The sequence below is a fragment of the Mercenaria mercenaria genome, chromosome 12 (genome assembly GCF_021730395.1).
Source record: "Mercenaria mercenaria strain notata chromosome 12, MADL_Memer_1, whole genome shotgun sequence".
NCBI lineage: Eukaryota > Metazoa > Mollusca > Bivalvia > Venerida > Veneridae > Mercenaria > Mercenaria mercenaria.
This window is the reverse complement of record NC_069372.1, coordinates 40,356,467-40,492,918: the sequence shown is the minus strand read 5'-3', so window position 1 is coordinate 40,492,918 and position 136,452 is coordinate 40,356,467. Positions and strand designations below refer to the sequence as shown.

Here is a 136,452-nt window from a genome sequence, read left to right as displayed (position 1 = left end):
CTACTTAGAAGGATTAAGATTAACTAACACTGTCAGAATTCGACAAAATAAAATATGTTCCATAAATTTAAGTCTGTTTAACTTAAGCAGAATTTTTCGCTTTTATTTTGATAGTTTGATCCCTGAGTACATTTTGTCTTATTTGTTTCTCATCAGTACTAATTAATGCCCGGTTATTAATAAAACCCGGGCTGACCCGGCCCGGCCCAAACCACGGAAATAGCCGATTCCGATTGTACGGAAACCACCGTAAACTTACGGACGGAAGGCTAATATAATTACGAATGGTGATACCGTCATCTTTATCAAGGCAATTATGTGTATTTTATTCATTATTACAAAGTAAAAGCAAAGTATTTAATATTGAAGATACGTATGTTTGATGAAGTATTGCACTTGACATAAGCAAAGACCTAAAATAAAAGATATTTGAATCACACTCAGTCAAAGAAGTAATTTCGTTCGGCAGTCAATGTGTCATTTTGTGTACCGGACAGACACGAGATAGCAGTTTGCAGGATACTTTCAACAGAACTGGACAGGCTAGTTAAATGTACGTCCTTATTTCACACCTAACGATGTGACACTAGGTTGTGTAGTAAGGCGAAGGGGTCTATACCGTGCACTGGAAGTATTTATAAAATTTGGTTGCCCCACCAAGATAGCGTTTTAGCATATTAAGTATTAATTTTAATGAAATATCTTGTCTTAGGGAACATATGAATATAAACACTCTTATATTAAGGTTGCCAAAGATTTGCATTGATAAGTACACATTTTGCGAAAATTAACTAGAAATGTAAGTTTATGAAATCATTATTATACTCCTTCTGCCCATCTCGGTTGCCCAACCAAGATAGATCGAAAATAGATGAACTACGAAGCTATGCGCTGTTTTCATACTTGCCATTTGTTTCAGGTTGTTGAAGTATTCAAATTTGAATATAAAACTAAATAAACTAATAAATTATATCAAAATCTAAAAACATAGTCCACTTTTTACATTTTTGTCATATTAAAGGGAGGCAATTACAAAATTTCATTAAAATATCAAAGTAAACATTTCCAGAATAGGTATAACTCTATGTAATAGGTCTTTGTTCCTGAAATACAAGAAAACTGGGGAAAAAAATATCATAAAATGTTGCTCAAATGATAAATCATATGATTTAGCTTTAAACAAACCCGGGTGATTTTGTATGGAGATGATACCCGGAACAGTAAGTTGTAGAAATGAATGAACTGGAGTATAAAATATGAAAGATCGCTCGCAAAGTTTCGAACCCGGACACCCCCCCCCCCCCCCCCCCCACCAACACACACACACCCCAAAACATGTCCGCTTAGTTTGTTTAAAACAAAACGATAAAAAACCGGTAAATATCTAATACGGATAAATGGGAGGGTAGTGATAGCAATGAACTTTCATGTTTTAACAATTTACTGCTAACGTTATTTTTGTTTTTAGATTATTTAATTTTTGATTTTTCTTTCTTTTATATTTGAAATAATACTAGCATATCTTTTTAACACAGAATTAAAAGAAAACCGGTCCGGTCGGACTACGAACTATGCTTTTACTATATGCTTATACAACTATTCACACAATGTTAACTTTTTTGTTTTTAAAAGGAACATTTTAAAGCATGGATTACAAATGTGTGCAATTCAGATGTTAAATTATTATACCCCACACAATGTCCAATGCACTTTTCCCATTAGTTTAACTTAAATAATATATCATAAGCGTTTTTATATCTCGTGCGCAAAATCGTTATTTTCATTTTCTGCGCATGTGATATGAGCCGCGCCATGAGAAAACCAACATCCGCCCAGTCTGGTCAGGATCCATGCTGTTTGCTAACGGTTTCTCTAATCGCAATAGGGAGCGGTGGTCTAGTGGATAAGGTGTTGGCCGCTCAATCCAGAGGTCGTGGGTTCCAGCCCCACTGGGGTCACGACCATGACTTCTCATATGACACCAGTACTGGTTTTTCCAGGAAGCGGACTCGAGAGTGGTTACAATAAGCTTGAAGCTTTCATCACAACTGAGCTAAAACAAATTTGTATAAACTAAAAACTAATCGCAATAGACCATGTTTGTTTTCTCATGTCTTTGGCACTTATAAGATAAAAGCAATATCACCTCGGCGACATTATCGAACTTGATATCGCATTAACAAGGTCGAATAAATCCACGATATCGACAATTGTTTTATATCAAATCCCATCCTACTGATAAAGTATAAACATTCGAATACAAATGTCTGCAGCCTTGGGTCCATCTTTCGTGTAAATTGTATACGACGTCGCATTGTTTTAACGTAATAACGCGTGGACTTCACAGCTTTAGGTCATATGTGTGTTTGCATCCGCCTTCGAGAAAATACGATTTTTTATCGTTGAACAACGTGACTACATCTAGGAACAAAGGAAATGACTATAAATAGAGATTTAATGAAAAAAACAAAAATTAATATCACATGCGCAACAACAGCTATTGTTTTTCTGCCATGTGAAATTACATTTTCATGTCTCCCTATGAGAGATCGAACTTTCCGTACTGATTAAAAGCGATGCTCTTATTATACATAGGATTAAATGACTTTATCTTGTGTTCATACATGTGTGAACCCGGCTATTTTCTTTTCTGCTTTTGGAATGATTTGTCTACATGCAACATTTTGAAAACAATTTTTCATCAAATATCATACTGAAACTATCACCAAACAGATTGGAAATTAACTAACTACTAAGAAAAATGAGTGCGCTCATTATCTTATCCGTGAGTTTGTCGCTGCTTTTCGAAGATTACTGCTAGCTGATTTTGTTGAATAGCTCGATAAATACAGCGTTTATGTAACCTCAAGACTATAGATACACTAACAAAAGTAATGATTTTTATACAGCACAGTCGCGACAGATTTCTATAGCTTACTAGTAAAGCCCTTCCTTAATTCTGTCTTCATTATTTGGTAAGTAACAACTTTTTTAATGTTAAAAAAATCATTTTCACATTATTTTTTTCGGTATAATAAATATAAATAATGTATTTTCTGAGAGAGGATCCCTCAAAATAACTCTATCCCGTGACTAATAGTTTTTCACATCGGACATTGTAAGTTACTTAAGAGAAAGAATTTAGTATTTACAATGTAAATTGTACAATAAAATGTTGACGAAAATGATCTTAAAATCCTAAAAGGCCACAACAGGAAATAATTCTTCCCGTCTAATCTGACTTTAAGTTGGTCGGTAACTTTGGATATGCACAATCAAAATGTTCCTAGCACCACAGATAAAAATGAACCTATAGTCCCATATTATAATTTATTTCATTCAAAAACATTTTCAGGTACATTTTCAGAAAATAAAAGTACATACTAAGTGGGAGAATCACCCGCGACAACGATCAGTACAATGTATAATAAGAAGTACAAATTATGTTATTACATACGCCGCTTTGTGTGTAAACATGTTTTTCAGATACCCCGTAACATAAAAGATCAGAATGAAAACGAACATGGCTAACAAAATAAGAATATAATTTAATGGATTTTATGCTGTTAGGTAAACTTTTTTTCTGATGATAAACTTATCATTCCCTTAGATACAAGCATTTGTATGTAAAAATTGATGTGCCAATAGCTGCGCGTGAAATAGGGTAGGAAAAAAATATAAGACAATACTCGCGAAAAACGAAGGTCTTAGATTCCCTGTTTTTTTTCGCTCATATTAGCAATTCAGATTTATTTTTTAAATCATAATTGAATTTGTGAGAAAAGAAACACACTACTTAGTCCCATACCATTTGAAAACATATCGGACTCAATGGCCTGATATACCAAATGGAAACATAACTAACTTTTAGATATAATGTAAACCCAAAAGATAAATCAATCACTAAAACAGAAAACTTCACAACTATTGACCGAGAGCTCACGGACTTTTATTGCAACAATTTAGGCCAAAAGAAGTTTATACAATTTTGGAAACAACTATACATAATCATCCATGAAAACCCATTTCGTAAGTGTTCAAAGAGAGCCGAGCCTATCTATATTTTGTTCACTGAGTTTGTGATATGGTAGGTTAAACACACTATTAAAAATTTAGGTGGTTATGGTAAAGTTACTCAACCAGTTTTATCACTGTTTAATTACAGTAGCAAGTTGATTGTCAGTAATGTATATATGTCAACCAATATCAAAAAAAAGAATTTTTCTCAAAAGGAATAAAAGGGCAAACTGATAATTAAGGTAAAAGGTAAAATTTTAATGTAAAAAACCAAAAATGGAAATTTTTGAAAATTATTTTTATTCTTAAAATTAGTTGAATCAAAAGTCATCATTTTACATATTTAAGTGTTTATATCAGCCAAAGCAGAAATGCAAATTTTGTTGCAAAACCCCAATCCCCCTGTACTTAAGGTCAAAGAAAATTTTCATGCAAAAATGTGAAAATGTTAATTTTTTTTAATCTTTTTAAATATGTACACATTATTTCGCCGAAGTTGATTTGCTTTATGTCTGATGTCAGGCAAATCACAGTGCAGATGTAACCCCAAAACACAAGGGTGAAGCTTATATAGGGTCAAAAAGGTCAAAATTTGAGGAAAAATGCAGAATAGCTTCTTGTTTGAAATATAAATGCGAATCTATCATTATTAGAATTGTCTTTTAAAATTTTAATTTATATTGTCCCACAAGTCAAAATAAAGATCAAGAAAAGTTCAATGTGATAAAGGGTCAAAGGCTTTTCATGTAAAAGGGAAAGAAAAAATGGCTCTTTAACTTTTCTTTTTTTTTAAAAATTTTTTGTCGTTTAGTCAACGATATCATTTCTTTTAATTTAAAAGTTAGGCGAGTTATATGCAAAAATTTCAAAACATTCAGGTAAACCCAAATTTCAAAGGCAAAGGAAAAAAGAAGGAGAAAAATGTTGCAAAAAACCACGATTTTAATCATTTTTTTATTTAAAAGTATTTTTTTCATTTTGAAAATGGTCGTTGTTCTTTTTTACTGAAAAATTTCAGACGTTCATAAAAGAAAAAAATCAAGTAAAAACCCTAATGGGGGCCGGGTCACTTTTGTAAAAAAGAACAACCTTACCATATTATCATTACATTTGCAAAAATAGCTTGTTGTTAAAATTTCTTTTTAGAAATTTAATTTTAAGTATACATGTCAAGCAAGGTTAAGCAATTGGGTTTTTTTTTCCCTTATAAGAAAAAGGGAAAACCATAAAAAAGGGTTCAAAGGTCAAATTTGTGAAAAATCCAAAAAACAAAAAATTTTGCAATGATTTTTGGTTGCGGGTTTTCCCGCTACCAAATTTAAAATGTATTTCTGACTACTAGCTCTTTATTTTATTCCGAATCACCCCAAAAAGTTTTCAGACTACCAAAATAGCCCCATTCTGCACAGTGCAATAAATTTACAATGAAAAAGCAATTTTATTAAACCTGTATCCCTACACAAACCCATTAGATTATATAAGCTATCAATGATAAGGTACCCACCCAGGTAAAAATTTACAAGCGGGGTCGGCGAGCATCTTAGAATGGGGCACTTAAAAATTTGTTTTGTTTTATTCATGTAAATTCAAACTGGCTTTTTAAACAGAAAAATAAACTACAAAAACCCCCGAAAACCACAGACTTAAAAGGGTTTTTGTTCTTTTTGTGAGGTTATTTTGCACTACTGTAAAACTGTTCAGTATTCTTTTTAAAATGTAACAACTGCAATATAGTTGAAAAAAAAAGAAAGTAAGTAAAGGGCAACCTGACATTAAAGGTAAAGGTAAATTCATTAAAAATTCAAAATACAGAAATTTTTAATTTCTTTCTTTACAAATTTAATTTTTTTTGTTCATGAAATAAAAGCCCCTTATTTTATTTGTAAATCAATGTACAAGCAGATCAAATTTTCCAAAAACAGATGTTAAAGTTTATCAAATAAAAGGGAAATTTGCGCAAAAGTCGCAAAATGTCAATTTTTTGCTACTTTTTATTGTTTAAAAGTTTCGCATTTTTAAAAACTTTGGTATTCCTTAAAAGTCTCAAAAATGTAAAAAACTATAAGGGGCAAGTCTCAACGGAAAAATTTTTAAAACTGAGTCTAGATCACCCCTATGAAAAAGTTTAAAAACCACTTTGGGGAATAAAACAAAAGAAGCACGTTTTTTATTTCTTTGTTCAAACATTCTTGTATAGCTTAAATGAAAATCATTTTAAAGACCCTTTTATTTCCTTATTCCTTATGCCCCCATTTTCTTTGGCCGTTTTAAAATTTTTAGATAGAGCCAATGAATGACCGTATTCGCGGCCCTGATACTCCCCCCGGGCTTGGGTCTAAAATGGGTTTTTTTGGCCCCAAACTTTGGCTGCTTTTTCCCCCCAGATAGGGAACAGCCTGCAAAATTAAAAACGGGGTTTTTGTTCCTCTGTCCGCCGACATTTATTTTTCCTGAAAACTAAAGGGTTTTTCATATGTTTTTCGGGGGGCCAAAAATCTTCTCGCAAGGAAAGACAGAAATTTGGGCTGGCTGTTTGGGGCTTGTGTAACGATTTGGGGTCCCCCCATTTATGTTTTCCAGTCTGACGCAGAGCTTTTTAAGGTCTGACTTCTCTGTAAAAGCTGGATTTTGGGGGCGTATTTCCCTGGTTGCTGCCCTTTGAAGTTTGTGCTATTTTTAATTCCAGCTATCCAAATGTCGAAATCTCTCGAAATTCTAATTATTGTTAGAGGAGGTGAGTATTTTAACACTGTCGATTAGGGTTTTCTGATAACCGGAGAAAGCCTAAAAAGCGACTTGGGGTTTTTTATTAAATTTTCCCCTTTTTTTCTCGCTTATGTTCGAGTGTGAGGGCTTTTCATTGGGTCTGTGTTGGGCATCTCTTTCCCACGAAAGAGAAGATGAAGGGGGGCTGTCTGAAAATTTGATTAGTCACCCCCAAAGGTTTTTAACTGCCTTTTCCACTGTCCATTTTAATTCTTGGGGCAAGATGTGTGGATAGCGGGTTTTTGATAATTTTGCGTAAAGTTTTTGGAAAAACCGTGTTGCTTTCTTTTTCTTCTACTTTTTGGACCCCAACCTTTTTTGGGGGCACATTGTTGGGGAACCATTCAGGGGTGGCGCCTTTTTCGGGCTGCTTTTTATTTTTTCAGTTTTTTTCGATGTGGATAAGACTTGTCTTTTCAGTTTTTTTCTTGGTTTTTCCTCGTTTTGATTGGAGTGGTGGGTATATATCTTTTTGCCTCTCTGCATGGCAAAAGCTTTTTTTATTTGCTTGCTTATGGGCAGGTTTGGGTGTCTTTTCGATTTATTTTTTTGGTTTTTTCATTGCCCCGGGTTTTTCCTCAGACCGTTTAATCTTTTCCAGTTTTAACTTTCTGGTTTTTGGAACAGGGACCTGGGTTGAACGACCTTCTATTCCCTCGTTGCAGAGGATCTTTGCATTATCCCCAACTTGTTCCAGTATTTTTTTTTTATGGGATTTTTTTTTTGAAGGCCCCCTTCTTTGACCTTTAAGTCAATTTGACCTTACTATTTTTTTATTATTTCAAAAAGATATCATCTGTTATAAAACATTAAAATGAAAAATAAGTTTAAAAGTTTTTTAAAACCCAAAAAAAAATGAAAAAACGTTTCAAAAATTGGGATTTTTTTTAATTAACACGCAAAAATTTTCCTTTGACCTTGATAATAGGTTTTGCTTTGCCTTATTTGGGCAAACCTCATTCCACCTTGTTGATATGTATACATTAAAATCAATTGCCAACAGAAAAACTAACAAGAGCTATTTTTTTGAACAAAGTAATGATAAATCACAAAATTTTCTTTTAAAATAAAAATGACCTGACCTTTTAAAACCAGGTTCGACCTTTACTTATTTTCTCTTTCCCTGACACGTCTGACAAAAAAACAGTAATAAAAAAAGATCAGTTAATAAAATCAAAACAAATATTTTAAAAAAATAAAAAATTACAAAAGGTATATTTTTGCAACATTTTATTCACTTTTTCTGACCTTGACCCTTTTAAAAAAAAGGTTGACCTTTAAAGTTTTTTAAAATATTGCATACCAACATCACCTACTTTTTATACATTAAAAAAATGATATTGTTGATAATATCGACAAAAAACCATTAAAAAAAGAAGAAAAGGGGAAAAAGAGCTAAATTTTTATTCCCCTTTACTTTTAAAATAACTTAACCTTTTTAAAAATCACAAATAACTTGTTTTAAAATTTTAAAGACGATATCTTTTATTAAGAATTTGTGGGACCCCTTAAACTTTAAAAATAAATTATGTGCAATTTCCAATAAAATGTGAAATAGCTTAAAAATTTTTTAAAAGAAAGCAAAACTGCAAATTTTCACAAAAATTTGCCCTTTGAACCTTTGAATAAGTTTTTCCATTGGCATTTGTGGTTACCCTTTTTCACTGCTGACTTTGTTGACTACAAACATTAAAAAAAAATTTACTTCGTGGTTAACAAAGTGAATATTACAAAAAAGTTAGAAAAAATAAAGGGAAATTTTTTAAATTTTTTTCCTGAAATTTTAAATTTGACCTTCAAATTTTTACGGTTGACCCTTGAGTTTTGCAATAAGATTTGCATTTTGCTTTTATGATATATGACATTACATTAAAAGGATACTTGTGATAAAAAACTAATTTTTAAGTAAAAAAAATTTTCAAATATCCAATTTTTTTTGATTGAAAATAAATTTTACCTTTGACCTTTAAAAATCAAGTTTTCCCTTCATTCCTTTTTTTGAAATTTCTTTTTTGAATTTTGACAAAATACATTTACGACAACTAATCTATGTAATTTAAACATAAAAAATGGTAACTAAACTTTAAACCCCTTTCCCTAAATTTTTTTAAATGATTTTTTAACCCCCCATATCACAAAAATTCAGTGAACAAATATAGATAGGAGGGTTTTCACTTAAGAAATGGTTTTTCATGGAGGGAAGAATATTGTTTCCAAAAATGATAAATTTTTTGGCCTCAATTGTTGCAATAAAAATCCCGGGGCTCCGGACCATTATAATTTAGGGGGGACCAAAAAATGATTTTTCGAGCGATTTGGTAAGGAGTACGAGTTTTTCCTTTCAATACAATGTAATATCGGATGAAGATCAACTTTTACTATTATTTAAACAAATTATGAAGGATGCAACTTGTTTTTGGAAAATCCCGCTCATTACACTTTCTTTACCGTAAAGTTTAAAAAAAAAAACTTGTAAGGTTAAAACTTTCCTGAGATGCTTTATGGATTTGGCCACACATGGGCAGTTTAACAAACCAATTATAGCTGAAGAATTACACTCAGATCTTTCGTAAAAAACTGCAAACTATCGTACTCGGTATATACAAAAGAAGAGCAACAGTTTTATTTGCATAATTACAATAGGTTTGGTTCAACCAATGAAAAACTCACAAAACGTAAGGTCTCAGAATGCGACAGCATTAAAGCTGCTCAATATAGATCCAAGTACAGTTCACTTCCGGTGTGGTCACGTAACCATAGTAAAGTAAGCAGTGTTAGAGTAAATCGTCTACAGTACATTGTGATATTAATATATTTACAAAAAAAATCTTAATGAAGAAATTTGTGAGATTTGAAGAAACAACATCCGTTCAAAGTTTTATTTTGCTTTTTCGAGACTTATTTGTAAATTATGATTAGCGGTCTCAAACGATTCTTCAGTTGTTCTGTATCAAAAATGCCGAGCACTAGCAAACTGACTGAAATGGCATTCTGTATACAATAATATATCAAATCAACCTAAATAAATTGCAAAGTTTTGTAAGATATGTCTAACCATTGAAGTTTAATTTTGAAGTATCTAAATGCATAATCTGAAAGTGTAGAGCATTGGTAAATATCCAAACGAACCTTAACAAGTTTTTACTTGGTCTTTCTTCATGAAACAGTGTGAATCGTTCTGTATATTGAGTGCAGTTAAATGGTAATTTTGTTCCCATTCAAAAGATTTCTTTTTCGCGTCGAGTTTTGGTTCACCAACTAATGTGAATAACACTCGATGACTGCTTCCTGGAAAGTAACCAGTACTCGAACCGAAAGAAGGGACTGTTGGAGTCACGGTCAAAATCCGCTGACAGGATTCGACCCCGCGACCTCCGGTTTACGAGACATCTGTACAAAAATGAAAAAAGGTAAAATTTGTATCTCGATTCTACTCTATATAGTTTTGAACTAATTTGAATATAACTTAAGTAAGTCAGTTAATTCAGAGATTACTTGCAAATTAAAAAAAAAAGTAAATAAATAAAAAATGTTAAAACATTATAGCAACCTGCCGAATATGAAATCGATTATCGAAAGTGCAAAGGCTATGCCACAAACTGCAATGTACCACAATATATTCAATTTGTGACTTTCATCGTACGTCAATTCAGTCGACTAAGTTCAAGAGATACTCAGAATACTGCGTGAACAAACCTATCTCAGTATTTCTTTCTATATATTTATACAGGAATATTTTAAAAATATGGGATACCGTGTGTAAAACTTTTCAATATTCAACGCTGCATTCTTCGTGCGTAATCGGTATCCCGACCTATCCTATTTTTTTTTACACGACCCTAAATGTTTTATGATCTTTGAGATTTTTTAAAAACTTTTTAATAAAAAGTTTAAAAAAACTGCTCATTCTGTTCTTTAAAAATTGTCAGTGATATTAGAAATTATTCGTATTCATTTTTTTTTTTGACATAAAAATAATTTCTGTAAAGTCTCATTGAACAAAAAAGTATAAAAAAAATCCTGCCTTTTTACTACCTATTTTTTTAGGCATGTTACCGGACACAAAGAATTATTTAGGCTTTGGGAATGCACAGGTGAAACAAAAACTCTTTGAGGCCCGGGAGGAATTCCTTTCTTCGAAATATCACATTTTTTTGGACAAAACGTGATTATAAAATAGTATATAATAATAACGATACAAAATATCGGGAACTAATTAGAAGGCTCGTCAAAACAACGCTATGTATAACGACTTCCTGTGTACAAGTTTACAAATTATATTAAGATGTTTTTGCAACCAGAAAGAACACGCAGTTTTAACCCATTCACCAAAGAAGTTCCTCGCGGGCATCATAAAGTTCAGTGTTTTTTTTTTTTTTTTTTTTACTAAATTCTAAATATGTAAGTTGATATCGACACGATATCATTCGTAATTATATTAGCCTTCCGTCCGTAAGTTTCCGGTAGTACCGTACAATCAGAATCGGCTATTTCCGTGGTTTGGGCCGGGCCGGGTTTTATTAATAACCCTGCCTGTTGCCACTTTGTTTGGCATTCAGAAGTGAAGACTGCATTAAATTTTATATGTACTTATTTAATCATCTCTATCTCATTTTTATTTTAAAATTAATTCCTAGGAATCACTTACTTTGATGACAATGAAAACGTTGATATTATTGATAAATTTCAATTGAAATATCTTAAATATATCTTGAAGCTGAAGCAAAGCACACCTAACTGTATGTTAGGATTATGGTCAAAACGAATTTGGTATTACACCACTTTCTAATCGTATCAAAAGTAGAGTTTTAAATTATTGGTGTAAGCTTGTGAATTCCAAAGAAGATAAAATTTGCAATATCATATATAGAACATCACTTTTTTTGCATGAAAGATTAAATATTAAATTTAGTTGGATCTCCTTTGTCCGAGATAATTTGAATAGTCTGGGTATGTCTAATTATTGGTTCGAACAAAAAACTCCATTGTTTAACTCATTTAAAAGGATTGTTAACTCCAGGCTTAACGACGAATTGGTGCAAAACTGGAATAGTATTGTTAATAATTCAAGTAAATGTTTGAATTACAGAATGTATAAACAAGAATTTGTATTTGAAAAATATTTCAAACTTCTGCCAAATGATCTTGCTGTTACACTATGTAAATTTAGGTGCATGAATCATAAATTACCTATAGAAAAAGAAAGATTTTACAATATTGCTAGAGAACAAAGAATCTGTCAATTATGTGATAATAACCTGTTAGGCGATGAATTTCATTATCTCTTTAATTGTACATTCTTTAATAATGTTAGAAAAAAATATATTGATGACTACTACTTTAAACGTCCTAATGCTTTTAAATTCTCCAAACTTCTGAATTACGAAGATAGAACGACTTTACTTAAATTGGCAGTGTTTTGTAAAAACATAATGTCTTGTTTTAGATAATTTGCTAGTTTTGAGGTGATCGGCCCGTAATCAAACTTAGTAATAACCGGGTGTTTGCTTGTTCTTCTTTGGGTGCAGAATATTTAGTGAGTTTATAGTTTGCCAATTGTGTTTCCGGGCATACTACCTTAACAACATTTCTCATCCTCAACTTTACTTAAATCGGCAGTTTTTTCTGTAAAATATGATGTCTAGTCTTAGATAATTTGCTAGTGTTGGGGTTATGGATCCGAGATCAAACTGGGTAACAGCCGAGTGTTTGCTTATTTTTCTCGGGTTTGTAGATTATTTAGAGGGTTTATAGTTTACCAATTGTGATTCCGGGTCCACTACCTTAATAAAATTTCTCATCCTCCTTGTACACAGTTCACAATAGTTACATCTTGTTTCATATCCCATGTTGTATGTTACATTGTTTGTAATGTTTATGTCAGATGCCCATAAGGGCATTGACTTTTGAATAAACTTGAAACTTGAACTTGAACTTGAATATTCAATATCTGCTATATAAGCAACCTAATCAGTATTGACGACTTCAACTGAGCCTGCGGACGGGATGTCTGGAGGGAGTCACGGGTTGCATCTTGGTAGAAAGGTCGTTGTCGGTAGGGTGTAATAGCATATTGTTCTTTCAAAGTAAGCGGATGTACTACTAATTTACTTTCGTGTTGGCTGATTTAAGGTATACTGGGTGGATTCACTTCCGACTTGATTGCAATTATGTAAGGCATGGTCCATCTTGCCTGCTGGCACTATTCTTTTAATGAATGTCACACCAAGCTTGAAATCAAACCAGTCACGCCTGAGTGATCGCTATATTTGTTCTATTCGCACTCGTATAGATTCTCTGCTCCTACATGCAAGTAGTGTAGCAAGACCCCATTGTCAAAATGTCTGCATAATCAATTATTATGTAATATTTATGACATTACCTAAATGCTTTCGGCGACCTGAATTCATGCGAAGTGAATAGCCTAGTATGACCTTATATCTCTTATAGTGCATCGCTATCAAATTTTGTTCGTTCCCTTATCTTGGAGTTTTCAGATGTTAGTCTCATGACATACAGTTTATTGTACTGACTTAATAAGATGAATGACATATGTACATGATTTCATTCATCTCGAAGCTGCAAAATGTTCGTGTTTTAGTATATATACAAAGTCCGTACTACAACTAATTTTACTATGCGAATATTTTCTTAACTTTTCAATTTCGTGCGATTTTCGAGTTTGTTTGTTTGTTTTGATTTCTTTGGGAGGTTTTATGTGTGTTATTATTTTCGTTGAAAGCGGACGCATTGGTTCAGTGGTAAAACTGTTTGACTACGAAACCAGGGGTCGTGCAGTGTTCGAGCCCCCATTCCTCCAGCTAAAAATAACTAACATTGGGATAAGAGGGTGCTTTGTATCTGGCACGTTAAAGAACCAGGGAAGCTTCTGGAATTGAGCGTCTTCTGTATCTTGCACTGTCCTCCTTCTAACATTACCCACAGCCTTCTGAAGGAGTCACCCATATGGGTTACAGGTGGCGGCTATAAATAATATAAGCTTACATACAAACAAGCAGTTGAAAACTCTAGTGTTTGGGCTTGACATTCAAGAACCAGTGTTAAAGCAAACAAGCAGAATATCATGCTGTTATAAAAGTGAACACAAATGTTTTTGTATGCATATTGTTTATTAGATACACTGACACGTCGAGTCTAGACAATGAAACTTATCCCGTTGACCGCTGCTTCCAATACATCTAGCACCCATGTTACAGTCTTGTATAGATATACATGCTGAAAAATATATATATTAAATCTTATATAACCTCAAAATAATCTAAAACGTATCTAAAGTACTCTTGCCGTCTGAGAAAAAAATAGGGCTGGCGAGTGTAACGCTCAATATATATGGTAAGGGTTCGAAATCCCTTGCCACAAAGACTTTGCATTCAATAAGTTAATACTGATATTCGGATTTATTTCAATTACCATAAAAAAGGTATATAAAATCTTAACAGTTATAGGTCAGCTTAAAATGGCATCAAGAAGAATCATCTATCTTTTTATATGTTTTTTTTTTTTTTCTAAAAAAAATATTGTACAGGTATATTTTTGTTTTCATACTACTTTGGTATGCTTGCATTAAGCAGCATTTTAGACAAAACTGGGCAGAGTAATGTTTTCAAAGTCAGCGCTGAAAGGAATCCTGTTTTCTGTCAGAAATCCCTCTTCAGACACAGAGGACGAATATGTTTAATTCGCGCTTATTAATGACGACAACATTTTTTTTTTAAAATATGATCAAATGCGTGACATAACGGGGAATACTATATGAAAAATATGTTTTTGTTGGCCCATTTATGGGTTCGCAGCTTTTGTTCATAACGAATATAAGTTCCTGTTGCTTATGGTTAATTAACCCCAGCATAAGCCTTCTGCAATCTCCAAACACCTGTTCATACCCGATACCTGTACCTTTGTTTGTGTTCAACCTTAAATCAAGCTACCTTAAATCAAGCTTAAGTTTAGTTCAACTTCCCTGCTCATGTTACAGGTATCACTCAATACTATTATATATCAAATTAATTGATGATAAAAAAAGGCGATTGTTCCAAACAGAGTTATGGTTATATTGTTGTTCTGTCCATTATATGAATAAAGTACAGCATGTGAGATATATCAGTGATAATAAACTTTATAAAGTAGTTCTCGCACTCTGTACTTCGTCGTATGTATCATCATCATCATTAGCGTCGTCGTCGTCGTCGTCGTCGTCATCATTATCATCATCATCATCGCTACAACCATCATCATCATCATCATCATCATCATTATCATTATTATTATTATTATTACAGCACCACATAATTATAGCACTCCATGTGTATACACGTTCAAAATTATAACAGTGTTTCATTAATACCCTTGTAGTATTATGTGCCCAGAACATGGCAGCTGGTATTATCACTAGGGCGTCCCGTTACAATCATAAATTACTCTCGTCCTGAAAGAGCTTCATTTGTCATTTGTCACCAGTAAAAATCAGAATACAGTCGCACCTAGAAGGCTCAACAGGATAAGTCCCGAGCCTGTATTAGGGTTATGATAGTGTACAGACCGGTGACAAACCTAACATCGCAAGACATTTCGTGACAGATTGTCCTAAACTAAAAAAAAAAAAAAAAAAAAAAAAAAAAAAAAAACGGTGATGTGAGCTTTATGGAACGCTCTTCCCAGCAATATAAGGAAAGCTGACAAGCTGGCTGCTTTTAAAAATCTGCTTAAACCTGTTTCTGTGTACCACATCTCACAAATTGATAAATGCATCTCTATTTTTTTTTTCATAAAAGTCACTTAAGTTTTCATATGTTTATATGTTACTAGAAAGTCTTTTTGTTTTGTTTTGCTCCTTTGAATTTGTAATCATTTGTACTTTTAAAATGTACTCTGTAAAATACTTTTGAACGCGATGTTCCATGAACGGAGCGCTGTGTAAATGTGGTATAATAATAATACTTTTGGCAGTATCAGATATTTTGAAAATAAGAATTGAAAATCATACGTTTAGCGTCTTCTTTGCACGTGCAATGCCCTTTGTCACAAGCAATATGGGAATGAACTGTTGTTTGAATACACTGCGTAAGAATACAGTCGTTGATATTTACACAATTTTCAGCCAATACACTGTAGCAGAACACTGTAAATTGAGAAACAAATAAAAAGTAAAATATACAGCGTTTGTTTATTATAGTATCACCCCTACCGAAAGGGCCAGCCAAGATGGCTAATGAGACACCTATATATACATATACTTTGAACAGCATTACTTCCTATCCGACAAGTATGCGACACTGTTATTATAGAAAGTAGAAGTAGACTAGCAATGTAAATAAGAATAACTAAAATATAGTGAATTATTTAAAAACACAAACCAGTAGAAAACAGAAGAAAAATGTAGATTTTCATCATGTCTGTTACCGGCCAAAGTAGAACAAAATCCTTATCTATAAAAATGTCAGTATTTATACTTAAATTTATTTTGTCACTCGTGATATTACAATAATATGTATAATCCTGTCTTGATAAAGATGAAAATCGGTCAACGTCATGAAAGATTTGCAAAAACAACTATCATCTCGTAGATTGTTTGCAAACTTACGGTTTATAATGGTGGCTGATTTGTGCCATTTGCCGCAGCGACACAACGACAAGCGTCGTTATAGCGACCCGCCAAACGTCGCCCTGTTAAACATCGCCCACGGTCGAACATCGCCCCGACAAATGTCACCTGACCGAATGTCGACCCGACAAATGTCGCCCCGCCGAATGTCTCCCCGATTAACGTCGCCCCGCCGAACGTTTCTCCCTCTTGACTTTAGTGCCCGGACTTTTCATGGCACTAGCTGTATTATTAAGGAAATAAAAAAAGAAGATTACTCTACGAGTGTCAAAAATCTGCGTAGTTGAGACCCTTGCCCAACCTCCTAAGTCAAGTGTACCATTGACCTTTCAGATAGGGATCTGATGTTTGTTCACAAGAATCCATCTCACTGAGGCAGTTTTATAGAATTTTCACAATGTAAGACAAAGTCATAATCTGGACAAAGATGTTCAGCGGTGCGACGTTTGGCGGGGCGACATTTGTCGGTGCGACATACGGCGGGGGCGATGTTCGGTTGGACGCCATAACGACGTTCGGCGGTGCGACGTTTGGCAGGGCGCTTGTCGTTATGTCGCTTAGACAGAACGAAATAAATGGCACAAATCAGCCACCATAAGAAAGACTCAATGAAATTAATGAAGATTCCAATGACCGAGAATTATGGATGGTTCCTAACACGAAAGTTAACATTAATAGTACACATTATTTTCGGTAATTTCGTGAATTTACAAATACAACATATGCGACTATCTCTGTTTAGTACATGTGCAAATGTTGAGTATTGCTCAACCCAGATCTAGAGGGCGTAGGCGGTAGCATCCATGTCCACTAGTACTGTCAATGAACAGCGTCAATCAAACGGAGTCTGCAACATTTTCATATTTGCCGTGACGTGCGGCCTGTGGTTTTCCACTTTATTGATTTAATCTTTATACCTTATCAAGTTTTTGAAGTGTAGATAGTTTCATGTGAAAACTATAACATATCTATATCAATGTACTAAACATTTTAAATCTGATCTATAAGTCCCTCGGTTTTGTCTGAAATATTAGTATTTGAGCCGCGCCATGAGAAAACCAACATAGTGGCTTTGCGACCAGCATGGATCCAGACCAGCCTGCGCATCCGCGCAGTCTTGTCAGGATCCATGCTGTTCGCTAGCGGTTTCTCTAATTGCAGTAGGCTTTGAAAGCGAACAGCATGGATCCTGACCAGACTGCGCGGATGCGCAGGCTGGTCTGGATCCATGCTGGTCGCAAAGCCACTATGTTGGTTTTCTCATGGCACGGCTCATTTATTTTTTTTAAGGTAAAAAAGTTACTTAACATGTTGTGTTTTTTTACATCATAGGGTTGGTCTGTTGTCCTCATAGCATCAATTGTTAGCCGTGATAATATCCGCATTGTAAAATAACATTAAACTTCCATGAGGTCACATCGGATGTTGCCAGGCCAAGATCTAGAAGCTTGGACAGGTGTTACATAAGGTGAACGTACGTGTGCTCCTAGAGAAATTTGAAATTCTTCGAGACAAAATATTCCATTTTATGCCATATTTCAAACCAAAAAAAAAAAACTGGTATAAAAGGTGTACATGCACTACTAGGTTTGATAATTAGTATGTAGGTAGGATTAGAAACTGGGGAAACCTTCCTGAGAAATTTCGAAAGAAATTTTGCACGGTAGAATGATGTGTTTTAAGTCCATTTAAGACAAAAACTCTAAACACACATCACTTGTTTTGATAACTGGAATAGTTGAGTGTGAGGATTCGAGAGATGCTCCACGAGAAATTTTGTCAGATCAAACGTACGCTTTTAAGCCATTTTAGACAAATAATCAGACCAAACCGTGTTCAGACTTCAGTTCACTACAGTTCAGGTAGGGGTGACGTCAGATGTCTTCCCCGAGAAATTTTAAAAGTCAACAAAACAATATTCTTTATTTTGAAATATTTCAGACAAAAAAATGAGTAAAGCAGGAAGAAGTGTACGCAGCAATACCGTTGATATTTAGAATACAAGTTGGGTTGGGGGTACATTGGGTCCGCCCCAAATCGTTTGGAAGTCAACAAAATTTTAAAATCATTCAGACAAATATTCTGAGCAAATAAAGTTGAAATGTACACACTACTGGCCTGCATACTTGGCGTAAAGATAGGATTTTGGTCCTAGATCTTCCCAGAGAAATTTGGAAATGCTACAAGACAACACCACGCAAGTTACAGACATTTCAAGCAAAATGGCCGAGAAAATCAGGTCGATGATAAAATGGTGCATTTAAAGCCACACCAGACAAAGAATCTGAGCACACAGAAAGTACACATGCTATCATTAATAATCAGAGTACAGGTAGGAGTTGAGAGCTGAGATCCTTAACGATATATTTTTGAAATTCAATTAGGCAACATGGTACATTCTTAATAAAGTTCAAGCAAATAATTCTGAGCAAATCAGACGGACAAGTGCAGTAGCTAAGATAACAAGAATACAAGTAGGCTTCGAGGGCCCTTCAAGGGGAATTCTGGGATTCAATAAGATAAAATGTTCTATAAAAGCCATTTCAAACAAAATATTGAGTTTAATCATATTTTATTGCTATTATAACACAAGACATGATAGTAAATTTGCATCAAGACATGAATATACAGTATAGAAATATACAACAACATCAGTACATCAAGTCGTATAATACTATTGTATTATATTTATTTATAATTTGCATTGTTATTGAAATTTATGAGAAACGCAATTTTGTAACATTGTTGTTACCTCCCTTTGTGTATGTTGGCGGTGCAATAATCTTGGTTGAAAAGAAATGAATTCCATAGGTGTATACACGCAGTTTCAATGCTTTCGTTTTGGTTCAGTTTGTCGAACTATCCCGTTACAAGACCTTTTTTACCTGAAGCGGCGTTAGTTTTTACGTGGACAACTCATTTGCGATGGTTTTCGCAAGACAAGGGGACAGGACGTGAAGTAGTTGCACACTTGGTTCAAGCGAGCAAAATGGTTGCAAACTTACAAAATAGCGGATATTTTTTTAAATCATCGCGTGTTCGCTTCTTTTCTTTTATCAGGTAAGTGGGTTTCTATGGTATTTTGAACTCTATGGATATGTGCATGTATCAGTTCTATGTCTACGTCACACTCGGTTTTGCGTTTCAGCAAATTCGAATTCTCGACGTTATTGAAGCTATAAAATGGTCATGTTCATGTTTTGAAATTTGAATTGCGTCGTTTCCTGCCGTTTTTAACGTTCTTATGATCAAACTAGCCTGTTTTGGGGCCCTTAAACGAGACAAAACAATTAATTGTGAAGAATTCGATAAACGTTTGGCTCTGCATGTTTTCGGGATAGTGCTATACCCAAATAAATCTTGTTCAAGCTAGTTTTTGTTGCAAACTTGTACTTCAAGCAATTTCTGTTGCAAACTTTTTTCTGAAAAAAAATAGTGTCCAACTATCAGAGAATGTTTATTGTGCAACTCGTGTACATTTCTTTTCTGTTTAGGGTCGTACATTTTTATAGCGTCAAATGGCCCTTTGATATTTTAATATAACGGTTGATAAAAAAGCCATATCATGTTTTCATGAAGCCTGGTAGGATTAGGGTTAGTGTTCCTACATAATTTTAACATCTTCCCTGTTTATAGATTCAGTTGTCTAGATTGCAAGCAGAAATAAAATTAAATTTTCGGAGACATTGTCTGTAGGTACATTTTGTCTTTTGGATCTTGTCCATCTATACACACTATACATACAACGACTTTAACATGCAGATGTTTTCTTTCAGATATTTTCAGGTCTAGATGCTATGAACATCAGATGTTATTATGACCAGAAAGCATGAACATGAATCTTCATGATTCGAACAAACTACGCTAACACGTATATCAGTAATAATCGTTAGGGAAGTGTTATTGATATCAAAGACAATTTATAAAATTTTGTAAGTCTTTTTTTTCTATTCCTATTCTGAACCAACAATTTTAGCAACCAAAAGTCAGATACATTTTTGGGTAATATTATAGTACACACAAGCAATGTTAGTTACCAATCAGTAATGTAATAATGCAATGTAATGCAAAAATAGTAACACATTTGTGCTGAAAATTCTCCCATTATCGCATTGTGTCATGCATTATCACATTATCATAACAAGCCCCGGGGCCATTATCGATAATGGCCCTGGCGTTAGCGCGGGAAATTAACGTCCGTAAACAGAAATGACGTCATGGCGTTTCATGGAGGTAAAACAGCGAATATTTCCGTTTCATTTTATCATCTTGAGCGTAACATCGTGTATTCTTCGTGAAATAACGTATTTTTATCCCTAAATTATGCAATAAGCAAGAAAGTACAACTATCCAGGTATTTGATTTTATACAGTAAATAGACTCTTATACAAATAATATAGAAACTGAAAAGCTGAAATTTATTGTGCCAGAAGATGCAAGTGCCCATAAAAATGACACAAAAAACATGTCTTACTATATTATAGGTAAACATGTAATAAACAGGTAAATACATGGGAGAGCGGTGCCTTTGAGTGATAATGGCCCTGGAAGAAGATAATAGCCCTCGGGCCATTATCACTCAAAGGCACCGCTCTCCCATATATTAACCTATACATATATTACACAAATTACCAGTGTTACTTTTATTGCGGAGACCACGAGTTTAACCGAAGAAAATGGAAGCGTACCAAAGTATGGAACATTGAATGATATACCAAGAGGTGTTCGACCAGTTAAGTCACATTACAGAGTTGACGAATCCACTAAGACTATATTTTGAGCGAACTCACAAATTAAAATACAGCGCAACAGTACAGCATACAGTGAATTGAAATTGATAAACTATAACAAGAAAATGTTCGGCTGCAACCACAATTCAAATGCCAACTCTACTGTTTTCAATTTTGTCTTAATAAACTTGCTCGTGTCCAAGATAACATCTTTTTGGATACCGTGCAACTTGGGTTTTGCCTTTTCCGAAGTTGTTTGTGGTACTTCTTCTTTCTCTTTAAAACCATTCAATTTTCCAATCAGAAACTTTAAACGACAAAATTAAGCATGTGATAAAATGATGGGAACTACATTCATGTTTCAGCAGAGTTTACACTGTAACATAGACAAGTTAAACATTTTATCTCAGTTTTACTCTCATTGTACACCGTCCATGTGTTTTAGTGTTAGTATCGAATTATTTGTTGTTTTGATACACAGTAGTATGACATATAAGATTTTCAAAGACGACGATTTATGTTTAAGAAACAAAATATGAACTATGCCGCATGTCCGTAAAGGGGTATTTTACATGTATCATAGCACCAACACACAACAGCCTTGTTTCGCATTATGATCTGACATGTTATATCGACACAAGATTGCGCAGGTGGGTAAACAACTGCTATAACTTCTGAGTTCAAAATATTTTGCATCATAATCATATCTTAAGACAAGGATATATTTTTGTACATTTAATCTAGAAATGAAACATAACGTATGCATTTATGTCATTTTGTTATTACATCACTGTTGTATATAAATGTGTTGTTGTTGTTTTTTTATTTAAACTACATGTACTAATATTTTACGAAAAACAGTTTTTGTGAACAAATCATGTATCCTGGTAGTTTGTTGTTTCATGTGACGACGAATGCGCTGAAGCACAAACTGTGAACGGGATTTTTTTCGCAAATACCACATTCCAGAGGAGGTCACATGCTGAGGTGGATTAAGTCATACCTCCACAACAGGACAGCAAGAGTCAGTTTAGAACATGCCAGCAGTAGGAAGTTCCTGTTGCGTCATGGTGTCCCACAAGGCGGAGTCTTATCCCCTACACTCTTCTTGCTTTTCATCAATGATCTGGTGTCTGAACTACCGGAAGGAGTTAAGGCTGCTCTCTACGCTGACGATCTGGTGTTATGGTGTAAGGAAGAACATGCCACTACAGCCACATACAGCATGCAAGAAGCCATTAACAAGCTTTCAGCTTGGGCTGAAGATTGGTGTGTATCGATCAATACAGAGAAATCGTCCACCACACTATTCTCCCTGTCGTCAAAGCAGAGGGCGGGTAAAATCAAGACGGGAAATGCTTCGCTGATCGAAGCAGATGAGGCAAAATACCTTGGAGTGACCTTTGACAAATGGCTAACCTGGAAGCCCCACATTAGTCAAGCAGAAGGGAAGGCCCGTAGAAAGCTTGCCATGATGCGCAAACTTGCTGGGACAACGTGGGGAGCAAATGAGCAAATACTCAAGACAGTACCGTATAGCGGGTTATTTCTGCGGTCAAAATATTCTGCGTTTTGGTCCCAAAAAATGTGAAACAAATTTCTGCGTGTTTAATTTCCGCGTTTTCATTTAAACGGAAGAGAAATTTCTACTTTTCTGCCAAGGAGGAGGTAATTCCTCGCATGGTCGGACGTTGTGAGAATGATAGCGTATGAAATCAATAAACTAAATTACTGGTAACTTTGCATTTAATGAATACATTGTAGGATATAATAATTGCGAAATGAGAAAATGTAAATCCATCAACAATAAATTATTGCATAACAACTGCAAACTACGGTATAAATATAACGGTTACACTTATATAAAGGTTACTAAAGTATACCTAGTTCGGAAGATTGCCACAAGGGATTAATATAAACAACACAAGTGAAATTCACTCAGTTTGTTTCATTCACAAAAGAAAAACGTTTTCTGAGGGATTAACAGTTAGGACTTTGTTTGACCATCACACCTAATTATGATGATTATACCATTATCGGTAATTGTTAGATGGCAACGGTAATTTTCAATAATTAGTCCAGGCCATTGTGAACTTTGGATTACCTTGGGTAACATAGCGTGAAACAACGTTGGTGAAAAAAATGCAGATTTTTTGCGTTTTAAATTTTTGCTGGATGAATATTCTGCTGGAAATATTTTTGCGATTCTACCGAGAGACCGAAGAAACGCAGAAATATTACCCCCGCAGAAATAACCCGCTGTACGGTATATCAGGGAACAGTGAGACCCCATTTAGAGCATAGCTCAACTGCCTGGTCCGCTACTGCCAAAACTAACCAACAGGCTTTAGACAAGGTTCAGAACCAAGCATTGCGGATCATGACAGGTGCTACAAAGTCTACACCAATCTCCTTCATGGAGAAGCTAACAGGCACACAGCCGTTACAAGACAGAAGACATGCAAAGGTTCTGCTTCAAACAGAGAAGTTCAGGTCTTTTCAAGACCATCCCATGAAAGCCAAGCTAGATGGCTATACAAAGAATCAAAGCAGTTAACTGCTGCTACTGCTGTACTGCCAACTTCACGCCGATATAAAGCTCCGCAACTAGCCAGAAGAATGCAGAGCCTGAGTATAACCTGCAAAGTAGCACTTCAGTGGATTCCATCCCATTGTGGACTTGCAGGCAATGAAGAGGCAGACAAACTGGCTAAGCTAGGAGCTCAGTCAGAACAACCAACAGAACCAGTGAGTTACAAGGAGAAAGTCACCATCATCAAGGCACTAACGAGACCAAGGATGGAGGAAGATGCTTTTCATCTCCTTGATCGGTCTGAACAAGTGATGATGGTCAGGCTCAGCTCAGGGCACAACAAGCTCAATGCTCACATGTACAAGAAATACAGACTGACATCATCACCAACTTGTCCATGTGGTGAAGAAGATCAGACTGCGGAGCATATACTTCAGAGATGTAAAAGGCACGACCAGGAGCGAGCTGCGACTTGGCCGATAGATACCTCAATCCACCAGAACCTGTATGGAGGCATTGAGGATCTTAGGCAAACCACAAATTTCATCGAGGCTACTGGTCTGAAAGTGTAGATGCGAACGACAAGAAGAAGAAGAAGAAGAGGGGAATTCCCATCGCTGTCTCAGTCTTGCGTTTTTGCCTGAAAAATAAATTGAACAAGGAAATACAATACTGTAGATTTCAGATCGATTGAAATTAAAACACAAGTTTGCTATATATTAGTTCTATTATAATATTTCTTTTATGTAAAATATCTTTAACAAATTTTCTGTCAATTATAAATATAGAATTGGGACTAAGAATTGAGACGAGAACTTGTCAGATTACCCGGTTTGCATTAAGTAATTTCTTGGGCAAGATACACAAAAGGCAAGTGCGCACCATAGCAAAACATCGACCATATTATTTCACTGATCTTTCAAAATCACATAAAGCTAAAAAGTTAAAAAGAAGTCTTTGTTTTGTGCCCAAACGTCGTTATAAGTGATTAGAAATAGAATTATGAAATTTCGCGCTATCTGCTGCAACTTTGAGGAAATTTATGATTTGCCTCTTCAACCTGTTGCACAATAAAGGTTCTCTGAGACTTGGACACTGTTTTTTTTTTCAGAAAAAGTTTGCAACAGAAACTAGCTTGAACAAGATTTATTTGAGTATAGCACTATCCCGAAAACATGCAAAGTCAAATGTTTACAGAATTCTTCACAATTAGTTGTTTTGTCTCGTTTAAGGACCCCAAAACAGGCTAGTTTGATCATTAGAATGTTAAAAACGGCAGGAAACGACGCAATTCAAATTTCAAAACATGGACATGACCATTTTATAACTTCATTAACTTCGAGAATTCGAAATCTACAACGCTGAAACGCAAAACCGAGTGTGAAGTAGATATAGAACTGATGCATGCACATATCCATAGAGTTCAAAATACCATAGAAACCCACTTACCTGATAAAAAAAACAAGCGAACACGTGATGTTTTCAGAAAATATCCGCCATTTTGTAAGTTTGCAACCATTTTGCTCGCTTGAACCAAGTGTGCAACTACTTCACGTCCTGCCCATTGTTGCATTCTGCGTTTCCCCACCGTTAATATTTGCTAACCAGAGGCACACATTACAACATTTCCTTAACTCGTTTAAGAAAAGTTCGTATGAAATAACTACTCATCACAGATCACAAGTTATGCATTTATAATTTATAGATTTATGTTGAGGTCAAAATGTTGCTTTATTTACGCCGCCTTCAGTCAATATTACTTTCAGGCACGTCAACAAAACTACTAACTGACCTCAACATCAGTTTATAGATATTTTATAGCTAATGCAGATATAATACCAGTTTTTGTATATGATAATAATTTGAGCCGCACCATGAGAGCACCGACATAATGCATTTGCGACCAGCATGGATCTAGACCAGTGCGCATCCGCGCAGTCTGGTCAGGATCCATACTGTCCGCTAACGGTTTCTCTAATTGCAATAGGGTTTAAGAGCGAACAAGATGGATCCTGACCAGACTGTGCGGATGCGAGGATGGTCTGGATCCATGCTGCAAGTGCACTATGTTGGTTTTCTCATGGTGTGGCTCAAAATGTTATATAATATATAAGTGTAGAAAAATACCCGAAATCAAATACATCATATGCAAATAAAGATTACTTTTTAACGTACTTTAGTAGCTCTGAAAGTACGTAAAGGGCCTGTTCTAGAGCTTAATCATCGAGTTATAAAACACACAACGAGGTGATTGCATATATCTTCACGAATAAAGCTTTTGATTATATCTTTTGTTGGATTAAAGTCACACCTACACAATGTAAGTCATATGGCGACTTTCCCAGCTTTCATACTGACGGGTAAGGATCCAGGGTGTCCCTCTGAGCATTGTTTCGGGCAAGGATGCCGGGGCACCAGGTTAAAACCACTGATCATCCGTAGTCTGCTGGATGGCTTCCTGGCATGAAGGATTCTACATTCCAAGCGAGAAAAAATTCCACCCTACATCGATGATCCGAAATCAGCAATGTATTTTTTTTTCTTTTTGTCGGACCCGCTTGCTTCGGTGTACGTCAGTGCGTGCGTTAATGTGTCCGGACAACAACATTGACATGCATGGAGCAATCTTTTTAATGTTTGGCGTAAGTGTTACATTCGATTAGACCGAAGCCCGCCCGCTTAGCTCAGTAGGTACAGCGTTGGTCTACGGATCGCGGGGTCGCGAGTTCGATCCTCGGGCGGGGCGTATGTTCTCCGTGACTATTTTATAAACGACATTGTGTCTGAAATCATTAGTCCTCGCCCTCTGATTCATGTGGGGAAGTTGGCAGTTACTTGCGGAGAACAGGTTTGTACTGGTACAGAATCCAGGAACACTGGTTAGGTTAACTGCTCGCCATTACATGACTGAAATACTGTTGAAAAAAACGGCGTTAAACCAAAATCAAACAAACAAACAAACAAATCGATTAGACTGAGCGGCGTTGTTAAACCTTGGGTCAGAGTTCTATCAGATCTTGTCATAACTCCGATATGCATGGAGCAATCTTACTTCTGTTTGTCATAATTGTTTAAAACAAAGCATGTCAACACACAACGGCCTCGGCCTTGTTGTCCTTTTGGCATCAAAATTCTAGTTTAAAGTGGAATAATGCGCATTTTAAAACTCCAGCTGAAATATGCGTGTGTGGTGGGGGGATGCGTGTGCGCGTGTGCGTGTGCACGAAGGAAATTATGGCTTTTAACCCAATATACCAAACTCTTTCTATTACCAATACAAAATTATAAGTTTCTAAATATGACTTTTCTTATTTAGACCCGGGGCAGTCTTTTTAAGAAAAATCAAATTGCATGCAGGAGTTGCTTCCCTTCAACTTCAGAAATTTATTGTCAACGTAAAATTAAATACAACAGAAATAATATCATAAATACAATTTTATTAAATTATCTCATGTTGATTTTAACCTTAAGACTGCTGGTGGCAAGTTTTTCTGCCTTTCCGACCAGCGCAGACCTATATCAGCCTGCACATCCATGCAGGCTTATCATGTTCTGCACTGTTCACTTTTCAGTCAATAAATTTTCAGTGAACAACCCTTTGGATATTCAGTGGTAGTGCCCAAACTGAATGATGGATCAGTCCATCTTAGAAATTTAGAAGGTTAAAGGTTAGTCCTTAAATGCTCATTTTCCTTCTTTACTTGCAAAACTGAGCTTTTTTTCCATTTGAACAACAAAAGGTAATCATAAAATAACGTTTAAAAGTGAAAATGAAGGTAATAATGGAGTTCAAATCCGTGGCAGTATTAAGATTTTGGAAGACGGTCATTCCAGATACGGAAGATCCTGAAATTAATGAAATTTTCCCTGGTTGTGTATATCTTCCACACGATACTTTTATTTAAAGGAAGCAACCGAAAGGATAACCTGGCCTTTGGCAGGGCTCGAACCTATTTACTTCTACTTATGAAGCCAGAGAATTATCCACTGAGCTGTAGAGGACTCTCTCGACCACAAAGCTTCATAGGGTCATGAAAAATATGTTCATGTCATGAATGATATGCGTCTAAACAGGCTTAAATATGTAATATTGATGGCAACTGAAAGTTAGAACAGCTGTGACCTATAACTTGATAGATGGTCGGCATTGAATACTTGAGGAAGACAAAAGCTACCAGAATGTAATTCTTTGTCAGTCACAAAGGCTAATTTCTGCTTAATGAACTCATTTAAGGGTGTGATATTGTGACTATATTTGGTAAATACGTAGCTAAATTTCTTATTTAGGTTACTGGAATAAAGGACAACTAGAGCTACTATGCCCCAACGATAACTTGATATTTACAAATATGACTATAAATAGATTAAAATGGAACATAGGGAATTCAACATTTTCCTAACATGTTACAATCTAAATATTTCTAGATTTTATACCAGTTACGAATTAGCTCAGTGGTAAAGCATACAGTCCATGTTCAACAGATCCTTTGCCGTGTGGGTTTGAAACTCAGCATCGACATTTACTTATTTTTTAAATTTTTATTTCACTTTTGCATAAAAATTAAGATTCCTTCATGAGCTCTGTGACAACACGACAGAGAGGTATCTAAAGGCGACATGGCAGATCAGAATAGTTTATTGTATAACAAAGATGATATTGATTAATGCAAATAATGAACATACTATTGTGTTATATAAAGACATATATACAAATACAAGTATTCCCACGGGCAGAATGTCGAGCCCACCAGCACCTTTGATCTCTAGGTGTGACCTTGACCTTGGACCTGCTTCTTACGCATGACACTCCGTCTTATAATGGTGAACATTCATGCCAAGTTACATCAAAATCCTATGTATGAAGGAGAAATGCTCCGGACAGACTTCAATTTGACCTTTGAGATAGGAACATGGGTTTGCACATGACACGCCTTCTCACTGAGTTAAACATTAATGCGAAATATAAACAAGATTGGTCTATGCATGTCAAAGTTATGATCCGGACAAAATCGGACGAACGCACGCACGCACATATACCGAAAGTGGCGACCGTATCAGCTCACCGCAAGCGTGCTCGACAACAAACCATCAAAGAAAGAAACAAAAATACGGAAGCAAAAATGAAAACGAATACGAAAACGAATAGGAAAAACAACAAAAAATTCTGGAAAAAAAACCCTCAGGATTCGAACCCACAAAACGATCTGCTTACACCCAATTATTGTCTGCATTTTACCCAACTGAGCTATGTTGCCATACACTTAGTGGATATTTAAAATGAAAGAAATACTAATGTTTGCTTGTCAAGTAATGTGCAAGCATTATGAATGGTTATTTCATCAGTTATCATGACTTAGACTCGTCCTCGCGTTTCGGCGGGAATCACATTATCATTGGGGATAATGTGGATTAGATTAGTATCACTACAACTGATTTATCGGGAAAAATAAACATTCGTGATTTCTTGTAATATTATAAATGAATGTGGTATACATTACACACATAAATTATATCCATACTGGTTCCAAAGGTATTCAAGATTAACGAACACAGAGCAACATAGGACTGGACTTATTTAAGTTTGTTTGTTTTGGGTTTAACGCCGTTTTTCAACAGTATTTCAGTCATGTAACGGCGGGCAGTTAACCTAACCAGTGTTCCTGGATTCTGTACCAATACAAACCTGTTCTCCGCAAGTAACTGCCAACTTCCCCACATGAATTATCAGAGATGGAGGGCGAATGATTTCAGACACAATGTCTTTTATCAAATCGTCACGGAGGACATATGCCCCGCCCGAGGATCGAACTCGCGACCCCGCGATCCGTAGAAGACCAACGCTCTCCCTACTGAGCTAAGCGGGCCGGCAGCAAAAACGTGAGATCATGTTGTTAAAAAGAAAAACAGAGTTATGGGACTTTGCATTAAGTACTTTATCATTTAGTCCATTTTAGTCTCAAAACAATATTTGTATCAGTTTAAAGATATGAGCCGTGCCATGAGAAAACCAACATAGTGGGTTTGCGACCAGCATGGATCCAGACCAGCCTGCGCATCCGCGCAGTCTGGTCAGGCTCCATGCTGTTCGCTTTTAAAGCCTATTGGAATTGGAGAAACTGTTAGCGAACAGCATGGAGCCTGACCAGACTGCGCGGATGTGCAGGCTGGTCTGGATCCATGCTGGTCGCAAACCCACTATGTTGGTTTTCTCATGGCGCGGCTCATATTCAGTTAAGCAGACAAATTGAGATTTCCTACACAATACTAGTACATGTACTGTTAGTATACGCCGGGAACTAGAACACACATATAAGTACAAGCCGAGAACAAGACTAATTAAACAGTTGCAATTCTATTTCATTAGTTAAAACCGGTTAACTATTGAGAACTTACATATTTATATATGGTGGCATATTTCTGCCACGAGATAGCTAGGTACTAATAAACTTTGATAATGTGGCAGTTGAGTCCAATAAGTCCAGGGGTGTTCAAAGATAATCCGTCATAAAATCATGTTGGGGCTATATTGCAAAGCAACTATTAGTTACCTGTATTGGAAAATAGACAGTGTCTTTTGTATAGATGTCAACTGCCACATTATCTAAGCTTATTAATAGCTATCAAGATAATTAATTCTGTAAACTTTACAAGAAATGTGTGCTTTTTGTTTTCTGAAAACATTTCAGCAATAAATAATATATTTTACATATTTTTTAATAATTTCCTGAAAATGTTTTATCGCAAAATTTCGCGTTAATGCTTGGAACTTCCATCGCACCATCCACTATTGAGATAATCTTTTCAGAAAACTTTGCTTTTTCAAGATTTTTTTTTTAGTATCGCCACCATAAGGACTAGACTTTTTCTCCTTTTTCTTTTTTTCTTTCTTTTTTTTTTCTTAAAAAAGTAGATCTCATTTTGTTTTGCCTCCTCTTATTTGCAACGTTCTTTTTTTTTATTTTAAATCTTTTGGTCTGAATGTATCGGATTTCTGTAATTCCAATTTTAATCCAGTCAGATTTAATCATTCTGTATTTTCTTAGGTTAGATCATGTCAAAAATTACTATTAACTGTTCATTAACTAATCATTTCAGAAACATATAAAACGTTTTCAGTGACTTTTTGTTAAAAAAATGACAAAATTTATGATCCCTTCATCAGAAAATAAAAAAGTCAAGTCGACAGACTGTAAAACGTAATTATAATCAAGTCGACGACGAAAGGTTCGGAAATCTCAAAGATGAAATTCCTTCCAGAAGCTCAACACTACACTGGTTCTTAGCTTGTCAATGTAAATGCGACTGTTCCCGCACAGAAATAAAGGATAAAAAATGGAATTCGACGGCTTCGGCCTTTTTCGTTGTTTTTAAACAAAAATCTTATCGTAATACCGTTCCATCGAGACAGGCCAGAATACAAACTCCAACGCAGTGATCTCCCTTGCCGCTTCGCAAACTCCAACGCAGTGATCTCCCTTGCAAACTCCAACGCAATGATATCCCTGCATTCTCGCATACCAGAGGTCTACCGTGGTCCCCCGGTTCGTCTCGGGATTTTGACGAACATCTGATGGATGAGAATGTATCCCTGAAGCGGCAAGGGAGATCACTGAGTTGGTGTTTGGCCGGAATAAAGAAGGTTCGTCCTGGGATTATGCCGAACCTGTGATTTGTGAGCTTTTTTATCAATGTTGTCGTTATAACACAATCGTATGACAAAGGTAAACACCATCAAGTTGACGATAGTGGGTGCAAAATGGGAAATGATCATCCAAACAAAATTTGAATATGAAATATTTGAATCCGCGACCGTAATGAATGGTCTGCATCAGTGAATTGTCTATATTAACCTGATACTGTATAAAAATAGGCACAATATAAAGAAGAAAGGCACGTTTTATGCAAGTCTTTACTCCATATCAAAAATAATATGCTTAATGCAAGTCGACATTACGTTCTCAGGCAAATGCATTTTCCGTCTAAACAGTGAAAATTAGTCGTATGTGCATCCTTGTCAATGCATCTAACTTTCAGACAGTCGTTGGCAGTAATACATGCTGAAATACAGGAAAGAACAGTTAATAATACATAAAAAGATATAATTCTAATTCTGATGTGAAAAAAAAAAAATTTACCACACTGTCCCTTGGAATGGTAAATGTATTAAAACCCATCGATGCAGAATTAACGGCGAAGTTTCTACTTAAATGCACATTTATTCTATATCTATTTTATCTATCCAATCGTGAATGTCCATTGGCAACACGTGACCGTACAATATATTACCTTATTGGACGCATGTGCGTACAAAAAAAAAAAACAACAACAAAAAAAAAACCTGTATTTTTTCCGTATTTGGACGGTTCAAAAAGTCCCATGTTTAACATACGATAAAGCCTGAAATGCGTGGAAACGTTCTGAATGTTAATCGGGTGAAGTAGGCCTCTATGTACAGAGTTTGATTATTCGTCTTGAAATGAGGAAGGCAGAAACACAATATTCAAAGAATCAGTTAAACTAAAATAAATAAATATAGAATAAAAAGGTTATTTAACATTGAATTGTACAATACGAGATATATTTGGACTCGTATCCAGCTGGGAAAACCAAATTGGCGGCTACTCGTCCAAACTTATAACTCCGTATTTACAGAACAATGTTAAATAACATATTCTAACACGATCCGATTCATTTTCCTATTAAACAAAGAAGGCAGAAAACAGTGAATTATTATACAACAAATCACTGTTCTGACGTCACAAATATTACGTCATGGCGTCAAAAGGCATAGCGGCGCGCTGGAAAAGAAACCTATTGAAAACGGGCAAATATTTAATGCATGGCTACTTAAAAATCCTTTGTAACGTGTTAGAATCGAAATAATATATCTCATTTAGTGATTTGCTCTTGAATAAATCATTGTTTGTCGTTCAGATGCGTATTATTATATCACTCGGGCTGCGCCCTCGTGATATAATTCCTTCGCATCTGAACTCCAAACAATGATTTTGGATGAGATATATTTAACAAATAATCAAGGCCTTCGAGTGGTTTATCGTCTAATTTACCACGGTTCAGAGTTCAGATGCGTAGGAATTGAACCACGAGGGCGTTAGCCCAAGTGGTTAAATACTGAAGCATCTGAACGATGAACCATGGTAAATAAGACGATAAATCACAAGAAGGCCTTGACTGTTTTCATTCTTACATGCTTGTTGAAATATTTAAATAAATATTATGCTGGACTTCATTTACCCGAGGAGTAATGTATCGGACGTCATGCGGAAATTTGACGTCTTAATTGATGTCCTAATGCTCTCTTACCGGTCCGCGCGTCAACCGTTGTTTATCGCAGAATATACAGAGCTTGATTTCCTTCTTTGTTTAACCGGAAATCAAACCGAGTCATGTTAGAATATTTCTTAAATATTAACACATCATTGGTAAGACCGTAGTTCGGTCTCGATTGGATTAAAACCAGGTGCATAGGATTAATATCAGTGGCTAGAGAACCAGAATCGGTTCCCTAGACAGCGAACTTATTCGTCCAGTACCGTGCATAGGCTAGGGAACCGGAATTTTATTTCTATGTATAAAGTTGCCGGAATTCAATTTAGTATCATGCATATTAGATCTATTATTTTAATTAATTTTTCCATTACACTTCTGGAGACACGGTAAACATAAATAAATGCAAAAGCATGGCTGGCTGTAATTGTAAAATTGATTAAAATAATAACATGCATGATACTTACATAAAAAATGTGAATTTCGGAAGCTTTATGCGTCCTATACTTCTTATTGAACCAGATATTCTAGCAGGCATTTATGGAGATTAGGTAGAAAATCTAGAATGTTACAGTGTTTTTCTATGATTTATGTCGTGATCTTTTTTGACCGTAGATCTTGACACAAACATAAAAACAAAGTTTAATGAATATTATATAGAGAATGTGACTTAGTCTTTTTACCTCAGGTAAACCAACTGTGACTTCAACATAGGCCTCATTGAGACAAATATTCTCACAAATACTAATGATAAACAAATAGTATATGGTTTCAAGAGCCTTAACAAGGTTTCTTTTCTATAATTTGACATAATGACATTGTTTTTACCTCAGTCTACCCATTTACAAATAATGAAATAGTTTTATACTTAAGTCTACCCATTTTTAGATAGTCACATAGTTTTTTTACTCCAGGCTGCCATTTTCAAATAGTGACATAGTTTTTTTTTTACCTCAGTCTACCTATTTTCAAATAGTGACATAGTTTTTTTACCTCAGGCTATCCATTTTCTAGCGCTACATTTATAAAGACAAACAAAGTGACAAACATTTGTGAAGGTCAGATAAAAATTGTGGCTTCTAGAATGTTAAACTGAAACTGTTAAAAAGATTTTTCTAGGATTCGACTTAATGACCTAGTTTTTGACCTCATGCAATTCATTTTCTAAATAGGCTTGATTTTATAGAAATTAAAAATATAATTTGATAAGAGTTAATGGAAATCGGATAGAAAATCTGGCTTCTAGAATGTTAACAAGAGTTTCTATGATTTGACCTAGTGACCTATATTTTTTACCTTAGGCTTCACAGAGACAAACATTTTAGCATTTTCTTTTTCTTTCTTTCTTTCTTTCTTTCTTTCTTTATTTATTTATTTATTTATTTATTTTCTTTTTTTTTCTTTTTGAAAATCAAATAAAAAATGTACTAACATTTTGTGCGTTGTATGAAAAATGTTACTGTTAAAGGCTCATATTATAATACATTTTTCTAACATGTGTTTCTCATTTTAGATAAACAAAATGACATTTGAAACGCTGATGAATATTTCATCATTGAGTACTAGGTATCTACTGAGAGTCATGGAAAAGATCCATTCTGCCGTGTTACCACCAAAATATTAACCCGACAGACGGATATTCGCATCCGAACTTTCCACCTTTGAAGAAATATTTTTCTTGCATGCTATGTTTAAAACATAATAGTAAAATTAAAATAAACGAACTGCTTTGATTTATGACACTTTGTTCTTTTAGTAGTATAACAAATCAACGTTCTGACGTTGCAATGGCGAACAACGTTGAGTTCCTATTAAGTTTGATAATGTGCAGTGTAACGCAATCTGACTAAAGTACATATCCTATTACGCTACGCATAGGATCTGAGAACGACCTATTCATTGCCTCGTTCTGACGACCCTTTCGCTAGCCAATCAGAGCCTAACTTACAACATCTTGCAAATCTACCTGTAGATTTGACTTCTGATATTTACAATTCTTATGTCATAATGTATCAGATAGCCGGTTAGCTCAGTCGGTAGGCCACTTGCTTTGTACGCGAGGGGTCCAGGGTTCGAGCCCTGAAATGACTGCACATTTTTCTTACTCTTTGACATTCGAAGAAGTCGTCTGATTGGATAAAATAAAAATAGCAATACTGGAAATCCAAAATATACAGAAGACGAATGTGAATGGGTCGTTCTCAGAGGATCAAGTACTTTAGTCAGATTGCAGTGTAACGTTATGTTACTTTTTTTCTGAATCCATGAGGAACTATCAGCGTGTATTGATAACACCGCGCACTCCTGTGCGGTATGCAAGAATAAAAGGTCAACTTACGTTGCGGGTCATTTGAGCACGTGCAGTGGTGCTCTGTACATTCAATATGAACGTGACCTGCTGTTGTCACGCATTGTGTACCCACACATTCTGTGACGTTATTGCATCTCTCAGCTACTGCATAGCATACTAATACTGAAGAAAAAAAACCGTAATGATATCTGATCTCCCTTTCGCTCTGTATTTGATACTACAGGTCACAGGCAATAAATATTATCTTAATCCTTAGTTATTAAATGTCTATAATGAATTGGTCCATCATTCAATCTGGGCAATACCATTTATCATTCAATGGGGTGTTCACTGAAAATTTACTGACCGAAAAGCGAACAGTGCAGACCATGATCCATGCAGGCTGATCTTGGTCTGCACAGGTCGCAAAGGCAGAAATCACTTGCTACCAGCAGGCAAAAGGTTAATAAAAGTATGTCAATTTTCATATATCATATAGGCGGGAACGTATGTTTTCTATCGCAGGTCTCTTCTTTGTATCACACAACCGAAACCACTAAAGTTTTAAATTTGAATACTTTAACCAAATATTTCTTCTCAAACTGAGAAAGAATGTATATCTGATAAACTTAAGTGAGATTTGTACATGTGTGAGAAAATTGCCTATGTTTGGTTTTTCACAATTTCACAAAAGTTCAGCATAAATGAAATAAATTCAGAAGTTGATATATGAAGTTGAACAACTAATAAAAATGTCTAACCTGCTAGTGCCAAGACCACGGCAATTTTCATCATGACAAAATAGTTTGGCTCCTGTTTTCCGTAACGTATATCTTAAACTGTTCGTTTGGTATTCAGACAGGCCTTATCTATTCGTGATTTTTGTTATCTTCTATCAGACGAACGTGTTCACGTTTTCCTTTCCGAGTTGTTCGTGTCATTTCGCTGTGCCGTTTATAGATACAAAATTTGAAATGTTTCTTTCTTTATAAGCTGCCACAAAACGCTGTATTTAAAGTTCATCCACTCAATAGCGTTCAGAAGTAGTGCAATAATTCTAATTTTAAAAACAGTTAAAAAGTTTTACCTTATTTAACAATTCTGGTCTCTCAAAGTCAGTCAGAATTTTGCACACGACTTATTCAGCTCAAACGGTCCAAACTGAGCTAATTATACAAAAGCACAAAAGGATGTAGTAAACATAGATTTTCTGTACTCCGTTACAGGTTTTTGATACAAGTCCCTTTTAAAGTCCCAAATGTGCCATCAGGAACATGGTTTACACAATTTTATTAGGGAACCACTATCGCCGGAAAAGTGCCTCCGTGGCCGGGTGTTGAGGTCGTTGCCATCGAATTACTTGCCTCTTACCACTTTTGGTTCAAAAACCTCATTTTGGGTTGGAATTCTTTCATATGAAGAAGCCATCCAGCCGACATGCGGAAGGTCGGTGGTTCTACCCAAGTACCTGAAATAATTCTCGGAGGGGCACATCATGAAAAGTTGCTTTTAGATATTATATTTATTATTTACAGCTATAGTTTAACTGTTTTTGTGTATATTATACACAAAAACAGTTAAACTATAGCTATAATACAAACTGGCCGCATAACACAGACTGCCTCTATAAACGTGCCTGATTGGGGTGATATACATTGTATTTGTTATGTTAAAACAGATTGTTATGATGGTGATAGATGGCAATTTTGTAACAATAATAGTTAAATGTAGTTAGATAGAAGCTCGTTGTAACATATCAATTCAGAAAATGTTATGTCTGTTTATTCAGCCACTTGCAATTATACAGACATTTATGATCCTGAAACCGGATTTCCTTCACATCAAAGCCAGATTAAAACAAAAAAAGGATCAAACGAAAAAAAAACCCTGAATTTGGACAAGCAGTTTCAGTTGAAAGTCTTTCCATGTAAAGTTTGTGTATGAAAAGAATTGGGAACCACTGTCTTATCCCTGCTTGATCGAAGAGGCGACTAGGAGGGTCTGTACCCTTTGTGCGATTCCAGCGGGGATAAAAGTGTTGATTCCAATAATACCTCTTACTAGTATGTCCAGTTCAGCGCCATATAACTTGAATCGTTTTGATGCGCCATAAAACATTATTCAGAATTGGCAACTTTATAACAGTACCAAAAACACTGAAAAGTTTAATTAAAAGTACACCAATACAAGTAGTTAAGAGGTATATATAGACTGAAATCTGTGTGACATTGTACATGTCAGACGGGTTACAGCAACTGATGTGTTTGATAGTGAAAATTACATGATTATTGAAAGATAATAGAAAAATACCACCAAACACGAAAAACTATTAAAATTTTAATATAGATATCTGCCGACGTTCCGACGTTTTTTTTAGAATTTCTTGCGTTATAGTTTCTAAATAGAAGTCTAAGTAAAATTAATGTCTCTTCGGCTAGGGGGAATAAAGGTAGACTGTCTTTTATTAAAGAAAGGCATTTTTTTATGAAAATCATCGTTAACCTATCATTTTTTTAATAATTATTGAAACACATACGTCACTTAACTGCCACGCGTAAAGAGCGCATGTGCATTTTTTAAAAAAATCAAAACATCCGGTTAAACAAGGCAACTAACGGCATTGTTATTTCGTCTGTTTAAATATGTAATGAACTAAATTTGAAAATTGAATAATTTGATATAAAACCAAACATCTGATGTTTAAAATTTCTATATAAACAGGTTTACCTAGCTCTCATTAATTTGTTAAATGTATCGGAAACTACTCACCCACGGTTGGGGGCACATTTATTTCCATCATATTTGGCATAGAATGCATACAAGATAAGTTGGTGAAAATATGTGATAGATACCTTGAAAAATATATGTCTGGTCACTTTCAAAGGACTGGTTACACCAAACAGGAAGTGACTACTCGGTGTAACACTTGAAGTAGTTCAAAATGTAGTTTCATGCTGTTGGTGAAATATGGTATAACAAGTCATATGAGGATGTGACAGTTATATTTTTGGTTTAGTTTTATTACTTATTGTATTGAAAAAAAAAAAGATCTATACCATTTTCTTTGTGAATTTCTAGGTTTTAGTTTTAGTCATTGAGAAAATGTCTACATACGCGTTATTGCTGAGCGGCAATTATCATGGGAGCATTTTCAGAGGTGATTTTTCAGAACATATTATTTTTCTTATATTAACATCTCCATATTTTTTTTTTTTTTTTTTTTTTTTTTGGAAAGAGGACTTGTAATATTAAATGACTATATATGGTTTTCAAATGCTGTACAGCACTGAAAATGAGGCCTAAGTATTTCATTGTATATAAAATAAAGAAGGAACTGGATTGGTTAAGTGGCAAGCTAACTTGATGAAACCACAGGTGGCAGTAACGTTCCTAGGATACAGTATGGGTCCATGGGCCATATGCACTTAAATTTATTACAATTATAATGTTTTCTTAGGAAAAAAATGACAAAAAGCCATTTCGAAAAAAATTTTGCTCCTGTGACAATGAGCCATCTACAAGGTAAGTATGAACAGTTTCACACGTGCATTGCTACCAGGTCCGTATTTTTTTTTCAAAACAATATTTCCTTATCAATGATTGGCCGCCTTTTCGGCAAGAGATTAATCTTTCAGAAAAACCTTACTTCAAAACCCAGTTCCAAACCGTTTACGCATCACGAGCGAGCAACGGCGTACAAAACGATAGTGATTTCTCCACCCGAAAAAATCCCACACATTTTTCGCACCGAAGTCTCCCCCCTAAAACACATCAAGTACTCCGTCCCAGTTAAAAATAACGTTACAACCGGTCAAAATTGGCCAAATGCAAACTAGCAAGACCGAACATCAGGTTTAACTCTTCGTAATTACTTACAAATTTGCAATTTAACTTTTTCGCTTTCGAAAATTACTTTCGCCTGCCATGATTACCGTTGACAAAACGGTGGTTGTAAAGAACGTTTTCATTGGCGGAGACAGTTTACGTATTTCAAACGTAGCGATAAAATCCAAAGAGTACCCGAATATAAACAAGCAGCGATGGCTCACGAAGATTATTTACCAAATTCAAATAAATAACAACTGGTAAGTAATAAAGTAGAATTGAACCTTACTTTTAGTCTTGTTAGTTTACATTTAGCATATTCTGACTGCTTGTAGCGCAACTTTTAACTGACAAGGTGTACTTGATTTGTTTTAGGGGGGAGACTTCGGTGCGAAAAATGTGTGGGATTTTTTCGGGTGGAGAAATCACTATCGTTTTGTACGCCGTTGCTCGCTCGTGATGCGTAAACGGTTTGGAACTGGGTTTTGAAGTAAGGTTTTTCTGAAAGATTAATCTCTTGCCGAAAAGGCGGCCAATCATTGATAAGGAAATATTGTTTTGAAAAAAAAATACGGACCTGGTAGCAATGCACGTGTGAAACTGTTCATACTTACCTTGTAGATGGCTCATTGTCACAGGAGCAAATTTTTTTTCGAAATGGCTTTTTGTCATTTTTTTCCTAAGAAAACATTATAATTGTAATAAATGTAAGTGCATATGGCCCATGGACCTATACTGTATCCTAGGTACGTTACTGCCACCTGTGGATGAAACAAGGTGAAGAAACTTTCTTTTACATAAATTTTAGGTCGGTTGTAGTAACCTCCCGTGTAGTGTGCAAATAGCGTCAAGGAAACAAAAGTATGTAACTTTTCCCGTCAACATTAAATCGCCTCTATTGGATGTACGCACATATTGAGTGTATTATATACTGACTAAAGGTTAGAGTTAGGTTTTACATAGGTTTAATACGGGAAAACCGTAGATTTTTCCGTCTATAGATAACGTGTACGTGTATATATGTCAAAGAAAACCTATATACCGTTCAACTTGGGAATATGTTCTATACCTCGGTTTTTGTTGTTGTTGTTTTCTACCCATAATTCCCGGAACTGCTGCGCCGCCGTGTTCGGAGTGAATAATTTTCAGGATGACATTCGATAAAATAAAGTTTCTTATAAACAATCATCAGCAGACCGGGCGGCGTCGCATTAACGTTATTGATATGTGAAAAAGAAAACAAATTATTCTTATTCTGTCGTATTCTAACGAGCTGAAAATTCGCGGTATTCGATGGAATCGGTGTTATTCGGGTGTCTTTGTGTAACGGTTTTTTATGATTCAAGCGCCCCGCTTATAGTTTCTAGTATTGAATAATTATGTACATTACTATGGTGGCATATTTCTGCCACGAGATAGCTAGGTAGCTATCGTAATACTTCAAAAAACTATCTTGATAAAATAAAGTTTTCTGAAAAGATTATCTCAATAGTGGAAGGTTTCCTGGAAATATTATTGTGATAATTTACATTATTTTCTCGATACTTTTTGTGTAAGTGCCCACAACTGACATTTATTAATTAGATTACCTTTCTCGATACTTTCAGAAATTTTCTCGGTATTTCAAACTTTTCTGAAAAATTTATCGCAATAGCCTAAAGTTTCCTGGAAATAAAAAGCATATCGAGAAAAAATGATTTATTGCGATAATGTTTTCAGAACAAGAGCTGCCAGTGGACAGCGCGCTCGACTATTCTCAGTGCTTGATAGTATAATATAAGCAATGAGTAAAACTTTAACATTACAATAAGCATATTCTAAGTCGAAAAGGGGCCATAATTCAGTCAAAATGCTTGATAGAGTTGCCTCCTCTATTTTACAGACTGGGGTCATGATGGTTAACAAGTATGCAAAATATGAAAGCAATATCTCAATGGACTTTGAAAATATTTGGGGTGGTACGCAAACTTTAACATTTATTCTAAGTAGAAAAGGGGCCATAATTCAGTCAAAATGCTTGATAGAGTTGCCTCCTCCTTTTCACAGACTGGGGTCATGATGGTAAACAAGTATGCAAAATATGAAAGCAATATCTCAATGAACTTTGAAAATATTTGGGGTGGTACGCAAACTTTAACATTTGTGTGACGCTCACGCTCACGCCGACGCCGGGGCGAGTAGGATAGCTCCCCTATTCTTCGAATAGTCGAGCTAAAAATGCACAACTTTGCTTGAAAGTTTAAAATATTGTCGTGATAGTTACCAAGCATCTCGTGGCTATGCGTGGCAGTTCCAGACATTAACGCGAAAATTTGCACTAAAATATTTTCAAGAAATGAATAAAAAATATCTAGAAAATATTATTTATTGCTTAAAAGTTTTCGGGAAAAAATGCACACATTTCCTGGAAAGTTTACAAATTATCATGATAGCTACCTAACTATCTCGTGGCAGAAATATGCCATCATAATACGTTACAGTAGTGTTTGAAAAACAAAATCATCGCCAGTTTAATTTTTACTGTAGAAAAGCCAGTAATTACAAAAAATGCTAATGTAAAACGAATCCAGACACACTGGCGTAACAAAATTTATTTATATACAAAATTTTATGTCCAAAGATATCGAAGTCCCGTGTTCCAGTGGTTAGCGCATACTTTACAAGCGCGAGGTCCGGAGTTCGAATCCTATCATACACTTTTTTCTTTTTTTTTTTTTTACTTTAGGCCAGGTTTATTTATCACAAATTTTGGAGCAGAAATCATAATGTGTATAGTTTACCAATGTAGTGGCCTCTGGTGCATTTTGAACTAGATTCTGTGCACCCAGGCAACTATTTTTCCGTCGTCAGTCTAGTCTTGACACATATTTGAAGAAATGATTTGACCTAGTTCATTTAAACCAAACATTTTAAAACATTTGCCTTAGTTCATAATTTTCATAATAAAAGGCTGGAGAGCAAAACTGTCAGGCATACTGTCAACAGAAAATATCAAAAAGAAAAATGAATGCAGAAAGAAGATTCTGCGCCTAATTTCATATTAGTGTACATTCAATACGCGCGTACACTCAATGCTGAAATTGTTTTATAATATTTCCTGTTTAAATTTAGTTCTGTTTGAGTAACCTTCCCGTGCAGTTTGCAAATGGCGTCAAGAAAATAAGGGAAAGAAACTTTCTTTTTCATAAGTTTAGGTCAGCTAGAGTAACCTCCCCTGCGTTTAGCAAATGGTGTCACGGAAACAAGGGGAAGGAACTGTCTTTTACTAAAGTTTAGGTCTGTTAGAGTAACCTCCTATGTTGATTGTAAATGGCATCACGGAAACAAGGGGAAGGAACTTTCACTTACACAAGTTTAGGTCAGTTAAAGTAACCTCCCATGTGGATTGCAAATGACGTAAAAGAAACAAGGGGAAGGAACTTTCTTTTAAATAAGTTTAGGTCTGTTAGAGTAACTTCCCCTGTAGTCAGCAAGTGCCGTCAAGAGACAAGGGGAACTAACTTTCCTCAATTTAGTTTAGGTATATAAGAGTAACCTCCCACGCGTTTAGCAAATGGCGTCAAGGAAACAAAGGGAAATAACTTTCTTTGAACTTGTTTATGTCTGTTAGAGTAACCTCCCCTGCAGTTTGCAAATGGCGTCAAGAAGACAAGGGGAAGTAACTTTCTTTGACTTAATTTAGGTCTGAAAGTGTAACCTCCCCTGCAGTTTGCAAATGGCGTAAAGGAAACAAGGGGAAGTAACTTTGTTTTGACGTAATTTAGGTCTGTTAGAGTAACCTCCCCTGCAGTTTGCAAATGGCGTCAAAAAATGAGGGGAAGTTACATTTTCTGACTTAATTTAGGTCTATTAGATTAACCTCCCCTGCAGTTTGCAAATGGAGTCAATGAAACAAAGGGAAGTAACTTTGTTTGACTTAATTTAGGTCTGTTAGAGTAACCTCCCCTGCAGTTTGCAAATGGCGTCAAGGAAACAACGGGAAGTGACTTTCTTTGACTTAATTTAGGTCTGTTAGATTAACCTCCCCTGCAGTTTGCAAATGGCGTCAAGGAAACAAAGGGAAGTGACTTTCTTTGACTTAATTTAGGTCTGTTAGATTAACCTCCCCTGCAGTTTGCAAATGGCGTCAAGGAAACAAAGGGAAGTGACTTTCTTTGACTTAATTTAGGTCTGTTAGATTAACCTCCCCTGCAGATTGCAAATGGCGTCAAGGAAAAAAGGGGAAGTAACACTGTTAGACTTAATTTAGGTCTGTTAGATTAACCTCCCCTGCAGTTTGCAAATGGCGTCAAGGAAACAAGGGGAAGTAACTTTCTTTGACTTAATTTAGATCTGTTAGAGTAACCTCCCCTGCAGTTTCAAATGGCGTAAAGGAAACAAGGGGAAGTAACTTTGTTTGACTAGATTTAGGTCTGTTAAAGTAACCTCCCCTGCAGTTTGCAAATTGCGTCAAGGAAAAAAGGGGAAGTAACTTTGTTTGACTAGATTCAGGTCTGTTATAGTAACCTCCCCTGCAGTTTGCAAATGGCGTCAAGGAAAAAAGGGGAAGTAACTTTGTTTGACTTAATTTAGGTCTGTTAGAGTAACCTCCCCTGCAGTTTGCAAATGGCGTCAAGGAAAAAAGGGGAAGTAACTTTGTTTGACTTAATTTAGGTCTGTAAGAGTAACTTCCCCTGAAGTTTGCAAATGGCGTCAAGGAAACAACGGGAAGTAACATTGTTTGACTTAATTTAGGTCTGTTAGAGTAACCTCCCCTGCAGTTTGCAAATTGCGTCAATGAAACAAAGGGAAGTAACTTTTCTGACTTAATTCAGGTCTCTTAGAGTAACCTCCCCTGCAGTTTGCAAAGGGCGTCAAGAAAACAAAGGGAAGTAACTTTTTTTAACTAAATTTACGTCTGTTAGATTAACCTCCCCTGCAGTTTGCAAATGGCGTCAATGAAACAAAGGGAAGTAACTTTTTCTGACTTAATTTAGGTCTCTTAGAGTAACCTCCCCTGCAGTTTGCAAATGGCGTCAATGAAACAGAGGGAAGTAACTTTTTCTGACTTAATTTAGGTCTGTTAGAGTAACCTCCCCTGCAGTTTGCAAATGGCGTGAATGAAACAAGGGGAAGTAACTTTTTCCGACTTAATTTAGGTCTGTTAGAGTAACCTCCCCTGCAGTTTGCAAATGGCGTCAAGGAAACAACGGGAAGTTACTTTCTTTGACTTAATTTAGGTCTGTTAGATTAACCTCCCCTGCAGATTGCAAATGGCGTCAAGGAAAAAAGGGGAAGTAACACTGTTAGACTTAATTTAGGTCTGTTAGAGTAACCTCCCCTGCAGATTGCAAATGGCGTCAAGGAAACAAGGGGAAGTAACATTGTTTGACTTAATTTAGGTCTGTTAGAGTAACCTCCCCTGCAGTTTGCAAATGGCGTCAAGGAAACAAGGGGAAGTAACTTTGCTTGACTTAATTTAGGTCTGTTAGAGTAACCTCCCCTGCAGTTTGCAAATGGCGTCAAGAAAACAAGGGGAAGTAACTTTTCTGACTTAATTTAGGTCTGTTAGAGTAACCTCCCCTGCAGTTTGCAAATGGCGTCAAGGAAACAAAGGGAAGTAACTTTCTTTGACTTAATTTAGGTCTGTTAGAGTAACCTCCCCTGCAGTTTGCAAATGGCGTCAATGAAACAAAGGGAAGTGACTTTCTTGACTTAATTTAGGTCTGTTAGAGTAACCTCCCCTGCAGTTTGCAAATGGCGTCAAGGAAACAAAGGGAAGTAACTTTGTTTGACTTAATTTAGATCTGTTAGAGTAACCTCCCATGCAGTTTGCAAATGGCGTCAAGGAAACAAAGGGAAGTAAGTTCTCCTGACTTAATTTAGGTCTGTTAGAGTAATCTCCCGAGCAGTTGGCAAATGGCGTCAAGGAAGCTAGGGAACATAAATTTTTCCAATTTAGGTCTATAAGAGTAACCTCCCCTGCAGTTTGCAAATGGCGTCAAGAAAACAAAGGGAAGTAATTTTCTTTGACTTAATTTAGGTACGTTAGAGTAACCTCCCCTGCAGTTTGCAAAGGGCGTCAAGAAAACAAAGGGAAGTAACTTTCTTTGACTTAATTTAGGTCTGTTAGAGTAACCTCCCCTGCAGTTTGCAAATGGCGTCGAAACAAAGGGAAGTAACTTTCTTTAACTTAAGTTAGGTACGTTAGAGTAACCTCCCCTGCAGTTTGCAAATGGCGTCAAGAAAACGAGGGGAAGTAACTTTCTTTGACTTAATTTAGGTCTGAAAGTGTAGCCTCCCTGCAGTTTGCAAATGGCGTCAAGGAAACCAAGGGAAGTAACTTCTCCTGACTTAATTTAGGTGTGTAAGAGTAACCTCCCCTGCAGTTTGCAAATGGCGTCAATGAAACAAAGGGAAATAACTTTCTTTGACTTAATTTGTCTGTCAGAGTAACCTCCCCTTGCAAATGGCGCCTAGGAAACCAGGTGAAGTAACTTTCTTTGACTTAATTTAAATCTGTTAGAGTAACCTCCCTTGCCGTTTGCAAATGGCGTCAAGGAACCTAGAGGAAGTGACTTTCTTTGACTTAATTTATGTCTGTTAAAGTAATCTCCCCTGCAGTTTGCAAATGGCCGGTTTGAGTAACATCCTCTTGTTTGCAAATGGCGTCAAGGAAGCTAGGGAAAGGAACTTTCATTTAAATAAGTTTAGATCGTTAGAGTAACCTCCCCACGGTTTGCAAATGGCGTCACAGAAATAAGGGGATGAAACCTTTTGTACAGAAGTTAAGGCCGGATAGAATAACTTCCCCATGAAGTTTGCCAACGGCATGAAGAAAGGTAGGGGAAGTAACTTTTCCTGACTAAGTTGTCTGTTAAACTAACCTCGACTGCAGTTTGCAAATGACGTCATGGAAACAAGGGTTAGTAACTCTTTTTGACTTAGATCTGTTAGAGAACCTCCCCTGCCGTTGGTGTCTAAGAAACAAAGAGGAAGGAATAACCTTAATACATTTTGCAACGTAAAATAAAATTCAATAACAAAGTGGGCAGGAGTAAACTCTCCTGTATTTTGCAAATGGCGTCAATGAAAGGAGATTAACAGTTGATGGCTAATCGGATACTCTTCTATGTATTTTGCAAATGACAAAGAAGTTTGACGAACTGAACATACCTTCATTTTGTATGACCGGTGTTTTTAAAGAAATAATCAACACAACTCTATGGCGTTTTATTCATTTTTCTAGCAGCAATAAATAGCACAAATAGTCAAACATGAATTGTAAATTGCAATTATAGTATTTAAGTTTTGAAAAAAAATAACATTTTAAAATTTAATACATCTACAAAAATCATTCAACTGAACCAAGCTCTCGCTTCAAAAAGTAAACTCCTTAAGAAAAAATGGTAAGCTTACGACTAAATTTAAAGTTCTAACGGTCATTAAGAAACAAGCAGCGATTTGGAAAAATACATTACTAAAATACAAAGTATAAAATGTATTTAATAATACTCATTACTATGATTATAATAGACATATATGCTTGTTAGATAAGAGAGGGAAGAAATTTTTAAATGTGAACCTGCACTCTTCCAATGCACTCTTCCTATGATAATAAACCAAACAATATTTAACAACAGTTATACAGGTAATGTAATTTTGAATGTCATTTCAGAACAGTGAAAAGGGCATATTATAAATCAAACAAAAATATCTCACAACTGTTACACTGATCTGATAATGAAGTTTTGACTGTTGTTTCAAACTAGAACTGTCACAGGAGTGACTCATACCCCCACCATACGGTCTTGTCACAGAAGAATGGAAACTATAAGGAATCTTAAAAATACTTTGGAGTACTTCATCCTGGGCTTCCACATGTAAGTAATACTAGTATAATACTAGTATAGTAATACAAGTAAATATATTAAATCTCTAATATTAGAGATACACTAAAAGTGAATACAAAAAAGGGTCTTACCGACCCATGTTACCACAGAAAAATGTTTTTACTTTCTACATAGGACTTATAATAAAAAAGTTATAAAAATACCTAAAATACTGAAAATCTAAAAATAGGATTTCTAAAAATAGACTAATTCCTGGAATTTAAGGGGAAGAAACTCAGTACAAAAGTTAAAAAAAAGGTTACTTCCCTTTGGCTCTAAGCCAATCAGAATGAGATATAGTGAAAATACATCAAAATTAACCTTAAATTCTAGGTAAAAGGGGAAACAATTCAAGAAAAATTAGTGTCAGAGTTATGCACCTTGTGTCACATGATGTGGGTGATGAGGTGGAACATCTATTTTAAGTCTGGATCGAATCCATTCAGTAGTAACTGAGATATAGTGAAAATACATCAAAATTTACCTTAAATTCTAAGTAAAAAGGGGCATAATTCATGAAAAATTGGTGTCAGAGTTATGCACCTTGTGTCACATGATGTGGGTGATGAGGTGGAACATCTATTTTAACTTTGAATCAAATCCATTTTGTAATAATTGAGATATAGTGAAAATACATCAAAATCAACCTTAAATTTAAAGTAAAAGGGGACATAATTCATAAAAAATTTAAGTCAGAGTTAAGCACCTTATGTCACATCATCTGGGTGATGAGGTGGAACAACTATTTTAAGTTTGAATCAAATCCATTTAGTAATAACTGAGATATAGTGAAAATACAACAAAATTAACCTTAAATTCTAAGTAAAAGGGGACATAATTCATGAAAACTTGGTGTCAGAGTTATGCACCTTGTGTCACATGATGTGGGCACATGATGTGGGTGATGAGGTGGAATATCTATTTTAAGTTTGAATCAAATCCATTTAGTAATAACTGAGATATAGTGAAAATACAACAAAATTAACCTTAAATTCTAAGTAAAAGGGGACATAATTCATGAAAACTTGGTGTCAAGAGTTATGCACCTTGTGTCACATGATGTGGGTGATAAGGTGGAACATGTATTTTAAGTTTGAATCAAATCCATTTGGTAATAACTGAGATAATAGATTTCGGGACGCGACGGGACGGGACGGGACGGGACGCGACAAAACTGCCTCCTATATACCCCCCTCAAACATGTTTGGTGGGGGTATAAACAGCAAAGTTTCAAATGTGAAAATGTATTCATATCGGGATTAAAACAACAGCGATACTGATAACGAAAAAATTCACTGTCATTTCAAAACAGTAAATGTTCACAAGTGAAAAGGCATTCTTCTTCGGATTATGGAACAAGAAAAATATCTAACAACACTTATACTGATATTGAAATTTTGACAATCATTTCAAAATAATAAGGGATTCTTTTAGTCAATTCTGTCTTATTTCTTTAGCCGTTTTTCCTCAAAGTATTGATGCTTATTACCTTCTACTGCTGTAAAAAGATATAGAAAGGGAGCATTTGTTTGTTTCAGTATAAGATCGAAACATCTTTCACTTAAATCTTGTGTTCCCGGATGAAAAATTATTCTCCATTACACGTTCTTTTTAACTCTTACATTAGTGGATGGAAAAGCTCATTCAGAGCTTATGTCGTATTGTTTTATGTCTTGTCAAGTTGAAATAAACTTGTCATTAATCTTATCTTATCTTATCTTATCTTATTAAACAGCGCAGGGACATCCGCTATGCGTAACGTGACGCTATATTTCATGACGTCACAATAATAATGTTAGAAAAAGTTATATAGTTCTACGAGATATGTTTCTTTTACATTCTAATGATTTGGCGTGCTCTTAAGTGTTTTTGTAAGCATTACTATACACCTTTGTCTTTTTGGAGCACATTTCCATTCCTCACAATTCATATTTTATCAAGTGTAGTTCCGTACAAGTGAGAACCTTATTTGGACTTCTCTCCAATTGAAACAATGAATTTATCATGTTATTGTCTAACGTTACATTCCAGTAATCATACAAAACCGCATACTAAAAAACTAAATGTTTGCCCACAATTCTACTAAACTTTTTATCAGCGCATATTTTCACCCATCATTTCTAAGGACATACCAGTCTAAAGTTTAAACATTGTACCTATAAAAGAGAAAGTTGCTTTAAAAGTCATTTCAGCCCCAGGGATTAAGGTTAGTGCTCGGAGTGAGTCATCGGTTAAGAGTTAAACCAAACAGTATAAAATTCAGTGAACAAAAATTGAGGCCAAAACGACTTTATAAAGCTACACTTAAGAGAGACGGTAGATTGTGTTTGAATAAAACAGCTATGATTTTTCTGTACATTTTGTTTAACTAGAGTATGGAATTTCATGTAAAGCTCTCAGGGTATTACTGAAACATAACGATATATTACACCCTGATAAACCCAGTGTATCAGAAGTGGGAAATCCAAATTCAATTTTCACTTGCACGCAACATCAATTTAACGCGAGAGAATATCGGATAGATTTTAATGAAAAACAAACAAAAAAGACAAACAAACATTAGAAAATAAATGTATTAAACTGTAAAAGAAATCAATCTCGTAGAATTATATTACTCTATCCAACATATTAATTATATTGCCATAGTAAGCGCAACGTTGCGCATTGCGCGTTACCTTACAATTGATATGATTTATACAACTTAGTACACAAACATTTAAATGCATAAAATAAAATTTGTTTGGTTTATATCCAAGATCTTATTTTTCTCGCGTGAACACAAGAGTTCATATTTTTGCCATATGCACCTAGAATGGTTCGATATTTCGATCTTACACTGGAACAAACTCCAGTCACAAAATTTATTATTTGCGAAAATGGCTTTTTGTACCTAAACTGATCCACGCATATCTATCTTTAAAAACTACCCCTGTCCAGTTTAAAAGTAATTATAATAAAGGAGTAAATTTTGAGACGCCACAAAATCAGAATTCTATGTGGCTTCTTACAAATATTAGCTGTCCTTGTTTGTTTAATATAGAGCTATATGTATATCCGAGTCAAATGTGCATTTTGCGTTCATAAAAATATATATTTTTTTTAAAATAAACCAGAAAAACAATAAAGATGCATGTAATTCCATGACGAATAACAAATCAAGCTGAAATAAGTCGATGCGTCTTAAAAGGGTGCGACTGTATCAGTGTTCCGAAAAAGTAATTTTCTCAATTTAAATACAGATATTTATCCTAAACTTTAGCGAAAACATGTCATATCAAACAAGCAACTGTTACACATTTAGGCATCAACTAGGGCTGTCACTGAAGGCATTTAATACTCCCTAGCGCCGCTTTAATAAAAGGAAAGTAAAATGTTGTCATCGTGACTTTTGACAGAGTAACCTTGACCTTGGACCTAGTGATCGTAGTTGTGCCTGCTCGACAATTCGAAAATGTATACCAAAATACATGGGGGGAGGGGTGTTGGTGCGGGGAGATAGGGAAACAATATAAGGTAAGAAAAAAATTCCGGAAGTGGCTTGGGATAGCAGTATGTGTGGGGTGGGGGAAGGTATATAAGGCCTATGCAAAGATTCCACATGAGATGCAAGTTTTGAAAGATGTAAAAATAAGACGATATATATATATATATATATATATATATAAAGCGGGGAGGGTGTGGGAAGGGGTGATGCTGTAGAAGTGGAGATGGAGGTGAGACTCAGTTTGAGAGAAATAAACAAAAGCTGTCTGTTGACAGTGCGCTCGACTTTTCGAAGAACTGAAAAAAATAGATAAGACAAACAATGTACCTGTATTTGCGGAACTGAACGTCTTGCATTATATGACAATGTGTGACCATGATTGTACACAAGTGTTCAAAGTTTCAAAGCCACATATCAAATAGTTTAGAAAAAATACGGAATGATATGCAAAACTAATTTCGATGTCAAAAACGGCCATAACTGAGACAAAGTCCTAGTTATGTAGTTTTGCCTACATAGTATGATAGACTTTGACGGTAAACAAGTGGTCAAAGTTTCAAAGCCATATGACAAACAGGGTAGACATAATATGAATTAGTACAATAAATTTAACAAGTCCAAAAAGGGCCACAATTCAGTCAAAATAGTTGACAGAGTTATGTACTCTTGCCTACAGATGGAGATCATGATGATAAACAAGTGTTCAAAGTTTCATACACTTTAGACAAAACGTGGACTTGTATGAAAACTGGACTGAATTCCAAGTCCTTAAAAGGCCATAATGCAGCTTAAATACTCGACAGAGTTATGTACTCTTGCCTACAGATGGAGATCATGATGATAAACAAGTGTCAAAGTTTCAAAGCAACATGTCAAATAGTTTTGACAAAACATGGACTTGTACAAAAACTGAATCAATTTCCAAGTCCAAAAAGGGCCATAATTCAGCCAAAATAGTTGACAGACAGATAGAGACTATAATGACAAGTAATGAAAGTTTCAAAGCCCCGTGTCAAACAGTTTCCATAAAATATAAACTGGTATGAAAAACTCCACCAAGATTTGTAAGTTAAAAGGGGCCATAATTCAGACAAAATCCTTCATAGAGTTATGTACTCTTAACTAAAACTGGGTATGATGATGACACATAAGTGCTTAAAGCTTTATCTCAAAATGTGGGCTGCTAGGAAAACCTTAACCAAGGTGTGACGACGACGCCGACACCGACGCCGAGGTGAGTAGGATAGCTCTACTTATTCTTCGAATAGCCGAGCTGAAAATCTACTAAAGGATGGAATTGTGTGGGGTTGGGGTAGAAGAGCGGGAATAAGGGATACTTAAACATCATATAAATATGAGATACAAGATATACAAATAACAATACAAATCGTAATTATGTGTAAAGAAAATGTAAAATAAATCTTTGTTGTTGGGTGGACGTGCTTGTGCAAGGTCTATTGTGGATTCATCATGCTCGGTTCTTACTCCTGCAAATATATCTCACTTGTATGCTTGAAATCAATCTGAAATTGATGACAAATAACTAAGACACAAAATATATCAAGATGCAAGGTCGAATCAGGTTAAACTAAAGTTTTCTTCTGTAAAGATATATATTTCCCCTTCTTTCGCACGTGAAGAAAATGGAAATATTTTATAAAAGTCAACATAAAAAACAACAAAATAACAATTTGACAAACAGTCAACAAGAGTAAAAGCGTGTTTCAATAGCCCTTTAAGCAAGTTCCAATAGCCCTGACTGTACACATTTTTCAATAGCTATGTACGTGTACGTTTCAATAGCTATGTACGTACGTTTCAATAGCCATGTACGTTTGTAATTAATACGCGACTTTCGCGGAAATGCAAAGTAGAGTTATGGAACCTGTGCACTGCATGTCACATCATCACAGTGGTGAAGTTTCAATCCATTTATCTTAATGGGTACTGAGATTCCAGCTTACATTAAAAACTTCACCAAATCAGGACGCCGGCGCCGATGAATAGGCGATGCAATAGCTCTACCTATTCTTCGAATATATAGTCGAGCTAAACAGAAGGCCATAATAATTTCATCAAAATTATAATAAGAGTTATGGAAACTGTGTCATTCAGTTGGTATTACCATGGCAAAGAAGTGTGTGAAGTTTAATTTAGATGCAATGTGTAGTTACATAGAAAACAAACTCGCTAAGTAAAAAAGATATATAATTTCATCAAAGTGGCAGTAAGACTTAAGAAACCTAGATCACTGACTTGATAGTAAGAACAGATATCAGCATGTTGAGAATAATTTGTCTAGGCTATAGGAATAGCTTGACAGATTCACCTTATGGCGGACTTAAAAGGGGAAATAAATCATGATAGATCGGTGTCAGAGTTATGGAAGTTATTGACCAAACTGTTGATAATTCAAATCCAGTGAGTACATTTCCCTTGAAAATGCTTGATAGAATAAAATTAGAAAGTTCAAAAACAGTACATAACCATACATTGAAATTCCGACTATATGCACATAATTTAAGTATGGAAGCTGTGCCATTGAGTTGGTATTACTATGACAAAGGAGAGTGTGAAGTTTCATTTAGATGCAATGTGTAGTTATTCAGTGTAACCACTTCATGTTAATAATGTATACCAAGTTGTATCTGAATTAATGTACAAGGCACAGATGTACAATGTAGTTGTAATACATAAATTGTGAAATCCAAAAGCTTTACCTAAAACATAATAATCGGACATAAAAATCCAGACTATAAATTATGCGTACGCACACTTCAGGTTGATGAATTAAAGTTGCATTTAAGTTGGGTGGAATATGTAGGAAGTTTTAAATACAGATGTAATTGTAATACTGTAAAGTTAAAAAAAGTGGCATGCCTAAAAAAATAAGAGCTGTCCGTAAGACAGCGCGCTCGACTTTTCTCAGTGCTTGACTAAATTAGAGCTTTGCCAATAAACAAAATTCCAAGTTAAAAGGGATGTAACTCTGTTTCAAAATTTCTCAAAATTCAAATCAGAGTAATGGGGATTATTTCTCCTGGTGTAGACTTTGATAGTAAGTAACTATTTTAAGTTTCAAGTCAAAAGCTTAAATAGTAACAGAGACATTTGACTTTAACAAAAAATTTAACAAAAAATTCTAAGTTAAAAAGGGGCATAATTCTGTCAAAATTCAGACCAGAGTTATGGGGTTTGTTTCTCCTGGTGTAGACTATGATGGTAAATAAGTAATCTAAGTTTCAAGTCAATAGCCTTGATAATAACAGTGATATTTGACTTTATGAAAACTTCTAACAAAAAATCTAAGTTAAAAAGGGACATAATTCTGTCAAAATTCAAATCAGAGTTATGGAGATTGTTTCTCCTGGTGTAGACTTTGATAGTAAATAACTGTTTTAAGTTTCAAGTCAATAGCTCTGATAGTAATAGAGATATTTGACTTTATCAAAAACTTTAACCAAATATTCTAAGTTAAAAAGCGGCATAATTCTGTAAAAATTCAAAACAGAGTTATGGGGATTATTTCTCCTGGTGTAGACTTTGATAGTAGATAAGTATTTTAAGTTTCAAGTCAATAGCTTTGATAGTAACAGAGATATTTGACTTTATCAAAAACTTTAACCGACGCCGACGCCGGGGCGAGTGCAATAGCTCTACTTTTTTTTCGAAAAGTCGAGCTTATAAGCATATATTAAAATCCGTGCAATAAACGCACATGTACACATCATGTTAATGACGTATACCAAGTTTCATTTGAACTGGATAGAATGTGTAGGAGGAGTTGAATGCACACGGTATGTATGTAGCTGTATTATTGTTAAATCCAAAAACAAGGAGCATAACTCAAAATACAATAACAGAACATGGAAGTCCTGACAATGTGCGCGTGTCTACTTCATGTATATCCCGGGCTTCGTATTAATTGGTATACAAGGTACAAACGTCATAATGTCAATTCCAAAAAGTTTCATTTGGATCGGAGGAAACTGTATGGGTTGAGAACACAAAGACGTGTGACGGATAGATTGAACGACAGACAGACAGTTCAAACTCTATAAGCCTCCTCGATTTTTGACACATGGGGCATAAAATATTAAGGAACATGTGAACAGTAGTCATGACACATTGGTGGAAGGACATGATGTGGATGATGATGAGGATCAAGTATTTGTTTGAGAAACAACAGAGATATAGCGAAAGCGCATATTAAAAACTTTAGCCAAGAATCTAGAATTGCCGCAGATGCGGCCGCCGATGCAATGGTGAGTAGGATAGCTATCTATACATTCGTATAGTCGTGCTTAAACAAACTACTGCAGAATAAACTAGAGCTATCACCAAATGTGATTCATACCCCCAACAAAGGCACTGTAAAAAAGTTTACATTTGAAATTAATGACTCCAATGGTGGATGAATACTGCACAATAGAATGAGTCTGTGTTAAAAACTTTGAATATCAAATAATCAGAAAGGTACAGATAAAGTGTATCAAAACACTATTTAAGTATAATTCTAAGCAAAAAGGGACATAATTCATGAAATATTGGTACAATAATTATGCACCTTGTGTCATATGATGTAGGTGATGATGTGGAACAACTACTTCAAGTTTGAATCAAATGCATTTCATAATAACTGAGATATAGTGAAAATGCATCAAAATTAACCTTAAATTCTAAATAAAAGGGGCATAATTCATGAAAAATTGGTATCAGAGTTATGCACCTTGTGTCACATGATGCTGGTGGTAAGATGGAACACCTATTTTAAGAAAATGCATCAAAAATAACATTAAATTCTAAGTAAAAGGAGGCATAATTCATGAAAAATTGGTGCCAAAGTTATGCACCTTGTGTCACATGATGTGGGTGGTAAGGTGGAACACCCTATTATAAGTTTGAATCAAATACATTTAGTAATAACTGAGATAGAGTGAAGTGTATCAAAACTTTAACCGGAAATTCTAAGTAAAAAGGGTGCATAATTTATGAAATATTGGTGCAACAAGAGTTATGGTCCTTGTGTCATATGATATGGGTGATGATGTTGAACAATTATTTTAAGTTTGAATCAAATCCATTTAGTAATAAAACCCTTCCAGGCACATAGAAGTTATGGAGCAAAAACCAAATATCTAACCTTTGACCTTGAATTGTGACCTTAACCTTTGACCATGACATGGGTGATGATGTTGAACAATTATTTTAAGTTTGAATCAAATCCATTCAGTAATAAAACCCTTCCAGACACATAGAAGTTATGGAGCAAAAACCAAATATCTAACCTTTGACCTTGAATTTTGACCTTGACCTTTGTCCATCAACCATAGGTGATGCGTTGAACACGTCATCTGGTCTTGAAGAATAATAATGTGAAGTTAAATTAAAATCCTTCCAGGCATATAGATTTCGGGACGCGAAGGGACGGGACATGCCAAACTGACATCTATATAGCACCCCTCCCCCACCCCCGAAACATGTTTAGTGGGGGTATAATGACACAAAATTTATATCAAATGTATTACCTGGCAGGCATCTGACTTTCAACTGCCGGAAAACTACAAATACTGGACGGTACGATTATATTTGATTTCTGCAACCGATTCTTTTTCTCTGTCTTTCAATAATGTCAAACACTGTCTTCTTGCCTTTTTAAACCTGAAATAAATCATACTTTATGCTACAACAACCAGCGAAATCCATGAATTTTAATGAAAATGTGCTAAATATAGCTTAATGATTGGCAATGTCTTTTGACAGTAATTCTCCAGACAATTCTTGACTATGATATATGTTGTTAGGAACGTTGACTTCGAACAATTTGCACATACATGTTGTGGGTTCGAGCCTTGGTCGAGATCGTTGAATTCTTTCACTTCAGGGTTTTGCTGAAGGTTGGTGGCCAATATTTAAACTTAACAGCAATAATCAGGGAATTTAATGGTTATAACATTGTTTATATAAGTTGAAAAGCTTACTTTGGAATGGTTTACTTGTATTCTCAGAGAGCTGTATTTTCAAATTCTGTCTTTTTCCAAGGCGTTTTTACAATGAATATGCAGTAATTTAGATATCTAATTCAGTTTTATCCTCACATTTCTTAGATGCAAAAACTAAAACACTTTAAAGTTTTATTTGAAAACTCTGCTTGAATATTTTTTTCAGTAAAGTGTACGGCTTTAAACAGGGAGTCTGCGATAAAGTCCGACAAGTGTCGCGATAACCCGACTGAAATTAGTACCATTTGGCGACGTTCTGGTCATATTAAAAGTATGATTTACTAGTTTTGGCGCCAAATCATGCGCTGCACAAAAAAGTTTGGTTTATCTCTGTACATGTATGGAGAAAATGTGTAAAACTACAAATGCGGAATTTCTCAAAACATCTGAACCAATGACTTTAAAAACCAAGTAAACAAATCAAACAATGGAGAACTGTGTAAATATGTCAAGATAAAATTACAGTCGTCAGCGATTGTCGAAAAATCGAACAGGAATGGTGGCAATATTGCCCGGGTATGACACATGATCCCTGGAAATGTTCGACTGAATAATACTAAAAGTTATACTAAAAGTTAAAAAAAAGTGGCGAAACTCTATTAACTTCGGACACCGATCTCCAGAAAAACTGCACATGTCTATTTAAAGCTGATAATGTTAACCAAATATCATTTGAATTTAATGCTCTGATGAAATTGTAATATTTCGACGTCCAAGAAAGGGTGATAGTTCTAATAACAAGAGCTGTCGGAGGACAGCAACGCTCGACTATTCAACAGCCTTGTCAATTGAATGAATACAAAAGTCGAAAAAGGGGCATAATTTAGTGAAAATGGGAGAATAGGTTATGGAACCTTCATAGTGCTTATCAGCTCATAAAGTGAACAAGTGCGTGAAGTTTCAATCCTTTCCAGTAAGTGGATACTGAAATACCAGCTTACATACAAAAACTTAAGCAAAAACTCTAAGTCGAACAGGGGGCCTAATTTTGAACAATAATGCAAAGTAGAGTTATGGGACCTAAACAGTGCATGTCAGATGATGACTGTGAACAAGTGAGTGAAGTTTCAATCCATTCCCATTAGTGGGTACTGAGATACCAGCTTACATACAAAACCTTAACCAAGAATTTCTAAGTCGAAAAAGGGGCATAATTTTGTAAAACAAGAGCTGTCGGAGGACAGCAACGCTCGACTATTTAACAGCCTTGTCGCTTGAATGAATAAGAAAGTCGAAAAAGGGGCATAATTTAGTACAAAAGTAAAATAGGGTTATGGAACCTGCATAGTGCTTATCAGCTCATGACAGTGAACTAGTGTGTGAAGTTTCAATCCTTTCCCATTAGTGGATACTGAGATACCAGCTTACATACAAAAACTTAACCAAAAATTTCTATGTTGAAAAAGGGGCATAATTTTGTAAAAAAGCAAAATAAAGTTATGGGACCTGCTTTGGGCATGTCAGATCATGACAGTGAACAAGTGTGTGAAGTTTCAATCCATTCCCATTAGTGAGTACTGAGATACCAGCTTACATACAAAACCTTAACCAAAAAATTCTAAGTCGAAAAAGGGGCATAATTTTGTAAAAAAGCAAAATAGAGTTATGGAACCTGTGCAGTGTAAGTCAGTTTATCACAGTAAATAAGTGTGTGGAGTTTCAATCCATTCCCACAAGTGGTTACTGAGATACCAGCTTAAATACAAAACCTTAACCAAAAATTTCTAAGTCAAAAAAGGGGCATAATTTTGTAAAAAAGCAAAACAGAGTTATGGAACCTGTGTAGTGTAAGTCAGTTTATCACAGTGAATAAGTGTGTGGAGTTTCAATCCATTCCCACAAGTGGTTGCTGAGATACCAGCTTACATACAAAAATTTAACCAAATCGGGACGCGGGCGCGGACGCCGACGCATGGGCGAGTCCAATAGCTCTACTATTCTATGAATAGTCGAGCTAAAAAGCAAAACAGATTTATGGAATCTGTGCAGTGTAAGTCAGTTTATCACAGTGAACAAGTGTGTGAAGTTTCAATCCATTCCGACAAGAGGTTACTGAGATATCAGCTTACATATAAAACCTTAACCAAGAATTTCTAGGTCGAAAAGGGGGCATAATTTTGCAAAAAGCAAAACAGAGTTATGGAACCTGTGCAAGGTAGGTCAGTTTATCACAGTGAACAAGTGTGTGAAGTTTCAATCCATTCCCACAAGTGGTTACTGAGATACCAGCTTACATACAAAACCTTAACCAAGGATTTCTAAGTAGAAAAGGGGGCATAATTTTGTCAAAAAGCAAAACAGAGTTATGAAACCTGTGCAATGTAGGTCAGTTTATCACAGTGAATAAGTGTGTGAAGTTTCAATCCATTCCCACAAGTGGTTACTGAGATACCAGCTTAAATACAAAACCTTAACCAAGAATTTCTAAGTCGAAAAAGGGGCATAATTTTGTCAAAAAGCAAACTAGAGTTATGGAACCTGTGCAAGGTAGGTCAGTTTATCACAGTGAATAAGTGTGTGAAGTTTCAGTCCATTCCCACAAGTGGTTACTGAGATACCAGCTTACATACAAAACCTTAACCAAATCGGGACGCCGACGCATGGGTGAGTTCAATAGCTCTACTATTCTTTGAATAGTCGAGCTAAAAAGTCAGACATGGAACTTCCAACAACATTTGAGCCGCACCATGAGAAAACCAACATAGTGCGTTTGCGACCAGCATGGATCCAGGCTGATCTGGATCCATGCTGGTCGCAAACGCACTATGTTGGTTTTCTCATGGCGCGGCTCATATACATTTATCACGTTTTATTCCAAAAGAATACGACATGAAAATCGCGACAATATGCGCATTTCAATTTAATGTCAATAATGCATATCAAATTTCCTTTTAGTTAGATATAAACTGTAAGAGCACTTGAGTATACAAGAAATGTAACTGACGGGCAGAGGGACGGACGAACAGACGGACTGTTCAAACACTATATACCTCTTTGACACTGTATGCATAAAATATATTTCACAATTTACGTCGTATCATAATTCACGTATAATGCCGGTAAACAAGATTATTTTCTATGTCCATCTGAAAGTTCTTAGAGATAAACAATTTGCAAATTACAATGTGTGTATTTTTCAAACATCTTTTGGTGACATAGATACAAATACGGTTTCAGTTTCAGAGTGACCTGTTCGCTAAGTAAATCTAGTTAAAACAAAATTCGTTTACATAGATTCATAGAAAGAAGTTACTGAAATCATGCTTATTTTCGTAATGTTGCGAGCTGGTTTCTAACCAGTACCCCTACCTCATCAGATACCGCGGCCAAAGTCGTCTCTCATTGTGATTCGAATCAGCACTCTAAACACGGAGGCTAATGGTCTACCATTATAACCACTTTTGCCAGTCTGGGTGACCGTATCGTGCCACGAATTTATGTGGAAATATAATTTATATGATACATACTTGCCAGAAGAACTGTTTGCCACAACACCATGTTTATGGAACTTTATATTTTAACATCTGTGTATAAATTTGAAACTAACTTTCTCTTTACCTGAATGAAGCATTCGTCTGTCCGGCCATCGAGGATTTTCTGTTTTGTGCACACGGTAATATGAGCTATCTACCATTAGCATGACAGGGCAAATACAGACGATATGTCCATCAAGGCTTGAATTCCACTAAAACCACAGTGACTCTATTTTGCCTATCGATTAGTGCTGAAAATAGTATCAAATGCTCGATTAGAAACTCCGTTAATTAAGTCAAATTCTATTCTAAAATGAAAATCCCATGTTTTAACATATCCAAACAATGCTAATTAAAATGTCTTTTAATGATGATATTTTAAATATTACTCATGTAAGATAACAATTTATATCGTCTATACAATAACTTAGATACTTAGTCCGTTAGATTTTATTGCACTTTTAGAAATGACATCATTTGACAATAGATTAATGTTTGAGTCAATTAATCTTGTGAAGCAGTTGATTTGTGAGTTGCTAAGTGATGCACTCTCAGACAGAGCACATTTTTCAGTAAAAGGTTGATATCTTTTATTTCCGAAACTTTATAAATTTGCATCGCTTTTGGGATATGTATGTTATACAAACCAGTATCAGTGTATTTAATGAAAAGACAATTAACTCCTGCCATTCCTTCCGCCACTGGTGTCATCTGGTAGAAGAAAACTAGTGTCGTCTGCTAGATATAACTGGTAACCAACTGTCAAGTTATAAACCTTCATATATCATATGAATATTGATCTTAAGTTTAGTAACCGAAATTATTATTTTGTTAAATCTAAATAACTACTAGTCAATGTTATGTAACTTCACATATCCCAATTTGTTCAGGAACAAGAGCTGTCACAGGAGACAGCGCGCTCGACTATTTCGATGCTGGATAGTGAAACTGGGCACATCTGAGGAAACTAGAGCCGTCACTGGAGTGTTTAATGACTCCAATTGTGGATGAAGATATTGCACAATAGCCTGAGTCTATGTCAAAAATATCAACTTAAAGTAAAATGTATCAAAACACTATATAAGTATATCCTAAGCAAAAAGGGGCATAATTCATTAAATATTGGTGCCAGAGTTGTGCAGCTTGTGTCATATAGTGTGGGTGATGATGCTGAACAACTATTTTAAGTTTGAATCAAATCCATTCAGTAATAACAGAGACAGAGTGAATGTGCATCAAAACTTTAACCTAAAATTCTAAGTAAAAAGGGGGAATAATTAATAAAAAATTGGTGCCAGAGTTATGCACCTTGCGTCATATGGTGTGGGTGATAATGTTGAAGAACTATTTTAAGTCTGAATCAGATCCATTCAGTAATAACAGAGATAGAGTGAAAGTGCATAAAACTTTAACCTGAAATTCTAAGTAAAAAGGGGAATAATTCATGCAAAATTGTGCCAGAGTTATGCATCTTGTGTCATATGATGTGGGTGATAATGCTGAACAACTATTTTAAGTTTGAATCAAATCCATTCAGTAATAACAGAGGTAGAGTGAAAGTGCACCAAAACTTTAACCTGAAATTCTAAGTAAAAAGGGGGAATAATTCATGAAAGAATAGTGCCAGAGTTATGCATCTTGTGTCATATGATGTGGGTGATGATGCTGAACAACTATTTTAAGTTTGAATCAAATCCATTCAGTAATAACAGAGGTAGAGTGGAAGTGCACCAAAACTTTAACCTGAAATTCTAAGTAAAAAGGGGGAATAATTCATGAAAAAATGGTGCCAGAGTTATGCACCTTGTGTCATATGATGTGGGTGATGATGTTGAACAACTATTTTAAGTTTGAATCAAATCCGTTCAGTCATAACAGAGATAGAGTGAAAGTGCATCAAAACTTTAACCTGAAAATCTAAGTGAAAAGGGGGGATAATTCATGAAATATTGGTGCCAGAGTTATGGCCCTTATGTCAGATGATGTGGATAATGATGAGGAATAAGTATTTCAAGTTTGAATCAAATCCATCAAGTAATTACAGAGATATGTTGAAAAAAGAGAAAGTGCACCAAAACTTTAACCAAGGTGGGGACGCGGAAAGACGCCGACGCCGACGCCGGGGCGAGTAGGATAGCTCTCCTTATACTTCGTATAGTCGAGCTAAAAATAAAGAAACTTATGCCATAGAATCGTCAGCATTAGCTTTCGGTATACCTGACACATTTTACATCGTATAAGATAAGTTATTAGCCCAAGATAACCGAATTCCAACAAGCACATGGCTAAGTCGGAGGCCACAGAATCTAATTCCGACTCGAATTCGCGCCACGTAAATGACAATTCTTAAGTAGTCTAGTAGCCTACCTTGTTGAAAACAGTTCATTACTATGTCGACATAAGGGATCCAGCACACCTCTAATGTCTGGTATCGATAGGGTACCAGTGCGTGTCTATGGTACCAGTGCAACTCTGGTTATCTGCATTTTTCTGGTACCAGCAAAGCAGTCCTATGGCAACTGTAGTTCCATCAACTAAAATTTTCGTCCTGTTGATACAAGGTTAAAGGTCAGTAATTCAAATCCTTCTTTGTTTCATATAAAAAACGACAACTTCATGTCGTCTTTACGTATCTTTAGAGAACATCACTTTTTCCTGCACCAATTTTTCATGAAAGTTCTATCAAAAATTAACGAAAAAATGAAAAGAAAATAGGGGGTTGAATAGTTCCTAGTGAAATGCCAGTCAGTTGTGGTCTGCTACCCTAAAAATGGCGCATATTTGCTCTCCTCCGCGCATGGAACACCTACTTCCGGTTTCGATCTGCAAAACTTGCCATGTGGGTTGTATGAACATGAAAACCGTCTCATTTCATGCAGAATGTATTCTAGTAGCGAAAAGTTGTGATTAAAGCACTCGTTCTACACGAATTTGCGCAGAAAATGGGAAAATTAGGATCTATTTATTATGGACTTCTTTCGACTACACCACGGAAGCACATTTTCGACCGAATTACTGACCTTATTCCTACAATAGAATAGATAACCACATTTTTCCTGGGATTCTCACCAATACTTACTTACATCAAAGTCCCGTATGGAAAGCTTCAACATTTTAAAAATATGAAAAGACACTTTTTATCCCTGTTTACTTTTTACTGACAAAAATAAAATTTCTTGTTTGAAAAAAAAGGTCTCAAATACACTCACAGATGATCGCGGATTCGAACCACGTCTCGAGCTGATATGGTAGCAAACCATTGTCTTACTTAAACTACAGCGCTGCCGATTGAGCCCAATAAAAAAATATTGGCGTAAAATTACACCACTTATGAAAACCTTTGAAACTTAATACTGTATTATAGTGTAACTAAACTGAATAACCGACCTATATTCAAAGTGCGTTATGAATTACATGTATAAGCAAGTCCATACGTTTATGGTCCATGAAACTAACTGCTTCTGGTCGGATAGTTCGGGTTCAGTGTCTCATCGAACAGTTTCGAGTTTCTCGTCGACACTTCGATTTCTTCTTTCATCAATACCAGAAACTGTATGCCTTTTCCTACGCTCTTGCATTACTTCCCCTGCTTTCTAAAGGTCTAAAGTTAGGCACTTCTGACTGAATACCAGTCAGTGATATTTAACAATTAACAGTAATGTGTTTAGGATAAAACAAAGGAATTAAAACAATGCACCCCTACATGATAACCAGAAAATACCAAATTTTTAGGAAATTTATCTAAATGAAAATAAATGTGGATAATCATATTGGTTGAAAACTGCATGCCTAACATAAAGCCAGCAAAGAAGTTAACTAACTGTACAGTACAGACAAAATAAATACCTCACTGCGCCCGAGAAAAATAACAAAGCTGCACCGTCCACTAAACCATTGTGAAATCTACAACATGACATCCTTGCGCGTGCTTGTAGTCAGTATCAAGCACCATAGCTGTATCATCCACTATACCATTGAGATTTCTACAACATGATATTTTCACACGTGCTTGTCATCAACACCAGCCACCATTTGGGAATGGAAAACCTGCAGAGAAATGCATACAAAATGGGATAATTTATGGAACAATATACATACCTGTTCATGAAATCGAGAAATGCACATTGTGTTTGGTCTGCATCTTCATGTCCGTCTGCGTCTCCATATCCGTCTTTATTCTCCACGTACCCCCAACAGCCTAGTAGAAAAAAAGAGCAATACAAAACAAAAAGAATAAAAAGCAGAAATAAAATAGAACAATTGCGGGCTTTTACCCAGATGTCGTCTGCATCTTATGTCTGTCGTCTGCATAGTTCATGGTATGTCTTTGCAGCTATCTAAAATTAATGGGACAAGTAAAATTATTAAAACACATCGCAATATTCAACTTATTCTAATAATTGTGTACATGAATAAATCCAGTAAATGGCAGAAAGAAAAACACCGTGTAACGAACCGAAATACGAAGGACCCGATGCGACAAACAATTCACACCATTAAAACCCTTTTTGACAAATCAACACAAACCATACCGGACCACACATGAAACACCAGAAAAAACACCAAAAACACTAAAAACACCACAATAAACACCAAAAAACACCGCCAAAAACATCAACACAAATACCATCAAGAAGCCAGTCAAAACAGCAAACACCGAACACCAACCACACAGTATTATGAAACAAAAACATACACGGTAGTCCGGGTACTCAATAAGCGCACATATTGTCCAGATTTTTTTAAATTCACGTTTTGTCTGAATTCATTTAGGTCTTACATTTACCACGCGATCGGTTGCAGGATTTTTTTCTCACTGCTGTTTGTAGAAGACTCGGACGTTGGTCATCCATTTACCCCATTGCCTGAATGTAGATGTATGTCTCCATGGTAACCCTGTTGAGTGTATAGATATAGATAATCATGAGTAAAAAAGGAAACAAATATATCAATGAGCTGCCGCAAAAAAAAAGTAAACATACACACCCTATATGCTCCTATATATGCTGTATAACTTTGCACATCTGAACGACGGTCATCTATAATACTATTGTCTAGATGTAGATGCAAGCTTCCATGGTAACCCTGTTGTGTGTGTAGATACAGAAAGGCATATGTAAAAAACAGAAACAAATGTACAATAGTGCTACAACAAGGACTAAAAAAGTAAACATACACAACCTGTATGCTCCTAAATATGCTGTATAACTTTGTACATCAGGACGTCGGTCATCCATTTATACCATGGCTTAAATGTAGATGTATGTTTCCATGGCAACCCTGTTGTGCGTATAGATACAGAAAAGCATATGTAAATACAGAAACAAATATATCAACGTGTGGCTAAAAGAAAGAATAAAGTAGATATACACACCTTATATGCTCCAAAACATTTGAACGTCGGTCATCAATTTTTATTAGATCGGCTAGTTCAATGTAAACAAAAACAAATATTCATTCTAGTGGTACCTTAAAAATTCGAGACAAAGAAAATAAAAACATACACACCATTTACGCACCAGATCTAACAACAATTCCGTCCATGATCTGTATGTATGTTCTTGAACACAACCGTAAAATGCATGAAAAAAGAAAACATGAACGTAAATGTCCTCTTGTCAATAACTATTTTATAAAACATGTTTTCAAGGCAGTAATCGCTTACATGAGACAGATATCTCAAAATTATTAAAAGGCGATCCATGAACAATATTAATGAAGCATTGTGTGAAGTTTCAGTCCAACACAAATATATGTTACTGAGATACAGCTTGCGTTACTTGCAAGCAAACTTTAACCCTGTTTTCTAGGTCACAAACGTCCAAACTTTGTATTTTAATTCAAGCATGAGATATCCAACTTAGTTATTGCAATAGATTGACTGGGAAGCATTGTGTGACGATTCAATGCAATACATAAAGCTGTTACTGAGATACAACATGACAGTTAATTGCTCGCAAAACGTAAACCGAAATTTCCAAGTAGAAAATGGTCATAATTTGTATAAAATTCAACCAAGAGTTATCCAAATTTCAGTAAGCTTTGAAGACTTGAAATCGTTATGTAAAGTTTCAGTCCAAACGGGTGAGTAGAATAGCTCTCGCTTTTCTTCGAAAAGTCGAGCTAAAATGCATACAGACATGTGTAATAGGACAAACAAATCTTAATATTAGTGCTGCCTTAATAATTATATTAATGACAAAAAAAAGGGAAAGAAAACATACACACCAGATAATCGCTCAAAATCTGAAAAGGTGCCCATCTACGATCTGTATGTATCATTGCAGGTTTTGGTCGTTGCCTCTAAGACACAAACACCTAAAATGCAAGAAATAAAAGAGCATAATTTGGGTAAAGGTAAATACCGCACGTCATTAATTAAGTTTCCACGGCAACAACTCGAAATCAATGGAGGCAATCCATGAACAATATTGCAGAGGAGTTACTTAATGCGGACCATCCATTTCTATTATTATGTGAATGTAGATTCAAATTTTTATGATCATACTGTAAAGAAATAGATGTATAAAAACAGAAACAAACATATTATTGCTGTGTTGCCTGTAGACATTTACGGCAGGAAGGAAAAAGGAAACGTACCCGTCCTGTATGCTCCAAGTCTGAAAACACCTCTGTCAATTTCCTGTATGTGTGGGTCTTCCAGCGATTTGTCACCATGGCCACGCGGAAAACTGCAAAAATAAAACATGATTTTGTTAAATACAAATGTCTAACTTGCAACTAAAGCTACCATGGTAATTTTAAAACATTTGTTGTCGTAGCAACATCACTTTTATGATACTTTGACAATCAATAGAAATAATCTGTGTGAAACTTCCAACAAAGACTCGACTATTTGTGGTTTGACAACATGTTGTATGAGGGGTTTCGATAAACAGTAAAGTATCAAATTTGATTTTAAGTCAATATTTTCAAATTAATTTTGTATTTTGATGGTAGAGCCATACCAGACGTCCCCCTTAGCACACTTTTTCATGGATGCAAGGTTGTTGGTACGGTCAAATAAATGACACTTAAAAAAGTTCCTATTAAAATAACCCTTGCACAATACATAATTTGATTGTTTCCATAGCAACTGTTCATTTAGGCGAAAGCAAAATGTACAGAAGATAATTCCATCATATTAATCCAGTTTTGGCACAATCATGGCATCAGTCCATATACAGAATGAATGTGTTCATCAAAAAATCTCCAGAACAGACTAGTTTTTTTACTTTCTGAATAGTCTTTGATATTATTTTGTATAAGCCCAAAGAAAACAGCGGCATAAGCTATTTCACTGGAAATAGTTTCTTGCGTTTACAGCAATTCGAATGAAAATGGAAGGTAAATATGGGTGGAAAACGCAAAATGCATTATTTATAAGTTTAAATGAAGAAATGAGAAAAGAAACAACGACAGAAGAACAAAGAAAATAGAAAATAACACAGGTAGAAAAAATACATACCATTTTCGGCGTGTCCTCTGAAAACCCATGCTAGCGCTAACAATAATGAAATGTAGTCACGAAAGTCACGTGCAAAGCGAAATAAGCATAAACAGTGCCCCGGGAATAACGTGTTGATTATTTCACAATGGATGAGTGAATTGTGTCAAACATGTTTCTACAAGATCATAAGTTCAATATATAGACTCGTCTGCCGTTAAGGGAAATCAGCATTACCTTGGTATAAGAATCACAAAATCGTACTGAATAACACTACCTACTTAAAAAAAGAGTAGATAATGGAACATTTCATTATCAAAAGTACAAAAACATCGCTGACTTCGATTCGAACTGTACTGGGTCATTGTACCCACAGCTGTTCTGTGTATCAATTTGTACCTTACCTTCCTAAAATGGTAAAGTTTTTTTCATGTGACATCATTTGCGGAGGAAGTTCATACAAATGCTTATTAAACTCTCTGCTGACCAGTAGTTGCGCATCGAACTCAATTGCTGTATCTTATATGGAAATATCCTGGAACTGGTCCGGTGGTGACTTGTACAACACATGTACAACAACTTGATGGTACAGCAACTGGTCAACTTTTCTATTCTTAAGCCTTTTCTGTCACACCCCGTTAGTTTGAAAATGGACCGGTGGACCTTATTGGCTTATAAGACCAACCCGCCTCCTCTCGTCCTGCCTTACCCCTTTCGGCGAATTATTTCCAAACAAGATTTTCTCCAGAACGACACCCCACCCACCCGGGGCAACTTAAGGTCTGAACGGAGCTTCACTTACTTCACTTTAAGCATGTTCACTCCGACACGGAGCATAGGCCGCTAACAATCTCTCTCCATCTGTCTGTTTTGGGCATCTGTCACAAAGGTTTGCCAGCTATGTTTTCCCTGAACGGAGCTTGGGGCTCCCGAAATTAAAAACAGTGAAAAATTACAAAAGCCGCTTCTGAACAAGCGAGTCTCACGAATACACAAGATTTTTTTCCGGGATAGCTACCTCGCTGGCCTTTGAGATTGATATCCCTTCCAACAGCCATCCCGGTTCGACCTAAAACTGGGTTCCAAAGGGCCATCCGATCTACTACCGAAGGCTATAGAAGTCATAAATAAACACAAATTAGCCCCTTGTTTATTTTTTACTTGAATAAATGACAAATGTTCGCAATAAATCACGCGTACTGGCACTTTTCTTCCAAGTCAATAACAGTATGTATAAGCAAGTGCTTCTTATATTGGCCAATCATGATGTTTTAGGGTTATATACTAAAACGAACTACCACACACTGACACATACACGTTCACGCGCTGGGAGGGGTAGGGGAGCAAAGGATGAATATTCAACAGGGGAAGCCAATATAAATATCTGCATCTTTTATAGCTGTAGTTCGTTAAATGTCATACTGTAAAAAGTTTTTACTAAAAACACATATTTTCGCTAGGTAAAAATTTCGAGATGTAGAGCCTCGCGAATATAGCGAAAATTAAACCATCGCGAAAATTTCTGCCTTTACAGTATAAAGCACAAGAGTCATCTTCCAGCAGTAGCTTTGATATGTTTTGAGCAGTCTTATTTCGTTTGGCACATATCTTTTCCTAAAAAGGAAACATTGGCAACGTCGCGCGCAAACCACATGTCCAATCTAAAAAGTAAAGGTTACACTTAGAGGTCAAATGTCATTCTAGAGCATATCCAGGCTACAGTTATGGCATGTATGGATAAGTCTTATTTAAATTTGGCATATTTGCCTCAGTGAAGAAATGGAGTGTTTGCAAATTCCAGACTCCTACCTCAAAGGTATTGGCCACTCATAGAATACAAAGGTCATATAAGATATGATCTTGTGTAAGTCATAAATGCATTGACATGCATTGCGCAATTCTTTTTTATTTAGCAGAAATAATTTCCTAAATGAAACAGAGTATTGCAACAGGACATAATGTCACTAACTTCACAAGACAAAGGTCCTTAACTCAAATGTCAAGGTCACATTAAGTGGTCAAAGGTCATGTCAGATCTTGTTGGTGCTGCAATAGATGTATACATAGAGTTCCGAATTCGGCTACCCCTACTGGTTCTCAATGAAACGGTAGCATGTCAACATACTTGCGATGAGCTGTTTATAGGAAATAGAAGCTTGGACTAGTGCTGCAACTGTGACTTGTACGAAGCTTTGATCTTTAATTGACTTATCTGTTTGAGTTACTGAGGCACAGTGTCAATAAGTAACATGCTCGACATAGTTGCCCTTTGAGCAAAATAAGTGTTTCTTATAGCAAATTCCAATTTTGACAGGTCAGTTTTCACTTTAATTCTCACCAACAGCAGACACATACTGTACGTTAAAATACGATACATCACTTGATTGTTATGATCCAATAGAGAATTTTTTCTGTACTTCACTGCACTACGCAGATGTACGTTTCAGAGTACACTCATCAGTGAACTTGTGGACTTCTGAAAGTATCTCATACAAATAAAACAAACATACTGCTAATCGATCGGGAGATGAATGAAATGTGATCAATGTCCGATAACCTGCAACAGTGTGATGGTAAAGATAAAAGCAGAAAACGCTGTAAAAGTGATTTTTTTTATTTTCATGTATAGCAACCATACATACAAGTCAATGCTGCATTGTCACATATATTCGTCAAACAAATATCTAAACTTTGTTAAGAGACAAAATCATGCAATGCTAACATTGTGTAAAAAATGCAGAAACTGTTTCATTCCAAAAACTTAAAAGGTGTATATTTTTTGACACCCGGGCTATAGTTGTGCAATAACAAAAACGGAAGCAGCGTGACTGAGTTAAAGACGCTTGACCCGGACGTGGTAATTTTATATAGGTAATAGAAAACAGACAAGCGCATGTGAATTGCTCGAGTCCGCCAGGGTACTTCAGCGAGCTTACAATCATCAACAACACCCAACATGTACACCACACAGTCACCAACACCCACAGTGAACACCACACTGCTCATAATCACAGACTACTACAATTAACACCATAATGCTCACAACCACCCACATCCACAGTGTACACCATACTGCTAATAATCACAAACACCCATAGTGTATACCACTCTGCTCACAATCACAAACACCAATAGTGTATGCCACACTGCTCACAATTACAAACACCCATAGTGTACACCACTCTGCTCACAACCACAAACACCAATATTGTACACCACTCTGCTCACAAAAACCAAAAACCCATAGTGTACACTACTCTGCTCACAATCACAAACACCCACAGTGTACACTACACTGCTCACAATCACAAACACCCACAGTGTACACCACACTGCTCACAATCACAAACACCTTCAATGAACACCACTCTACTCACAATCATTCATAGTGTAAACCACTCTGCTCACAATCACATACCCTAATAGTATACACCACTCTGTTCACAATTACAAGCAACCACAGTATACACCACACTGCTCACAATCACCAACACCCAAATTGAACACCAAACTATTCACAATCAAAAACACCTTCAATGAAATCCATTCTGCTCACAAACACCCATAGTGTACATCACTCTGCTCACAACCACAAAAACCCATAGTGTACACAACTCTGCTCACAATCACAGTACACAGTGTACACAACTCTGCTCACAATGACAAACACACACTGTACGTGTACCACTCTGCTCACAATCACAAACACCCACACTGTACATCAGGCTGCTTACAATCACAAACACACAATGTACACCACTCTGCTCACAATCACAAACACCCACAGTGTATACCACTCTGCTTACAATTACAAACACCCACACTGTACATCATGCTGCTTACAATCACAAACACACAAGTGTACACCACTCTGCTCACAATCACAAACACAAATTTTAAAGGAATGCAGCATATACAACAACACATACCAGTACTCCTTCAGAATTTCTTTGATACTTGAATTTGACAAGAGGCCCAAATGGGCTTAAGTCACTCACCTGAAGAGGACCTTAACCATCTGAACCTTTAAGCGGCCAAACACCCCAAACTGAACACATTTATGAGAGGACCTTATATTGATGCCACAGACCAGGTTTGATGAAGATCCACTGAGTGGTTCATGATTAGAAAGTCATTAAAAGGTAGTTTTACTTTTAGCCCTAGCAACCCCTGAAAGTGGTCAACTGCCTCCATTTGAACAAATTTGAGAGAGGACCATATAATGATCCTACATACCAAGTCTGATGAAAATCCATCTAGCCATTCATTAAAAGAAGTTGTTAACAGGCATTTCTAGTTTTAGCTGTAGCAGGCCCTAAAAGAGGCCATGTGTCCCTAAATGAAAACATTTGGTAAAGGGCTTTATGTTTAATGCTATAAATCAGGTTTTCAAGATGAAGATTCATCAAGCTGTTCATGAGACAAAGTCTTTTGAAGACATTTCTATATTTGTTCTAGTGGCCTATAAAAGGGGGACAGACTGCCCCCTTTTGCATAAATTTGGGAGAGGACCTTATAATGATGCTACAGACCAAGTTTGATGAAGATCCATCATGCAGTTCATGAGTAGAAGTCTTTTAAAGGCTTTTATTTTTTTTTGGTTCTAGTGTCCCCTAAAAGGGGCCAAGTGCCCCCATTTGAATAAAATTGGGAGAGACCTTATAATAATGCCACAAGCCAACTTTGATGAAGATCCTTCTAGCGGTTCATGAGAAGTCATTTAAAAGTATTTCTAATTTTGGCTCAAGCGCCCCCTAAAAGAGGCCAAGTGCCCCCATTTGAATAAAATTGGGAGAGGACCCATCAATGATGCTATAGATCAAATCTGATGAAGATCCATCAAGTGGTTCATGAGAAGAAGTCTTTTAGAGCATTTATATTTTTAGTTCTAGTGGTCCCTAAAAGGGTCCAACTGCCCCAATTTGAACAAAATTGGGAGAAGATCTTATAATGATGCTACAGACAAAGTTTGATGAACATCCTTCAAGTGGTTCATGAAAAGAAGTTGTTTAAAGGTATTTCTAATTTTGGCTCTAGTGGCCTCTAAAAGGGGCCAAGTGCCCCTATTTAAACACACTTGTGACAGGACCTTATAATGATGCTACAGACCAAGTTTGATGGAGATCCATCCAGCGGTTCATGAGAAGAAGTTTTTTTTAAAGTTTTTCTATTTTAGTTCTAGCAGCACAGGTCCATTCCAGGATGTTACTGACCAAGTTTGGTGTAATTCTGACCAGAAGTTTCAGAGAAGATGTTTAAGTAAAAATGTTGATGCAGAACGATGGATGACAGACAGTGTAGTATCCACCTATACTAATAGCTCACCCTGAACATAGTTCAGGTGAATTAAAAATGTTTTTTTCTCTCTAACAAAGTCATAAAACTGACATAGATCACTACAAAAAGCAAGTGAAACAATGTTTTCCAAGCAAGCATATACATATCTTCTACATATCAGGCAACTGCCATACAATACAACTCCTAACATTACACAAATGATATAAACATTCTTCAAAAAGAGCTTAAGATGACAAGCATCAAGACACTTGACACAGGCATAATAATTGCCTAAGTTAAATTGTATATTAATACTGACAACAATAAATACAACAAGAACTGTTTGTAAAAGATATATGCCCCACCCAACAATTGCATGTTGAAGGCAACTGTGTACAAATTTTTGTATGCTGTGACCTTTGACACAACAACTTCAACTATAACGGGTCATTTACTGACTTACAATCAGTTTATGAAGTTATATGGCCACAGCCCAAAGAATTCTCCAGAAATTGGTCAGAAACCATTTTCTGTCATGAGGACACTGTGGCCTTGACCAACTGGCCCTAAAAACAATAGGGAGCATCTACTAACCTATGAAGTTTGTCAATGGTAGGCTAAAGTGTTCTGTAGTTATTGAGCAGAAACTGTTTTCATTTTCAAGGTCATTGTGACCTTGACCTTTTGACCCCAAAAACTTTAGGGGTCATCTTCTGATCACAGGAAAGCAACCTATGAAGTCTGTATGCTGACAATATTACTGTCTAACAGAACATTATGTGACAGTTGTTTTGTTATACAGACTGTCCAACAAAAAAAAACATGTGATACTGGTTTCATTATACTAAGACATAGATCTTATCTTAGGTCTTGATGTTGGAAAATCACATCACTTGTCTCATCAATGAGACGGAGCAGGACTCCACTACCTGCCTACTTGTAATTCCACACTTACCCATAGGGCAAATATACCATTCTTATATTACTTTTTTGGTCAACAATTTGGTCCTTTACCTTCTTGCCATGTTGTACAAAAAAAAAAGAGAGGAAAACATTTCAAGTTAAAGGTTTACAGAATAATCTTGAAAACATTAAATAAATTTGATGGCAGATGCTCAAGTAGCATTTTACAGAAACAGATGTGACTTTGATCTCAAGACATACTGACAACACACATTCATACTATGAATTTTGAAGGCTGTAGGCCAAGCTTTCACAGTTACCCATCAAAAAACATTTTGAGTATCAAGATCACTGTGACCTTGACCTTTTACAGAATGATTCCAAATATGAAAGACTTAATCTACTGATAAAAGGAAAAGTTCCAAGGTTTAGACAGGAAACCTTTTTATTCTTAAGGTCACCTTAAACATGCCCTTTGAGATAATGACCCCTAAAAAAATTGGGCACATGTACTGACCTGTTTGAAGTTCGGAGGAAATTATCGATCATAAATTGTTTTCATTTTCAAGGTCATTGTGATCTTAAACTTTAGACATACTTGTCAAAAATGACACTGAGGATTCTAAAAAGCGAGAAAAAAAACATCATCAACAGCACTTTGTGCTTTGGTGATCTAAAAATAATTAAAAGATAATAAAACAAGAATACATTAATTTCTGAATCATTCAGCCTTACTTATAATCTACATTGTAGATTGTGCTTATTTCATTCAGAAAATCGTAACAATAATCTTGATAACACAGTTTAAAATGCTAAATACTGTGAAATCATTAATATTTGTAGGGGACTAATTTTCGTGGTTGAGCCAATCAACGAAATTTAATGCCAACGAGCAAGTAAAATTCCCATTCATTTTATGTTCAAAAGTAGAAATCCACGAATTTATGTCCCAATGAAATCGCCGTTTTGGCCAAAACCACGAAATTTCATGCCCACGAAATTAAATGATTTTACAGTATAATACGAAAAAGTAGAAAATGGTCGTAATAAAGTAACATCAACCAACTAGACAATTCAAACAAGACATCCATTTACTAGCCCTTCATGTTTTACCTATGTGATAACTTTCATCTTTCATAATGCAAGTGAAATCAAAGATATTGACCATGATATCGAGGTAGCATTAGAAATTTCATTAAGTGTATATAATGTAAAATGTGACAACAATGCCTTGAGAGATTGTCATAGCTTATTATAACCAGGTTCTACTTATTCAAAGTGAAAATTACATTTATACAAAGTCAATATCCACAAGCTAAAACGCTTGTCAACTACCAAGAAAACACATTTCATCTCAAATTCAAATATTAATTCACAATACCCACATGAGTTCACAACCAATGAGAAACTAGAAAATGCTTTTGTAAAAAAGCGCATGTCTCCCCCAATGCAAAGTCTTATAGGCAAGAAGTCAATAGGGGTCAGAAGCGAAAGTCAAAGAGACACTGATGGTTGGCTGCAACAGGGATCATCTACTTGGCATGTCCAATCATCCCGCTAAATTTCATCACTCTTGGCCTAGTGGTTCTCAAGTCACTGTTCAGGCTTCTGTGACCTTGACCTTTGATCAAGTGACCTCAAAATAAATAGGGGTCATCTACTCTGCATGTCCAATCATCCTATTAGGTTTCAACATTGTAGGTCAAGTGGTTCTCAAGTTATTTCCCAAAAAATGATTTTACATAAACAGGCCAATGTGACCTTGACCTTTAATAGACTGACCCCAAAATCAATAGGGGTCATCTACTCTGCATGTTCAATCGTCCTATGAAGTTTCAACATTCTGGGTCAAGTGGTTCTCAAGTTATTGATCGGAACTGGTTATCAATGTTCAGGCCCCTGTGACCTTGACCTTTAACGGAGTGATCCCAAAAACAATAGGGGTCATTTACTCTGCATGAACAATCATCCTATGAAGTTTCAACATTCTGGGTCGAGAGGTTCTCAAGTTATTGATTGGAAATGGTTTTCCATGTTCAGGCCCCTGTGGCCTTGACCTTTAACAGAGTGACCCTAAAATCATTAGGGGTCATCTACTCCGCATGACCAATAATCCTATGAAGTTTCATCATTCTGGGTCAAGTGGTTCTCAAGTTACTGACCGGAAATGGTTTTCCATGTTCAGGCCCCTGTGACCTTGACCTTTCACAGAGTGACCCCAAAATCGTTAGGGGTCATCTTCTCTGCATGACCAATCATCCTATTAAGTTTCAACATTCTGGGTCAAGTGGTTCTCAAGTTACTGACAGGAAATGGTTTTCAATGTTCAGGCTCCTGTGACATTGACCTTTGACAGAGTGACCCCAAAATCAATAGAGGTCATCTAATCTTCATGACCAATCATCCTATGAAGTTTCAACGTTATGGGTAAAGTGGTTCTCAAGTTACAGACCGGAAATGGTTTTCAATGTTCGGGCCCCTGTGACCTTGACCTTTAATAAAGTGACCCCAAAATCGATAGGGGTCATCTACTTTGCATGTACAATCATCCTACGAAGTTTCAACATTCTGGGTCAAGTGGTTCTCTAGTTATTGATCGGAAATGGTTTTCAATGTTCAGGCCCCTGTGACCTTGACCTTTGATGGAGTGACCCCAAAATCAATAGGGGTCATCTACTCTTTATGTCCAATCATCCTATGAAGTTTCAACATTCTGGGTCAAGTGGTTCTCTAGTTATTGATCGGAAATAGTTTTCAATGTTCGGGCCCCTGTGACCTTGACCTTTGATGGAGTGACCCCAAAAACAATAGGGGTCGTCTACTCCAGCAGCCCTATAACCCTTTGAAGTTTGAAGGTTCTAGGTCAAATGGTTCTCCAGTTATTGCTCGGAAATGAAGTGTGACGTACGCACGGACGGACGGACAGGGCAAAAACAATATGTCTCCTGGGGGAGACATAATTATTTATTCTTCAAGTACACACCCACAATAAGTAAGTTTTGAGAACACCTAAAAAGTGGCCAATCAATTTACAACAGCATTGGAAACTTTCACCTCATAAAAGTCAAGACAATTTTAACAGTCAAAGATAATACATGTACACCATCCCCCAACATCTGCCCACTGCATACTTATACTAACCTAGTTAGGACAAATAATTTGGAAAACAAAGATGCTACCTTAAAACGAGCAACTTTGTTTCCTTGGCCACATAATTACATTTTACTTCTGAAATTTTCAGAAGAAGGAAATAAAAGGGAGAGAAATATGTTTAAATGACACTTCATGATTTTCACATTTGAACTTTACAAGTGAGAATATTTACAAAGAAACTTCAATATGGAGTTAAATACTTCAATAAAATGCAGCTCTGCATTACTTTAAATAAAACCACTACCAACAAGCATTTCAAAAGTTAAAACACTTTTTTCATTTTCAATACTGTCTGACTGATAAAATGTGCTATAATTATAAAAAAATTCTTTGTAATCACTGTAGCTTTCTATGACTAATTAAGAATGTCATGGCAGAGCATACCCATGATATAACAAAAAGACAGTTACTTCAATATTCCTTACCCTGCTAAATGGCAAACAGTGTAGATCATGATCAGACTGCATGGATGTGCAGGCTGATCATGATCTACACTGGTCACAAAGACAGAACAAATCGTGTCCAGCATGGTAAGTGTTATTCCATACTCATGAAAAATTGTCCAAAAGATGTTAAAATATGGCAAAGTTTGTCAAACATCTTAACTGTCTTGCAGATTCTCTTCAAAATAACTGAAGGAGGGTATTCAATAAAATGGTAAATTCATTTAAAATATAAAATATCCTTTGGCTATTCAAGGACCATTTCCGCTACATGCTATTTATAGAACAGGTTGCTTTTATGCTAAGATATCCTAAAAGCTTTATAACAATAAATCAACCAAAAAGCTATTTGACAGGTGTCAAAAATGCTTGAAATTTTCACTGCAAAATAGTGTAACGAAAGTGTTTCTATTCAAGATATTTCAAAATATAAAAAAATCCATTAAATTTTCTTAATATAATCAACAAATGTAGTTCCTTAGAATTATTATAATATGAATGATAATGTCTATAAGAGCACTGCTGTGCGAAAACCAACATTAAGGATTTGAAATCAATATGGATCCATATCAACCTGCATACATGTGAAGTCTGATCTTGATCCATACTGTTGCTTATTAGTTGCATGTGAGTGCTGAAACTGATAAACAAACAGTATGGACGTGGGGATGAATAAACAGTATACATGTAAACTGATCATTGGCTAAGCGAGAACGTTGGTTTTTCGCACAGCGGCAGTCAAATTATAACGAGAAATTGGGGAAAAACCCTGTTTCTGAACAGGTGAATCAGACAGTATAAATTAACATGACTAATAACGAGGGCTCCGGAAATTTTGAAACTCAATCGGTCCGAAACGAATATCCTGACATCGGCGCTACCCCACCTACCGCATTACCAATATACCATATTTGTAAAACGTGATAATAAGCATGTCATGCATTAAAACTGAGTTACCGGTCAACGCGAGTTACCTTACAATGATTACAGTTATTCAGTGTTATGTGTGATCGTTACTTTGTTTAAATTTCGATGTTTTTCCTAGAAAATACTTGCAAGGATAAAATTACCGAGGCATACACCATGTACCTAACTAGTCTAAAAGCCAACGCATGTGACTTCGGTACCGTATACACGATGTTTCCTCATTCTTTGACGGAATTTTTTAAATTACAATGCGTCAAATTGAATTACATGACACATATTCTCTGCTATACATCCTCAGTATTTCAAGAATACTCTGCCGCGGACCGAATGTGTACGTTATGTGAACGCTGAGATCGAATTTCCCGCATGTGTAGTACCATTTTGTCACGCGGTTATGCCACGGATATTTCATTTCACTGGCGTTGTACTTCAATAAGCAACTACATTTTATTAAGTTATATGTTCTCTTCAGATGTAAACAAAATTTCGTTTTGAAACGTTTTTTAAAAGACCGATTTAATAAACAGCGCCACTCCGGTTTTCTTTATCATTCGTGTTTGTCAGTCCATTTTTTTCTTTATTTTTTTTTGTACAGTCGGGTTGCAAAGACGATTTTCTGCACTTGTTTCAACTGGCGCCCCAACAAATGTATCATGTAATTTTTACAAATCAAGTTATTATAATAATTATTTATATCGGTTTCCTGTGTGATGTCTCATTAAATGCAGTGACCATTTGTTTTTTATCCGTGATCAAACATAGCCTTTTGAAATAAACCATCTGTTGGATTCTAAATAAAAGAAGTGGATCCCCGTCGAACGGATTTGGATCCAGTCAGAAACATTTGGAAACCAGTCAAAAATGTTTAATACATTGCAGTCAGCTGTCTGCAAACATTAAAAGATGTGTCGCGCGAGCACTGATTGCGTCACGTGCTAATTACGGACCGATTATCAAGGTGACAGTCAGACCATTTGACAAATTTTTGATTATCTGAGGGTGCGACCAACAATTTCCTGCTTGGCAGGTGATCGTGTATTGAGATTTCAGACCAAAATTTATACTTTTCTCCATTTTTACGGGACCGATTTTTTTCTTTTTTTCACTTCACGAATCGGTCTGAAAAGTCAAAAATCGGTCCAAAACCGACAAACTTCCGAAGCCCTGCTAATAACTATATTGCATTGGACAACAAATGAATTTACTGTGGTAAAAACAAATAATCTTACATGTATATGTCTAAATATGAGAGACTATCGTGCTATATACAAAAAAAAAATTGTACTAACACTAAACAAAATACAGCTACAAATTCAAAACCATCTCAAAAACAGATGCTTTATCCTTTGATCAGCTTTCATGGTTCATACAGACCTTCCCAAAAAAAATTCAGGTAGTTTTCAAGGAGTTTTCAAGTAGTTTTCCTCCATTTTCAAGGACTAAAATGGGCACAATGTCACTGTTGCTGAGACATGAAATAACCAATTTAAATCCAATTTAGGACAAAATTAAACAATGTAACACAAGGTTTACCTTCAACGCATCGCGAATAAATTACACAGTGTGAAAATTACTTGAAAGAGCATAAAACCCGTAAAGTATAGTACCGTACCGTACCGTACTATCGCCGACTCCATGGCAGGTCCTAATGGCGGTAACGGTTGGGTTTTTTTTGTCGTTTTTTAGTTTATTTTGGTCCGTTTATAATGTTTGTCTGTTTTCACTTCGCACCCGACGAATTTAAGGACTATTTGCCATCTTTTGTACGTTTTTTCCTAAATTCAAGTAGTTTTCAAGTAGTTTCTGACTGTTACAAAATTCAAGTAGTTTTCAAGGAGTAGGCATCAAATTCAAGGACTTTTCATGGCCTGTGCGAACCATGGCTTTGATACGATATTGTTTTATAATGCTACAGAATTTGAAAGCAAACTACATGCATAGACTTTGGACACTTCAAAGACAAGCAATGGGGCTTCTAGAATACAGAGAATACATATTTACACAGGACTTATAAACTTATATACCTGCAACATGTGCATGAGGAGTATTTAGTAAAACTACTCACAGAGCTGCCTATTTCTGACATTTCTGGTAAGGCCAAGCATGAAATAAAAATGCTACTTGATATTAAGAAATGATCAGTCTTTAGAAGGATTTTAATGAAACTTCTCATGATTATAATCTGAGCCGCGCCATGAGAAAACCAACATAGTGGCTTTGCAACCAGCATGGATCCAGACCAGCCTGCCCATCCGCGCAGTCTGGTCAGGATCCATGCTGTTCGCTACAGTATCTCTAATTCCAATAGGCTTTGAAAGTAAACAGCATAGATCCTGACCAGACTGCGTGGATGCGCAGGCTGGTCTGGATCCATGCTGGTCGCAAAGCCACTATGTTGGTTTTCTCATGGCGCGGCTCATCTAATGTATGGACGATAGTGCGGTGAAATAAAATGTGTAGGTCCATGAGCTTGTTTTTAAGATATCTGACCATGATTAAAGAGATTCCCTCATTTCAAGCTGATTTTGAGACATTATTAGGAATTATTTAGATTCTAACATGTCAAACATTTTAACATCATATTTTATCTCTAGAAAGGTACTAACATTGCCATTTTTATAACTTTACACACAGGCTGCCATTTATTCATAAAATGACTTTTGTTTCCGTATGTTGAGTCCAGGCTTTGTTCTATGTTATCCGGATATTATAAATGATGTTACACAATTACTTCCGTGTAAGCAAAAGCGAGAAATAATCAGAGGCCCTTACCATATTTCTGAAATATAAATACATAATGTATATCAATATAAAATAATCAATTGAATAGCTACTAACAAACTGTGATAAAACTTATATTGAAAGGGTCAGTACAAATATATACATGCATCATAAAAGAACTTTAAACTGCATATTGAAAAGGAGAAATGGACACCTCACAGAGATATGGTATTTACAAAAACATGAAAAAATTATGAGAAAATAAAATTTACAAAATCGCACCAATATTTAAGCAATACAAACAATATAATCTAGTTCAATACATCATAGTAAAATAAGCAGAACAATAGGATAATTGTCAAAAGCTATAAGTTACCCACAATATGGTAATACATGATATATGAGCCGTGCCATGGGAAAACCAACATAGTGGGTATGCGACCAGCATGGATCCAGACCAGTCTGCGCATTTGCGCAGTCTGGTCAGGATCCATGCTGTTCGCTAATAGTTTCTCCAATTCCAATAGGCTTTAAAAGCGAACAGCATGGAGCCTGACCAGACTGCGCGGATGCACAGGCTGGTCTGGATCCATGCTGGTCACATACCCACTATGTTGGTTTTCTCATGGCACGGCTCATATCATCTTTTTTCTCCTTTAACCATTTCTGTTTACTAGATTCAATGTTAGTCAGATAAATTATAATATTTTTAAAACATGTGAGACCTTGTGTCTGTCTGTGCATTTTTCATAGAAAAAAGCTTAACAGTAATTTTCTTGAACATTACAGCAACACAGTCAAGTCAATTTCAACCTACAGTATTTTGAATTCATTTAATTTCATGGGCATGTGATTTTGTGTTTTGTTTTTTTTTTGTTTTTTTTTTTTGGTCAAATTGTCTATTTCCTGGGAATATGAATTCGTGGAATACATATTTTGAACATAAAATGAATTGAAATTTTATCTTTAATTGGTATTAAATTTCGTACATTGTCTCAACCATGAAACCTACATGCATCAAAAAATTAGTCCCCACTCCCCCTGAATATTCTTGAATTTACAGTATATATCTTACATCTATCATGCAGAGAATTTTCACAACTACTGTCATTTGTTTCAGTGTAAGACAGAAATATATGTCATGACTGAACACCAAATGCAGTATTTTCATAAGTGGCATAGCCAGGAGTGAAAATGTAAGATTTGGTGTTCATGAGTGAAAGATATTTTGATCTCAAATGTAAAACAATTAAGTTTTCTTTTTACTTCATGTTTTGACTAAATTTACCCATTTTATAGTTTCTTACCAGTAAAAAATATATTTGATATTTTTTACTGTGAAAATACCATACATATTTAACTCTTATATCTCAATAATTTACTGAAAGACATGCAATAAATTTACTTTGTACACAAATATTTTCTTAAAATATTCAACATAAAAAATTATAAAACATATATATGTTCTAAGTACCTCTATTACATGCATCAAAAATGCCCTTAATAACCATATATACAATAACGATAAAAGAAACAGCTAATAGTTGTCAACTTTTCCATGTCTCCAAATGTATCCACAGTTAGCAGTCTGACTTAATTTCATCTGTTTATGAAATTTTCCAGTGTTTACACAGTATAATACTGTTTCTCTTGTACACCTGTTAATAAAGTGTAAAGTGCTATTTCATTAAAGTGTCAACCCTTTTATGAAAAGGGCTAGCCATTTTGAATTAGAAGACACCTTTGACCTCCCTAATCCTTTTCTTTACTATCAAGCATCAAGAAGAAAGGCAATCAATAAACATTCTATCACTAGGTGGCAGCTCACATACCGATAACATGAGAACAGCTCCAATTGGGGTTCTAACCTTTGACAAATTCTTCCAAAGGCACATGCCTAAATCACTAGGCCAAAGTGTACAGATTGTCATGTTAAATCTATCCTCAAAATTAATCCACTTGCACACCAGCCTGAAAACAAAAATATTTTTTTATCTCTTGCATTCTTCACATATGTATTTGTCTTTTTATAACTACGTTATCTTTAAAACTGGTACAGTATTAGCTGTTCCAATATAATACATATTACAAAATAGATTTGTAGTACAGAAAGTAAATAGAAATAGACAAGATTATTTTTTTCCGCAGTAAAAGTACTGTACCAAAGGCCCCATCCATCAAATTTGTTGACACAGGAACCACATTTTTTTTAATGAAACTTAATTCAAGAACCTGCATATTCTCCAAACAACTAACCAACTGTAAGTCAGGTTTCATAAAGAAATTTCTTGTACTTCAAACTATAATTCAGGGCATATATTGTGTGGCTGATGGATGGACAAATAAACAAACAAATGGATGGATAAAAGGACAAAATAAAACAATCCGAATTCAACATATTGCTTTCTGTTTATATCCTAGATTTCTTGAAAAAATCTCCTGTACTTTTAAACTTATGACAGAATTCTTCATTTGTGTTTGACAGAAGGGCAGACAGTTATATGAATGGATTGACAAAGAGGGAAAATAAAAGTACATGTATGTGCATGTTCTCCATAGTCTTTTTATAAAATTTCATGATAAAAATCTTTCTTAGTTTTTTTGCAGAACCCACTTTTTTGCCATATTTATAGATTATCTGTTGCGATAGCAACGAAACAAAATGAAGTGCACATTCTTCTTATTTCCATCTACCCAAGTATGCAATTTTGTGTTTTTAGGTGTCACAGGGTCCCACTTTGCCATTTTCAGTCCTATTTTGGACTATTTGTTGCTATAGCAACCACGAAGACATGCATATTCTCCATATGAACACCTGTATAATGTACCAAGCTAATGAAAAATATCTTGTATTTCTATAGTTATAACAGCATCTCATTTTGTGTCACTGACAGACAGACAGACAGATGGCAAATCGTAAGTCTAATATTTCCAGAATGATATTATTCTTCTCTTTACCAGTACCTGAAATAATAATTCTATTCATGGCATAAATCAATTTTGTAGAAATTTAAAAAATGGCAAAATATATCATTTCTAATTGGTCTTACATTCTACACCACATTGCTGCCTTACCTCTAATCAATCAGTTCTTGTAAGTGTCTGTTCTTTAGGTATTCAGAGCACACAGATGTCTCCAAAACTTGAGCCTGCTGAAGTTCTTGCTCTTTCTGTCAACCAAATAATAAACCAATTACTCATTCTACCATATATAAATCATTTTATCAAAGTGGAGATGTCAATAAATGGTTGTTTACATATCAACAATGGCACTGATTCCACCTATAAGATTTGTTGGAAATCTGTCTACGTTAGAAGTGGTAAAAACATCTAAAATCTGACCAATCAAGGGCTGTAACTGCTGAAAAATTGTATGTACAACTAGGTTTCAAAATGATCACTTTTGTGAGGTGTGGTGACTTCCTGATGGTGCTATCGGAGCAGTTGCCTTGACCAGGTAAAATACAACAAACCAAGGGCTGTAACTCCACTGAAAATCAATTAACTGGAACATGCCAACAATTTGCACAATGAGGCTTGGTACTGATTACTCCTTTAATGTTTGGTGGAAATCCACCCAATAATAAAAGAGAAGTTGCCAAAACAAAACTTGATGAATCAAGGTCAGAACACTGCTGAAAATCATCAAACCGAAAAATGCAGACAATTGAGGCTTGGCACTGATCATTTCTGCAAGGTTTAGTGAAAATCTGCCCATTAATACAACAGAAATTGCCAAAACACCATGAAATATCATCAAACTAGAAAACATTGCCAATGTGCACAACTAGGCTTGGCAATGATCATTCTTGTGAAGTTTGCTGTAAATATGTCCAGTTGTGTCCGAGGAGTTGCATACACCTTCAATAACTGCTATAATGAGAGGTCAAAGCTGCCACTAAGTACCTTTTTACTACACAATTCTGATATCAAATGGCATTCAGTCAGTATCTTTTTGGTAAGCTCCCCATTTAACATTTAATGGTACTGTCTAAATTGGAAGATGGACAAGTTCATTACAGAAATTTAGCAGGGTTAACAGAAATAATCTTACCAGCGCTATCTGCATCTGAACTGCCTGTAACTTCACACTAAGCATCTCGTCCTCTGTGCTCGCTTTCTTTGCCTTCTGCTCTAACAGATTCAACTCAGTGGTCCTAGGAAGATATAGCTCATATTATTTTCAAAATGCTTTTTTTCAGGAAAAAGAAGGTGGTGGGGATTATAATTATTATCTGCCAACTTCCCCACTTGAATCAGTGGTGGTGGTTAATCTGTCAAGATCTATCAAGCAAATGAAGAAGAAAAAAAAAAAGAAAATGGTATTTTTCACACACTAACGAAACTTCAAGGCTCATAGTACTAAACTAGAAATGTGTCCATGGGACACAGATGCCCCCACTACATGACATTAAAATGACAATGTTTTCCCAGGTCAGGGGCCATAACTCCTACAATACTGAATGAATCCGAACGCGAAACCCCAGGTGCACAACTGCACATGCTGACCAACATTCCTGTAAACTTTGGTGACTCTAGGTCAAATACTTTTGGAGCTACGCGCAACACAACATTAAAATGACCAATTTTTAACTAACTCAGGGGCCATAACTCCTACATGACTGAATGAATCAGGACGCGAAACCCCAGGTGCACAACTGCACATGCTGACCAACATTCCTGTAAACTTTGGTGACTCTAGGTCAAATACTTTAGGAGCTACGCACGACACAACATTAAAATGACCAATTTTTAACTAAGTCAGGGGCTATAACTCCTACAAGACTGAATGAATCCAGACGTGAAACCCCAGGTGCACAACTGCACATGCTGACCAACATTCCTGTAAACTTTGGTGACTCTAGGTCAAATACTTTTGGAGCTATGCGCGACACAACACTAAAATGACCAATTTTTACAAAGTCAGGGGCCATAACTTCTACACGACTGAATGAATCTGGATGCGAAACCCCAGGTGCACAACTACACATGCTGACCAACATTCCTGTAAAGTTTTGTGACTCTACGTCAAATACTTTTGGAGCTAGGCGCGACACAACATTCTCGGAAGGACGGACATGAGCAAATCTATATGCCCCCCCCCCCCCCCCCCCCAAAAAAAGTGGGGGCATAAAAATGAAAGAATGGAATTTTTCCCGTTGAATAAACCTCACGATAAAGAGTAATTTTTACCATAATGTAATATTTTGATGTTAAATTCACCTTACCATAATGTGTTATTTTGCTGTTAAATTCACCAAACCATACTGTGTTATTCTGTTGTTAAATTCACCTAACCATACTGCGTTATTCTGTTGTTAAATTCACCTAACCATACTGTGTTATTCTGTTGTTAAATTCACCTAACCATACTGTGTTATTCTGTTGTTAAATTCACCTAACCATACTGTGTTATTCTGTTGCTAAATTCACCTAACCATACTGTGTTATTCTGTTGTTAAATTCACCTAACCATACTGTGTTATTCTGCTGTTAAATTAATCTTACCATAATGAATAGGACTTCTCGTAAGCAGTTACAGGTGAAGAGTTACTGTTGTTCAGTTTGCACAGACCATCTTCTGACTGTGTAAATCTACTAGGAACTTTCTGGGTACTAGGCAATGGAGGTCCTAATAATGGGGTCACTGCAGTCACTGGGGCTGTCTTGGTGGCCTGCAATATCAAATTATTTTCATTTTTTTCAATTTACTGAAATTAGTGTGGCAAATAGATTCGTCTTTATATGTCTTAACATCACCTTTTGATTTGATAAAAAAAATAAATAACAGGATTAAATGTTTTGTGTGTGTGTTATTTTATATATATTTATATATATATGAAAATGATAAACAAGAGGGCCAAGATGGCCCTAAGTCGCTCACCTGAGTAACATACAATAACAGTGTAAACATGCTTTATCTGAGGTTTCATGCAGACAAATATTCTGACAAATTTTCATTAAGATTGGACCAAAAAACATGGCCTCTTGAGTGTAAACAAGCTTATTCTTTGATTTGACCTGGTGACCTAGTTTTTGACCCTACATGATCCAGATATAAATTCATCTGATATTTCATGCACACAAACATTCTGACCAAGTTTCATGCACATCAAATGAACAAGAGTGTTAACAAGCTTTTCCTTTGATTTGAACAGGTGACCAAGTTTTTGACCCCATATGACCCAGTTTCGCACTTAGCCCAAGAATCATCAAGATAAACATTCTGACCAAGTTTCATGAAAACAGGGACATAAATGTGGCCTCAAGAGTGTTAACAAGCTTTTCCTTTGATTTGACTGGGTGACCTACTTTTTGACCCCATATGACCCAGTTTCAAATTTGGCCTAAAAATCATCAAGATAAACATTCTGATCAAGTTTCATGAAGATAGGGTTATAAATGTGGCCTCTAGGTTGTTTACAAGCTTTTCCTTTGATTTGACCTAATGACCTAGTTTTTGACCCGACATGACCCAGTTTCAATCCAGGCCTAGCAATCATCAAGATAATCATTCTGTGCAAGTTTGTATCAAATCAAAGCATAAATGAAACTTCTATATGGCTGAAAGGGCCAAACTAGAAAATTTTGCCCCTTTCAGGGGCAGTAACTTCAGAACACATGATGGAATTTAGCCGGTTTTCGAAAGGAACTGAGATCTTATTGTGACTTAAGTTGTGTGTAAGTGTGGTTAAAAACCAAATATAAAATGTTACTTCTATCGTGTTCACAAGATAAAAATTAACAAATTTTGGCTCTTTCAGGGGTCAATCTGAGGCTGTAACTCTGGAACCTATGATTGGATCTGACAGATTCATCATGGAATCAAAGATTTACTGTTGTTGAAGATATTTTGCAAGTTTGTATAAAATCAAACCATAAATGAGGTCTCTATATGGCTGCAAAAGCCAAAATAGCAAATTTTGGCCCTTTAAGAAGCCTTAACTCTAGTACCCATGGTGGGATCTGGCCAGTTTTCAAAAGGAAGTGAGATATTATGCCAATACAAGTTGTGTGCACGTTTGATTAAAGTTGATTGCAAAATGTGGTCTCTGTTGTGTTCACAAGCCAAAAATGGCAAATTTTGGCCCTTTAAGGGGCCATAACTCTGGAACACATGATGGGATATGGCCGGTTTCTGAAAGGAACCGAGATATTATGCCAATACAAGTTGTGTGCAAGTTTAATTGAAGTTAATTGCTAAATGTGGTCTCTGTTGTGTTCACAAGCCAAAAATAGCAAATTTTGGCCCTTTAAGGGGCCATAACTCTGGAAGCCATGATGGGATATGGCCAGTTTTCAAAAGGAACCGAGATATTATGCCAATATAAGTTGTGTGCAAGTTTGATTAAAGTTGATTGCCAAATGTGGTCTCTATCGTGTTGACAAGCCAAACATAGTAAATTTTGGCCCTTTAAGGGCCATAACTCTGGAACTCATGATGGGATCTGGCCAATTTTCGAAAGAAACCGAGATATTATGCCAATACAAGTTGTGTGCAAGTTTGATTAAAATTGACTGCAAAATGTGGTCTCTATCGTGTTCACAAGAAATTGTGAAGGGACAACAAACGACGGACGAACGACTGACAAAATGCGATCACAAAAGCTCACCCTGTCACTGTGTGACAGGTGAGCTAAAAAAACAGCCAACATGAAAAACATGGGCTTTTAGCTAAACTACTGTATCTTGTTCTTTATTTACATACAAATACAAAAGACTTGCCCTGAGTCCTTGAAACAAACTATTTGTTTTTGTGAATATATTTTTGGTTTTAAGAGTGTTCATAATGAGTAACAAGTTTACGTCTTTATCAGCCATTGCCTCCAAAGACTGTGTTGTCTGCTGAATGTTCTTGTTCACGTTACGTGAAATTGGACCGTACTTGGAGATAATTGGCGAACCTTCTATGAATGGAATATCTTCTTCCTCACAAGAACTCAACATACCTAGAAAGACAAGTCAGAGTACATAAACACTTCTATTTCTAGAACTGACATGGAATTTCATAATACCCAATCCTGTAAATAATCCAGAAACACTTGTTAGTTTAACCTACTTCCGTTGCACAGCTGAAAGATTCAGAAAAATGTTTTTAAATTCTTATCAAATACAGAAAGTTAAATGTATGTTTAACCACTACTGAATCAACAAACACCGTTAAAACCAGTAAATCAAGTGTATACCATGCACCTTTTTTTTCTAAACAACCTCTAGAAAACTTGCCCTCTTCTCCACTAACTGAGCAAAAACAGTACCTTGGCCACTGACCTACCGGCCCCTAAAACAACAGGGATCTTCTACTGCTCACAGGCAATCATCTTATAAACTCAGACGACTGTAGGCAAAAGCATTCATTATGTACTGGCAAGAAACTGTTCTCAGTTTCAGGGTGACTGTGACCTTGACATTTTACTACAGACCCCTGAATAAATACAACAGGCTGTTGTCCTAAACAAGTTCGACAACTGTAGGCTGAAGCATTCTTTACTTACTGGGTGTAATCCATTTCAAGATTCAAGGTCAAACTGTGTCAAACTGTGACCTTGACATTTTATCTACTTATCTCTTTAAGAAAAGGGCACACACAGGCAATTATACTGTCATAAGGCTATAGCTGTTGTAACTTATTAACCCTTAGCCTGCTGGCGGCAAGTGATTCTGCCTTTGCGACCAGGGCAGACCAAGATCAGCCTGCACATCCGTGCATTCTGATCATGGTCTGCACTATTCGCTATTCAGTCAGTAAATTTTCAGTGAACATCCCATTGAATATTAAATGGTATTGCCCAAGTTGAATGATGGACCAGTCCATTTCAGAAATTTAGCAGGGTAAGGGTTAAGCAGAAACCATTTTCAGTCCCAGCATCACTGTGACAATAATGACCTCAGGCAATCATTCTATAAAGTTTGATGGCTGAATTCCAAAGTGGTCTTTACTTACTAAAAAGAAATGTTTTTCACACTGAAGGTTAATGTTACCTTGACCTTAGACTTACTTTTGAAAGTCAATGTTATATTGACCTATGACTGACTGGAAGGTCAATGTGACCTTGACCTTTGACCTACTGAACAATGAAATAAAAAGAGGTCATCTTCTGAGCAAAGGCAATCACCCTATTAAGTTTGACAACTGTGAGACAAAGTTTTCACCACATATCGATTGGAAACTAGATGGTCAATCCTCAACGTCTGATCAACTGGCAGACAATGAGCAAAACACATTAACCCTCTCCCTGAAGAGGGAATCGATATTGTGATCAGACGATCCAAAGCAAAATCCAGTTGATGAAGCTGACCTGGTTATATCAACAGAACATACCATTAATGGCATTTTCCTAAGCTTAACAGTATCTTATGAATGACATCTGCGTGTAAAAAAAAATACTTACTACAGAATGACGCAGAGGAATATATCTCTGAAGAAGTGTTGAATGTGCTGCTTGTAGTTCCATACATCTGTGTAGTGTTACGATATGAAGCAGACGGAGAAATATTCATTGAAGATGCTAGAGAAGCAGCTGACGATGGCCAGTAACTTGCAGTGGTACCTGTGTCTTTCTTAAGTTGCTCATAGTTTGATGTATAACCAACAGACTGAGGTACTGACATTCCAGTAGAGGTCTTCATCTGTGAGGATACCGTTCCAATCCTCTGGGTGGCTCCTGTACCAGTAAGCTGTGAAGTTCTTACAGAACTTGATGGTGTCCCAACACTAACTGCGTAGTTTCTTCCATAGTTTTCTGAGTTATTGTATGTCTGGCTGCTTGGTGTACTCGTATTTGTTGAGCTGCTAATATATACAGAGGACCTTGAACCATAACTGCTGACATGTGAGGATGTCTTCGTTCGACTGGAAACAGGCTGACCAAATGTTGATGTATTAGTACCAAGCACTGCTTCGGCTCTGTGGCTGTATGGAAGGCCTCTAGACTGCTGAATGATTTGAGCAGAACTGCTAGGCGAAATGTCCGACATCACTCTCAAACCAGAGTGAGAACTGCTCTGAGGGGTCGGACACGGTGTACAAGGCGGGGTAGTCATGGGGGAATCTAGAGTCTGAGTGACGTCTTTCCAATATGGAAAATCTTGATCTACATTGCTCCATTTAGAAGAATTATCTTCCTGTAACAGAATAGAACAAAAAGTTAAATACATGTATCACTACAACAACCATATAATCAGGTGAAAACAATGTGCATTATAAATGATGGAAAGAATCTTATATTTTTGTTAAACTATCTAGTACTGCCTTTAAGGTAGTGGACACGTAATGGAAATCGGCAATTTCCGTGCGAGTATGTATTCTCCATATGAGCCGCACCACGAGAAAACCAACATAGTGCATTTGCACCCAGCATGGATCCAGACCAGCCTGCACATCCGCGCAGTCTGGTCAGGATCCATGCTGTTTGCTTTCAAAGCCTATTGCAATTAGAGAAACTGTTAGCGAACAGCATGGATCCTGACCAGACTGCGCGGATGCGCAGGCTGGTCTAGATCCATACCAGTCGCAAACGCACAATGTTGGTTTTCTCATGGTGCGGCTCATATGGAGAATACATACTCACACGGAAATTGATGATTTTCATTACGTGTCAACTACCTTAAAGGCAGTACTAGATGGTTTAACAAAAATATAAGATTCATTACCTTCATAGGTTGCCGCACAAAATTATGGGTCCACTACCTTAATGTACCTTAAATTATTAATATCAGTGCTTGGATAAACATACTGTTACATTCAGATGAAGTGTTACTGTGAACACGTATTATTACATGGGTACCAAATTTCATGACAAAAAGACTATTTTGTGGACATACAAATTCACGTATTTCAACTTTTGAACATAAAATAAAAACAAGTTCAACTTGTTTTCTGGGTATAAATTTAGCTCATTGACTAAGCAACAAAATCCATGGAAAACAGTCCACAACAAGTATTAATATTATTACTATTATTATTATTATCACAGATTAATACAGCGCCAGTTTCATGATAAATAGATTCAATGGCGCTTTACATACAATATTCTGTTAATTTCACTGTATTTTCTTATACCTTTAAATATTAATTTGTATTTACACTTTTTCTACATTCTAAAACTATATATGTACTAAAGGTAATCTTACAACCTAATGATGCTTCTGTACTTGTGGCTGTCCTATCACCTAATTTTGCCTCTATACTAGAGGCTGTCCAATCGGTTAAACATTACCTCTGTACCCGTCACAGTCCCATCAGTCTGTGTTGGAGGTAGTTTCATCACCTAATATTACCTCCACACCAGTGGAAGTCCTATCATCTAATTTTTACTCTGTACTAGAGGCTGTCCTATTCCCTAATATTATCCTCTGTACCAGAGGCTGTCCTATTCCCTAATATTACGTCTGAAATACAGGCTGTCCTATCACTTAATATTACTTCTGAAATACAGGCTGTCCTATCACTTAATATTACTTCTGAAATACAGGCTGTCCTATCACTTAATATTACTTCTGAAATACAGGCTGTCCTATCACTTAATATTACGTCTGAAATACAGGCTGTCCTATTCCCTAATATTACTTCTGAAATACAGGCTGTCCTATCACTTAATATTACTTCTGAAATACAGGCTGTCCTATCACTTAATATTACTTCTGAAATACAGGCTGTCCTATTCCCTAATATTACGTCTGAAATACAGGCTGTCCTATTCCCTAATATTACTTCTGAAATACAGGCTGTCCTATCACTTAATATTACTTCTGAAATACAGGCTGTCCTATCACTTAATATTACTTCTGAAATACAGGCTGTCCTATCACTTAATATTACGTCTGAAATACAGGCTGTCCTATCACTTAATATTACTTCTGAAATACAGGCTGTCCTATCACTTAATATTACTTCTGAAATACAGGCTGTCCTATCACTTAATATTACTTCTGAAATACAGGCTGTCCTATCACTTAATATTACATCTGAAATACAGGCTGTCCTAACACCTAAAATTACCTCTGTACCAGAGGATGTCCTATCACCTAAAATTACCTCTGTACCAGAGGCTGTCCTATTCCCTAATATTATCCTCGGTACCAGAGGCTGTCCTATCACCTAATATTACTTCTGAAATACAGGCTGTCCTATCACCTAATATCACTTCTGAAATACAGGCTGTCCTATCACCTAAAATTACCTCTGTACCAGAGGATGTCATATCACCTAATATTACTTCTGAAATACAGGCTGTCCTATCACTTAATATTACTTCTGAAATACAGGCTGTCCTATCACCTAATATTACTTCTGAAATACAGGCTGTCCTATCACCTAATATTACTTCTGAAATACAGGCTGTCCTTACACCTAAAATTACCTCTGTACCAGAGGATGTCCTATCACCTAATATTACTTCTGAAATACAGGCAGTCTTATTACCTAAAATTACCTCTGAACTAGAAGCCATCTTATCACCCAAGACTGCCTCTGTACTTAAGGCTGTCATATCACCTAAAATTATCTCTGTACTAGAGCCTGTCTTATCTATACTAGTGGCTGTCCTATCACCTTATATTACCTCTGTATTTCAGGCTGTCCTATCCCCTAATATAAGCCCTGTAATTCAGGTTGTCCTATCATCTCATATCATCTCAAGAATAGTGGTAGTTCTATCACCTAATATTACCTCTGTATTTCAGGCTGTCCTATCCCCTAATATAAGCTCTGTAATTCAAGTTGTCCTATCACCTCATGTCATCTCAAGAATAGTGGTAGTTCTATCACCTAATATTACCTCTGTATTTCAGGCTGTCCTATCCCCTAATATAAGCTCTGTAATTCAGGTTGTCTTATCACCTCATGTCATCTTAAGAATAGTGGTAGTTCTATCACCTAATATTACCTCTGTATTTCAGGCTAACCTATCCCCAAATTACTTCTAGAAGCTTACCCATCACAGAATATTACCTCTGTACTAGAGACTTTCATATCACTTTATGTTACTTCTGTACTTCAAGCAGTCCTATCTTCTTATATTACCTCTGTACTAAAGGCAGTCCTACCAGTTTATATTATCTCTGTTCAAGAGGAAGTCCTAGAAGCGAATGTTAGCTTTGTACTAGAAGTATAGTATAATATTTCCAACATCTGAAATTACCTTACTGCTGCCTGTCAGAAATGTTTTACTCATAGAATCAGACGTAGGAGCCTGACTATTGAAAGCCTCCAGCTGACCAGATTCCAAATGATTGTCTTCACACTCTGTAACATTTAATACAATTGTATGACATAACATTCATGAGGCCAAACAAAGAAATGTCTGTTTACCAGACAGATCCTAAGCTTGAACCATGAACCTAATATATGTTTTTTTATCTAAATACTAGATGCCCACGGGCAACATGTCGAGCCCGCCAGCTGTCAAAAGGACTAGGAGTTGCACATGACACCCTGTCTCACTGAGGCAAACATTTATGCAAAAATGAAAGATGATTGTAAAAAGTTACAATATAAGTTATTTATAGTAACAACAAAGGGAAGTAAATCTTTAAAAAAATCTAAGTCCACACAAAAATACTTACCAGAAGAGATAGGTCAAAATACACCTAAAATTGGATGTAACATGCATACTGTACTACAGAAAAGTGGTCTTAATTTTTCCCTATGACCAGTAATAAAAAAGTTACAATATATGCTATTTATAGTAACAACAAAGGAAAGTAATTCTAGGTTCTTGCACATGACACTCTGTATCATCATAGTGAACAATTGTGCCAATTTACATCAAAATCCCTCCATGCATGAAAAAGAAATGCTCTGGACAAAGTCATTCTTGTATCTGATCTTTGACCTCTAAGTGTGACCTTGACCTTAGACCTAGGTCCTTGATCTTGCGCATGACACTCCGTCACATGGTTGTGAACATTTGTGCCAAGTTACATCAAAATCCCTACATGCATGAAGAAGAAATGCTCCGGACAAAGTCATTATTTAATTTAACCTTTGAACTCCAAGTGTGACCTTAACCTTTGAGATAGGAACTTGCTCTTTGCGCATGACACTCCATCTCACTGAGGTTAACATTCATGCCAAATATAAATGAGATTGCTCCATGCATGTCAAAGTTATGGTCCAGACAAACAAATCCAGACGGACGCATGCACATACACCGAACAGCCATTTGGACAAATATGTCTTCGCTTCCGCAAGCGGGCTCGACAACAAAAATTTAAAAAAAAAAAGATTTTTGTTTGAAATCAATTTTAAAAAACCATTATCATTGCAAAATGAAAATCAAAAGCAAAGTGGACCATGTCTGATGCAAGAAAAATATTTCCAGTCAAATAAACACTAAAATCCGCTCAAAAATGTAGAAGTGGTGTATCACTAAAGTTTCCATGACATATCCTATTGTGAAAATATGGAATGCTGCAACTATCTTCTGTTGTAAACTTTAAAGTCATCTTGTCAAAGTGCAGTTTTACGCTGTCAAAACAGTGTATTATTATGTTAGAAAGCTACGCTGTCCTGTCAAAATGTGGTGTTAATTTGTCAAAACATCTTTATACCATGTTTTTATGTGATGTTGTTAAAGAGTTATGTTACCTTTACACCATGCAATTATGTTATCTTGTTAAAGAGTTGTGTTATCTTTATACCACACTTTTATGTAAACTTGTTAAAGTGTTGTGTTATCTCTATACTGTGCCATTATGTTATCTTCAAGACTTGTTTTAGTGTTGTGTTATCTTTAAACGGTGCTATTATGTTATCTTGTTAAAGTGTTGTTTTATCTTTATACGGTGCTATTATGTTATCTTGTTAAAGTGTTGTTTTATCTTTAAACGGTGGTATTATGTTATCTTGTTAAATTGTTGTTTTATCTTTATACGGTGCTATTATGTTATCTTGTTAAAGTGTTGTTTTATCTTTATAGGGTGCTATTATCTTGTTAAAGTGTTGTTTTATCTTTATACGGTGCTATTATGTTATCTTGTTAAAGTGTTGTTATATCTTTATACGGTGCTATTATGTTATCTTGTTAAAGTGTTGTTTTATCTTTATGCGGTGCTATTATGTTATCTTGTTAAGGAGTTGTTTTATCTTTATACGGTGCTATTATGTTATCTTGTTAAAGAGTTGTGTTATCTTTATAAGGTGCTATTACAAAAAATGTATGTTATCTTGTTAAAGAGTTGTGCTATCTTTATACTTTGCTATTATGTTATCTTGTTAAAGAGTCATGTTATCTTTATACTGCACTATTATGTTATCTTGTTGAAAGAGTCATGTTATCTTTATACTGTGCTATTATGTTATCTTGTTAAAGAGTTGTGTTATCTTTATACCGTGCTATTCTGTTATCTTTATACTGTGCTATTATGTTATCTTGTTGAAAGAGTCATGTTATCTTTATACTGTGCTATTATGTTATCTTGTTAAAGAGTCGTGTTATCTTTATACCGTGCTATTCTGTTATCTTTATACTGTGCTATTATTTTATCTTGTTAAAAGAGTTGTGTTATTTTTTGTACCATGCTCTTACATGTATGTTTAAAAGCTATCTTGTTAAAGAGCTATGAAATCTTGTCTACTGAATTTGCATAGACAAAAATTTGCTAAATGTGTTAAAAAGCTGTTACATGTATTTTGTTAGTGTCAAGTGATCTTGTCTACCAAGGATGCTACTTGGTTAAAAAGCTGTGTAAACACGTCAAAGTCTGGTATTAACTTTTCAAAACAGTATCTTATTATGTTCAAAAAGCTGTTACCAAGTGAAAGTCAATGTGATCTTGTTTTGACACTATTTTGACAAGTTTACACCACAATAGAATGAAATGTCACAACATTAGACAGCTAGGGCATCCCATATGAAATTATTTCATGACTTTTCATGCTGAAAATGCTATCAAAATATCTGCAATAGACCTCCCACAAGATTTCAGCAAGATAATGCTATAAAATAACCACTTACCCGAGTATTTCAGTGTTGCAGCTGTCCATGAGGCTATTATACTGTCATTTACAGATCTTGGAGGGACACCCGATATAGCCCCTAATCTTTCAAAGATCTCTCCATTAGATGGGGCAGTTTTCTTCAAGCTGAAAGGTCCAGTATCTAGGGGTTTAGGATGCTTCAACGTGCTGGCGTATACTGTGGCTTCATTCAGTGTGTCATTATCAATTTTTTGGAAATCTACTGGGTCAAAACTGAAAATATTTAATTTTTAGTATGCAAGTCACACAAATGATGGTTACATCTAAGACAAAGTGATGGATCATGCAAGAAATGTAAGGATACAGACAAATAAATATTTTGGAATAACAGGGTTGCCACTTAGTTGAAAAAACGAAATTCCCTGACTTTTTCCTGATTTTTCCCTGACTAAACCATACTTTCCACTGACCAATACCACCATATTTATTCTGCCTCCTCCTCCCCTACAGCCCTCTAATCCACCCTTCCTTTCCAATCCAGGCAAGGGTTGCAAAGCCTTTAAGTTTTCAAAATTCTAAAATTAACATGAAAACGAAATTGATTCAAACACATTTAAATTACGTTTATACACAATTACACCAAAATGTGTTTGAAAATCCTTATAAATACTGCTTGAAGACTGCCAGAGCCACTGAACATTTAAAACATCGACCCAGAATTTCATTTTTCCCTGACTTTTCTAAAATTTCATTTTTCACTGACCATTATCAAGATTTCCCTAACAATTCACTGACCTTGAAAAAAAAATCATTTTCCCCTGCCTTTTCAAGGTAAGTGGCAACCCTGAATAAAGTGCACTAAAAGGAGGCACCATTTTCTTTTACTACATCTTTCCAAAAATCATGGGTAAAAATATTAAGTCAAAATTTGCTTTGCCGAGAGATGGTCTTTTGAATGATGTGGCCAAGGATCCAACCTACGACCTCTCATACTTAAAGCAGATGCTCTACCACTTGGCTACCAAGACTGACTGAGGTGCACACATGTAGAACCAACTACCTCACATAATCCAGCTGAATGGCTTCCTCACATAAAGAACTCTACACCCCACAGGGAGCTTTCAAAACCACACAGGTAAGCCAGAGCTCTTAGCTATTTGGCCATGGAGGTCCCTGGCAGATATCTTGTAGAAACATGTAGTTTTACCTGAAAAGATTCGGCAGACTCTCTGAGAGTTCTTCCAGCTTGTGTTCCTGTGCTGTTGCCTCTTTGTTGATCTCTTGTAACTGTTGTATCAGTGAATTACGCTTCTCTCTTAGGTTGTTTAAAGATTGTCTCTGTGAAACAAACATTTCTAACACTAATACATGCAACAAGTAGTAAAATACTATTTCAACATCATAAAACAAAACAATAGCTTCCCTTTCAATGATTATCATTAAAAGTTGTTTTTTTGTACTGTAAACCTAGAAATGGTTTCGTACTATTTAAGTTAGCGGCTTTCGCGGTTGATGTGTATCTGCGAAGTTTTGTAGCCGCGAACCAGCCAGCTACCATGAAAACGCGAAAGTTTGTAGTTTTCCTTGTACATGACAACAATGCTGTGATTTGTCGTTTATCTTCTAAGCCAATTATAGAAACCTGCTTGGCACCTGAAAAGTTTTAATGTTTTAATAATGTAGAAATTTGTTATTATAGTTTATTTATATTATATACTTATTTGATGGATCAAGTAATTTAAACGAACATGTAATACAAACAGATACATCTTCTATGGGACAATATGCAAACATCTTATTTTAGCGAAAGTAGGTAATTAGAAAATGCTTTTGTAAAAAAGCGCATGTCTCACCCAATGCAAAGTCCTATAGGCACGAAGTCAGTAGGGGTCAGGAGCGAAAGTCAAAGAGACACTGATGGTTGGCTGCAATAGGGATCATCTACTTGGCATGTCCAGTCATCCCACTAAATTTCAACACTAGTGGCCTAGTGATTCTCAAGTCACTGTTCAGGCCCCTGTGACCTTGACCTTTGATCAAGTGACCTCAAAATAAATAGGGGTCATCTACTCTGCATGTCCAATCATCCTATTAAGTTTCAACATTGTAGGTCAAGTGGTTCTCAAGTTATTTCCAAAAAATGATTTTACATGAACAGGCCACTGTGACCTTGACCTTTATTAGACTGACCCCAAAATCAATAGGGGTCATCTACTCTGCATGTTCAATCATCCTATGAAGTTTCAACATTCTGGGTCAAGTGGTTCTCGAGTTATTGATCGGAACTGGTTATCAATGTTCAGGCCCCTGTGACCTTGACCTTTAACTGAGTGATCCCAAAAACAATAAGGGTCATTTACTCTGCATGAACAATCATCCTATGAAGTTTCAACATTCTGGGTCGAGAGGTTCTCAAGTTATTGATTGGAAATGGTTTTCCATGTTCAGGCCCCTGTGGCCTTGACCTTTAACAGAGTGACCCTAAAATCGTTAGGGTTCATCTACTCTGCATGACCAATCATCCTATGAAGTTTCATCATTCTGGGTCAAGTGGTTCTCAAGTTACTGACCAGAAATGGTTTTCAATGTTCGTGCCCCTGTGACCTTGACCTTTCACAGAGTGACCCCAAAATCGTTAGGGGTCATCTACTCTTCATGACCAATTATCCTATTAAGTTTCAACATTCTGGGTCAAGTGGTTCTCAAGTTACTGACCGGAAATGGTTTTCCATGTTCAGGCCCCTGTGACCTTGACCTTTAATGGAGTGACCCCAAAATCGATAGGGGTCATCTACTTTGCATGTACAATCATCCTATTAAGTTTAAACATTCTGGGTCAAGTGGTTCTCTAGTTATTGATCAGAAATGGTTTTCAATGTTCAGGCTCCTGTGACCTTGACCTTTGACGGAGTTACCCCAAAAACAATAGGGGTCGTCTACTCTTTATGACCAATCATCCTATCAAGTTTCAACATTCTGGGTCAGGTGGTTCTCTAGATATTGATTGGAAATGGTTTTCAATGTTCAGGCCCCTGTGACCTTGACCTTTGACGGAGTGACCCCAAAATCAATAGGGGTCATCTACTCTTCATGACCAATCATCCTATAAAGTTTCAACATTCTGGGTCAAGTGGCTCTCTAGTTATTGAACGGAAATGGTTTTCAATGTTCAGGCCCCTGTGACCTTGACCTTTGACGGAGTGACCCCAAAATCAATAGGGGTCATCTACTCTTCATGACCAATCATCCTATGAAGTTTCAACATTCTGGGTCAAGTGGTTCTCTAGTTATTGATTGGAAATGGTTTTCAATGTTCAGGCCCCTGTGACCTTGACCTTTGATGGAGTGACCCTAAAAACAATAGGGGTCGTCTACTCAAGCAGCCCTACAACCCTATGAAGTTTGAAGGTTCTAGGTCAAATGGTTCTCCAGTTATTGCTCGGAAATGAAGTGTGACGTACGGACGGACGGACGGACGGAAGGACGGACGGACAGGGCAACAAGAGCACCGCCTTGCGGGTGCTGACGCTCATCTGATTTTTTTTGTGTAATAGAAATATTGTCCTACCCATGATTTTCTAAGTCTAAAAAGGGCCATCATTCTTGCAAAAAGCAGGATAGAGTTATGTTTCTTGATGTACAGTGTCCACTTATGATGGTGAAAAACTGTTGCAAGTTTTAAAGCAATAGCTTTAATAGTTTATGAGAAAAGTTGACTTAAACATAATACTCAACCAAGAAAATGATTTTCTAAGTCCAAAAGGGGCAATAATTATTGCAAAAAGCAGGATGGAGTTATGTTGCTTGCTGTACAGGGTCAGCTTATGATGGTGAACAAGTGTTGCAAGTTTCAAAGCAATAGCTTTGATAGTTTAAGAGAAAAAGTTGACCTAAACATAAAACTTAACCAAGAAATCTGATATTTTCTAAGTCAAAAAGGGGCCATAAATCTTGCAAAAGCAGGACGGAGTTATGTTTCTTGCTATACAGGGTCAACTTATGATGGTAAACAAGTGTTGCAAGTTTTAAAGCAATAGCTTTGATAGTTTAGGATAAAAGCTGACCTAAACATAAAACTTAACCAAGAAAACTGATTTTCTAAGTCCAAAAGGGGCAATAAATCTTGCAAAAAGCAAGATGGAGTTATGATTCTTGACGTACAGGGTCTGCTTATGATGGTGAACAAGTATTCCAAGTTTCAAAGCAATAGCTTTGATAGTTTAGGAGAAAAGTTGACCTAAACATAAAACTTAACCAAGAAATCTGATATTTTCTAAGTACAAAAGGGGCCATAAATCTTGCAAAAAGCAAGATGGAGTTATGTTTCTTGCTATACAGGGTCAGCTTATGATGGTGAACAAGTATTCCAAGTTTCAAAGCAATAGCTTTGATAGTTTAGGAGAAAAGCTGACCTAAACATAAAACTTAACCAGGCAACGCCGACGCAGACGCCGACGCCGACGCCGACACCGACGCCGACGCCGACAACCGCTCAAGTGATGACAATAACTCATCATTTTTTTTCAAAAAATCAGATGAGCTAAAAACAATATGTCTCCTGGGGGAGACATAATTATGTCAAATACTGACAATCGTAAAATATTTGTTTGAGCCTGTTATTTTAATCACCTTGGCTATGTTACCAAATTTTACTGTTAAAACACTGTTACCTTGCTCAGCAATGGTCCAGTTATCACAGGGAACAATGCTTAATAAAATATGTTTGTTTGAAAAAATTTGATCACAAAAAATTCCGTATAGACATATTGGTCTGCTTTCTTGTACTACTATACAGTGATTTGTGATTCACTCACGATCACAAAGTAAGGTAGATTGAAAATGTGTCAAGGATAAGTGACCAATTACTAGTATTTGTACAATTTATGTGCAGCTTTACCTGAAATTTTACCTGCGATCGTTTATGTGCTTAAGCTATTAAGTATTAGAGTATTTCGCGACCGGCGTATTCCGCGAATCTTTATAGCCGCTAAATGGTCTGCCGTCATAAAAACACGAAATATAGTGTTCGCGAACGTTTCTAGGTTTACAGTACTATGGGATCATAGTGTCTACTATTCAATTTTATAGAATTCCTCTTAAGCCAGTGCTACTGGGCGTGAGAGGTGTTGCACATTTCATAACCACTCATGATCAGACAGTGATTCTCAAATAAAGTATGCTATCATTTTAAATTGGATGGTTTCATTTTAAGCTTCCAAAAGGCTTTCTAAAAGACTTCAGTCATTATTTAATAACACCAATGCTAACAAAAGGTTGTTCTGTAGCGGTGTCGTTAACAAAGATTAGAATATACATACATAAAGTTTAGCATTGGGTTCCAGCATAACAGGAATTGGTGGAGTTTTTGATGTACTCAGAGCTGCAGAGGTAGGTACAGACTTGACTGACTCCTGAAATAAACATAAAACCAAATCGTACTTTCATCAACACAAGAGTTTTCTACATTTATAAACACCTTTCAGGGTCAGTTTATAGTTTTTTTTAGTTTATAGACTTTTTCTAGAGACTGGGTTCAACATGGTTTTATTTTTACTGAAACAATGTGACTCCCACAAATAAATATATGTAGGTTGTCTCCATGCCCTGGAAGACTTTTTTTGGACTCTGAGCATTTACATTGTGAACTTTTTGACAATATAACACTGTCTTCTTCAGCACTGACCAGTTAAAATTCTCATCAAATGGAGTTAAAAGAAGCCATCAAGATTTGACAGGAGAAGCCACGCCTGATTAGAGATGAGGGATCAGAGTTACGTTCCATATACAGGCTTCTCCTCCATGAAGTCACATGACCAAAAGCCACACTTCAGTGCTGAAGAAGTCAGTGTGATACTGTCAAAAACTTCAGGAGGTAAATACTCACCAAGCCTCACTCTGTGTCAAAGAAACAAATACACAATGAGACTCATTGCTTTAAAATTGGCATGAATAAAACCAGTTGCTTGTTCAAACAGATAATCAATTATCAGCAGTAAAACCTCAACAATGCGAATATTACTGATTATTACTATAAAATCAAAAGATAAGATTGATGCTATTCTTCTGTAAACTGTACCAGGGCTTTTGCTTTTCTATAGCAGAGACTGTTTAGAGATGTCTTCCCCTCTGAAAATTCCTTTCCAATCATGTTTTGTTTATTTGTGTTGGGTTTAGCACCATTCAAATGAGCCGTGCCATGAGAAAATCAACATAGTGGGTTTGCGACCAGCATGGATCCAGACCAGCCTGCGCATCCGCGCAGTCTGGTCAGGATCCATGCTGTTCGCTTTTAAAGCCTATTGGAATTAGAGAAACCGTAAGCGAACAGCATGGATCCTGACCAGACTGCGTGGATGCGCAGGCTGGTCTGGATCCATGCTGGTCGCAAACCCACCATGTTGATTTTCTCATGGCGCGGCTCAAATATGAAATGGCAGGCAGTTAACCTAACCGGTGTTCCTGGATTCTGTACCAGTACTAAACTGTTCTCCGAAAGTACATGTAACTGCCAACCTCTCTAAATGATACAGAGGTGGAGGACAAATGATTTCAGACACAATGACTTTTATTAATTTGTCAAGGCAAACATACGCCTCGTCCCGGAATTGAACTCTCGACCCCAAATCCATAGACCTGTACTCTCCAAATTGTTCTAAGTGGGCAGGCTTTCAAATCATTTAGTTCTCCCCTACATCATGTCTTTTACCTTATTCCTCTTTGCCCGAACAAATGAATCTGAACTGCACAATGAATGAAATGTTATATTTTCTACATTTTAACAACTACTTATTGTCGTTTTTGATCTTGGCTTACCTTTTGAGTATCATTACTACTATACTCCTCTTGTGAAGCCTGCCAGTGCTCATGCTGTGATGTCTGCTGGTCTCGTCGACTGCTATGTGACTGTTTGGACTGTTGGTAATCACTTCTGTCAATTTGTTCCTCATCTGTCCGCGATTTGCTTCTTCCTTGTGCCTTGTAGTTGTATGCGTCAGAACAACTGTTCTCACTGTATTCTTCATCATAATCATCGTTAATGCTCCATTCAGCTGGCCGGTCTTTGTCATTTCCGCTTTTAGTCTCATTTCCATATGAATAATCCTGGCTTTCAGTACATTTCCCTGATTTTGCTGAATGACTTGCAAACTTTTTGTTACCTGAATTACTTTGGCTAAATCCATTCTGTACCTGCTGTCCATTTTCTTTATTCAATTTGCCATTGTCAGGAAATTTTGAAACATTATTTTTTGAATTTGGTTTATTAGTAATGTCTTGTTTTGTTTGATATTTTTGATCCATGTCCTGTTCGTGTTTGTGTTTATCACAGAGATGTCGTCTTCGCTGTTCTTCCTCGTCCCTCTCACTGCAAACTGAGCATTTCTCCAAGCCCGTATTTCCAGCAAACTGCGCTCTTGGGTCATGACTATGTCCGTGACACATACCTGGTTTCCAAGGCTCAGCGAATGGATTCAGAGATGTGTTATAGTTGTCATACGGCATCTGGGAGTTGTCTGAAGGCACAAAGCCATGCTGGTAGTACGACATATACGGATGTACTGCAGGGTATGGGTACTGACCATACATCATCGGATGCATCGAAAATCTAGGTCCCATCATTCCTGGTGCTTAAAAGTTATAAAGTGAACTATTTTAAAGAATGAAAAAGACTTCTAGGAATAATTATGAATTGAACATTAGGTTGTGTTTTCAACTTTTCAAACCTATACAATAAACCATCAAAAATGTAATGTTTAAGGTAGTTCTGCACGTTCTGATCGAGATTTTTTCTACAATGTAGAATTTTATAAAATTCAGATTTTTTAAAACTTCAGAATATACTTAGAAAATTCAGCAAATAAAAAAGATAGGGCCACGTGCTCGATTTTTTCCTGGACTAATTTGAAAAATTTGGACCTCACGCAATTTTTCATAATGGGGGTCTATGGGAAAATCATAACTTTCATAACATTAATTGTTCAACAATAAAAATTTAAATGAAACTTCTCACAGTTGTAAATAAACATATTGCCTTTAATGTGGTCAAATAAAATGTATAGGTCCATGCCCTTATTTTTGAGATATCTGACCATCATTAAAGTGAACCGCAACATTTCACGCTAATCTTAAGACATTATTTTGAATAATTTAACGTGTCAGATTTTTAAAAATCATATCATAACTTTTGAAAGATAGTAACAGTGCCACTCTCAGGTTGCCATTTATTCATAAAATGATTTTCCGTACGCCAAATCCAGGCTTTATTCTACGTTTTCCAGATAAATGATGTAATGCCATCACTTCCGATTTATCAAATGTGCAAAACTAACTTAATTGCTGTGTGATGGCCATACGAAGTCATTTCCCACATGGTCTTAGTGTTGATGTCATTTCTGGGGCTTTAGAATCGATGTTCTTCTTCAATACTGGGTAGAATAGGCTAAAAGTTTTTTTTAGAACACAGTTCTGCTTAAGCTGGAGCTAGTGGCATGAGAAGTGTTGCATATCTCGTTATCTGTCATAAATAAACTCAATATAAAAAAGTCTACTACTATTTAAGTTGGTTGCAATCTATTCTTAAATTAAAGATCTTACAGATTTTGGTATCATGAAGGATACCCCTCTCAGTTGTACTAGGAGAAGTAGTACTAACCTGGCGGACCGTAAGGTGGCATGAACGGATACATCATTCCGTTCATCTGTGACATGTTAGGTGGCATTCCTGGAGGCCCTCCTGGCATCATAGCTCTCTGCTGCATTTCCATACTCATACCTGGCTGCATCAAACCCTGTGGATTGGCAGGAACTGGTATCTGGGGTGGGACCATTGCACAGGGCATCCCTTGTTGTCCTGGAGGAAGTATGCTTCCTGCTTGCAGTATTGCAGTGTCACCATTCGGTGGCATAACAGCTGTTGGGGAGTCTCCAACTTGTTGTTGAATTATAGGATCAACAGGTGTTACATATCCTGGAGTAGGTGTGATAAAATTAGCTGTAGGCGAGACTGTAGGTGGTACAATGTCTCCAGTGGGTTGCACTAGTCCACCAGGCATTACTAGTACCTCGACAGGAGACTGAACCACATTACCTGCTGCATCCACAGCAACTTGTTCAATAATTTGAGTGGCAGGGGATTCAATGGATGGAGACTGGTCAGCTTGCAGAGGCGGTGCTACCTGTGTGGGTGGTGCTATCTCTGGAGGAGGAGCCATCTTTGGAAGCATTGCTGGAGGTGGAGCTACATATGGAGGAGGTCCTCCCTGTACAGACTGAACTCCTTGTTGAAGTGGTGGAGCAATGTTTGGAGGTGGGTATCTTTGAGAGGGTGGCACTGCTTGAGCTGCCAACTTAGAGGGTGGAGCTAAATGTGAGGGAGGGCCAGGAGGAGGACCTTTAAACTGTGGATACTCCTGTCTATTATCATATCTTCCTTTTGTTCCATCAACGTATTCATGTCTATCAGATCTTGATATGAAAAAAAAAAAACGTGGCTTACTTTACTTTCAATTTTTTTCAAATTAGATTTTGTAATGATATGCGCAAAGTGAAATTTGTTAAGAAACTTCTTATAAGATCTATATTGTAGAACTATTTAGGAATACATAGAAATATAGTCACTTGAAACAAAATACTTTTGCAATGAAATACAACAGAATGCAAGCTCTTGCTAAATGTGTTCGCTAAATTAACTGCTATACCCACCTTTCATCATCTCTATATCCACCTGGACCTCGAGGTATTCTCCTGTTTTTCTGTCTGTACCTGAAATTATATAAGTAATATTTTTAAAAATATTTACATCTGATAATATAGCGTAATTGTACTAAACACAGTGAGCACAAAATTTATATGCCTCTGCACTAAAGTATTGTAAACTTACAAACTTCAATTAAATTTTTCATTCATCAACTCTTCCATCACTTTGCCACTGACGTCAACAGAACCTGAGAACTATCCATTTTTTTCTGAAGAGACTTACAAATACAGCTGAACAATGATCACTTGGGGTCACAAATAGATAAGCAAAACATGGTCTGGAGTGATTAAAACTGTTCAATACAGTTTGACCATGTGATTCCTTCAAGTTAGACAGGGTGCTCCACCCATTAAGGCTCAAGCAAGCAATGTTTCAATGTATTTGTTTTCTGAAAAATACTACAGGTAAACTAGATGCCTACGGGCAACATGTCGAGCCCGCCCTTTGACCCATAACTGTGACCTTGACCTTTGAGATAGTGTCAATCTCACTGAGTTAAACATTCATGCAAAATATAAACAAAATTCCTCAATGCATGTCAAAGTTAAGGGCCAGATAAGATCTGACATGACCTTTGACCTCCGTTACCTTGACCTTTGAGATGGGAACCTGGGGTTTGCGCAGGACACTCCGTCACACTGAGGTTAAGATTCATGCAAAATATAAACAAAATTCCTCAATGCATGTCAAAGTTATGGGCCAGATAAGATCTGACATGACCTTTGACCTCCAAGTGTGACCTTGACCTTTGAGATAGAAACCTGGAGTTTGCGCTTGACACTCCATCACACTGAGGTTAAGATTCATGCCAAATATAAACAAGATTCCTCAATGCATGTCAATGTTATGGGCCGGACAAGATCTGACATGACCATTGACCTCCAACTGTGACCTTGACCTTTGAGATAGGAACCTGGTGTTTGCGCTTGACACTCCGTTTCACTGAGGTTAAGATTCATGCCAAATATAAACAACATTACTCCATGCATGTCAAAGTTATGGTCCGGACAAACAAATCCGGATGGACGCATGCACGCACATACACCGAACAGCCATTTAAACAACAATGTCTTCGCATCCGCAAGTGGTCTCGACAAAAATAGTAACATCTTCTTGTGTGAGTATAATGAATGTTGGTCTTGGTTGGATGTAGGTCTTGCATGCAATACATTATCTAGTTTATGGCAAATGTCTGTGTCAAGGTACTTGAATATGCATCTATTTATACAAAAAAATATATAGACTGGACAACGAAAATTATGTCAAAACCATATGCCCTTAAAGTGTGACCTTGACCTTTAAGGCAGTGGTTAGGGATCTTGAACATGAAAAGTTGTCTTGTCAGATTGAATTTTTGAATTTTCATAAATTCATATAAAGCTACAGACTGGCAGGGCCTCCTCTGGGTTTTTCATACTTGTCGCCAACCTTTTCGCCAATTTGAAAAAGTTGGAGCCACTTTAGAGCCATTTTTGAGCCAAAGTTCTGAGCCACTTTTATTTCTTTTAGTTGGCTGTCATAGTGTGCATAGAGAAATAAAATATTGTAAATAATTTCATTAGGAATAATAACAACTTTTGAAGGTGTATTAGTTTATTGTAGAAGTAAATTCAATTTGTAGTCGGATAAAAAATGACACAAATCATTCTCTAATTTAAGAATCATATCTATCCATGTCAGAATTACCAATATTTCAGGACTCATTTATTTTCAGAAAGGAAAATTCGGATTTTTTTCTATTCTAAAACGTCGAGTTGAACACTCTTCTAATGATTTTTAAGAAGCCACGGTAGAAAGTGATATCTTCCAGTTTCTGAACATTTCAATTTCAAAGAAATTAACCAGGTCCAGGATGCAAATTGAGGCCGATGTGTTTTAATTTTCGGATCCATCGTTAAAATCTTTTATGAAAACTGAGGAATCAAAAACTATCTTGCAAAAAAGTAACACATTAAATGTATCTTTCGTACTTATTTAAAATTCGTCAGTCATACAACTGCATGCCACAAACATGACAATCTTTTTTTTGTAAAAAATCGCAACACATAAAGTACACCGTAATCGGCGTTAATTTTGGTGAATTCTCGGCAGAGGTCAAACATACAAGCTGGCAGATGTTTTGATTACTGATTAATCTTCAATTCACACATTATTACGCAATTATCTTCTCAAAGTGTCAACCAACTGTCAAATACACCGCCTAGACTGGTTATCGATTTTATTCACTACCAGCGTCTAGGTAAACACGTGTATCGGGAACCAATTCTTGGGCCGCTTATATCACTACGGAAAAAACAAATGCCGAGGAAAAAAACTATGCGCCACTTATTTTCGCCAGTTCGCAAAATTTAGCGCCAAATTCTTAAAATTATCGCAAATGGCGACATTGGCGATCGGCAGCGGAGGCCCTGACTGGACAAAAATATGTGAAAACCATTTGACCTTAAAAGTGTGATCTTGACCTTTAAGGTAGAGGTGTAGGTCTTGACCATAAAGGCATTATTTTGTTCTTAAATACTAAATACTGTCATGTTATGGTGAATGTTTATGATATTTTAATATCTGTGCATGTGGGCACAAAAAACTATAGTGCAACAGAGGGAACAAGAATAATTACTATAAATCTGTAGAGGTTTGGACACTGCATGCAAAAATCCATCTTGTTATGGTGGTCATTCAAGCCAAGTTATTTCAAAATCCAGCATAACACAACAAGTTACAGGACAGACTCAAACCTGTGTGCAGTCACAAGCACTCACAGATACATTGGTAACACTTTATACACCAAATTTTTAATGGTGGAGACATAAAAAGACAAACTCTTACTTTTCCAGTTCCTCCTCCGAGTGAGCAAATGTACAACTATTTGCTCGTGGACAATTCCCACGCTCCATATAATCACGACACAGGCTAGTTTTGTAACGACCACTGAATGGCATAGAAACATCAGGCTTTCTGGCACCGGCACTTTGAAGAAATTTAACTAAACCTTCTACCACAGTTTTAACTGCCCTCAAAACACCATCCAGATTCTCCCATGTTGGACATGGTACATCTAATAAATACAAGACAAACACATGGACTACATTTATTTCATAATTGTCATGAGATTTTGTACTGTATCAATATGACACGTATTTAGATTATTAAAAGCACTTCAGTGTGTATTATAATGCAATTCATACAGTTATCTTCTAATATAAGGTATTTTACATAATTGTACATATCATGTGAAAGTGCCTTTAAGTCACATTTCTCCCTGATTAATGAATAATGCTCAAAGAACAAGAAAGTAATGGTATATTACATTAAAATTTAAAGTGCTGTCATTTACTCATTAGTTTATCTGCTTTGTTTGACCCAGTTTTTTTATAAAAAGAAGCATCTTTATATACAGAACAATAAATCAAAATTAACTGACACTGGACAATAATTCTGTGTCCATGAATACATGTACTAACCAGGACTAGAGTCTATATTTGACAAGAATTCCAACTCTGGTTTTAGCTTTGATAAACTATATGGGTCCCCAGTTCTCTGTAAGGCTATCAATAGCTCACTGACACTCTGGCAGAACGTCTGAGGAGTCTGAAGCTTAAATGATAAATACAGGTCAATCTTGACATCTTGAACTTGGTTATCTCAACATTCCGGTATCTTGAAGACATTTTCAAGTTCCATCCCAAAAACATGTGCACAAAATATCATTTTAAGTCGAATTTAGATTATCTCAAAGTTAAACACTTGATCCCTTGGAATTCGAGATAACGAGTTTCAACTGTATTCTCTGCAAGTGTTTCAATAGCTTCCTGACACTTTGTATGGTTATCAAGTTATACAATGGGTACAAAATATAATGGACAGATTTGACATTGCTGTGACCTTGACCTTTGACTTATAGACTTGGTTCATGCATTCTGCACATCATCTCAATATCACCTATCCAGGGCTTCCATTAGGATTCAATTTCATGGAGTCAGGACTGCCTAACATTCAGATTTTGGAGTCCCTCTTATATTTACTTGGAGTCCTACGTAGTATCACTTTGTACAATGACTTTCAATATCATCATCATCATCATAACTATCATCATCATAACTATCATCATCATATCTAATTGGTTCAAAACAATGTGTAAAGTAACATAATAAAAGGACCACTAGAATGATTAGAAAACATTTTATTTACCAAAAAATATTTTATTGTTTTATTATTTATTATTGTCCTATAGCAACAGTCAGCATTTTATTAAAATAAACAGACTTACTGTTGTTCAGCTACATAACGAAAATCCACTTTAAAAAATCTAAAATACATTTAACTTGGAGTAGAATTATGTCAAATTACGTCATTCACCTGGCAATACTCAACCAGTTAACTTTCATCCCACATCAAAGAAAATCAATAAAGGAAAATTTTGCCGACACCTCCCTTTGAAGCCACGTGCTGGTGTCATCAAAATGTGTCAAAGATTTCAGTTCTTGACAGGAGAAAAATTGAATGTTTTGTTTTGTTTTTTCTCTAAAAAATACTGTAAAAATAGGATTTATTGTTCACGAAAATCCAAAGTAAGTAGCAAATTTATTACCGATCGAAAAAATGTTTTAATTTAAACTGGATGTGAAATGTCATTTGCTAGAAGAAAATAGTTACTTGCTGAGGTGTTTTGTGCTAAAATTATCGATATTTTCCATAATTAATTAGACAGACAGACAAACAGACAGACATTAATTTTACTTTGTCTTCCGACTTCGGAGCTTGTTTCACCAACTTAATCCGAGCCAAATGCATGTAATGTTTTATTGTCGGCAATTAGCACCTTCTAAACATGTCAACTGATCTGGATAACGGTTTACATTTACAGACGGTCTCTATCAAACACGATGCTTTCACACTAGTTTCACACTTCAAACACTGCCGGCAGTTTATACGAGGCTGTCAATTAAGAGTTATTCAAACTGCTTTGATTAGTTTCGGGGCGGAGCTAATCACGTCATCCAAGTGAAGTTACGTCACGGTGTATTGATTTTGTCGTCCTTTGAAAATATCGGAAGTCCTTGATACGCCTCTGACTTTGTGTATTGGCGTACGGATTACAATTTTTGGCGTATTTTACGCCGGGACGCCGCTTAATGGAAGCCCTGCTATCTACATTGTATATGACAAGACTGAAGTTAATACCTTAAATGGTTATTAAGTTATGCTTCGCACATGAAATACGAAGGACAAATTTGACCTCTGAGCTCCATCTGTGACCCTGACATTTGACCCACCAAATTGATCCAGACACTCACACATTGTCTTATCATACAATATGCACATCGTTTCCTCATCATCTATCTATATACCAAGTTTAAAGTCAATAACTTGAATGGTTATCGAGTTATGCTTCAGACACATAGTATGACATATATCAGCAACTCTTACAAGCCAATACAATATTTTCCAACAATATAATCAATCCGTACCAGCAGAACCAACCACACCTTTGTACAATACCTTATCAATTATTGATTGCATGTGAGACTTGTGCGTTGAATCCCCATATAACAGGGATGACCACTGGTCAGGTGCAATCCTCAGTCCAGCTTCCATAGCTATTTGTACGATTTGTGAGTCGTGTTCACGTCTCAAACACTCGTATGTACGATATTCTTCCTTTAATTGCATAAGCGATGATTCCTCATCTCTCTTTGTAACCTGTGTAAAATATACACGACATTTTTAGATTTTTTTGTCGAGTTTCACATCTCACTGATAAAGTATTACATATCGTCACCTCAGTGCAAAAAAAGGATAACTCCATTGACTTAAAGAAGGACTTATTCACTTTTTGCGCCAAGGTGACAATATATCATATGGTGACATTCAAGCTTTTGTTGGCTGTGGAAGACCACAAGTGCTCCACTGGCATTATTTCAGGCATAAGCAGCCGCTTGGACAAAACCATCAACCTTCCGTAAGCCAGCTGGATGTTTTTTTATGAAAGAATTCCATAAAAAGTATATTCTAATCTAGGTTTCAAACCCACAGCCGTCAGGAGAAAGTACTTTGAAGTCATCAACCTTAACCACTAAACCAAAGAAACACTATTAAATCTGAAAAACATGTAATACGTCATTAGTTTAACACTCTAGAAAATTGAAAATGTAACATCGATTTACGGCAAATATTTCATTTTTTCAACTTGTATGCAGTTATTATGGTAGAGCTAAAATGGTGAGACTCTTTAATGCTAACTGGAGGAGAACTATTACTGAGGCCATTTACCATGTAGCTAGTTTGTTTTTGATTGATACAGGAATGTTCGATCCGATGTATCAATCGAACCCTGAATACCAGTATTCGATACATATCGAGAACCGGTACACAGCCCTAGTCTCTACCATCAAATTTATCTTGAAGCATAATGCTCGATCAGCAAACTTACCTTAAAGCACGAGGCTCTATATAAGAGCTGTACAACATGTCCTATTGCAGTTTTGGAGGCCTGTGGGTACTGAGCTTCCAATCTCTGTACTACAAATAGTACTAAAACCTTCCTGGACAGTGCTGAACCATCTTCAAGTGCCAATAGGATCAACTTCAATACTTCCTCTTGCATTCCTGAGAAAGTTTCAAAGTGAAGTAATTTGTTGTTTTGACCAAAACATATATTTCGTGGGTAAATAAACTGGTAGATTTTGACTGCTGAACATAATTCAATGCTTTGTATTTATTTATTTTGTTGGATTTCACGTCACACCGACACAATTATAGGTCACATGGTGACTATCAAGCTTTGATTTCATCACAAGTGGGCATCTGGGTAGAACCACCAACCTTTCGTAAGCCAGCTGGTTGGCTTTCTCACATGAAAAATTCAACGCCCCGGGTGAGGCTCAAACCCACATCGATGAGGGGCAAGTGATTTGAAGTCAGCGATCTTAACCACTCAGCTTTGGAAGCCCCTTAAATGGTTTGTAGGGATTTAATTTTACTCAACCGCAAAATCCATGAAGATTTGTTCCCCAAGAAATTTAAAGCTTCCACAGTATTTTAGCATTATGAAAATATCTGGATTCATAGTATTCAGCGTAAGAATAATGTTCAAATGTGAATATACCTGGTCCAAGGAACTGACATCCTCTTCCTCTGACAGAAGCCCAAAGATTTGACGACAACTGTTGTGGATTCTGGTGCTGCAAAATCAGCTCAGTAACTGTTCTCTCACCAAGTGACCTTGAAGCACGCAATGCTCTGGCACGACCTTCATCTTCAACAAGCTGACAGTTGACAAGTGTGATCAGCTTACGCTGCATTGGACGACTCAGAACACAGCTTGGTGTCCCGGAACTACTTGTACTTGTTGCTGGCACTGATATTATTGAACCAGTACTACCTGAAAAATTGAAAATATAGAACACTGTATCATTAAAACAAAACAAAATCTGAAAGCCTTCAGAAAGACTTCCATTTTAATTTTACAAAGAACCTAAAGGAACATAATTATTAGAGTGAGTAGAGTGAAAATTATTACTTTACCTAATAAAGACTCAGACCTTTAAAGTTTAAACATGATCAATTAAAAATTTCAGTAATTGATATACCTGAAATAGATTTATTACACAACTCCTTACATAAATTGCCAGTCCACAGTTTGTGCTATATGACAAGTCTATATCCAGGCTAATAACTACAAGTCAAAAATTTGAGAATAAAAATGTAATAAAAAACTTACTAACTTGGTATTTGTCAATAGTCAAAACTACTCGACACTGGTTCTTCAGACCACAGACAATATTTTTGACTATTGACTCATAACCCAATCTGTAAGTGTTTACTGTAAAATATATCAATGAATGTCAGTACGAGATAAAAGAATTTCGACTGAGATTTTTGTGACACTACAATTCTAAGACATAATGGGTCACTTTGATATTCCTTGCAAAGCCCTAATTAATTATACAATTTACAAAATAAGTAACATGTAGCTTTTCTGGTATTTCTACGTGTTATTAGATAAAGCTTGGCCAAATTTACTGCAATCATACTTCAGCCAAAACTTACTGGAAGAAACTGGTTTAAGTAGGAGCGCCAGGTCTTCAACACATTTTCTTGATCTGTCGTAATATTTCTTGTACTTGTCCAGTATGCATGGCTTCTTGACATCTGGGGATGCTGTTACACTGACAAGCTGTAACAGTGCAAAGTTAGCTGGGAGCTCGTCTATATCTCGAGTTATCAGAGATTGATCAAATGGACATTTCCTTTGTTGAAACTTGGACAAGCATGTCCTACAGACCGTGTGACCACAGGCCAGACTGATTGGACGATAATGCTCCTCATTGAACACGTTGTAGCAAACAGGACAGGACAAGAATTCTGTCCATTGTGGAGCTTGTATCGGCATACTTCTAAACTATTTGTGTCTTGTACCTGAAAATAACATTGCTTGTTATTGTGAAATCATTATTATTGGTAGGGGATTAATTTTCGTGGATTTAGTTGTTCAGCCCAACCATGAAATTAAGTCCCAATGAACAAATTGTTCCCAAGATAATGTAAATTGTACACAATGTCGCCAAAAAAAGACACCATAGCCGTCCTATCCGTAGTTGTGTGTATGTGGCAGTACTAACCTGCAGCTTTTGTGTAGTTTATGGAGCATCAACAACTGACATAGACCTGTATGCGACAGAACAAAACCGACTATTTCATTCAGACATTTACCCGTGGTTTGTTTACAATATGCTCATCAAAGTAAAAGTAGATACTAAAAATAGGGGACTATCAAATATTATAAATTAATTGCTAGATTTGGGTCCAATGCATTATTACCCAATTCACATTACACATTTCTCGGCAGAAAATAACACATGCACAAGTTCAACAGCTTGTAATTTTAGATGCAGACGAGCATTCATTTTGCAAAAAACATTCGGACATTTGTTTCGATTATGAATGCTAATTGTGCAAGACTATATCCCAGGTGCTACGGTTTTGACACTTTTTAATTGGCGCCGACTTTTCTTATTGAATATTTAAGTTTCATTAGGTTTTGCAAATTAGGGCTCGTATAAATAAACACAGTTGTTAATTGGCTAATCTCCTGCGGCGTAGATTGCAAATTCCGTAACCATGGTAGCGCTGTCTGACACGAGTAGGTTTCACATGTAAGAACAAAATGATATGCTAGATCTAGTCCTGTGGAAATTATAAAAAAAATTTAAAAATTTGAAATCCACTAATTAACATCCCCACGAAACAGCTGTTTTGGCCCAAACCAGGAAGTTTCGTGCCGACGAAATTAAATGATTTCACAGTAATTGTTTTACATGTTTGAGCTCAGCATGGTTAAATTCAGGCAGATGATTTAGTACATAAGAATGCTGGTCACAAACAAGATTACAGCTTTTCAACATTGCAAATTTAGTAACTGCAAGCTGTCAAGGTCTACATATTAAAAAGCACACTTAACTTTTAAAAAATATGGCAAAAAATAGGGATATCTTTTTTCAAAACAAGAGGGCCATGATGGCCCTATATATCGCTCACCAGAGTTGATCTGGCCTACTGACCTAGTTTTTGACCCCACATGACCAAGAGTTGAACTTGACCTAAAGATCATCAAGACAAACATTCTGATTAAATTTCATTAAGATTTGGTTACAACTGTGGCCTCTAGAGATTTCACAAGCTTTTCCTTTGATTTGACCAGGTGACCTAGTTTTTGACCCCACATGACCCAGATTCGAACTTGACCTACAGATTATCAAAACAAACATTCTGACTAATTCTCATGAGTTTCAAACTTAAATTGTGGTCTCTAGTGTTGAAAAGATTTTCCTTTGATCTGGCCTAGTGACCTAGTTTTTGACCCCACATGACCCAGATTCAAACCTAACCTAGAAATGATTAAGACAAACATTCTGACCCAGTTTCATAAAGACTGAGTTACAACTGTGGCCTTTAGAGTGTTCACACGCTTTTCCTTTGATTTGACCAGGTGACCTAGTTTTTGATCCAACATGACCCAGTTTCGAACTTTACCTAGAGATCATCAAGACTAACATTCTGACCAAGTTTCATAAAGATTGGGTCAAAAATGTGGTCTCTAGAGTGTTCACAAGGTTATCCTTTGATCTGACCTACTGACCTAGTTTTTGACCCCACATGACCCAGTTTCGAATTTGACCTAGAGATCATCAAGACTAACATTCTGACCAAGTTTCATAAAGATTGGGTCACAAATGTGGTCTCTAGAGTGTTCACAAGCTTTTCCTTTGATCTGACCTACTGACCTAGTTTTTGACTCCACATGACCCAGTTTTGAACTTGACCTAGAGATCATCAAGACTAACATTCTGACCAAGTTTCATAAAGATTGGGTCACAAATGTGGTCTCAAGAGTGTTCACAAGGTTTTCCTTTGATCTGACCTACTGACCTAGTTTTTGACTCCACATGACCCAGTTTTGAACTTGACCTAGAGATCATCAAGACTAACATTCTGACCAAGTTTCATAAAGATTGGGTCACAAATGTGGTCTCTAGAGTGTTCACAAGCTTTTCCTTTGATCTGACCTACTGACCTAGTTTTTGACCCCACATGACCCAGTTTCGAACTTGACCTAGAGATCATCAAGACTAACATTCTGACCAAGTTTCATAAAGATGGGTCAAAAATGTGGTCTCTAGAGTGTTCACAAGCTTTTCCTTTGATCTGACCTACTGACCTAGTTTTTGACCCCACATGACCCAGTTTTGAACTTGACCTAGAGATCATCAAGACTAACATTCTGACCAAGTTTCATAAAGATTGGGTCAAAAATGTGGTCTCTAGAATATTCACAAGGTTTTCCTTTGATCTGACCTACTGACCTAGTTTTTGACCCCACATGACCCAGTTTCAAGCTTTACCTAGAAATCATCAAGACTTACATTCTGACCAAGTTTCATAAAGATTGGGTCAAAAATGTGGTCCCTAGAGTGTTCACAAGCTTTTCCTTTGATCTGATGTAGTGACCTAGTTTTTGACCCCACAAGACCCATTTTCGAACTTGACCTAGAGATCATCAAGACTAACATCCTGACCAAGTTTCATAAAGATTGGGCCACAAATGTGGTCTCTAGAGTGTTCACAAGCTTTTCCTTTGATCTGACCTACTGACCTAGTTTTTGACCCCACATGACCCAGTTTCGAATTTTACCTAGAGATCATCAAGACTAATATTCTGACCAAGTTTCATAAAGATTATGTCAAAAATGTGGTCTCTAGAGTGTTCACAAGCTTTTCCTTTCATCTGACCTACTGACCTAGTTTTTGAACCCACATGACCCAGTTTCGAACTTGACCTAGAGATCATCAAGACTAACATTCTGACCAAGTTTCATAAAGATTGGGTCACAAATGTGGCCTCTAGATATTCACAAGGCAAATGTTGACGGACGCCAGACGCGATCAATGACCTGTCACAATGGCTCATCTTGAGCACTTTGTGCTCTGGTGAGCTAAAAAGGCATATTAGGGATTTTTCCTTATATGCATTATTCAAAGATTGGTAAACTTCATTTAGTTGTAAATTCTTCCCTCTTTAACCTCAAATGGTTCATATAGTAAAGGTCTCCTCAGCTAGAAGGTTTGGAACCATGAAAGATTTTCTCTTCTTGGTAAGTTCACATAAACCTCCCAGTCATAGTCAGTTTTTAACTGTTGGGAGTATCATGTACTAGATGTAAACACAAGAAGTCTCCATGAAGCACTCTATTGGCTTCTAGGCCAAGATGTTTGGAGAACTGGAGTACAGGTGGTTAGGGCAGGAATCCTTCCTTCAATACTTTTGAAAAGGCATGTTCAACCATCATTATGGGGAAACTTCCCATAATGGAAATCAATTTACAGGTTTTCCCTACTTCCTAAACGGGAAACTTGTTACTCAATATTGTAACTTGTTTTGCATTTGGAAAGCAAATTCATTTTTTAAATTGTTTCCTTCAAAAGGTCTGGTGCATATGTTGCCCATGATTACAACTTTTACAACAAGAGCTGTCAGTGGACAGCGCCCTCGACTATTCTCAGTGCTTGATAGTATACTTTAACATTACAATAACTTGCAGGGCTTCGGAAATTTGCCGGTTTGGGGCCGATTTTTGACTTTTCAGACCGATTTGTGAAGTGAAGGAAATTGTTGGTCGCACCTTCAATAAACGTGTCAAACGGTCTGATTGTCACTTTGATAATCGGTCCCTAATTAGTATGTGACGCAATCAGTGCTCGCGTGGCACATCCTTTAATGTTTGCAGACAGCCGACTGCAATGTATTAAACATTTTTGACTGGATCCAAATCATTTCGACAGGGATCCACTTCTTTTATTCAGAATCCGACAGATGGTTTATTTCAAAAGGCTATGTTTGATCACGGTAAAAAACAAATGGTCACTGCATTTAATCAAAGAGCTATAATTGTCTTTGATTTAATGAGACATCACACGGAAAACCGATAAAAATAATTTTTATAATTACTTGATTTGAAAAAATTACATGATTCATTTGTTGAGGCTCCAGTTGAAACAAGTGCAGAAAATCGTCTTTGAAACCCGACTGTACATAAAAGAAAAAGAAAAAAATGGACTGGCAAACACGAATGATAAAGCAAACCGGAGTGGCGCTGTTTATCAAATGGGTCTTTTAAAAAACGTTTCAAAATGAAATTTTGTTTATATCAGAAGAGAACATATAACTTTATAAAATGTAGTTGCTTACTGAAGTACAACGTAAGTGAAATGAAATATCCGTGGCCAACCCGCGTGACCTTTTGGTACTATACATGCAGGAAATTCGATCTCAGCGTTCACATAACGCACACATTCAGTCCGCGGCAGAGTATTCAATTTCATAAAATACTGAAGCTGTTTAGCAGAGAATATGTGTTGTGTAATTCATGTTGACGCATTGTATTTTATAGAATTCCGTCAAAGAATGAGGAAACATCACAAAGTATCTGCCGTGTATATGGTACCGAAGTCACGTGCGTTGGCCTTTAGACTAGTTACGTACACGGTGTCAATGCCTCGGCAATATTATCCTTGCAAGTATTGTCTCAGAAAAACATCGAAATTTAAACAAAGTAACGATCACACGTAACAATGAATAACTGTCTTCATTGTATGGTAACTCGCGGTGACCGGTAACTCAGTTTTAAATTTAATGCATGACATGCTTACATGTATTTCTTTACTCTATCACGTTTTACAAAATATGTAATATTGGGAACGCGGTGGGTGGGGTAGCGCCGATGTCAAGATTTTCGTTTCTGACCGATTGAGTTATCAAAATTTCTGGAGCCCTGACAATAAGCATATCCTAAGTCGAAAAGGGGCCATAATTCAGTCAAAATGCTTGATAGAGTTGCCTTCTCTTTTTTACAGACTGGGGTCATGATGGTAAACAAGTATGCAAAATATGAAAGCAATATGTCAATGGACTTTGAAAATATTTGGGGTGGTACGCAAACTTTAACAATTATTCTAAGTCGAAAAGGGGCCATAATTCAGTCAAAATGCTTGATAGAGTTGCCTCCTCCTTTTTACAGACTGGGGTCATGATGGTAAACAAGTATGCAAAATATGAAAGCAATATCTCAATGGACTTTGAAAATATTTGGGGTGGTACGCAAACTTTAACATTTATTCTAAGTCGAAAAGGGGCCATAATTCAGTCAAAATGCTTGAAAGCAATATGTCAATGGACTTTGAAAATATTTGGGGTGGTACGCAAACTTTAACATTTATTCTAAGTCGAAAAGGGGCCATAATTCAGTCAAAATGCTTGATAGAGTTGCCTTCTCTTTTTTACAGACTGGGGTCATGATGGTAAACAAGTATGCAAAATATGAAAGCAATATGTCAATGGACTTTGAAAATATTTGGGGTGGTACGCAAACTTTAACAATTATTCTAAGTCGAAAAGGGGCCATAATTCAGTCAAAATGCTTGATAGAGTTGCCTCCTCCTTTTTACAGACTGGGGTAATGATGGTTAACAAGTATGCAAAATATGAAAGCAATATCTCAATGGACTTTGAAAATATTTGGGGTGGTACGCAAACTTTAACATTTATTCTAAGTCGAAAAGGGGCCATAATTCAGTCAAAATGCTTGATAGAGTTGCCTCCTCCTTTTTACAGACTGGGGTCATGATGGTAAACAAGTATGCAAAATATGAAAGCAATATGTCAATGGACTTTGAAAATATTTGGGGTGGTACGCAAACTTTAACATTTATTCTAAGTCGAAAAGGGGCCATAATTCAGTCAAAATGCTTGATAGAGTTGCCTTCTCTTTTTTACAGACTGGGGTCATGATGGTAAACAAGTATGCAAAATATGAAAGCAATATGTCAATGGACTTTGAAAATATTTGGGGTGGTACGCAAACTTTAACAATTATTCTAAGTCGAAAAGGGGCCATAATTCAGTCAAAATGCTTGATAGAGTTGCCTCCTCCTTTTTACAGACTGGGGTCATGATGGTAAACAAGTATGCAAAATATGAAAGCAATATCTCAATGGACTTTGAAAATATTTGGGGTGGTACGCAAACTTTAACATTTATTCTAAGTCGAAAAGGGGCCATAATTCAGTCAAAATGCTTGAAAGCAATATGTCAATGGACTTTGAAAATATTTGGGGTGGTACGCAAACTTTAACATTTATTCTAAGTCGAAAAGGGCCATAATTCAGTCAAAATGCTTGATAGAGTTGCCTTCTCTTTTTTACAGACTGGGGTCATGATGGTAAACAAGTATGCAAAATATGAAAGCAATATGTCAATGGACTTTGAAAATTTTGGGGTGGTACGCAAACTTTAACAATTATTCTAAGTCGAAAAGGGGCCATAATTCAGTCAAAATGCTTGATAGAGTTGCCTCCTCCTTTTTACAGACTGGGGTCATGATGGTTAACAAGTATGCAAAATATGAAAGCAATATCTCAATGGACTTTGAAAATATTTGGGGTGGTACGCAAACTTTAACATTTATTCTAAGTCGAAAAGGGGCCATAATTCAGTCAAAATGCTTGATAGAGTTGCCTCCTCCTTTTTACAGACTGGGGTCATGATGGTAAACAAGTATGCAAAATATGAAAGCAATATGTCAATGGACTTTGAAAATATTTGGGGTGGTACGCAAACTTTAACATTTATTCTAAGTCGAAAAGGGGCCATAATTCAGTCAAAATGCTTGATAGAGTTGCCTCCACCTTTTTACAGACTGGGGTCATGATGGTAAACAAGTATGCAAAATATGTAAGCAATATCTCAATGGACTTTGAAAATATTTGGGGTGGTAAGCAAACTTTAACATTTGTGTGACGCTCATGCTCACGCTAACGCCAATGCCGGGGCGAGTAAGATAGCTCCCCTATTCTTTGAATAGTCGAGCTAAAAATGTAGTTTTAAAGTTCCATTTAATCAAGAGCATGAGTAATGTTCCAGTTGAAACAATCTGGTGAAAACTGTTATCAGTAAACCGTTAAGATTTAAGTTTTTGGTGAATATTGATTAAGTCTTATTTGTTCTTTTATTTTCAACAAACTTTAAGGAGAAAAATAACCCTAAATCTCTGGAAATAAAGAGGTCTGCACCCTAGACACTTCCAAACCGCTAGCCTTGAAGTACTTATTTGGCTTATCGGGTGACTTATTTTATGATCTGTTATTTTATAGCTGTACTCCCTCTAAGCCTTACCCATATCTGCATTTTACTGTAAGGAAAACGAAGACGTTAAAAAGTCCAAAAAAATCATATAATATTGGTCAAACTTACTTGCTCCAATAAATTAAACATTTATATTTATGTAGAAACTTCAAATGGGTTGAATATAACTCATAATTTTAAAAAAGATACTTAAATCTTTGGAAATATGTGTAAACAGGTGCGAAGAGAAATCTACCCTGACACCGATTTCAATACACAGCGGACCAGGGCACTCGTTTAGCCATTTTTGGGACCGAATATGGGCCCCATACCCCTCCTAAAATAATATGTTTTTTTCCCCTTTCTCAGAAGAAATTTCCCCTGATAATAGGTTGTTTGACACAACTAGACAAGAACTCTCTTTCAAGTTGTATTATAGTGTCTCTAAGGAAAATTACTGCTGCAATATAGTTACTTTAGTTAGAAATGATTGAATTAATAAGTGCGAAAAGTTGTTACATATACATGGCTAAAACTTCCCCTTTGTTTCTTAAAATGATGAAAAATTCCCCTTCCTGAGGGTATGGGTACCTGTCCCCACAAGTTGTCTAGTGCCCTGGCGGACTGCCGATGACACTAAATTGCAGAAATAAAACACAAAATATACATTCAAAAATGTAAGCGAGATGTAATCATTATAAATACATTGTACATGTACCAGAAAACGTTTCCAACGGATTTCATTGGGGATTTCCTAACAGAAATATGCAGAATAAGTTTGGACGTGATGGGACAGCGACAGTCAAAAGTTATCACGTGATCCCAAAACGTCCTATTATTTGGAATACCAAAGGGCAAACAAGGCAGAAAGGAATAAGGAATGGGCACTGCATCCTGTTATTTGTTTCTCGCTGGGGCAATGTCCTCAGATGCAATGTGAAAATTGTATGAAAAATTATGCCGGTAAGTGCGCTTGAACTAATACCTTTTCAATGCCAAAGCATGCTTTAAAAGTGCCCTTTTTCTGGGAAAGGGGAAAGCACCTTGCCCCCTTTTTTTCATAGGAAGTGTCTAGCCGTCCGATAACCGGACACCTAGCCTGCGTTCTAGGCGTCCGGTTACCGGATGACTAACAAATCCTCGGGGGATTTTCTAGCCGTCCGGTAATAGATTTCCGAATGAATAAATAATGATTTTATATAGTTTTAATGTTATTTACTTAAGATATCGATAGTTATCTGCAAACAAAATTTTGTGTGAATACATATTGAAGATTTACAATAAATTACTGCATTAATGATTAATCAGCCGATAAAACGGAAGTTTGCCAAAATCTTACTTACAATATTCATATTTAGTATTCAAATATTTTTTAATGAATAACTGTTTCAAATGACATTTAATTTCAATAGCAGTAGTGTGATGTTCAAAACTTTTAGTAAAACAGCAGTTAAGCGTTTATAATTAATCCATTTTATTTCGAAATAATGTCAAAATTAATTAACGAATTGCTTGTTTTATAAGCTTTCTTATTCTTCAAAACAAATATATTTTGTGTTTTAAGAATTAAAGTTTAGGCTGTTAGAAAAACATCATTTTTACAAAATAACATGGACGTTCGGCAAACAATGTTTTATCATTTCTAAAAATAGAATATCAACGGATTTGTATACAAACACAATCTCATTCGTTTTAATCTTTTATTGACTGAAAAATCAGATAAGTATTGATATCTTAAGTAAGGCCAAAAAAAAAAAATATGAATGTTTCCGGTGACCCGACCAACCCTAATTTTAGCCCCGGACCCTAAACTTTTTTTCGGATGAAAATTTGCGAATACGAAAAAAAATTATATGCTCTCATTTAGGAACATCCTATCGATGGACATTCATCGAGCTCTTTGAACAAGTCCACCCGCGGACAGGCAGTTTCTTGGGAAGGATCTGATAATTCTATATTCACATTCATCGTACATTGGCGAGTTAAATTCTGGATAGGACGAGTGGACTTCGCTGTATACTCGACCGATCGGGCGAGTGTTTTTTACGTCGTAACTTTACCAAATTCAGAAATTATATCACAAAAAAATACCTGGATTGACTGGAATTTACCCGCGAATCGTAAAGATATCAAAACGTCATGCCGGTAATTTTCCATTCCACGAGCACGTGCGACCTATTGTAATATCTAATTTACATCGCCGTTACTTCTGTTTATCGACACGTACACAAAAAACGCGCGTAGTGCATTCATTTTTTAATATAATCGCTTCAAATTTTCCACACCGCTTGAGAAGTAATACAGTTTGAATTCTATAATAATTTTGATAAGACATCGACAAAAATGTAGGCAAAATTCTATAAAAACGGCCGAATTTTCATATAATCACTTGTAAAATTTCAAACAGCGCGATCTTAATTACTTATTTCTTTCTTAAAGTAAATAAATGATACATAATATGGTCATAAAATTCAGACTTTTGACCAGAAAGTATAAAAAACAGAATTAAAAAATCTTAATTAATGAAAAAGCGGCAGCAATGACATGGAGTAAAACAATTTTTCGCAAACAGATTTCTGTTAGCGCGGCAGAATAGGTTACGTGACCTCGTGACTGTAAATAGAAATGTGGCTTTAGAATAAATCAGTGTTTTTAATTTAGTTTTAAATGAATCTTCGTACAAGTATTATTTTTGACATGACACTTTGTAAGATATTCTTCTATAACAATAATGTAAATTCTTTGAGGGCAAACAGGTCACAGAGGTAGGATGTCCAGTATAATCATTTACCTGTCAGTTCATTCGTGATATTATACATTCGCTTTTAAAAAATTAAAGAAGAAACTTTTTTATTGATTCCGCGGGAAAACATGACGTAATGCCATGACAATCTCGGGCAACTATACCGCTTTGATCTCCACTTCAGATGCCATGATACCGACACACTTCTTTTAGCTCTTTGGAGGTTGCTAATTAATGATGAAAACAAGGCCAACTAGAAAATGCTTTTGTAAAAAAGCGCATGTCTCCCCCAATGCAAAGTCCTATAGGCAAGAAGTCAATAGGGGTCAGGAGCAAAAGTCAAAGAGACACTGATGGTTGGCTGCAGTAGGGATCATCTACTTGGCATGTCCAATCATCCCGCTAAATTTCAACACTCTTGGCCTAGTAGTTCTCAAGTCACTGTTCAGGCTTCTGTGACCTTGACCTTTGATCAAGTGACCTCAAAATAAATAGGGGTCATCTACTCTGCAAGTCCAATCATCCTATTAAGTTTCAACATTGTAGGTCAAGTGGTTCTCAAGTTATTTCCAAAAAATGATTTTACATGAACAGGCCACTGTGGCCTTGACCTTTAATAGACTGACCCCAAAATCAATAGGGGTCATCTACTCTGCATGTTCAATCATCCTATGAAGTTTCAACATTCTGGATCAAGTGGTTCTCAAGTTATTGATCGGAACTGGTTTTCAATGTTCAGGCCCCTGTGACCTTGACCTTTAACTGAGTGACCCTAAAAACAATAGGGGTCATTTACTGTGCATGAACAATTATCATAAGAAGTTTCAACATTCTGGGTCGAGAGGTTCTCAAGTTATTGATTGGAAATGGTTTTGCAAGTTCAGGCCCCTGTGGCCTTGACCTTTAACAGAGTGACCCTAAAATCATTAGGGGTCATCTACTCTGTATGACCAATCATCCTATGAAATTTCATCATTCTGGGTCAAGTGGTTCTCAAGTTACTGACCGGAAATGGTTTTCAATGTTCAGGCCCCTCTGACCTTGACCTTTCACAGAGTGACCCTAAAATCGTTAGGGGTCATCTACTCTGCATGACTAATCATCCTATTAGGTTTCCAACATTCTGGGTCAAGTGGTTCTCAAGTTACTGACCGGAAATGGTTTTCAATGTTCAGGCCTCTGTGACCTTGACCTTTAATGGAGTGACCCCAAAATCGAAAGGAGTCATCTACTTTGCATGTACAATCATCCTATGAAGATTCAACATTCTGGGTCAAGTGGTTCTCTAGTTATTGATCGGAAATGGTTTTCCATGTTCAGGCCCCTGTGACCTTGACCTTTGACAGAGTGACCCCAAAATCAATAGGGGTCATCTACTCTTCATGACCAATCATCCTATGAAGTTTCAACATTCTGGGTCAAGTGGTTCTCAAGTTACTGACCGGAAATGGTTTTCAATGTTCAGGCCCCTGTGACCTTGACCTTTAATGGAGTGACCCCAAAATCGATAGGGGTCATCTACTCTGCATGTACAATCATCCTATGAAGTTTCAGCATTCTGGGTCAAGTGGTTCTCTAGTTATTGATCGGAAATGGTTTTCCATGTTCAGGCCGTTGTGACCTTGACCTTAGACAGAGTGACCCCAAAATCAATAGGGGTCATCTACTCTTCATGACCAATCATCCTATGAAGTTTCAACATTCTGGGTTAAGTGGTTCTCAAGTTACTGACCGGAAATGGTTTTCAATGTTCGGGCCCCTGTGACCTTGACCTTTAATGGAGTGACCCCAAAATCGATAGGGGTCATCTACTTTGCATGTACAATCATCCTATGAAGTTTCAACATTCTGGATCAAGTGCTTCTTTAGTTATTGATCGGAAATGGTTTTCCATGTTCAGGCCCCTGTGACCTTGACCTTTTACAGAGTGACCCCAAAATCAAAAGGGGTCATCTACTCTTCATGACCAATCATCCTATGAAGTTTCAACATTCTGGATCAAGTGCTTCTCTAGTTATTGATCGGAAATGGTTTTCCATGTTCAGGCCCCTGTGACCTTGACCTTTGACAGAGAGACCCCAAAATCAAAAGGGGTCATCTACTCTTCATGACCAATCATCCTATGAAGTTTCAACATTCTGGGTCAAGTGGTTCTCAAGTTACTGACCGGAAATGGTTTTCAATGTTTGGGCCCCTGTGACCTTGACCTTTCATGGAGTGACCCCAAAATCGATAGGGGTCATCTACTTTGCATGTACAATCATCCTATGAAGTTTCAACATTCTGGGTCAAGTGGTTCTCTAGTTATTGATCGGAAATGGTTTTCAATGTTCGGGCCCCTGTGACCTTGACCTTTGACGGAGTGACCCCAAAAACAATATGGGTCGTCTACTCCAGCAGCCCTATTACCCTATGAAGTTTGAAGGTTCTAGGTCAAATGGTTCTCCAGTGATTGCTCGGAAATGAAGTGTGACGTACGGACGGACGGAAGGACAGACGGACAGGGCAAAAACAATATGTCTCCTGGGGGAGACATAATTACTTAGCTTATAAACAGAATAATTTCCGATAATTTTTTTTCTGCTTTCACAACGGGTGTATGGATGATGATAATTGTGTCCATATTTTTGGGACACTTTTCAAAATAATTATTTTCGGGAAATAAGTCTTGAGAGAATGAAACTAACTAAATATTTTATGCTGTCCTAAGACTTTGGGAAAATACGGTAGGGGATAGACTTTAATTATTATTACTATTTCTGCAGTTATTTTGGAGAGCAACTGACTGGTGCTGCTGACAAAAATAGAGGAAAGAAAAATAAAAATGTCTGCTGTAAAAAGGAAATTTAAGAAGAACAAATATGCCTCCTTAAAAAGGAAATGTAGTGTACAAGAGAATTGTATTTGTCTACTGTGTGTTACATTTAAAATTTACTTATTGTACATGTATAATACTCCTTTCATAAAAGTGACAATATTAAACATATCAATTATAAGGGAAAGTGACTGTTCACTAAGGGCAAGTAGATTTTAGTGGTTACTAGTCCTGCAGGGCAAGTGGTGTGAAAAAAAATTTACACGCTAGGCTTGAACCAACGGAAAACAAAAGGTGCATCTATCGAAATATTCTGACGGCATGTATTTAATAATCTGACTAAAAGCCAAAGGGTATATAAAAAGCTATGTATTTAAAGTGTTTAGCATCTACCATCTAGTACAGACATATAATTATGTATTGATAAGACAATAGGCAAAAGCAAAGACAAGGGAATTCTACTACTGTAAAGATGCGGTGAATAGAAAGACCGGATAGCACCGGATAGCACCGAAACACCGGAAAGCACTCAAATTTCTTATAAAAAGCATATAAGGGATGTTCTGGGCGAGTTTTCAATGGTTTAAATTGATTAATTATTGAAAAAAAACGTATAATTTGATCAAATTTTGACCAATTAACTTGCTTGTATCAGGATAGTATGATAATTGACAATTAGCGAGTGCTTTCCGGTCAGTGAAAAAAGAAGAAATATATATATTTCTGTTTGAAATATAGTGCAATTTTATCTTTCTACATGCTTTTAAGTGTTTTTACTTATTTATTAAGTAATCTGTAACACATAGATTTATATTTGATCATATTGATGATGTGACTATGTTCATTTGAGAGTGCTTTTCGGTCAGAATTTAAAAAAAAAAAAAACGTTGGATAAAGTAATGAGAGAAATATTTAAGATATATAATAATGATGCCAAAAAATATGTAAATGATGCAATTACGTTGGGTCTATGTGAGTAAACCATATTCGCCATGGTGTCGAAAAGCAGTTCATAAAAACAAAACATCTGAAACCGGAAAGCACTAACAGAAGTGTTTTTGTAGAAATTGATTAAAAAATAAAATAAAATAAATGTGTTTTTATATTTATATTTTAGTTTTCAATATCTGGATTATATGTAGCAAAAACAGACCTATATGAACTCACTTTGACTGACTATTAAACATTTCTAGATCACCGGAAAGCACATAAGACATCACAATATATTACTTAAGATATGTAATGTTAAAAAATAACACGCTTTATTTATAATGTTAGACAGTTAATATTCATCATTAGAATACCTGATAACCTGATAAGAAACTTTAATTTAAAACAAGAGCACCGCCTTGCGGGTGCTGACGCTCATCTGATTTTTTTTGTATAATAGAAATATTGTCCTACCCATGATTTTCTAAGTCTAAAAAGGGCCATCACTCTTGCAAAAAGCAGGATAGAGTTATGTTTCTTGATCGTACAGTGTCCACTTATGATGGTGAAAAACTGTTGCAAGTTTTAAAGCAAAAGCTTTGATAGTTTATGAGAAAAGTTGACTTAAACATAATATTCAACCAAGAAAATGATTTTTCTAAGTCCAAAAGGGGCAATAATTATTGCAAAAAGCAGGATGGAGTTATGTTGCTTGCTGTACAGGGTCAGCTTATGATGGTGAACAAGAGTTGCAAGTTTTAAAGCAATAGCTTTGATAGTTTAAGATAAAAAGTTGACCTAAACATAAAACTTAACCAAGAAATCTGATATTTTCTAAGTCTAAAAGGGGCCATAAATCTTGCAAAAAGCAGGATGGAGTTATGTTTCTTGCTGTACAGGGTCAGCTTATGATGGTGAACAAGTGTTGCAAGTTTTAAAGCAATAGCTTTGATAGTTTAGGATAAAAGCTGACCTAAACATAAAACTTAACCAAGAAAACTGATTTTCTAAGTCCAAAAGGGGCAATAATTCTTGCAAAAAGCAAGATGGAGTTATGTTTCTTGATGTACAGGGTCTGCTTATGATGGTGAACAAGTATTACAAGTTTCAAAGCAAAAGCTTTGATAGTTTAGGAGAAAAGTTGACCTAAACATAAAACTTAACCAAGAAATCTGATATTTTCTAAAAACAAAAGGGGCCATAAATCTTGCAAAAAGCAAGATGGAGTTATGTTTCTTGCTATACAGGGTCAGCTTATGATGGTGAACAAGTATTCCAAGTTTCAAAGCAATAGCTTTGATAGTTTAGGAGAAAAGCTGACCTAAACATAAAAGTTAACCAGGCAATGCCGACGCAGACGCCGACGCCGACAACAGCTCAAGTGATGACAATAACTCATCATTTTTTTTTCAAAAAATCAGATGAGCTAAAAAACGATAACCACAAGAAATAAACACGAAAAAAAAAACGAGCAAGAAACAGACTTAATAAACTCAATATTCACTCGAGATCACCGGAAAGCACACATGACGTCAGCGGGATCAGAACTATTATTACTTAAGATTTTTAATTCATAAATATAAGTACTTTATAAGAAATATTAATTCATTATTATGTGTACTTGATAAGAAACATTGATAAATAAAATTAACGATAACCACTAGAATTAATAAAAACAAGTAGATCTAGCAATAGTATAACAAGTGTTAATCTAATCAATGATTAAAGGTTTAGCGGCCTTACAGAGGTGTTAATTTAATCAAAAATGATTAATGGTGTTGTTTATTGAAAATGAAAAGAAGATGCAACGACCGGTTGGCTTTAATTTTGGAAAAGGATATTATTAACAGCTGTTCATCAAAGCATTTATGGCCAAACTGAGGAAAAATTTAATGTATGATCCATTTAATTCTTTTATTTATTTTTTCTGTGATAATTAGTACAGACACCTTTTTTAAAAGAGATGACATGAGAATTTTCTGACAAATTTTCAAACGGCGATTTCCTTTTGATAAACACACCATACACCTTACATTAAACAATATATGTGACCAACAAATAGTTAATAAAGAACAATTATTTTTGAGTAGAATCTACATTTAGTATATATAAAGACTGAAAAAGATATTCCTTTCACCATTCGATATTGCTATTTATGCTTATCTATTACGCTATTACATTGCTAAATCAAAATCATGACAGAATTTCTGTGCATTGAATGCACTTTAGAGTGTTCAGATGACACGATACAGTGTTCAAATTGTAGAAATTGGTTACATCGCACTTGTACAAATTTGACTGATGTAGAATTTAGGTCTTGGTCAGATAGAAATTTAGTTTATCTGTGTAAGTGTTGTGCATTCCGTGGAACGGATTACGATGCTGAAGGCTCTCTTAGGCAGTGAGTACATTTGTTGTATTTATAGTTTTATTTCATAAAAGTATGACAACAACTGAAGATATTTCTTTCATGATAAATGTGTGGTCCTTAAAAGGACCGTTGTGTGGTCCTTAAAAGGACCGTTGGTTTTTATGCACTACACAATATTCTGCGTAGGCGGCACTGGTATTTGTGCATTCCATTGTTTCCCGGTTTTCTGCTAATAAGGAAATGTGCTTTACACATCTATTTTAAGTCTCAATCTTATCAAGCTTATATTTAATCAAGAAGAAGGAGGCTTGAGTGTGGCCCTCACTCGAGCTGTGATATGAAAAATATTATGTGTACATATACAAAATTAAATACAATGCTGATGCAAATGCTATAGATCTACCATGAAAACGGATTAGAAATGAAAAAAAAAAACAAGCAACTATATGAAATGGATAATGATTATATGTCGTATAACTTTATTAACTTTGTATATAGAAATTGTGATCCGGAATTACTGACACTTAAGAAAAAGAATAAAAGTAATATAACATGTTATTTTTTATTCCTCTGAATGTATTTTCTGATAAGACCGCCGTGATGATTGGATTAACGCCTATTAATTATAGCTATTATACAATCGCTGTGATTAAATTAGCACCTCGTTAACTACAGATGTACAATACACGATGTGACAAGTACTTTCCGGTAACCTTGAATTTGCTTTTCGGTACACAAATACATATAATATTGAACGTAAAAAAATGTAAACATGTCATATCATAAAACAGTTAAAGAAAAAAATGTTTAGTAATTCTGGATCATCGTATTTTTAATGTTTTTATATGTAAGTCTTGTCTTCAATTTATGATCATAAAAGTTCAACAACTAGGATGAATTTTACAGACTGTCATCTGCTTTAAGTTTGTATGTATATTATATGTCGTATGTGCTTGTACATGTTTGTATGTTATTTTGACAGTTGTCACAAAAATAAATATGAAAATTGTTTCAGATATGCTTTGATTCTCTTTATCTGTTTAACAAGTTTATTTATTTTAACACAGTTTTCTCAAAACCGGAAAGCACTATTGAAATAAATATTATCAAATGAACGTAATTATGAGACTTAATTTGACCAAATATTTATCAGTTTTTATTACTATTTCAATCATTACAAGTTAAACAGATTCAACGCTATGATTAAAGATTGCTTTCCGGTCATGTTGATATATTCACGAAGTGAATGGACATGTGCGTCGGACATTTAGTTTTCATGTAGACATTGATAAATTCGCTTATAATCAATTAATATAATAAAACTTTAAATGATTATCTGAATTTCTGCTGCTCTTATACATTCGAATTTCCTTCAAATATTATTAATCTGTCATAATTTAACAGGATCGCATAACCGGAAAGCACTCGCGAAATGTCAATTATCAGACTATCCTGATACAAGCAAGTTAATTGGTCAAAATTTTATCAAATTATATCTTTTTTTCAATAATTAATCGATTTAAACCATTGAAAACTCGCCCAGAACATCCCTAATATGTTTTTTATAAGAAATGTGAGTGCTTTCCGGTATTTCGGTGCTATCCGGTGCTTTCCTGTCATTCTATTTACCCGTAAAGATGCGTATTCTGCTCTATCCTAAAAAAAAAAAAAAAGTCGACCTACCTACCCTATTTTTTTCTGGCATGTCACAGGATAGTCTAAATAATGAGACCTCGGGTAGACCGATTTTACATTTTGATATTTTACGTCGTCTACCTAGAGGTCTCAACCAGAAACAATCAAAACTGTGGTGGAAACTGTGGTTGATTGAAATTACGATTTATCAGTAGTCACGATTTTTCTTTAGTCCAAACAATTTATCTGTTGTTTTAAATCATAAATAGTAAATAAAAAAACATAAGAACAGGGCATATTTATCAAGAATTTCTGTTGTAAAAAATTTAAACCTCTAACTTTCAATCGTCTTCATGTAATGGCGGTCGGAGGCGTGACCAATGAAAACGCTTCGTGCAGTAATGTGTTTACCGGTGATCGGCCATTTTCTAATATGTAGTACAAGCGTGTTAAACCTTGGCATTTTTTTAACTGCCATAGTTTGAATTTTTCTCAAGAAATCTCTGTAATATATACATTATTGAAAAGGAAAAATTACAGGCTTTCTATGTATGTATTTCTTTTTTTATCCATTGCATAATTATAACATAATTCCCGCCCAACAGATTCCATTGGGTGTTACTTACGCAAAGAAGAGGACAGTGCTATCACATTCTTTACCTTTTCTGGTTTGTACTCGGAGGCGGATATCGACAAGTCAAAAAAATATAACGATATTTAACTCTTGAGTACAATTATTTGGACTAGTCACAGGAAACATACATATTTTTTTTTTGGCCTAAATAACATTTAAAACTATATAAAATCATTACTAATTCATTAAGAAATCAATTACCGGACTGGTAGAAAATCCCCCGAGGATTTGCTAGTCGTCCGGTAAACGGACGGCTAGAACGCAGGCTAGGCGTCCGGTTACCTGACGGCTAGACAATTCCTTTTTCATATGCAAGAAACACTAATAACATTTGTAGTCCTTTGGTTAAAATTAAAGTTCCGTACTTCATGGCTGTAATTTATTGTCAATTTGGAATAGACTGTTTTACAGCGGCCGTTCGAAGTTCCTCAGAAATAGTATCATATACCCCACCCACCTCCACTCCACAAAATTTCCAAAACGCCATAGCCTTTATCGATAAAACTTCTTCGATAACATAGTTATACCCAATGAAACAGAGAGATAAGAGAGGTTGGCATTTTTACCATAGGTCCAAACACAATGTTGTTACTTCAGTCAAATTGCAAACGTAAACAACGGTATTATCCGGTGAAAATGAAACTGACCAGACTGTTGTTCGGCCATTTTATGTATCACGTGACACAAATTTTACAACCACAAAGTGAGACAAACACTTGAAAGAAAAACAAACGCATTAAAGAAAAATAAGATACCTGAGAGAATTAAAAATCGGCATCGCATTTTGACTGTTACCCTACAGTATAGCTATCATTTCCCCTGTTATCAATTTTCTGAATCCTCATGCGTATTTGGTGGTCTCCCCTTGTTCAGTATTTTTAAAGGGAAAAAAGGGACGGACCGAATTACTCATGTTAGGTGAACTTGTAGTCCAACCCTTTTACCTTTCCTAAAAGGCAGTGGAATCGGGAATCGGTTCCCTAGACAGCGAACTTATTCGTCCGGAACCGGTTCTCTAGCCAAAGTACCGTACATAGGCTAGGGAACCAGAATTTCATTTCTATGCATAAACAAAGAGCTATAAAAATAAATGTATTTTATACTTCTTTTATTTTATACTTCTTTGGCATAAACGAAACTGTCGAAATTCCTTTTGTTTCTTTTGGTAAGTATCTTGAGCATGTTCTTATCTTAATAAGTTAATAAATTTTACTATTTCAGCAAGCTATGCCCTTTTATTTATTTGTGTTTACTGTGTCTCTAGAAGTGTACTCGCGGCATACTGTCCACCATATTGGTATGATAAAATAAAGGTTACATTCTGCCAATTCAATTCCTTATTTATTTCATATCAATAACAAAACATTCAGACCTCATTTTCAGCACTTTAGAGCATTTGAATGATATGAAAACCATATATGGTCATTTAGTATAACATGTCTTCTTATCAAAAATAGAAAAATATTGACATGTTATGTTGTATATAAGAAAAATAATCTGTTCTGAGAAACATCACCCTCTAAAAATGCCCCCATGAAAACAGTCGTTTAGCAATTACGCGTAGGTAGACATTTTTCGCAAAGAATAAAATTTATTCCAGGAAATTTACAATGAAAATGGTCTAGATCTTTTCTCAATACAATAAGCAATAAACATAAGCCAAAAATTTAACTCTCACCTCCTCATGTCACTCATTATACCAGATTTCATCCATAGCATGGAACTACATTTTTGACTACTTCACATGTAACACTGAGTAGTCACTTCCAGTTTGGTGTAATCCGTCCTAAACTAGTATGAATGAATACGAAATCGTCGACACTGGAGCCGAAATCAACTTGAAATTTAAACTTAAAAGGTATAAGACAATAAAATAAACGATTTTAAACAAATTAAGTAATTTCTGTTAATTAGTATTGATTACATATCTTTGAACGTGAAATGTCGAGGTGTTACAAACCAGTATTTAAACATATAATGACGCAAATACAAACCAATATTATTTTATATTTAAATAATTCAAACATAGTACACGTTTAAAGCAAAATTTAATAACATTTAAAAACTGCAAAGTAGTTTTCACGCATTCATTCGTACTAGTTCATATCATTCCAATACGGCAGACACGGGGCGAGTACACTTTTAGAGACAGTAAACGCAGATAAATACAAGGGCCTGGTAAAATTAATTAAGATAATAATATGCATGACACTTACCAAGAAACAAAGTGGATATCGGCAGTATTATGCATAGAAATAAAATTCCGGTTCCCTAGCCTATGCACGGTATTTTGCTTAGAGAACCGGTCCCGGACGAATAAGTTCGCAGTCTAGGGAACCGATTCCGGTTCTCTAGCCACTGCCCTGGCAAAAGGAAGCGGCTAGGGGTCCAGTAACCGGACCCCTACACCCGGTATCTAGAGGTCCGGTAATCAAAATACTTGTACTGTTATTACCAGTGTATTCGGTAATTGCCAGAGGAAAGCTGTAATAAATTGTCATAAAGTTGCCGTTTTTACGTATAGTCTCTATATACTGGTACTGATGGTAAACTCGAACAGATGATAAAGTCGACCACCTTCAAATTATTCAATTGCAATTGGTTTATTTTTTATATAATTGAACATGCATGCCGCCTAAAAGCAACCACTTACAACACCAACTGGTGTAAACAAAAACAAAATTGGTAAATATTCTGTATAAATATAAGACTTACATTTGTCTGTTTAAAGATATTTACCCAGGGAAGAGGATGTTTTTGCGTATGCTCGCTGTCAATACATGAAGGCCTGACATTGGGTCACTTTTCATTACTTGATCGGGAATGACTGTTGCATCATTTCTGGAAAAGTTTCAATATAATACTATGGAGATGTTTTTTAATGACAAAGTGGTTGAATTTATCACCAGTCAACGTTCGTACAGTCCCCATTTTACATACCCCTTTCAGGGACTCACTTCTTGTGAGTTTGCTTGCTAAGTATGAATTTAAAGAATGTCAATTATTCAGTAAGAACTGAGCTTTATTTTGATACCAACCATTGGTAACAATTTGCAGAAATAAAAAAGTTACTGGTAAAAAATCTCATTTTCTGTCCGAGTTTTATCATCAGTACCAGTAAAAAATTATTTTGGTAAATATTTTTTTAGAAATAGCTCTCAATCGGGTTGGAGACATATTGAAATAATTTTATTATTTTA

General features: G+C 36.0%; 3 protein-coding genes and 1 long non-coding RNA gene across 4 annotated transcripts; all 4 read right to left on the bottom strand.

The window, feature by feature from the left end:
- Positions 1-13,894: 13,894 nt before the first annotated feature.
- LOC123535337 (serine protease inhibitor Cvsi-2-like) lies at positions 13,895-16,315 on the bottom strand. The gene is made up of 3 exons (XM_045317954.2): positions 16,158-16,315; positions 15,788-15,922; positions 13,895-14,019 (listed from the first exon to the last, which is right to left on the bottom strand). The coding sequence occupies exons 1-3, from the start codon at positions 16,192-16,194 to the stop codon at positions 13,916-13,918; spliced, it is 276 nt and encodes a 91-aa protein (XP_045173889.2). The 5' UTR covers positions 16,195-16,315; the 3' UTR covers positions 13,895-13,915.
- A 15,244-nt stretch (positions 16,316-31,559) lies between these two features.
- On the bottom strand, positions 31,560-36,158 carry LOC123535492 (serine protease inhibitor Cvsi-2-like). Its single transcript, XM_045318204.2, has 3 exons — positions 36,008-36,158; positions 35,295-35,429; positions 31,560-31,725 (listed from the first exon to the last, which is right to left on the bottom strand). Exons 1-3 carry the CDS (start codon positions 36,039-36,041, stop codon positions 31,619-31,621), a joined length of 276 nt encoding a protein of 91 aa, XP_045174139.2. The 5' UTR covers positions 36,042-36,158; the 3' UTR covers positions 31,560-31,618.
- A 10,125-nt stretch (positions 36,159-46,283) lies between these two features.
- LOC123533995 (uncharacterized) lies at positions 46,284-60,605 on the bottom strand. The gene is made up of 3 exons (XR_006682924.2): positions 59,987-60,605; positions 55,955-56,087; positions 46,284-51,949 (listed from the first exon to the last, which is right to left on the bottom strand). It is a non-coding gene; the product is annotated as an uncharacterized LOC123533995 (long non-coding RNA).
- A 9,341-nt stretch (positions 60,606-69,946) lies between these two features.
- On the bottom strand, positions 69,947-133,921 carry LOC123533993 (uncharacterized). The gene is made up of 20 exons (XM_053519782.1): positions 133,819-133,921; positions 114,498-114,866; positions 113,554-113,829; positions 112,879-113,054; positions 111,948-112,148; positions 109,910-110,042; positions 109,275-109,503; positions 106,394-106,453; positions 105,345-106,156; positions 103,508-104,319; positions 102,013-102,105; positions 97,902-98,032; positions 96,732-96,967; positions 93,915-94,018; positions 90,165-90,897; positions 88,579-88,721; positions 86,281-86,447; positions 84,827-84,929; positions 83,848-83,942; positions 69,947-82,743 (listed from the first exon to the last, which is right to left on the bottom strand). Exons 2-19 carry the CDS (start codon positions 114,838-114,840, stop codon positions 83,850-83,852), a joined length of 4,845 nt encoding a protein of 1,614 aa, XP_053375757.1. The 5' UTR covers positions 114,841-114,866; positions 133,819-133,921; the 3' UTR covers positions 69,947-82,743; positions 83,848-83,849.
- Between the last annotated feature and the right edge of the window lie 2,531 nt (positions 133,922-136,452).

Coding starts and splice junctions, on each gene's coding strand:
- LOC123535337 (XM_045317954.2), bottom strand. CDS start 16,194: ATGATGAAAATCTACATTTTTCTTCTGTTTTCTACTG. Junction 15,923..16,157: donor TTTTCTTCTGTTTTCTACTG/GTTTGTGTTTTT, acceptor CTCAATTTACAG/TGTTCTGCTACAGTGTATTG. Junction 14,020..15,787: donor GTGCAAAGAAGACGCTAAAC/GTATGATTTTCA, acceptor TATATTTTTCAG/CATGTATATCTATACAAGAC.
- LOC123535492 (XM_045318204.2), bottom strand. CDS start 36,041: ATGATGAAAATTGCCGTGGTCTTGGCACTAGCAG. Junction 35,430..36,007: donor CGTGGTCTTGGCACTAGCAG/GTTAGACATTTT, acceptor TTTTTTCTTCAG/TATTAGTATGCTATGCAGTA. Junction 31,726..35,294: donor GTGCTCAAATGACCCGCAAC/GTAAGTTGACCT, acceptor CCTGTATTTCAG/CATGTATTACTGCCAACGAC.
- LOC123533993 (XM_053519782.1), bottom strand. CDS start 114,840: ATGCCGATACAAGCTCCACAATGGACAGAATTCTTGTCCTGTCCTGTT. Junction 109,504..109,909: donor AAATATAGACTCTAGTCCTG/GTTAGTACATGT, acceptor TGTATTTATTAG/ATGTACCATGTCCAACATGG. Junction 106,157..106,393: donor GGATATAGAGATGATGAAAG/GTGGGTATAGCA, acceptor TTTCATATCAAG/ATCTGATAGACATGAATACG.